Here is a 112174-nt window from a genome sequence, read left to right as displayed (position 1 = left end):
AGAGATATGCAACCAAGTAATCGTCAGAGTAGATCCAATGAGGTCAGTGTGCTTAATGTACACAGTAGTGGATCTAGTCTGAATATGACTCAGTCGGATACCATCTATAGTTTTAAGGCACTTGAGAATCTGTTGTATAAATGGATTCAGATGCATCTAATTCACATTAAAGTAATCCTTAAACACTGAGATTAATAATCTGACATGCTATAATTGTTGGTAGAGGCAAAAGTAAACTCCACTGGAATCTGGGGTGAGCTGAGAGGCAGTTTGGGGGTCGATGCTGGAGCTGGTAGGAAGCAGTTGGTGAGTGAACAGCAGGATGGCTGCCACTTTTGCTGCTCAATACAAAAAGGACCTAAGTACGGAGACCTTGAAGGCAAAACTTGCCCACCAAAAGTCCATTTCCCGAAAGGAGACCAGACACAAGGAGTTTAATAAAGGCAGGCAGTTTGGACTCATTGATGCCAATGCACCGGCATCAAGAAATGGTGAGCCTCCACTGCTGGAGGAGACAGGTGAAGGGTACTTACTAAGGAGCAGCACAAAGTCAAGCCAAAAATCAAGTGTTTCAGCTAAGTCTCATGCCTTCCCTGCCTTCCTTTCAAAATCAACAAATGTACCGGTGCTTAACAAGCCAAAGGAGACGGTAACAAAAGGAGCAAGTGCGGAAATGCGGTTAACAAGGTCAAAGATGAAGAACCAATTGCAAGAATCAGTCAGATCACTAGCTAGACCACCACATTCAGTGATGGTACCTAGCAAGGGCTCCACTCTGCAAACAGCTCAGCATAACCAGAGGCAGATCTACATAGACAACCCCCCCCAAGAGAGGAAAGGGCTGCAGACTACAACTTCCACAACTGCCGCTGGAAGAGTTACAGGAGCCACAGCTGCTGCTCTGACCAAAATATCACAGATATCCCGTCCTGCTGTGAATGTAGGTCTTCCGCTGCAGAAAAGAGAAACAAGTAACAGAAAACAGCAGCGGAGAGGGGTCAAAAATGCAAAGGCAACAGTGTTGTGTGGCATGAAAGAGAACCATTCAGTGGAGCCTCTTAAAGAAGGTGTGATCACCCAAATCCCTTTGGATACAGCCACAGAGCTAGGAAAAGATAACCTCCCAGCCCCTATCATCCTGGCCCTTGCACCACAAAGGAGAGAGCGCTCATTTGCCCCTGAGAATTTTGTGTTCAAGCCTCCGGAGGGTTTGATCACCTACAAAGTCAAGCCAATGTCAGATGTGTTCCTGTCGCCCAATCTTTGCTGGAGCCCTGCAAAGACCACCAGCAAAGTCCCTGGAGAAGGTGCTCTGGAAGTTTTGCCACAGGCAAAAGCTGTGGGCTTAAACAGAAGGTCTCTAGCCCAGGAATGACAAAGGCCGTTCTTCAGGAACATCCACCTGTACTTGAATTTCCAGGTGCTTAACACAGAATGTGTAACTAAAGAAACAATGGATGCTACTCCCTTTGAAAAGCAGATCAATCCACAGAAAGTGGACCTGCCAGCAAGTGATTCATCTGACCCAGCAGGAGAGCCACAACAAAACTGAATCACTCAGGTCTTTCCCAGGTTCTCTTCTCTGTGACTTCTCCTGCGATGGTGCAGTGCTTGAGCTCCAGCCCAGAATGGATGGCAGCCTTTTCATCACTCTGAGGAACCAGGCGGAGAAATTTGTGGCCAACCCAAGCAACGACCTCATTGTTTTCTCTCCCCTTACTTAATCAGAAGGGGCAAAATACGTTTGATTTTTATTTACAAACCGGGGTGGGTGGGGGGAGTGGACAGAAAGAAAAATTACTGTGGTTTTTATATGTTAAGTACTATTGAATGTTTAATAAAGCTTGGTCTGTGTCTTTGGGGGGGGGGGGAGTAAGCTCCACTGTTTTAATGGGGCTTACTCCCAAGTAAGCATGCGTAGGATTGCTGTGTAAGGCTGAAAAATCTAAATATACTTACAAAGTGGTAAGCCTCAGTGAATAGTGAGACTTAATTGAACATACATAAGGTTCATTAATTAATTGAACACACACAGGACTGAACTACAGAAGCAGAAACTGAATATCTACTCAAGGGAATACTCCACTATAACAGCAGCATAAAATTGCAAACAAAACCCATACATTTTTAAGGCATTTCCCTTCTGTCCATAAAACAAGGCTCTGAGGAGATGCCAAATGCTGGTAAGACCAAAGTTTGACCTACTTTTTACCCCATGCAATAGTTACGGGTGTTCACCTCTATCAGTTTAAGAGCAGCATCCACAATCCCCTCAAGAGGAAAAACTCACGTAGAGGTACCACTCCAAGGCCAGTTGCCAAAATTGCAATTTTCGCTTTCAAAGTTGTATGCAAAAGATCCTTAAAGATTAAGGATGCAAAGGTCAGAGGGAAGAAGTGCTATATAAAAAATAGTGTCTTCTACAGAAGTGTAGACCAGCTTGACGCTCTGACTGTATGCTTTGAACAACTTTGTAACAACAAAAGGGCTCTCACAATACAGATGAACTGAACCAGGTCGAAAGCTTCTCTCTTAAAGGTCTGTCTTGTCTTCATACCGACACATACATGCTGCTCTTTGACTGTCAAGGTATGGCTTGCATCCTAAATGTATGACTGCATCAAACACTAGTTGAACTGTTGATTCACAGGCTGCAAGGAGGAAAAAGCAAATCAATTTTTAAATTCTTGTACTGAAGCCCAGTTGTCACTATAAAGAAACAAAACATCCAGTTAACCTGGACCCAACGCAAGGTATGCAGCTTATTCTGCTGATTGACATTAGATGAAATTTCAATCTATTGAACAACCAACTTATACTTGTCACTTTCATCACCATCATTGCTCAGAGCAATCCAGAGTAACACCACCACCATGGGAATCGGGGTGGACGTGGAAATACGATCCATATAGAAGTACCAGCTCCACATGTACTTGAGATAATGTCATGTAAAGGTAAAGGTAAAGGGACCCCTGACCATTAGGTCCAGTCATGGCCAACTCTGGGGTTGCGGCGCCCATCTCGCTTTATTGGCCGAGGGAGCCAGCGTACAGCTTCCAGGTCATGTGGCCAGCATGACAAAGCTGCTTCTGGCGAACCAGAGCAGTGCATGGAAACGCTGTTTACCTTCCTGCCGGAGCCGTACCTATTTATCTACTTGCACTTTGACATGCTTTCGAACTGCTAAGTTGACGGGAGCAGGGACCGAGCAATGGGAGTTCACCCCATCACAGGAATTTGAACCGCAGACCTTCTGATTGGCAAGTCCTAGGCTCTGTGGTTTAATCCACAGTGCCACCCACGTCCCTTTTATAATGACATGTAGTCAGCTATAATGTGAGTGAGCCCTATATGTGTTTGGGCAAGTTTAAGGTTTGGTGGGCATCAGGTTCATAGGAATACACAAGCAATTCAGCTCCTGCAATAGGACAGAAGTTGCTTGTATTTTGCACTGCACTAATCACAAATACAGCCTGCAAGATTTGGCTAACTCTACACTGTGGCCAATCTACACTGTGTCAAAAGTAGAATTAGCCCCAGAAAAAGACATTATGTTGTGACCTTCTTTGCACCAAACTTGCAGAAATCAAAACTGCAATAAACCATCAAGAGAAGCTTTTTATTCATTCATCATATAGTAAATCTAATATTCACTCTCCACACTGCTATAGCAATTCATGGAATTGCTACATGCTAATGGCTTGGCTTAGGTAGGACATCTGCAAGGAGGACATGTCTTTTTCACATTCTACTGTAAGGGGAGGAATGTTCAGTGGTGACACAAGACAGTGCAACATTTGCAAACAGGATACCCTCCAGATGTTTCAGACCACAGTACAAAACCTATTCCAGTCCAGGACTACAGTCCAAAACCTATTGACCCAGCCAAAACCTATCCCAAAACATCATCTTACAGAGCTGCACAAGGAGAGAAGAATTTGCCCAAACTGGGCAGCATAATCATGCATTGCTCAATGCAACATTTCCAGTATCAGGCAAATCCTTCCACTTTTGTGCAATGATGAACACAATCCATATTTCATCATCTGTTAGAAAGTGCTCTTCTTTAGTAGCTGCACCCAGGCACTGGGAAAACTGAACAGAGTTAAGTCACGTTACTTTGTGCCTCCTGGTTTTATTATTTCTAATAAAACACTACCTACAGTTATATGTAAGCTCTGTAAATATCCGTTACAGAAGCGTTATTCCAGACAAGCTTACCTTGTACACTCTCTGGTATTCCCAGTGTCTTCTGTACATCTCTACAGATCTTAGAGAGGCAATATTGAAACTCCTCGTCGCAATCGTGTTTTTTGTTGCCACAGGTATCATAACACCTGTCATGTTGATTGCAGCATTTTGTCATTGAAGGGATGCCAATGTCAAACTGAGAAGCAAGTTATTATAGTTAGCATTCCTTGAGAACAGTTGTGAGACTTGTTATTATTATTATTTTTAATGTACTAGAAGATGAAATTGTGTCTCTTGAGGGAAACTCATGTATTTTGTGGTTTTTATATTATAATTTTATATCATGAATCACCCTGAGATCTGCAGATGAAGGCTGGTATATAAATTTTAACAACAACAACTCAGAACCAGCTAGAAGAGGGATGAGTTTATACTCCAAAAATGTATCAATAAGTTAATAAAACAGATCAAGTCTTAAAGGAGAATTTTAACAAACCAAATAAAGAAAGGCCCACAGGAAATTTAAGATGGAAATTGGAAAAGGATTTTAATCAGAGAAACCAAATTATAAAAGCTTCTCTAAAGCAGTCATGGGAGCAAAGAAATACATTTCACTCTAACAGCGCTAGATGAGTTTACCATGGTAATCTATGCTTTCTTCTGATGCTTCAGCTTTGCACAGATGGCTAACCTATGGCTCTGTAGATATTGTTGGATTTGAGCTCCCATCAGCCTCAGCCAGCATGGCCAATGGTTAGTGATGGTGGCAGATGTAGTCTAAAACACACATCTTAAAGTAACTAGGAAAAGGGGACCCCAGTTACTCAGTCAGGAGAAACTAAACATGGCACTTTGTTGTTCTAGCTAAGCATATATTCCAGGGGTGCAGAAACCTAGAATTTGCACATTCAGAGACAAACTGATAATCACATAGGGGTCAGAGAGGACTTTTTGAGCATATTGGCTGATCTTGTAATGTGGTTTCCTGTAACAAAATTTACTAGCTTTTGCCGTACAGGATGGTTCTATTATCAGATTCTCAATGCATCCTGCACCCCACCTAATACCCTCAGCAAAAAAAGAAGAAAAAAAGGGGGGGAAGAGTTGATCTGTCTACAGGACTAAGAGACAGCCTTTGCACAACAGGAGCATTTAGGCTGGCAGAATAAGGGTCTTGACATGTGAGATGACAATGCAGGAGAAACAATTCCACAGTGCTTCTTCATGCAGTACATGGTTAAACTATGGAATTCGGATTCATGGGAGGCACTGATCCATGATCAACCTAGATGGCTTTAAAAGAGGATTGGACAAAGCCATGGAGGGGAACGCTACTGATGATGGCAGTAATGCTTCAGAATACCAGTTACTGGAAAACACAGCAGTGAAGAGTGCTGTTGCGTTCAAACCTTGCTTGTGCGTTTCCCACAAGCATCTGGTTGGGCCACTGTGAGAATAGGATGCTAAACTAGATGGGTCATTGGCAAGACCCAGCAGGCTCTTCTTATGTGTTGTGGGATTGGTTGTGGGATGGGATTCAGCTGGTGGAGTCGGCTGAATGCGGACATGGTGCTGGCAGCTTAAGACGCCTAGCTGCATTTTCTCTAGACTTCTGCACCTCTTGGCTTACTGAATCTAGCAGAGAGGGTTTGACTAGTTGGGTGCAGAGTGTGGTTAATGCTTCAATGCACAAACAGGTGTTCCTGCAGCCAGCTGTGGACCCCTTGGACTGGAATAACTACTGACCAATCACAAATAACCCGTTTCTGGGGAACATAGTGGAGAGAGTAGTGGTGGAACAGCTGAAAACATTATTGTATAACATAATCCCAATGTGGGTTCGGGGCTGGCCATGTACCCATATTTTTTGCTCTATAACACGCACCCGACCATAACACGCACGTAGTTTTTAGAGGAAGAAAACAAGAAAAAAAATATTCTAAATGAAACAGTGCATGTATGATTTTTGTGGTTCATGCTGTGGCCACAGACATGTGATCTGACAGTGAGTTTGGAGTAGCCCAATGCAAAAATCCTGGGGATCCATGTGGATCCATGCTTTGTAACCACGTATTTGCACCACTGCGGCCCCAGGCAACAGTGGGTGCGTGATTTTTTTGGTGCAAGATGTAGCCATGGACATGCTATGTGATCTAATGGTGAATTTGGGGTGACCCAGTGCAAAAATCCTGAGGATCCATGTGGATCCATGCTTTGTAACCACGTTTTAAGTGTGGAGGGAAGGAAAAGCACTCAAGAGACAAGGAGCATGCGTGGGGTGTGTGGAGAAGGATGCTGCTAATAATGCAGGAGAGGGGTATAAGGGGAGAAGGAGCATGCGTGGGTTGGGTGGAGAAGAATGCTGCTAATAATGAAGAAGAGGGGTATAAGGGGAGAAGGCTTCTCTCCTCTCCTGCTTTGCTCCTTTAAAGCAAGCAGGCTCTGCTTTTCTCCCTCCTCTCCCGCTTTTCTCCTTTAAAGAAGCAGGCTCTCTGTCCCTCTCTCCTCCCCACTCAGTGGCTCTTCTCCCACTTTGCTGTTTCAAAGTGAGCCACAGAGGAGGGAACGAAGGGGAACCATGGATCCTCTGCTCACGACTGCAGCAGATCCCCCCCCCCCCGCCACCCATAGGCATTCCCTCCATAACACGCACAGACATTTCCCCTTACTTTCAAGGAGAGAAAAAGTGAGTGTTATGGTGCAAAAAATACGGTAACTTTTTGTGCTAAAGCACCTGCACAAAGCATTTTTGTTTATCAAAGCCTATCTAGACACAGATGTTGACTAGTTCAATATTTTTCCTGTTAATTTTAATTATCTTTAAATGTTTAAAATCATTATAAACTGCTTTTATCAATATTATCTGTAAATCGTTTTTATCAATATTATCTGTAAATCAAGGGGAATAAAATTTAATAAAATAATAATAATAATAACTGGCCACTGTCTCAGAATGAAGGTTCTCATATTTTAGACCTATAGTTCTGAGGCTGCGAAGACTCCTCTTGGGAGACTGAGAGATTTAGTTTTTTAAATTTTACAAAAACAATTTTGAGAGAATAATCACAACACTTTGTGCTTAGACGAAAACAATAGCCTACTATTTACATAAACTAGTTGCACATTTACTATTTATATATTACAGTCTCTCCATATAAATGTGAGTGTTTTCATAAATAAAATAAATAGGTTAATCCAGTTACATTGCCATTAAAGCATCTTTCCTTCTTTTCATCCCAACACAGATGTAGCTAGTGAGCAGGAGGAAGAACTTGATAAGAAGATACTTACGTGAACTCCAAAAAGAGGAGAACCACAGCCATTGGGTGGAGAAGGCTTATAGCCATAGCGAGGTAAAGGCTTATATCCTGTAAAATATAAAGAATTCTGAATACTCAACATGTTTCATTTCCACCTGATTAGATGTCTCAAGGCAAGAGCCCGCAAATAATATCCAACTGGTACAGATGTATATAAATTATCTGTACCGCAGAATTCAATAAAATAACCCAGTATATGCTGTTATATACACTTGTGTGTTTGGAGACTTTAGCGTAAGGAAAATTATCCTCACAAAAACCCAGTGTTGGTTAGGCTGAGATGTGGTGACTGACTCAAGGTCACCCGGGGAGGATCATGGCTGAGTGAAGAAGTGAACCCTCCTCACCTTCCAGGCCCTAGCCCAACTCTAACCACTACACCATTAACTTGGAACTATTCTGTGCTAAGGGAGCAATCCTATGTTCCCTGGGAGGGCAGCTGAATGGGGTGGGGAGGGACAGGATGATGGAGATCTTTCTCCCTGGGGGTGGAGAGGGAGTTCTGCTGCTGGAGGTGTTCCTAGGGGAACAGAAGAAAGCTCTGCTGCTCTTACTGGTCCACCACACCCAGACATAAGCTGTTTTATGGGGATGTCAGAGGCTGTGAATCATCAGGATCCTAATTCCCCTCATGTGGCCCTCAAGAGGTTGCCCAGAAGGGAATGTGGCCCTTGAGTTGAAAAAAGCTTTCTTGCTCCTCCAGAAGTGGCATCTCCTGCATCACAGAATCTCCCTTCCCTTAGGATTATTTAAAAAGATGCATTTCTCAAAACACATAGCATATCTAACAATTTAGGGAAAAGGTATACAACCATAGTTATTAAGTTACATTTTTCAGCAACAACATTTAAAAAGTAGCTAGTTTTCCACATAGCCATCTTCTCATCTCCCCAGAGATAACTAGGGGTAAACCTCAATCAAATCGGTTTTAAAAACTGGACTCCAACTGGTTAACCTGAACTTTCAGTGCTGATGAAGGCAGAAGGGATTATTTTACACAATGATTTCCAAATACTTCAATCCACAGTTTATCAAAGTGGTGCCTAAACAAAGAAGGATGTATTTATAAAAGCTTAGTCTTTCTGTAATATAATCATTTGGCACCATTACAAGTTAACCTCAGATCTGACAACACTAAGAAGCACTTGGCTGGATCTGATCAAAGGCCCATCTAGTCCAGCATCCAAAACAAAGAGAACTTTGAGGTCATGATAAAACAACCAACAATACTATCACAGGCTTATTAAGCATCCAGGAACCAAGACAACAATGCACTAATCTTTATCGTCAACATTTTAAAAGGTCACTGTTGTTGGCTAGCATCACAAGTGAGATCCTAAGGACGCATGTAAGTATGCAAAGCTTTAAGATTGAACTGCCATAAGGTTGGCAAACGTATTTTAAGCTGCAGCTTTTACTCCTTTACATAGAATATGCCCCATTAAAGCTCAGTAGAAATTTAAACCAAATGGACCCAGTGTGCACCTTCTGATCTAAAGAGAGTTTATTTATAACATTTATAAGCCAGTGAGGCATGATAGTTACAATGTTGGACTAGGACGTGGGAGAGCAGGGTTCGAATCCCCACTCTGCCATGAAGCTCAATGGGTTACCACGGGCCAGTCACCATCTCTTAGCCTAACCTACCTCACACGGTTGTTGTGAGGATGAAATGGGAAGCAGAACAATGTACACCGCCTTGATCATTGGAAGATAAAGGTGGTATATTAATGTAATAAATAAAAAATACCTTGCCTTCTGAACCCAAGGAGGTACATACAGGATTCCCAGGAGATCCCTTATCTGATCACACTTCATGCACCTTCCAAACCGTTTAGACTTGAACCTAACGCTTTCAAGATTTAGTAAAAAAAAGGCAAAGGTACCCCTGACCAATAGGTCCAGTCGCGGACGGCTCTGGGGTTGTGGCGCTTATCTTGCTCTATAGGCCAAGGGAGCCAGCGTTTGTCATGTGGCCAGTATGACAAAGCTGCTTCTGGCGAACCAGAGCAGCACATGGAAGTGCCATTTACCTTCCCGCCGGAGCGGTACCTATTTATCTACTTGCACTTGACATGCTTTCGAACTGCTAGGTGGGCAGGAGCAGGGACAGGTACCAACTGGGAATTACGGCGTTAACCTCCGCCCGCTCTCCCCACTTCTTTAGGGCACTATCGGCATTACCATCGCTGCACTTATACTGACAGAGCCCATCCTCTCCTCCCAGGAGATCCAAAGCAGCATTCAGGTAAGTGTCGATCTTGTGGACGCCGTTCCTGATGGTCTTCAGCGTCATCCTCCAGTCCGGGGTCTGGGCCTCCTGGCACTGGGCGGGCAGGGGCCGCATCCCCAGCAAGCCGCAGGTCACGAGAAGCGGCAGCAGGGCCCGGCTCATCGTCTCTCCCGAGCGCGCAGGAGCCAGAGTGCCAGAACGCCGCCCACGCGCGGCGCAACGGAGCTCCACGGATTCGGAGGGGTCGGGAGGGAGGCGCGCACGCTGCCGGGCGGCTAGTCTCCCGTTCCTCCCGCGGGCAGCTGCATTACGCACGCACAGTCGCCGCCGCAGGCAGCCGCCTCGCCTCCAAGGCACTTACCGCTCGGAGGCCACGGAAGCGCTACCATCCCGGACAAACCCCTCCGATCCCTGTTTGCAGGCGCGCCGTCCGCCTCCAGCAGCCCCGCCTCGGTCGCGCTCGCGTCAGGGCGCAGAGAAGGAAAGGGGGCGCGGCTAGCGCTCTCCCGGTAGGGAAAGAGGTCGTGGCGGTTGGAGGTAGGCGGTGCGCGGTGGGCAGGCGCTTGAAGCTCTTCCAGAGGCCTTAAAGGAAAAGCGCGCATTCTTTCTCTGGGTCCCACGACTTCCACTTCGGGGGTGGGTGGGTGACGGACCTGTATTACGGGGACAAAAGTCACCTTTCCCTCCCCACTGCGGGCGCAACGGCACGCGATAGAGAGCGCACTGCTGAGCGAGTGTCGTTGTTCTGGCTCCACCGCCTTGCCTGAGCTCTTTTCACGCCACGCTGTTTCTATTTTTCTTTTGGGGCTGGCTACCACAATTGGTAGAGTCTTCTGGTTGAGGGGAAAGACACAGAAAAATGGTTTGGGAGGAGCTAAATTCTTATTTTGGCGGTATACATTTAATGCGCGATAAATACAACTCTGGACAGAACAGGCTTTTGCTTTTCTTTTAAATGATTTTTTTGCATTTTAATAAAATTAAATTTCTTATACATGTGTGCGTATTTAAAGTTGTCAGCCCCAAACGATAGCATTTTTTAACTATATAGTGACTGAAACAATTCTAGAGACTGAACTATCCCTATTTAAGTGCAAGAGATAAGTATTTCACTCTTTCCCTTCCAAGAAGCTGTTGGTGACTTAAACAGCCCAATTTCCTCCCCTGGTGTTGTCTATGTTCTTCCTAACATTTTGTGTCCAAAGTACTGTGAACCATAAACTTGCACACACAGTCTGGCCAGTTTCTGATTTCTTTAATTCCCCCCAGCCACACAATCCTCACCACTTTCTAGGCTGAAATTTCAGCAGCCTGCAACTCATTAGATATTGGCACGAGGCTTTACAATTTATTTTTCCCTTTAATTCACAAAATTCTAACTGCATGTGCTACCTTGATTGCAATGAGCTAGTAAGTTCTAATTACCTTCACTGAGTCCCCAACCACTTTGCACTGGTGGCTGCCTCTGAATATGTATTGTGACCAGGGAATTGACACAGAGTCCTACAGAGAACATGTTGGGCTGGTAGGCTTGTCCTTGGGTCTCATCTCTAGGAAAGCAATGCCATTTTCGTATGTCAAAGTTCTCATGAACTATTTCTCTGTTTAAAGCAAATGGTTCTGTTGGGGAAAGGCTTACCACTCCAGTCAAGATTTTATAAGTATGCACATCCCCCCCCCCCCCCGCGCAAAGAGGAAAAGGGTTTTAAAAGTGCAAGCAAATGTGTAAACTCTGGCTTAGTATAAATCTGAAACATAGTCAAATACTTCATATGCACAGGTGTCCACTTTTAGCAGTAATATCCTGCCCAGTTTTCTGGGGCTTTCTGAAATTAATTAGATGAAGAAAGATTGTACTCATCTGAGACACAGCAATAATAATTGAGTCCTGACTGCATATGCTAATAGATCAGTGTGGGTGGCTGACTTAAAGCAAGATTTGCTTCTGTGCACTGGTATGCTTTCAAACTGCTAGGTTGGCAGGAGCTGGGACACAGCAATGGGAGCTCACCCCGTTGTGCAGATTCGAACTACCAACCTTGTGATCGCCAAGCCCATGAGGCTCGGTGGTTTAGACCACAGCGCCACCTGCGTTCCTTTTACCTATGCTTCCGTGTCTATATTTGAGGTGGTATAGAACCTATATTGTATAGACCCGTGTTGTGCTTTGTTTGACAATGGAGAACTGGTAGAATGTGTAGTGTAGATGGAGCCATACAGCATCAAGGCCTAAAAGGCCACTTTGTTCTGTATCTTGATGCAAGGCAAGGCCACCTGCCCACCATTTCCATGTGAGAGTTGCCCAAGCCTAACAGTGCTCAGATGTCAAAACCCAACAGCCCCCCCCCAATATAAACCATAGCTGTCAACCGTCCCTTATTTTGCAGGAAACTCCCTTATCCCAGCACCGTGTCCTGCTGCTGTCCCTTATTGATGATGTCCCTTAAATTTCCTGGGTTTCATGCTCTCCCGGCTCGGGAGGGAAGCAGCGGCTTGGGGTCCTTCGCTGCAAGAGCGCGCGCACGAGCTGCCGCGTCTCCATCTCTCCCTTTTCCCACTGAGGGGCATGTCGTGAGGAGGCGGAGGGCGGGCAGGCAGCCCCTCTCTTGTGAGGGGAAGCTGGAGGCAGCGGCGGCTGAGGAGGCGGCCTGAAGGAGGAGGAAGAGGAGGGGATGGGGAGGGATGCAGAAGGGCGGCACTTCAGCGGCCGCCGCCGCTCTGCAACCGCCTCATGCCGGGCTTGCGGGCAGCATGGGCAAGAGTCTCCCTCCCTCCCTCCCTCTCTCTTGGGCGGGGAAGGGCCGATGGAACTCCTCGCGCCAGGACACGGCAGCCCCGACGTGCTGCTTAACATACCCTCCAACCAATGCGGCATCTTAATGTAGTGATTTCCCCCTCAGCATCCCTTTCATAACTCTTTCATAACTGCAAAACAGCATGTCTCCATCAGTGCCGGATTTATGTATAAGCTAAGCAAAATCCCTTATTTTGGCTGCTGATCCCGTATTTTCGAGGCCGCTGGTCCCTTATTTTCAAATCTGTAAATTGACAGCTATGATATAAACTCAACTGCAGTTCACTGTGGTCCATTCACCTCTAGTGGCCTCAGCTGCTTTAGCTAGCTATATTAAGGGCTTGAATTATGTTCTGCATTTGCATTCTGAAGGTTAGAATAATGATAACCTAGTTGAGGAACATTCCCCAGAGCCTTCTTGCTCATTGGAGGAGTCTGAAGTCTACTCCTCTGAGTCTGGGTGGTGACGACATTGTTGTTGTTTTGATACCACCCTTCCATCTGAGGATCACAGGGGAGTTTACAGTACTTCCCTGGGTTTTATCAGGTTGGGTGCAGGATCCAAGCATAGGTCCTCCCCTTAAATCAGGCTCTGATTTTTCTTCTGAGCTACTGCTGCATAACTAAATCCCTGAAGTTTATTGGCCCAACGCCATGACATTCTCCATGCATTTTTTGAACAATAGGGAAAATAGCACCTAAACAGGACTTCAGAGTTTTAAGGATTCTGCAACTGTTTGAAATGTTTGAAAATAGTCTGTACAGTAAGATACCTAAATATCTCCGTCCATGGCTATTATGCCATCTTGTGTACAGTGGAGCCTGCTTAGCAAATCTCAATACAAAACCCACAATAAAAACAAACATTTGCTTGGTGGTATGCATCACTTTTATTTGAATATACAATGAGTACAAAAGAAATGCAGTAACTGTTTAAAGAAGCACACATACTTTAAAATTTATTAAATGCAAAATTTCACAACTCATAACTGATGATCTTTCGCAGCATAATCCAACCAGAGCTGAGCACTTCTAACTTCCACAGATGAGAGATGGGAAATCAGTGGCCTTCCACATGTTAATGGACTACAAATCCCATCAATCCTGACTGCTGGCCATGCTGGCTGGGGCTAATGGGAACTGGAGCCTGAAACATCTGGAGGACCAAAGGTTCCTTCCCCATCCCTCCCACAGTTTTCAACAAGCCTAAAGCTACAACTGCACACATATTTACTTGGGAGCAAGTTACGTCTTCTGAGTGAACTTGATCGTGCCATACATTTCTCTCATTGAAACCACTAGGACAATGCTTCACTTTGGCTGGATTGAGCCACAAGTTCTGCAGCCTATCTTTAGTTATTGCCAAGGCAGAAAGAGGTAATATTTACACATTCCAAATCACATTCCAAATCACAAGTTATATCGCGAAATGAGATTCAGTCCAGTGTGACGGCCAATCCAATTGAAATAATGTGCCACTTTTGTATAAACCCCGGGGTGTCCTTTTTCACCACAATTTTCACCCCAGCTCACAACACCCCAAACATACCCCACATTATTAGAGTCAAAACAAACCAAGGGTCCTCCTGAGTCACCTTTACAGGAATCCACAGAGCCATCATGTGTTCCTGAAAAGAGAAAAACAAAGTAAGTTGTTACAGATGCCCTCACCCACAACAAAGGCAATTATGGGTGGTTTCGTTCCCAAACTATATTAGTCATACTAGATACAGTCAAAATAGAGTAGAAAGCCCAAAGTGTGTGACTATGGCTTTGTGGTGTTGTTTTATCTTGTCCATAGCTCAGGCATTTGTTTTTTGCCCATTTGGGACAATTAATCAATTCCCCCATATGCAGAGCCTGAGTTCATTGAGCCTGATCCTTGTTAAAGACTGACATAATTATTCAGGGAACTGGTGTTATTCTGGATAATATCTTTAAATGCTGGTGATTTAGGGAGCAATCCAAACTCCTGCTGGTCCAGTGGAGTCCCATGGAGCAATGGGGCCATGGCTGCATCCACAGCCCTGCCATACATAACATCCCCTCCTGTTAACTTCTTAATACTCATGTGGGGAGCTATCTGTGTGTTTGTTTTGTCTCAGGCACTGATATGTGTTGACCTGTCTCTGCTTACTTAATACTGTCTCATGAGTTTGCATCCAGATGGGTGTCAAAAATGATACAGTTCATATTCACCTGCGCATTCCATGCCTTCAAAGTACCGGTTCCCATAGATTTCAGAGCAGTTTTCCATTAGATAAATGTACCCCCACTTCAGGCCAAATTGCCTTGAAAACTCTAAAGAAGAAATAAATAACAGTTGGTGTTTCGTTTTACCATTTATTAATTGTTCACAATTCAGTACTTTCAATCACTGTCCACAAACTTATCCCATTTCAACCGTGGTCAGGTTAATCTGATTTTTTAAGTATCTGATGAGACTCTTATGCAGTGCAGGACAAAACAACTTGCATTTTTTTTTTTAAAAAAAGTGAAAGTTTCACATAAATTTTAAAAACTGAAAAATTTCACATAAATTTCATTCAAGTCACTGAATGAAGGGGTTGTGAAGACTTGGCCAACATGGACTGCTGAACCCGTTAGCAACAGTTATCTCCAAAGAGCCCACGCTGTGCTAGCTGAAACTTGAAGAGACTCCCAAGTCCATCTGCAGATTTCACCCATGAGAATTTCCCAGGCGTTTTCTTTCCCCTTTGATAATTTTGGAATGTAACTTCTTATGCCTTGCTGGAGGATGGGGGGGGGGCGGGGAGAAGATGGGGAGACAAGTTCAGCAGTATACTAGCTGAGACCAACAGGAAATGCTAGTGAAACAGCTTTTAATGAGCTGTTATAAAGAAGAGTTGAAAGGAAGTGCTTTTGTAGCTTAGCAAATTATGAGGCCAGAAGAGATGAGGAAATTGTAACAATAATTAAAAAAAGTAATTAGCCTCTTCCATTTACCTTCATCGAGTCCCCAGCCAGACACTTTGCACTGGTGGCCACCTTTGAACATGTATTTTGACCAAGGGACACAGACTGGCGCAGAGTCCACAGGGTAACATGTTGGGCTGTTTGTGTCCTTGGGTTTCATCTCCATCAAAGCGATGTCATTTTCATATGTTTTGGTGTTGTACTTCTCGTGAACTATTACTTTAACTACTTGAAATGCTTCTATTATACCTTCCTGTAGTACTGTGTTCAGCATTCCCGTCCACACCTGATAAGTATGTGCACGGTTCTCTCTGCAAAGAAGAAATGTGTTTCAAAGAGTACAAGCAGAAACACAAACTTTGGATTATGAAAAATTTCCCAGCTAATTAATCAAGTAGTCAAATGGATTATATACACAAGTGTCCACTTTTAGCAATAGGCTCCTGCACAGTTTTCTGTGCCTTTATGAAATCCATTAGATGAGAAAAGCTGAGATTCATCTGAGATACAGCAAAACTAGCTGAGGCCTATTTATTTATTATTGTATTCATTTTAAGATTTATTTTTTTTAAACCACTTAATTATTTGCATTTCTAAAAAAAAAAAAAAAATATCCACAGAAAATGGGACAGTCAAACAATTAAAAAATCACAATAAAACCAAAATGCCAGCTGGAACAAGAAAGTCTTCAGTCATGAATAGAGAGTGTGTCTCTCTAATTTCAGTTGCGAGGGAGTTCAACAGTCTTGAGGTCACTCTGCTGAATGTATAGCTTCTACTAGTTATGAGCTGCGTGTCTGAGCCATGGGGGACCACCAACAGAGATTCCCCCAAAGATCTCAAAGAATTTCAGAAAAAAATATCAAGGACCAGTTAGGTATTTTTATTTATTTACATGGGGGAGGGGCAACTGTCCTATGTCAATTAAGTCAATATAACTGCTAGATGGTTGTGACATAGATGGAGCCATGGACGTCCAAGACTCTAAAAGTTCATTTTGTTCTGTCTCTTGCTGCAAGGCAATTCCCATTTGAGAGTCGCCAAATCCACTTACCTAACACAGTGTGCAGCTGTCAAAACCCAACAGCCCCCAATATAAACGCCACCGCAGTTCACTGTTGTCCGTTCATCTTTAATGGCCACTTGCCAAGGAAATTCATCCTGCAAATACATGAGGCATGATGTTACACTTTTCTAGACCAGTTCTACTACCAATATTACCTGTGTCTATCTATATTTGTAGACTCCAGATGGAACTGGAAGTAGGAGCAAAAATCAACGTTGGTTGACAAAGTAGATATTTATTTCAGAACCTACTGTTTCTACTCTACCTTCTTCAGGAAAAGTCAGAGAAACAAAGATTCAGCATTTTGATGTGCTGCTTCTTATTTTCCTGTTGGATAAAGAAATAGCTCTTTCGTCTATTCCACTTTTTTGGTTCGTACTTCTAGTTGGATTTTTAAAAATAATATTTGATGTACTAAAATGTCCTATAGCAAAAAAATCCACGATAGGCGCTTAACTGAAGTGTTTCACTTATTTCAACTGTACTGCCGATTCAAATTCCCTAGCTTATGATTGGAGGGAGGGAAGGTTGAGAAGTAGGAAAGGGGAGAAAATATATTGCTGTGCAATATTTTAAAAGACTGAAAATTAACTCTTCGATTTCCTACTTTATACTCAAAAAGCTTATGCTTCACCATAGATTTCTAGATTGTTTTATCCATTGTCACCGTTCCTGCAGGTCTAAAAAATGCATTAAAAACACAGACTTGACATTACTCAACAGACTCAACATTACAGTGCTACCTCGGGTTAAGTACTTAATTCGTTCCGGAGGTCCGTTCTTAACCTGAAACTGTTCTTAACCTGAAGCACCACTTTAGCTAATGGGGCCTCCTGCTGCTGCCGCACCACCAGAGCACGATTTCTGTTCTCATCCTGAAGCAAAGTTCTTAACCCAAGGTACTATTTCTGGGTTAGCAGAGTCTGTAACCTGAAGCGTATGTAACCTGAAGTGTATGTTACCCGAGGTACCACTGTATAGTGCCTGTATTGTTAGCTACGCCTGATTTTCCTTTTACCTTTCCTGCAGTGAATCCACCTACAATTCGTTTCCGACGAGTAGCCGTGTGGTTTGCAATGCCGCACTGTAATTGGGGTAACAATGTTTTGATCTTTCTTCTTTCTTTAACAAAAGAGATAAGCAGTGTCATGCTTGCAACTCGCTCACTTGCATTCGTTGATAGAAACTGCTTTGTGGTTTGATTTTATGACTTCTTTGGGCATTTAGATTACATACGTGCATTGATGATAATTGAACAAAGGAGTCGGGTGCACTGGCAAACCGCACCTCCTTCGGAACATCACATCCCCTGTTCTTCCAGTCCTTCACAAGATGGATTGTGAACTTCTGAACCGGGGAGCTGCCCCTTCTCGTGGAGGCCACCTGTGCAATCTAGAACCCCCACATATTAGGGATAATTGCTTGCAAAAATGCACATTTTAGAGGAGGTGCACCCAAAAATGTGTATAAATTTGTATACCTACTTTTCCTTTGTTTTTAAAAAAATGCAAACTAATGCAGAAACTGGGTGTACTGAAGATTGGAAAAATGAGAAACCAAAACTGGCAGATTCACCTAAGCCTACATAATAATTTTCTTTAAGCATATATCCTCCAACATCTTGGGGACCAGAACCAGGATGCTCTTTTTTTGGTCTCATGAGACCAAAAACCAAGCGGCTTTCATTCTGGCTCTCTGGCACAAGTCTACTGACTCTCGCCAGAGTGCCAGACCAAAGAATGGGACATTCCAGGATCCAATTAGAAGTTGGGATTGGCTGTTGTAATTCTGGGATATCCCGCTTAAATCAGGACTGTTGAGCGAATGTAAGCAACTTTTTAAAAGGTTTCCATTCAGGGAGTTGATGCATGGCACTTTCCTGAGAAAAGAATCAAGACTCAGGGGTTTCAAGGCCAGCTCTTTCGTTTGATTGTTGTTTTCAAAGGTGGAAAGGGGGTTGTTAAGCCACATACTCCTGTGTAGCCTTGAAGGCTTCATTCTCCATTCATATAGTCATGTGCTTTACACAGCTGTTCATGTGAGCAGCTTCCAGTACATTTCTGACAGCGCACTGACAAAAGTGCCCCAGAAGAGGTGATAAACCAGCATGGTGAAAATCACTGGAAGCTCAGCAAGAAGCATGATTTGACACAAACAGCTTCCCCATGAAGTAGCTTCCCATTTTCAAGAGCGATTAGTGAATGCATGTAATAAGTTCCATTGAGCAAAGCAGACTTTACTTATGAGTAAGCATGCATAGGACTAGACTGCTGAATCAGTCCAAGCAATTATCATATTGTCTATTGATGATGATATAGTGTATTTACCTTCATCCATAGACTGTTCGGCATCTTCTTTTCCTTCTGAAATAAAATAACTACTTTAAATTATTGCAACTGAAAACCTAGTTTCAGATCCCTAAACCAATGAACATTTTGAACTGATCCCTGCAGCTGAGCCTTCACAGCTCTTTGATCTATACAGCAATTGCAAGTGAACATGTTTATTTTCATGCTGCAAAGAACTTAGTGATGTCCATGAAATAAAAACACAAAATGTTACCTCTTGCATTTTGTTGAGCTCTTCTATTGCCTATTTAAAACATACACACACATTATATATAAGTAGGGTGTACACAGGAAAATAAACAACATACACCAATGCACACTATGCTAGGAATTTGCTGTATATTGGGGTTTGAGAATCTAGATGTTGGACATCCAATAATGCCTGCATCAGACTTGACTATTGGCTATGCTAATATAACCTTCCAGGTTTAGCCTTGCAGGGGTGAAGTTCTTGAAGAGTTCTTGAAGAGAGCTGGGAAGCCAAATAAGATTATAGGGTAGATCACCCTGTACAACTTAAATTGCATTTTCTTATATGCATGAGTAATTAGCATGGGGTTGCAGAGTCCGTTCTCGCAGAGCTGCAATTTGTAAGTTGCCAATTGCCGTGGTCCTCTCATTGTAGGACTAAAGCTGATTGCAGAGAGCAACTCGGAAGCCTTCTGCACCTTGGTAGACAAGAGCAGCCTCTAACAACCTTGGATTTCCAGATGTTGTTAAACTACAACTCTCATCAGCCCCAGCCAGCATGGCCCAATGGTCAAGGATGATGAGAGCTGTAGTACAGCAACATTTGAGGACCCAAGTTTGAGAACAGACAGAGGAACATTTAAATGGGCTGATCACAAAATTTGCAAGCAATAATATATACATTTTCTCTTCTGACTCAGAGAGACCATTGATTGCATTGTTCTTTTTTCAAATACTATAGTTTCAAATAGTGCATTTATTTATTTGTGGGGAAACTGTTGTATTGCTCTGTATAACTGTGGTTCCATGAATGGGCTGTTTTTTTCTGGGCTATTGCTGCCCAATAAGCTGAATTATAAAGAAGAGGTCACTCCTGAGAGAACCCTGAGAGAAACATAAGAAGAAAGTTATAAAATAATATATATATATATAAATTACCCGTGTTTTCATTTTCTTCAGCTCTTTTTTTATCACCTATTTAAAACATGCACATATACATAAAATAAGATAGGTGAACACAGAAAAAACCAATCCACCAACAAGCAATGAATTAGACTGGCTTCCATTATATTAAGGGTCTATAGTCCTGCAGATGTTGTTAAACTCCACCTCTAAATTGGAAGGATTATAGGGAGTGGCTCAAAACTACATATGAACCTTGCTCAGTAATACGGATGACTAAGGGCCAAAGTAGACATTGGGAATCCCTATTAGCTTTCCTCCTAGGGCTAATAGCAGTTGTGCTGATGGGGTGATTTCTTTCTCTTTCTCTTTGTGCTTCACTTGCTATTAATTTTTCTAGCATCATGTTTAATATGGACCTAGGCTCCATTCACTCCTTTTGCTCTGCAGGGTGAAGTGACTAGACAAGCATGATATGTAGACCAGACACATGCTCACTTTTTGATGAATTTTAAATGAAATTGTTAATAGTTCGATAGGTAGGGCTGCATTGCAGTGATAGTATAACTTCTATTGTGTTTTATATAGATATAGATACATACATACTTTTCTACCATGATACCCAAGGTGGTTTACATTTTTAACAAATGTGATTAAATTATGATTCATTACGATTATCACATTATTATGATTATGTCCTATTGCTGTGGACTGCTTTGTGCACAAATCTATTTGTGGAAAATGCAGAATATTGAACGGGGATGATTGCCTTTGTTGAGAAAATGCATAGATATGCTTGCAAACTGCTTCTGCTTCTACTATGAGAATGAGAAGGGTTTGGTTTTCAATTACCGTAGTACAAATCAACCTGCGATATCCACCTGGGAAAGTGACATGTGTTTTTAGCTTACTGTTAATTTTAATTATATTTTGAACTTTAAAAAATAGCTGTTTTCAGCTGCCTTTTATTGACAATACCGCTATTTATGTTTCGTTTTTGTAAATTGTTTAGGGGTTCTTTTTACAATAGAGAGGTATATATTTTTGTTAAATAAACAGAAAGCATTGCCTTTATGAGCCCCATTTAAATGAATGATGCTCATTTTCTTGAGCTGTTTTCTGTGTTTTTAGCTACAACAACCTATTTGGATGGGGCAGGCTGTACATCTAAGATGAACAAAAACGCAGCTGCAAATTATATATCAGTAAGTGGAGCACAAGGGACGCGGGTGGCGCTGTGCGTAAAAGCCTCAGCGCTTAGGGCTTGCCGATCGAAAGGTCGGCGGTTCGAATCCCCGCGGCGGGGTGCGCTCCCGTTGCTCGGTCCCAGCGCCTGCCAACCTAGCAGTTCAAAAGCACCCTCGGGTGCAAGTAGATAAATAGGGACCGCTTTCTCGCGGGAAGGTAAACGGCGTTTCCGTGTGCAGCTCTGGCTCACCAGAGCAGCAATGTCACGCTGGCCACGTGACCCGGAAGTGTCTTCGGACAGCGCTGGCCCCTGGCCTCTTGAGTGGCAAGACTGGCCCGTATGGGCAGGGGTACCTTTACCTTTACCTAAGTGGAGCACAAACTTCAAATCAAGTAAGCTACTAGGTTACAGAAAGCATCCCTCCCCCCTTTCAAGCTGCAATGTTGTACTGTGAGTTGTGCGGAAGCACTCCGTTTAGGTTTTGATATTGCTCGTCTGTTAATGAGGGACAAGTGGACATGAAGGATGGGCTGTGCAATGGTCTCAGATATCACCACAATTTGAGCTAGCTAGAATGTTCTAAGCTCATAGTGTGAGTGTGGGGGAGATTATTGTCTGAATGCAGCAACAAATAAATAGAAAGGTATACTCTTACACTGTGAGCGAGTCTCATCTTCTCCTGTTAAACAGTCCACTTCGTTGTTACAGACGTATTTTCTTGGAATACACACATCTGAATGACAGTGGAAGCTTTTCCCCCTACATGCTATCGGAAAGAGATCAGTCAGAATATAAAACACAAAATGGTACATTAATAGCACAGTGGTTTAAGGCCTAAGCACAAAGAATTGTAGAGTTGGAAGGGACTTTGAGGGCCATCTAACCCAACCCCCTGCAATGCAGGAATCTTTTTGCACAACCCTGAGATTAAGAGTCTCATGCTCTACCGATTGAACTATTCAGTTATTTTTAAAAATTCAGCAATGTAACTTTGAAACATTCCAGCTTTTCTGCTCCTTTGTGTGTGTATAAAGTTGAATGCTATTCTCTCCTTTTTGGGAGCAATGAAAACACCCCCCACATATGTTCATAGTACTGTTTTTGCTTCTGATCCATTGATTTACTTCTGATCCATTGATTTTGATTGGTGAAGCTTTAGTTTGCTTTGTTATAAGCCACCTTGGGGAATTTTGAGTTAAAGTTGGTATATAAATCTAACTGATACCTAACATGACTGAAGTAATATGACTTGATACTTTTAACCTTTTGCTCTTAAGCAGAGTTTAGAGCAATGATGTTTGCAAGCATTTGTTTGACAAACATATAGCTTTAAAGCATCTTTCAGAACCATTTGTGTGTATATGACTGATAATACACACAAAAATAGAATGATTACATAGTATACAGCATACCTTTGCAACATACTTCATCACTTAAGTCTCCACAGTCATTGACGCCATTGCATGTCTTAGAGGGAGGGATGCATTTTCTATTGAGACAACGGAATTCTTTTGGCAAACATTCTGTCAAGTGGGATGAGAAACAAATAATGTTTTGGTTAGATATTCTACAGCAGAAAAGGAAATACTGTATAGAAATCCATAGGATTATTTTCTGGGATGGGTGCACAGTAGCTGAAGGCATGAAACTATTGTGTTCAGCATAATTATCTGCCTCTGGTTTCATTATTAAGAGCATTTCTATGTTTCCTTTCCATCAGTGACAAATCCGAGACAGCAAACAAAAAGATGAATTCAGCATAGCATTCACAAGGATTTAAAAAACAAAAAAGAGATTTAAAACTGTATGTTGTGGGGAGGGGAACAGGATCATAGCGGTCAACATTTCCCTTTTTTAAAGGTAAATTCCCTTATTCCAAATAGGATTTCCTTTTAAAAAGGGGGAAAGTTGACAGCTATGAACAGGATCTGGCTCGCCCTGGGGGACGGGGTTCACTTCGAAAATTGAGTGGAACCTGTCACCTGACTTTATTCATGATGATTATTATTTAGTCACTTTCCTTGCATCAGTGACCCAAAGCTAAAACAAACACAACCAATAAAAACCTAAAAACACAGCAGCATGTCTTCAGGTAACCCAACTGACTGTGCACACTGACTGCATAGTCTCAAAGAATCCACAGTGTAGTTTGACTAAATATGCAGCAACAGCAGCAGTAATTAAGAGGCAACCTTTCTATCATATTGACTGAGTGACTGCATTTATACAATGCCTTTCTGCCAAGGCTCCCAAGCTGGTTTACATTTTTTTTTTTTAAGTAGAGCATGAGACTATTTCAGTGTTGCAGGTTCAAACCCCACATTGTGCAAAAGGTTCCTGCATTGCAGGGGGCTGGACTAGATGACCCTTGTGGTCCCTTGCAACACTATGGTTCTAAGATTCTATTCTATGAAATGGTGTAAGATATAAAGCAAAAGTGTCCTGTCATGCCAAAAGTCTCTTCTGGGCCTGATGGCATAGGATTCCTGGCCTGGGCTTTGTTGCCTCAGGGTGTTAGAATTCCTGCTCCATGACTGCAGTCATGGGATTTTTGTCTATCACATGATGGTATATGTTTTGACTCCACAAAGTGAGAAGTGACGGAGACAGGATGTTTGTGTTACTGTGTTCCGTGAAGTGGGACTACTGTCCTTTGTTCTTTTTCTCTTTGCTGTCTGATGCTAGAGAGAGAGGGAGCCATGTTGCAGTGCTCCATGTGTGTTTATATGTAAATAAAGTAGATTAGCCAAAATGCTGAGTTACTGAGGTCTGTCACGCACATGATGTGCAAACTCTGCGGATCCCTAAGTGTGCCAGCTATGTAGCCACAAGAGAGGTATCAACATGCTGAAACCCTGTGATATATTCAGTGACCACAGAATGCGGAGTTATCTGTTGCAAGGGGAGTTAATGCCAGTGGAAGGGTGAGGAGAGGAGAAATGGAGTCTCCTGTAAGTGTAGCATGTCTAGCACACTGAACAGGAATATTTCATATTGCGGTGTTTTGTTCTAGATCCCACTTGTCATCTCTACCATCTAATTATCAAGCTAGAAATGGCTTACTACAGACAATTTCCCCCCCAATAAAACTTACTTTACCAACCTCTGTGTGCTGTATGACACACCACTTTTGCCACTTTCTCATTAGTTTTATTCACTCTAGTTAAAGTACATTCCGCTAGGCTGGTCTCTGTTCCTCTGCATCTTGCCTTAAGGCACTCCAATGAATCGGAGTCTTCTTCTGGGTCAACAGTGTCTGTACGATCAGCCCCTCTGAGCAATGCAAGAAAGAAGAAGAGAAGTAATCATTGGCCCTGGACCACACATATTACTCATATAGGACTTACCCAATGGGAAAAAGAAAAAAACATATTGGCAACAGTCTTTAAACCAGCCCACCTTGTGTGCCAGGAGCCAAAACAACTCCAGAAAGGGAAGAGTAGAGATATAAAATGAAGTCATGGAAAAAACATAACTTTGGGGAGAAACTGGAAAAGATTCAATCTCTCCACCCCACCCTTTAGAAATTTGAAAGTCCCTTTGTTACTTTTGGAATATAAAATGCAATCTTTATAACTTCGTTTGCTATAAAATTATCATGTTTTATATATTAAAAGTGTGTGTGTGTGTGTGTGTGTGTTACAAATAGAGCTGCTGAACTGTAAGGAGCCTAGCATCTCTTTGGTTTTGCCAGTTTATGGGGAGCAGCCCCAAACACTGCAAGACAGAAAAGACAACAGCAGGCTAGCTGGGCAAATAATATGGCCTTATATAAGGTTCAGTAGTGTTCAGTAGTGCTCCGTGGACTCAAGAAAGGTCTTCTCAAGTGCTGCTACTTCAAAGAAGAAGAAGAAGAGGAGGAGGAGGAGGAGGAGGAGGAGGAGGAGAAAGAGAAAGAGGAGTTTGGATTTGATATCCTGCTTTATCACTACCCAAAGGCATCTCAAAGCAGCTAACAGTCTCCTTTCCCTTCCTCTCCCACAACAAACACTCTGTGCGGTGAGTGGGGCTGAGAGACTTCAGAGAAGTGTGACAAGGTCACCCAGCAGCTGCATGTGGAGGAGCGGGGAAGCGAATCCAGTTCACCAGATTACGAGTCTACCACTCTTAACCACTACACCACCACTACCTCAAACTGCATACTCTTGAGTACCTCCTGGGGAAAAAGCACTGGCTGTATGAACTATGGCCCTGACCTCATAATCCACAGATGGGAATTAGGACTCTCTCAGATGTTGCTGGACTCAAGCTCCCATCAGCTTCAAACCACCATGCCCAGTGGTCAGGGAACCATGACCCAGGGCTCTGCCTCCCCATCCTCAGGGAAAATTGTTACGAATTCAGAGCTGGGAGAAGTATGTGCCCTCTGAGCCCACCTTGGGCATCCCTATCTCCTTGGGAATTCCAGCACCAGAGGAGCACCTGATGCCATCTTGAAGAAGCCACATTACTCTCTTCAGACTCTAGCTGAGAAAGCAAAACAGAATCATAGCCAAAGTAAACTAAGTAAACAGCCAGAACCCCTTTAAGAGAAAGGACTCCATTAATCAGGGCTGAAAGGAGCTGCTCAAAAGAAGCTGCCATTCTATTTAACAAACAGAGCCACAACGTAACTTGCTGTTTTTAACTATATTAATTCTTTCTACATCATATAAACATAACTCTTTTCATATTATCTAATTGAGTAGAAGCAATTAAGGACCAACGTTTAGAACAGGAAATACAAATGGATCAGTTCTTATATACGTAATGTCCAAATAGAAGCTTTTGTGTTCCACGTATGTACAAATGAATCAGTTTTTTAAAACGTAATGTCCAAATAAAAGCTTTTTGTGTTCCACGTATGTCTTAGCGAATACAAGTGTCAAACGTAACAACTTTAAGGAGCAGTACTTGCAAAAGATGAACTTTTCTTTGTAATGTTCCACATCTGCCTTTGCAAAGTATGGTTGTTGTATGCAGCTGCTGTATGCAGGTATCAGAAAAGGGTACAAAAGATCTTAACATGTGCCTTTGCAAAATATAGTTTTTATGCTGGTGTCAGACGAAAGAACTTAAACGTGACAAGGATTTGCGGAATAATACCTTGTTTCGCCCTGCCAGCCTTCATCAGGCAAGCATACTCATATCTTGTGTATCATAGACATGGAACGAGTGACAAGGCTAGAACTGCATAAGTAAATATCGGTTTGACTGTGTTGTGTAAGCCATCCTATTTAAGGCTTGGTCTGCATTTGCACATTGCTGGATGTTGCTGGAGCAACATCCAGCCTGCACTGGCTGACATCCCAGCTAGGTACTGCTTGGAGCTATCCCCCTTGGCCGTTTGCTTTTTGGCCTTTGCTTTGCTGGACCTTCCTTATCTGGACTTACTGGCATTGCTTGACCTGACTTCGCTTCCTGGATTTCAAACTGGCGCTAGCAGCTAGCAATACACTACATGGTGTCTCTGAGCTCTTTACTCAGCACATGCCAAAATCCTCCCTTGCACCCAGCTGAGACCCTTGCATGGGAAAAAACACAGGCATGATGGGACTTGGAATCCAACAACACCTTGCAGGGCCACTGATTCCCCATCCCAGCTCAAATCCATCATAAAGATGGATGCCACTAATGCAGAGTTTTTCTTAAGATTTATTTAAGTAATATTTTATACATATAAGCAGCTCTCCATTCCACCCCCAGAATCTTACTCTGGAAAACCAAGATGTCTGCAGGCCACATTTGCTTCATTCATACCCCAAGGAGATCCACACACAGGTGTCTTTGGGGACAGATTCACTTCAACTTGGATAATTCCTGCTGATGTTGCATTTTCAGGCTTCAACGAAACTTGAAAGGTCTCTAGAAAGCAAAGCAAAATTTGCTAATGTTGGAAGACAGAAGTGCCTGGCATGCTCAGGTCCATGGGGTCACAAAGAGTCGGTCACGACTAAACGACTAAACAACAACAACAAGGTCTGTAAGGTTTACAAAAGGCAGCAATGTGGACAAAACCCACTTTGTTGTATGCAAGGCGCCATGTGTATACTGTAGTTCTGTCGGCGCTGTTCGTTTGAAGGGTGGAGTTAAAATAAGTGAAAGGATAAATTAACCTTGAATGGGAAGGCGGGTACTGTATTATTTAATCAAATGGCACATTCTTTGTCAATTTGGTTCCTCTCTGGGATGCCAGATTTGAATTTCTACAACAATTCACACAAATGCATACCAGGAAATGGCTGGATGTTTTATATAGAAACAAAAAGCTCAGGGTTTTCCCCCCATTTACAGGGCGTGTTTATTTTAAAGAGCCTGGAATGTCACTAAGCCAGTCTTTGAGCAGTGGACTCTGAGCGGAAAGCAAGCGAGACTCTCTGCTGCTTTTTGTGCATATGACTAGTAAATGCAGTGGAGGGAGAGTGATAAGACGTGATAGAAAATACTCTGTGCTTTTGGAATGACAATGTGCAACATTTTACAGGTAGGCCTAGAGTGTCAAGAGCTGTTACACGAGTCTAGGATTGTTCTGCCTTTGTATTTAGCTGCATATACATAACGCACATTTAAATTATTATATTAAAATTATTCATTGTTTTTATTTCTTACAAAAATAACTCAAAAGACACTTAACAACAGTAAATAACAATGGACTATCCCTGGGGTGGGTAGTAGTGGGTTAATGTGGTGGTGGTGGTTTGGTGTAAATCAGGTGCTCCAACTTTTGCAAGTGGAAGCACTATGTGCTAAGGCAAAGCCACAGTTTGATACCACCAAAACTGTGTAAGAATAATAGAATTACAGGCAGACATCAATGTCGGCACATGTCTACACCCCACCCTTAAAGCTTGGTCTTTATCAGGATCAACAATCAATTCAGAAGAAGAAAATGAAACATATTACCTTGAGAGCTGCATCTTCCTCTGTTCATAAATCTGCTCTTTTTACGTTGACATTCCAAGCTCTTTAGCTGACAGTAATTTAAAGTCCTCTTCTCAGTAGAACAAACCAAGGTTCCGTTTTTGGGGCATTGGTAAGGTAGCTTACAGAAACAGGAGCCATCCACACACCTCTGCCATGGCTGGCAAAACACTTTCTCACAAGAATTCTGAGTGTAGCCATTGTTTACACATTCTTCTATCAGATATGTATTGTCCTAAAAAACAAATGCTATTCAGTAACAGAAGTTGATTTGTTATTTTCACACTTCCTTCAGATGCATGCTAAGTACATTAAAAAATAAAATAAACACAAGCCTTAAAGTATTACCAATAAAAAGTGTTTCTTACAATGCCAACCATTAAAAAATAAATCTTTACCTTTTGTTGAAAAATTCCAAGTGGTAAGCATGAAATAAACACGAGAGCGGATAATGATTTCATGGTGAAGAGTTTCTGTCCGTATTTGGAATATTTTCTTTCCCTAAAATTTCCCCAGTCTCAGATTTTTGCTCTGTGTTTAATTTTTAACTATTAGCAAATATTTAAAAAGATGGTTCTGAAATAACTACGAGAGCATCCATGTGCATGGATGGTTCTCAGCTCTTAGACAAGATCCTGCTTAAACCTCAGTTCAATGTTCACTGCAAAAACGATAAGAGAAGCAAACAGGTAAAAAGACTGGTAGATCCCTGAAGGAACGTGCTCTCCTGTGCATAACTCTCACACAACTTTCTTAATACTTTCACTTATTTATGTAGCTGCTTTATAGTTGCCTGCTTCTCTGGAACAAAAGATAATGGATGATTTGCATATTTAACTGACAGGAGGCTAAGATTTCAAGGTTGTGTTTGGCCAGTTGCTCAATGCCTTGGCAAACGGATGAAAAAAGTATTTGTGCACTAAGCTCTGGGAGTGCCCGTTTCCAGGAATGGCTAATCAACTAGCCCTTAAAAATCAACAAATAGTGGGGCTGTACAGTTCAAAAATCCTTGTATTTAATAACAGGAAGGGAAGAAGGTTTGTGTTTTAGTTTTTCTTCTTAGGAACATACCGTACTCAGTCCATTGGTCCATCTGCCTGTAGCGGCAACCTCTTCACACAAGCCTTCCCACCAGGAGCCACCTCCAACTTTAAGTTCCTGCCCCATCCCTTCATTTGTACTGATACTTGGGGGAACCACACCATAAAACAGTTGTAGGGGGAGTGGAGCAACAAATGTTCTTTGTCAGGGCTTTTTTCCAGCTGGAACTCACCAGAACTGAGTTCCTGCACCTGAGGGTGGGCACCATTGCCATTTTAAGAGAACAAGGTTCATGGTGAGTTCCGGCACATTAAGACATACAAGAAAATGGCTTATCTCCAGGAATTTTGTCATGGGTTTAGGGACCCTGGAGGTCTGCATGTCTACATTCTGTAACTTCTCTTGCTGTACGCCAATAGTTATTTGGAAAGAATAGTTCTGTTTTGGCCATGCCTGCTTAGAAATAAGCACCACTCAGTTCAATAGGGATTAATCTCAAATCAGTGTGCAGAAGACTTTGGGCTTTGTGTGATTAAAATACACGTATTTCTTTCACTTTAAAAACACAGTAGCTGATTTCTCAGTAATTCTTATCACTGATGATTAGGAAAGAAGGAAGTAAACAGAAAATTAGCCCTACAGGTATTTCCCGCACTTTGCCTGATTTAGTAATGTATGCGACGTATAAAAACTTTTCTGTTGTTTCCGTCCAAAAAATTCCCAGTAATCAAATGCAGTGTCAAGGAAGCTTCTTAATAACTAGCATTCAAAACGCTAGTTTGGAAACAAGTTTTGCATGTAAAATTCAAAATAAAGTGAATAAGCATGTTTAGATATTTCCATAAGAATGCCCACAGCTACAATAGACATTTTTATTCTTACTGTTATGATTTTATTATATGATACATAAGGAAACACCAAAAGATTGAGGGGAAATTCTATCAAAAAAAATTTTCCCCTGGAACCTGATTCATCAGATGTTTTGGACTACGACTCCTATCAGCCCCAACCGGCTCTGATCAAGGATACAGACATACATTTTGTCCGCAGCGGTTGACAAAAAACTTCACATTGGAAGTTTCGCGTCCCACCGTTGTAGCAACACAAACGTATTGCGACACCAGCTTCCATCAGGCGCATGCAAACAACACAGAATGTGGAAACAAGCGAATTACGAAAAGAGACACGACGTTCATTTTTCCCGCAATATGATTTATTACAAGGTACGGCTTCTGCTGCCGCCAGTGACGTCCGAACTGTGCAAAATACTGCAAATTTTATAAAATACTGCAATTTTCTCTCTGTGTGTGTGTTTCTGCTGCACACGAACACACACTCCGTGAGATAATCCGTAAGGTAATAATATTCCATGAGATAACCTGCGCCCTGCGGAGCTCCGGGCGCCTGTCAATTCGCCTGCCTCGCTTCGCCGATGGGCTCGCCGTTCCTCGGACAAACAAAGCGTCTCTATGGTTGGCTACGCGTCGTAAAACGGAAGCGCGTGATTTTACGGCGGGCCTGCGATTGGCCGGATCGCTGGCAAGCGTGGAAGGAGAAGGAGGGCCGCCGGAAGTGGTCTGAGAGCGTGAGTCCTTGGCGGAAGAGAGGTGCTGCCACGTGGGGAGGAAGAGCGGAGTGTGCTGCGCTTAGGTGGGAGATCCTGTTAGAGTCGGAAGGGATCCTGAGGGTCATCTAGCCCGACCCCCTGCAATGCTGCTTGCAGGGGCTTGCCTCTCCTTGCAGGCGCCTGGAGCCCGTGTGGGCTGGGAGGAGGAGGAGGGGCGGGGGTCGTGGTTGCTGCTACAGCCTTGCTGTGCTTCTCTGCAAAACCCCGGGTTGGGCGCCTGCTTCTGAACCTCCTGGCCGTTTATGCAGCGGGGCTGTGTTGGGAAATACGTGGCTCTTAGCTTGGGATGTGGAACGCACTTACTTGCGAGTAAACCCCATTGAACTCGGTGAGGCTTACTCCTAAGCCGATGCGTGCTATTAAAATGACCCACTTCCTCATATGCTGGTTTTTGCCGTTGAAGGCTGATGCCGCGCCGTCGGAGCAAAATTTCTGTTCTCATCCTGAAGCATAGTTCTTAACCTGAAGCACTATTTCTGGGTTAGCGGAGTCTGTAACCTGAAGCGTATGTAACCTGAAGCGTATGTAACCTGAGGTACCACTGTACTGAAGAGTAAATAACACTTCAGTATAAGTTTAGTGTAATATTTAAGTTGAAAGCGGTGTAAGGAAGATAGTGGTGGGTGAAGAAATAGCTGTTCCCCTTCTCCCTTTGTTTTAAATAAAAAACAGTACTTGCTATATGTCCTTTCACAACACTGATAGAATGCCTATGATGATTTGAGTATTTAGGTAAGGTTTTGGTTCACTTTCATGGGCCAAATGATAAAGTAGTACCATTTTAAATAACTATGGTTCAAATTTTGTTGGAATAAAGTTGTGTTGTATAACGGAATTGAAATGTAGGGAGTCTTATTCATTTACCAGGTGTCTTAGACCAGGGGGTGGCAAAGTTTACCTTACCAGGGCCAGTTCACTCCAGCGGAGATCCCTCTGTGGGCTGGAGCACCCACGCCCACGATTTTCTGCATCTGCGCAGATGCGATTTCCGGCACCACAGAAGTGAGTCCCCGTGCTGTGCTGCATCGGTTTAGCGCAGTGTGCATGGACTCGAGTGGGCTGCTTGGTTCAGGGGCGGCTCGTGGGACGGTTAAATGACCCCGTGGACCACTTGTGGCCCATGGGCCTTAGGTTGCCGACCCCTGTCTTAGACTCATGGTTGCCCTTGGCAGACTAGTACCTTCCTACTCCCTCATTTAGCTCATGAATGTGGTAGACTTGCTGTCTAAAACTACAAGTACAGTGGTACCTTGGAAGTCGAACGGAATCAGTTCTGGAAGTCTGTTCAACATCCAAAACGTTCGGAAATCAAGGCACGGCTTCTGATTGTCTGCAGGAAGCTACTGCAGCCAATTAGACATTTGGGTTCCAAAGAACGTTCACAAACTGGAGCACTCACTTCTGGGTTTGCAGCATTCAGGAGTCAAAATGTTTGAGTTTCAAGGTGTTCATCAACCAAGGTACAACTATCTGTTTGATTCATATACTATGGTACCTAGGTTTTCGAGCGTCTCAGAAGCCGAACGTTTCGGATGCCAAAAACCTGGAAGTAAATACTTTTGTTTTCGAACACACCTTGGAAGTGGAATGGCTTCTGCTGTGTGTTTTTTCAATTTTCTCCATTGAATTTGCAGCCAGCCCCTTTGTGCCTCAGTTTTTGAACATTTCGGAAGTCAAACTGTCTTCTGGAACGGATTACGTTCGAGAACCAAGGTACCACTGTATTACAACTGCTGTGTGGAACAGCTAAGGAATCAAATATATCTGTGCATCTAGTTTTTGGATAGTTGGTGCAACTGAAATGTGAAAACAGAATGTTTTTTATGGGAGAAAAGAATCTCTTGTTACAGGAATTTTATGATGATTAAGTGATTGTTTGATTTCGATAACCTAAAAAACCCAAACTCAAAACCTAACATCTTATGCCTTCAACGTAACTGATCTTTTGAAAAGTATTTTGGATGATGTAGATTAATGCATGATAACGCTAGTGAATGCATGCAGTGAAATGATTGTCACAAGTCTAGAGTGATTCAAGCGCTACAGAGATATATAGGAGTGCTACTGATTTTCATGAATTCTTTACTGAACAGAAGAGAGTCATGTCGTATCGAGGAAGAGGCGGTGGTGGAAGCTTCAATCGTGGCGGTGGCAGCTTCAATAGAGGTGGTGGCAGTGGTGGCTTCAGCCGAGGTGGCGGTGGCTTCAATAGAGGTGGACGGGGTGGTGGAAGAGGTGGATTTGGCCGTGGAGGTGGTGGACGAGGAGGCTTCAACAGATCATATGACCAAGGACCTCCAGAAAGTGTAGTCAGTAAGTTACAGTCATTTCTTAACGTACATGAAACAAAACGTTTAGATCCTGACTTTGAATTCCTGATCTCAATATGTTTCCTTTTTTTATTTACAGTCCTGGGAGAGTTTATGCACCCCTGTGAAGACGACATTGTTTGCAAATGTGTGACTCAGGAGAGCAAAGTACCTTATTTCAATGCACCCGTCTATTTAGAAAATAAGGAACAGATTGGGAAAGTGGATGAAATCTTTGGGCAGCTCAGAGACTTTGTATCCTTTAGTTGTGTACTTTTGAATGTTTGCAGAAGATAAATTACTAGCATTTCCTCTCTCTTTAATTTTCTAGTGTTCCATAATCTAGATTCCATAATTTCAGTATATCTTTTAAGATTAATCTCAGCCTTGTATTTTAACCATTTACCTGGTTTTCTGTAGTTCATTCAAGTAAATGGGCTGTTGGAGAAGGGGTGAAATGCAACCCCACACATTACCTTCGCACCCAGAATAGAAACTTTTTTGTGTGGCTAGCCTGTGTTTTTACTCACGCAAGGGGCTTGTGCAGAGATGGAATCGTATGTCTGCCATCCCTTCCTATGAGTATAAAGCAGGCATAATTCTCTCAGCTGATTTACAAAGTTAGTTTGTTGGGATCTCCATTTGGTATCTCTCTCTGTGGGGGAATACAAAGCTTAATGTCCACATAGGGATGTGTGTAAGAGCATCTCCACCCCCATCGTTCAGTTTGGACACTGAGATCCAGCTCCAAGGGTCTTCTGGCAGTTCCCTCACTGCAAAAAGCAGAGCTACAGGGAACCAGGCAGAGGGCCTTCTCAGCAGTAGTGCCCTTCCTGTGGAATGCTCTTCCATCATATGTCAAAGAGATAATTTCTAATATAAATGACAAAAAAGCTGTAATAAGACTCAAACATTGCTTGGGCACTTTTCATCCATATGAAAAGAATTGGACATGCATTTAATGTAATCTTTCCTAGACAAGTCAAATAGTATTTTTCAGTCAAATTGTCGGAAAACATGAAAGCTGCTTCCTTCAAAAAGTTGCAAAAGGTAAAGTACCTATTACCCAGTGTTTCAAAATTCTGAACTTGGGTAAGGTGCATGAAAGCTCTCATACCATGGGGTGTTATTTAAGCTTACCTTCTAAATGCATGTGCAGTAAGTATTAATGGTATGTAAGTAGTCATTGAGTGACACTCAAAATGATGTCACGCGCAGAAGCAGCAGCCGTGCAGACGCGTTCTGCTCATGTTGCGAACGGGGCTCTGGAATGGATCCCGTTTGCAACCAGAGGTACCACTGTATTTATTTCTTTGGTTTTAAATAGAAGTAAAACTATATACGTATGTAATATCAGTGTTCAGTTGCTATTTAATTATTGTTTTTTCCCTATGGTGTGACAGGTTCCTATTCTTATATGTAAGCTTCCTTGAGTCCTGTCAGAGAAAAAGGCAGGAAATAAATAAATATCAGTGTGATGCTGTGAAACTTGATATGTCTAGCATCTGTTTCAGTGGGACTTGGTGATGACTTTACATGGATCAAGAAAGCAGTGAAACATAGGGTTACAGCAACACCTAGTTCTAATATTAGCTGTTAAATCTAAAGTAAACTTGTTTACTCTAACTTTTAAGTTATATACACATGTAAGAAAGGTTTTGGACAAAACCTAACCTCGGCCTTTCCCCCGCTCCCCCACAGTTTTATATCGATCCAGCAAAATTGCTCCCTCTTCAGAGATTTTTGCCAAGGCCTCCAGGTGAAAAAGGACCTCCGAGAGGTGGAAGAGGAGGCCGTGGTGGAAGAGGAGGTGGCAGAGGTGGAGGTGGCAGAGGGGGAGGTAGGTATTGTTGTCTGGATGCATGAAATAAGGTGGTAGACATTCTCTCTCTCTCTCTCTCTCTCTCTCTCTCTCTCTCTCTCTCTCTCTTTCTCCCCCCCCCCCCCAAAAAAAGTTGGAAAATCCAGGTCTAGAAGCAAGATGTTCCTGATGGTTTTGGAAGTTGTCATAAAATATACCTATGTTTTATTGTGCTTTTAATTATTTTTTATTGTGCTTTTAATATTCTTTTGGGAGCCGCCCAGAGTGGCTGGGGGAAACCCAGCCAGAAGGGCCGGGTATTAGTATTATTAATTTAATTAATTAATTAATTAATTAATTACCTTCTGCTTTTATTTTCCAGGTGGTTTCAGGGGTGGCAGAGGTGGTGGAGGGTTCAGAGGAGGACGAGGTGGTGGAGGTGGCCGAGGATTTAGAGGTAAGTATAATGGCAACATTACGGAATTAATTACCTATGGTACTGTTTCTGGTAATATATCTATGCAATATTCAGCTACCTTTCTCTTACTGTGACTTAAGTAATTGTTTTAAACCTGTTTCAGAAAATGTAGGGTTCCTTGGAAATTTATCAAGAGCTCCTGATCCTTACTGGATGATAGGTTTTCTGAATAGCTTGTTCACAAGTACCCATTCCCCCCCCCCCCCCGCAATGTGCAACCAAAGGAGAGCATTGGATGTGCTCTGTGGTGCATGTTAAGTTCACGCTCAGGGCACTGGTGATGATCCAAGGATCTGGTAAGGGGTCCAGTGAAATTCTGTACAACATTCAGCATAACCCCATAGTGAATGAACAGAGGAGTCCTCTGCAGTGTAGACAGTGTTTGTTGATGGTAAAAAGCTTTAAAACTACCAGGAGTAGAGTCAAGGCCATCGGTATCATTCATTATTATTATTATTATTTATTTATTGAATTGCTATCCTGCTCTTCCTCCCCAAGGAGCCCAGGGTGGCAAACAATTCCTAAACAAAAGCAAAGCAAAAATGTTTTAAACTGATTACAGCATTCAAAAAACAATTACAATGGTAAATGTCTAAAAGCAGTTACACCTAGAAACATACTTGATCCAATGATCTTGAGGTTGGCAGCAACAATATTCTTCAGCCACCAAATCTCCGTTTCAACAGAATGTTTTCAATTTTGCCCTGAAAGTTTATAATGATGGAGACAGGTGAGGTGCAGAGGTCCAGCTATTCCAGGAAGACATGCTGTTGTTTGGGTAGGAGCTCCAGGCTGAGCATATTCTCTCACCTGAATTTGTCAAGGCACTAACAGTTAAGTAATATTTAGGAAGATGCCTATTTTGATGTTCCCACGTGTAGGATGTTTCTATGTTGGGGCATTGTAACAGCAATACGGAAGGAGTCTTGCAAGTGTTTGTAACAGTGTTGTTACTACTGTTGGTAGTAATCCTGCATAAAGGTCCTTATGGTAGTGATGGGAAACACTTGGGAGCCCCATTTCATGTTACTTTTCTGGGAGAGCATCACATGTGAAGCTGGCCTTGGATAGAATACCCAGCCAAACTTCTACCAGTAAATGGTAGAATGTTATCTATAGTGCTTCAGTGGAATGTTAAAACCACAAATGCAGATGTCTACAATATTGCAGGCACTGCAACAACAACCTACCCATTTGTTATAAAAACTTGTTGCATTTTTCCAGGCTAGATGGGAATGATGATCTGATTTGTGTTTTTCTTTCAAATTAGGCAGAGGACGTTAAGTGAAGATGTTCTGGGAAATTCCAAATTAATGGTTTCATCTTCAGAATTTAATGAGAGTTCTTTTTTATGAACTTGAATGTCGTAAAGTGGACTTTTAATACGTTATTGTCTAAAGGAGCGAATATTTCTACCCTGGATTTCTACTGAGATGAACCAGTTGCAGATCTACAGATACTTCTCTTGAAATCCCCTTGGACCTCTTGTGCTCTTGACATTAAACAGAATGTTGTTTTTAAACACTTTTTATGAGCTATATTTTTTAGTCAAAAACTCATCTTGAAGTTGGGAAACCAGTGACTTCCTAAACAATAACTTAGAAGATGGTCTGCTCAATTTATTTTTTATTATCTGTCTTTGTATTTTGGTTTTTGTCAGTCTTCAAATAGTGTTTCATGGATTCATACAAAATTGTATCAAAACAACTTGAATATGCTTTCGCAGTTATATTTAACTTGGGTGTCTAATGAATGATATGTCTAAATGACAAAAGTTTTCTTGTTTTTTAAAAATAAAATAGGTAATAACTTAGGTTTGAGCTCAAAAGTATAATTGATGGGCATTTGTGCTAAATTCATTTTTCCATTCGCACATCACAGTAAACCATAGTTAATGGTTTATTGTGTACACATCTAAGAGGGCCTTTTAGTTATGATCCCTTGCTTGGTGTTATGTCCAATCCAGGCATCATGGTTTGTTTCACTCCCAGCAAACCATAATATGTAGCCGTGGTTTGTTCTTGACTTACTGATTATGATTTGTTTGGGAGTGAAACAAACCAAGATATCTGGTTTGAATGTACCATAATAATTTGGAACCAGCAGGGAGGAAAGAAACTGGCATTATTTCACTCATACACAGCTATCCATAATATGTGGTTGGCCTCTTGGCTGCTTGTGCCATCAGGTCCCAGTCTGTGTGTCACACATCGAATGCTCTCACCTGGATGTTTTTATGAATGCCATTCCACCAATGAAACTTCAAAGAGTTCAGCTAGGAGTCTTTTCCAGCCATACCTGGAGTTGCTGAGGATTGACTCTTGGGCCTCAACTCAGCCATTGAGCTACAGTCCTGATATAGATAATGGACTCCATGGACAAATAATCAAAGTTGATGCTCTTAAAGCAGATACATTACAGGTATTTCGAGTTGGGATTTCAAATCAGGATGTGAATCTTCAACCTCTTCTTGCAAATATAGTGGTACCTCGGTTTAAGAACAGTCCTGTTTATGAACAATTTGGTTTATGAACTCCGCAAAACCGGAAGTAGTGTCCCGGTTTGCGAACTTTACCTCGGTCTAAGAACAGAATCCGAATGGTGGAAGGGCAGTGGGAGGCCTCATTAGGGAAAGTGCGCCTCTGTTTAAGAATGTTTTTGGTTTAAGAACGGACTTCTGAAATGGATTAAGTTCATAAACCGAGGTACCATTGTAGATGGAGATGTGTTTTGCCCTGTCTTTTGCAATAGTGGGGTTTTTTATAGTTATTGTTTTGCTTAATAGCTTTTAAAAACTTGGTTTTCAAATGCAAACATAGACATGATGAACAATCAACTCCTGCCGGGTTTTTTGAAACATTAAAAGAAAGAAAATGTGAAGTCCAAAGTGTGGGGCCTATGCAGCCGCTAATCTCTTTAGTAATAAGGCCATGAACCGTAAGGATTTTGTTAAAAATGCGCTTGCAGCTCTGTGCTGTTCTTTGTTGAGCTAACAAGCCTTCCCCTTTCATAGTTTGGGAATGTAAACCCCTTTGCTCTTGAGTGGAAATCCATTTGGGAGCTTTTCAGCAGGGAAGAACTTTTATAGTCAGTTTTGCAGGACAAGGATCTGCCTACAAAAGCTGGGGATGTGTGTGCATTTCGAATGGCCATTTACAGGATAACCCTGGAGGGTGTTTTTCCAATTTTCTTTCCCCTGCAATGTTTTTGAATGATTCTGCTAACTTTTCGGAAAGTGAAAATGAACCTCATTCGGCCTTTTCACAGACTGAACACAACATAGTTGCAGCTTATTTGATAACAGCAGGTATGAATGTCGATGGAATTTGTGGCAGGGGGGTTAAAAACCAGGATTTAAGACTTGGAATAGAGGTATTCTGTGTTATTCAAGTGCAAAAAAAAAAGCTGTTAATTGGTTTTTGTCCAGCATTTTCTAAAGACAGGGAAGATTTAGAACAATCAAATGTGAAATGATAAAACTATGATCTTAAACAAGTATCGAACATGCACATTAAGGGTGCAATTCCCTATATGCATATACCGTATGTGGAGTGGATGTGACTCGGATGGCACATGTTAACTTGCAAAATAAATGTAATTTATTTAGATTTGTAAAATGATGTGTTTGTCACTGTTTTGGGACATTTATCATAAAGCCATTTATCATAAAGATAGAAGATTGGACCTGGACGTAGTCTTGCTTAGAGTGGGCTAACTGAAATCATGGCTAATGTTAAGTCCCAATGGCCTCTGTTTGTCTACTGAACATTAATGGCTTTGTCTCCAATCTGTCGCTTTGAGGAATAAAAAGTATGCAGGGATATTGGCTCTCAGCTCTCTATGTTTACTTCTCCATATGAAGTTCTTTGTGTGCTAGTTCTAGGCTGGAGTGGTCTGAGAGCTCAGAGAGTTCACCCATTTTGCATTCCTCTCTACCTTGTTCTTGGTTTTGGGGTCCTCTGCTGCAGCCACAAGTGGCAGCCAGTGAATGATTAAGCAATACAGCCTCAAAACTATCCTCAAGAAGCAAGTGGCTTGTTATTTTAACAGCTCTAACTCCACTTTCCATAGCAGTGGTTATGGAATATATTTTAAAAACAACATTGTGCATTGATTGGTCATAATTGATTTCCAACTAATATAATCTTACGTACATTTTATGGGAGATGTTGGAATTGCTTGTGAGGGAAAAGCTCCAATTATAGGTCCTTGTTTCAGCTATATGTTTTGTTGAAGACTTGTATCTACAGTGGTACCTCGGGTTACATACGCTTCAGGTTACATACACTTCAGGTTACAGACTCCACTAACCCAGAAATAGTGCTTCAGGTTAAGAACTTTGCTTCAGGATAAGAGCAGAAATCGTGCTCTGACGGCGCGGCGGCAGCAGGAGGCCCCATTAGCTAAAGTGGTGCTTCAGGTTAAGAACAGTTTCAGACCTCCGGAACGAATTAAGTACTTAACCCGAGGTACCACTGTATATTGGATACTCAGAAATAACATTTGTTCCCTAGATGTGTTCTAGGTCAGTAAAGAAGGTGGCCAGTGTGAGCAAAAATTCTCTTTAAAGATTGAGTAGCTTATTATGACATATACAACAAGCATTGCCATGAGTTTTGCTTCTAAAGGAGCCTGTTTTTGTCTGAAGCAGTGGCTGTACTGGGAGATCTGGAGAGCTATTTTACGCAGCAAAGCGACGGAGGAGGTCATAGATGCAAAGGCTGCCTCCTGTCATCAATATAAGATTCCACATTCTGTGAGAAGGTGGTGGTTTTACCATAGGTCGGGTGTATTGCATTCCCCCCCCCCCAATTTAATATTTTTTTTAAAAAAAAGGTCTCACAAAATGAAAATTTCAAATTCTTACAGTGCTATAGTTTTAAATGGATGCTTTCCATTGTAGCAGTTGGATCATAAATGCTTCGACCCATTTTGCTTAAAGATGTCACTCTCGGCCAGTCTTATCACGATAAATTGAGTTACAGTTTTCTTAGAGGCAAATCTTTTCCTTCTAAGGGAAGACTCACTGAGCAGTATTGTCAATGTGACAGCGTATAACAAATGTGATACCATCTGAGAGTTAATCTTACTGCCAGAGTGCTCAAATTTTATTCACTATTACTTTTATAGTCACAAACTGAACAAATGACAAAATTCTACAACTTTTCTGTTTAAATGCACTTTTTGCAATTGGAATGCCGACCATGTTCTGTTATCTTCTGGGCTTGTGTCTTATATTACTTTGTGTAGGAGGAGAAAATATATAGATACACTGAGTACCCACTGATGGTCTGACACCTTATAATAAATAGTAGCGTATATGCTGATGAAGAAGTAATGTTTTATTGTTGCTCTATTTGCTTCAGACTGTATTGCCTTAGACAAAAAAGCTTCAAAGAAAGCAAGGAACTGTTTTCTGAAGTGCAGCTCTTTGATGCAAATTAGATGTCACCAACCTTTTTGGACCTGTGGGCACATAGTGATGCTTTGTTGATTCTTACTGCTGAAAATAGGGCTTGGTGATCATAGAATTGTAGAGATGGAAGTGCTCTGGCGGCTCTGGACTAGAGTCATCTAGTCCAACCCCTGCAGGAATCTTTTTGCCCTACGTAGGGCTCAAACCCATGACCCTGTGATCAAGAGTCTCATGCTCTACCGACTGAGCTATCCCACTGATGAACTTGTTAAACTCTTTGCTTGTGTTCCTAAAGGGTATAGATTCAGTGATGGGATGGTTCCTGCTTATTGATTTGTACACAGGACCATGATTTATTTTGACTGCTTTGGATAAGCTGCAGGATCCAAATGCTTTTCAAAGGCAGCCCCATATAGAACATACTACAGTAATCCAGTCTTCAGGAAAGCAGGGCATACGGTATGTTAGGTACAATATTGCTGAATGCATGAATAATTCTGAGTTGGAAAGGGTTGAGGGAAAGAAGAGAAAACTAGTCAGGCAGTTTCATCCATTTTCAAAACAAACATGAGCTTTGTATAAAAGCATGCAGCACAACATTATAAGACTACAGTGGTATCTCAGGTTACATACACTTCAGGTTACAGGTATGAGCTTTCGTGTGCATGCACACTTCTTCAGATACACTGAAACAGAAGTTTCCAGACCCTTCTATATAGTGAGAAGGTGGGGAGGGGTATTACTCAGAAGGGTGGTGGGAATGGGTGATTGGCAGATAGCTGTGATGAGCCTGTTGACGACTCTTAACGACTGCAATAGGTCTTACAGGAAAAAGCAAGTTTGGTGACAACTTATCACCAAACTTAAAACCATGGAGAGTCCTGGTCTGAACAAAGACCTTGGATTCTTATCTCATTATACATGGCAAAGCCATTTTTCACCTTCTCACCCCTTGCTTTTTCCTGTAAGACCTATTGCAGTCGTTAAGAGTCGTCAACAGGCTCATCACAGCTATCTGCCAATCACCCATTCCCACCACCCTTCTGAGTAATACCCCTCCCCACCTTCTCACTATATAGAAGGGTTTGGAAACTTCTGTTTCAGTGTATCTGAAGTGTGCATGCACACGAAAGCTTATACCAAGAACTAACTTAGTTGGTCTTTAAGGTGCTACTGGAAGGAAAAAATGTTTTGTTTTGACTATGGCAGACCAACACGGCTACCTATCTGTAACTTCAGGTTACAGACTCCGCTAACCCAGAAATAGTGCTTCAGGTTAAGAACCTTGCTTCAGGATGAGAACAGAAATCTTGCTCCAGCGGCAGCAGGAGGCCCCATTAGCTAAAGTGTTGCTTCAGGTTAAGAACAGTTTCAGGTTAAGAACGGACCTCCGGAACAAATTAAGTACTTAACCTGAAGTAGCACTGTATTAACATTAGCAAACAGAAGTCTATACAAATGTATTATTTACTGATTCTAACTCCTGAAAATGTGCCCACAGGCCCTATACATTTCTAAGTTTTATAGAAATGTTTTTTAAAAACACCTTGCTGGAGTTGTGGATACCCTTAATAAATTAGTCATAATATAATAGCATTGTGGTCCCCCCCCCCCCCAGAATGCCAATGTTAATTATTTGCTATTGTTTAGTTTCCCTTTTTGGTCTTTTAACAGGAGTCGTAAGTCTTCTGAGTAACATAGTGGTCCTAGGCATCTTTGTTAAGTATAAGGAACTTCGAACAGCAACCAATGCCATTATTATTAACCTGGCTTTCACTGACATCGGAGTGAGTGGGATTGGCTACCCCATGTCCGCAGCTTCAGATCTGCATGGAAGCTGGAAATTCGGCTATGCAGGCTGCCAGGTACTTGGAAGTTAGAAATGAAAGACCAAAGCGCGTTCATGTTTATCCCTGTTCCAGTTGAAGTGCACATAAGGCCTTTGGTTTATTTGATTGACATCCTATGCCCTTTTAAAATGTGGGGTTTGGGGGCGAGAGGGCTGATTGGGTTGTTGTTTTTATTTTGATTATATATTTTGTGGTTTTATATTTTTATTTTCTTCTGTGAACCGCCCTGAGACCTCCAGGTATAAGAGGGCAGTATTGATTGATTGATTGATTGATTTGAATGCATGTAAAAAAGTGAGATACATCTAGGCCATTCCTACAATTGTTCATGCTCCATTCAGAGCACAAACAGTGATGCAGACCTAACAGCCACTCCATATGTTACAGCAGAGGCACAGTTATTATGGAATAAGGTAAAGGGACCCCTGACCATTAGGTCCAGTCGTGGCCGACTCTGGGGTTGCGGCGCTCATCTCGCTTTATTGGCCGAGGGAGCTGGTGTACAGCTTCCGGGTCATGTGGCCAGCATGACTAAGCCGCTTCTGGCAAACCAGAGCAGCACACGGAAACGCTGTTTACCTTCCCGCCGGAGCGGTAACTATCTACCTGCACTTGGATGATGTCCCTATTTTCAGTGGAGAAATGTTGGAGGGTATGCATGCTCCCAAAGAGCGAATAGCTGATAAATAGGCTCTAGAGAATTTAGTAAACAAAAGCTTATGTCAGAAGAAATCTGTTAGCTTTTCAGATAGCACTAAGCTCTTTGCTATCTGCTACCCCTCTGCAAGCTGGAAATGAGGCATTTCAGATTTGTAAATTAAAACACATACTAAATTGGGTTTGCCACTAGATGGCTGCCTAGAGTAGAACGTCTGACTCCTTGCACTGTTTAGCTATTCATAACATTTTTCAGCTGCGAAGACTATTAGGGGCGACAAATGGGCAGAAGACCTGTGGATAAAGGACCCAGCACAGGGGCAAAACGCTTCACATGCCACAGGCCCCACAGTACCTCCAGCTAAAAGGATCAGGGAGTAGATTAAAATAAAGAACTACTGCCAGCTGGAGCAGGAAACAGAGCTTGAGATGATGCCTTAGGCCAGAGGTTTTCAAACTTTTTGAGTCCATGGCTCCCTTTACCAACTGCATCCTTCTATGGCACCCCTGTGGACCTCAGGAGCCCAGTTACATCACCCCTTGCCTGCCGAACTGGCAGCCTCTCATCCTTTTTCAAACACCCTCCCTTGTGGAGTGTTCCCTCAGCCTTCTCTCTTCCCCCATCTCCTTGGGAGTCCTTCAGGCAGCCATCGCAGCCCCCCCCCCCGTCTCTGAAGCTCCTTAGCTCCTGGCAACCAGCATCCCTTGGCCAGCCACAGAGGCACCAATTGTCTGGGGAGCTTGTAACCAAGGCTGCTGCAACAAACAGCTGTGCAAGCCTTTGGGAGGCAGAGACACAAGAGGGCAACAGAGGAGGGAGGGAGGGAAGGGAAGGGAAGGGAAGGGAAGGAGGAAGGAAGGAAGGAAGGAAGGAAGGAAGGAAGGAAGGAAGGAAGGAAGGAAGGAAGAAAAGAGGCCAGTGTTGCCTGTGGCACACTAGTTGTAAACCCACTGAGGCTGTGAAATATACTCGGAGTCGATGCTCTTTATTCAGCTCATAGTAGTGAGGAATGAAAGTTTTCCCCAAATATCTGCTTTATATACATTATTTACACAATGGATCGCACGTGATTGGCTAATTCTGGGATTCTCATGTAGGCCAATCAGGTTGCGGATTCACTTCTACCTGGAGCTGGATTGGGTGGCTCCTGTGGACCAATCATACTGCTGCATTGTTCTAGGACTAATCAGACTGCTGCATTCTGAATCCTATTGTTCTAAGACCAATCAGACTGCTGCTTTTTTGGATCCCATTCAACTCAGTACATAACAGGCTGAGTCAGACCAGTGGTCCATTCTTCTCAGTATTATCTATGCTGGAATTGAAACAGAGAAATGTCAGATTAGTAAAAATATATAGAGGAAATGGCAATTCATTTACCAGAAAAAAGCAAAAAAAAAGTATGTAGATAGCACCATCCACCTATAAAAAGTCACAGAACAAATCTTCAATCTAGTCCACTCTGTTGGAGAGGATTCAGCAAATGGGGGTTTATCTCCATATGTGGTGGAGCTGCAAAAAGGTTCAATCCTTTGGGGAACTAATTATGAATGAAGTATATGTTGTTATAGGTCAAACAGTACCCTTTGGTCCCCAAATAGCATTGTTCAGCTTGTTTTAAAATATCTGATTTTTCAAACAAGCTGAACAAATAGCTGATGATTTAAAATATCTAATGTAGACACTGGAAACTTGGCTGGAAAGTGTATGGAACATTTCCCTCATGGAAAAGTTATCAAAGCAACTTAAAGCTCTAAAAAACATGAGACCCAAATTCAATTTTGAGGAAATTATATGTATTATATGTTTATGGCTGTTTCTGGAACAACTTGTTAAGATATGAACAGATAATGCTCAGCTAGCCAAAATCCAACACGTGAACTTCAGTGTTACCTTTTTTTAAAGCTAAACCTGATATTATTTGGGGTGGATTTATGCAACAATGCATAATAACTGCAAAAATAACAGTAACAAGAATCAGAGTTCAAAACCTTTGAAAACAATGACCATTATTCCTTGAAAATGATTATGTAATTTCTCCAATTTCAGATCTATGCTGCTTTAAATATCTTTTTTGGAATGGCAAGTATTGGTTTGCTTACTGTTGTTGCAATTGACCGTTACCTGACAATCTGCAAGCCACATATAGGTATGTTATATTCTTGCACAAACAAAAATCGCAACTACTGTATAAAACACAATATAGGTTTTGGTTATATTTTATTGCCTAAACTCATGAACTGCTTTTGTATGCAATCTGATTTTTCATGTAGACTTTTTGTTATAGATGCTTGAGTTGATTGTCGCTTACAGGACAGCAGGACCAGTTGAGCAAACAAATGCTACAGAGTTTTGCCATTTAAAGCATCAGCAGTTCTGTTTGCTTTCTTAGTGCTCTTTTGAAACTTTGTTACCCACACAGAGTTAACCAAGTCATATTTTAATAAGGTTTATGAGATCCGGCACTTGAGAAATTGAAAGGGGTGAAGACAAAAGCAGACAATGTTGGTGACCAGTTTGCATGGGGCGTAGAGGGAGATTCAACTGTCATAAAACAAGATATACCGTAGGTAGGTAGCCGTGTTGGTCTGCTGTAGTTGAAACAAAATAAAAAGAATTCTTCCAGTAGCACCTGAGAGACCAATTAAGTTTGTTATTGGTATGAACCTCCGTGTGCATGCACATTATGTTTGTATCTGAAGAAGTGTGCATGCACATGAAAGCTCTTACCAATAACAAACTTAGTTGGTCTCTAAGGTGCTACTGGAAGGATTTTTTTAAATTTTGTTTTGTGGCTGCAGTGCAGCCACAAGGCCCAGAGCATTGATAATCTGGGAGCAGGAAAACTAAATGATGGTTTCGTGGGCAAAAGCACCATTTTAACATTTTACTTACATATCTTGCATTGGAGATCCAGCACTGAGCAACTTGGGATAGATTACTGTCAGGGAACTGCCATCGCAACTAGCGGAGGAGGCGAGGCTCCACAGCGATGCTGGAGAGGGGCCAAGCAAGGAGAGAGGCAGGTCTCCGGCTGGGGAAGATAATCAGCGCTACACCAGGGATAGAGGGGGGCCGATGGGGGAAGCAGAGAGGAGGCTCCAGGACTCTTCGCAGGAGACCAGCAAGGAGAGCACAGGTCCTCCGCTACCCAAACCCACCCTGCGCAGAAGACTTCCGCGCAGGGAAAGTAGGCGGCGACTTGGCGTCAAAAAGCTTCTTTGCTGGAAGAGGTTCAAGAAACGCCCACAGACGGATTCTGCTAGCGACTGAACAGCCACGAAGTGAAGGGCTGTCCAGCCAGGAAAGGTTTAACCAGGCCACCTAGCCAGGAGTGGCGGCAACTTACGCACGAGCAACCCCATATAACCATTACAATTACCTTTCAGGTCTCTACTAACTCTAAAATACTGTGATTAGGCACACAATGAAGCTACCTTGCTGAACCTAATCCCATGCATGCTGCCCTGAATTCCATCATGGGAGAAAGGTGTGATATAAATGAAAATAAAGTACAGGGGTAATCCAGTTAGTGAAAGGTTCACGGTAGGTGTGGGGAACCTGTGACTCTCCAAATGCTGCTGGAGTGCATCTCCCATCATCCCTGAACACTGCCATTCAGGCTGGGGCAGATGGGACTTAGCAGACCAACAGCATCTTGTGGGCAGTGATAGGTTCCCTATCCCTGGTTTTGGGGAATGGTGTGTTGTCATCTCTTGTCTTTTGGGGGCCACCTTTTGATTTTAAGAAGTTTGTTGATGGAGGGGAAGATAAATGCTTCCATTTCATGTATGAAGCCAATATATAATTTGGGTATTAATATGTCTGAGGGCTTTCTTGTGTAGATCTACAATAAGTGTAGATTGATTTTGTGTTTTTATACGTTTATACAGTTCTGTTATCATTAAAACACTGTGATTACTTTAGTGTAAAATGTTATAAGCGACCAGGGAGAATAAACAGAGATATCGCCGTTTTGTTCCCATAGGTAGTAGACTTACTGCTAACAACTACACAGTTCTGATTCTTGCTGCCTGGATCAATGCAGTCTTTTGGGCCTCAATGCCGATTGTGGGCTGGGCAAGCTATGCCCCAGATCTAACTGGCGCTACCTGTACAGTGAACTGGAGGAAAAATGATGCGTATGTTTTGACTTGTCGGGTAGTACATGTGTGTTTGTTCGTAAATTTGTACTGGGCTTGTGACACTGCAGCCTTACCATAAAAAGTGGCAAATATTGAGACGTTGGTGGGGAGGAAAGAGCTTCTAAAGAGAACAGAAAGGTTTCCAAACTCTGTTTTCTCCTCCAAGAATATAAAACATGGGTTTTTAAAAAATATATTGTATTGATTTTACATTAAAATTATTTTTTGATGATCTTATCTTAAATAAAAGTAAGGGTTTTTTATTTTATTAAAAAGCCATATTTAAAGTCTTCATGGTGCACTGTGAATAGATTGGAGTTAGGGACTCAAGAGAGTCTGACTCCCTAACTGTTGACAAGGGTAAACAAACCCTTGTGGGCAGTTGTGAAGGTCACAATCCTTTTTTATATTCACTCAGAAGTAAGTGCTATTTGGTTCAATGGGAAATACTCCCTATTAAGTGGGTATAGGATTTCAGGCTGTGTGTCTAAACTCAGCCAAAATGGAGCCAATATTGATGGGTACAGTATAAAAAAACACTTTTAGAACACCTTGCACAGTGCATAAAATGTTTCATTCTAATTTTACAGTTAAGCCAGGATGGAAGGTGGTGTTTTCTAGTCATCTTCTTTGGGTTTTTTACACTTTCAGATCCTTTGTTTCTTTCACGATGTCTGTGATTGCCGTTAACTTTGTCATCCCGCTATCGGTCATGTTTTACTGTTACTTCAATGTTTCGCGAACTATGAAGCGGTACGCCAGAAGCAGTTGCCTGGAGAGCATCAACATAGATTGGTCTGATCAAGTAGATGTAACAAAGGTATGGTCATTCTGGCAGAGCTGCCCTTTCTGTTTCAGTGGGGAGGAAATCAGTTTATTTTGCACATTGAGGTGCTGAAACAAATCATCAGATCATAAGATGCTGCCTTAGACTGTATCAGACTATAGGTCCATCAAGTTCATTGGATTGATTGGTTGCGGTTCCCCAGGGTTTTAGAAATGGGGCTTCCCAGCCATACGTTGCATGAAAAGCCGTTGCTCTATCACTGAGCTACATATGTTCATGCCAAACACAAATACGATATACTAGGGCACTGTTACCCAAACTTGGGTCTCCTGCTGCTTTGGGACTACAATTCCCCCCATCCCTGACCACTGGTCTTGCTAGTTAGGGATGATAGGAGTTGTAGTCCAAAAACACTGCACTAGGGGTTGCCGCCCCTGCTCATGTCACTTGACAACTCCGCCACCCCTCGCCATCCACCTTGCCAAACCAAATTCCTTCCTTTACACCTCACAAAACCAAATATCTTCACAGCTCCTTCAAGCCTCCCTCCTCCCACGTCCTCACATCTCCTCTGTGTCTCTCCATCCCTACTTTATTCCAACCTTAGATGGGCTTGTAACAAAAAAGGGGGACTGAACAGAATGAAGGTCTGGGGTAACGATCAAAGAGATGCTAGAACAGAACTGAAAATATTTTGGGACATCACACTTTGTTCATTTTCCTTTACAGATGTCCGTTGTCATGATTTTAATGTTCCTGGTGGCGTGGTCACCATATTCTATCGTGTGTTTATGGTCTTCATTTGGGGATCCCAGGAAAATTTCTCCTGCCATGGCAATTATAGCACCATTGTTTGCCAAGTCCTCCACATTCTATAATCCCTGTATTTATGTCATCGCGAACAAAAAGTAAGTGGTTCACTTCTACCACAAATTCTGTGGGGAGAGAATGTGTTATAATTGTAAATGTGAGAGTTCTGGTGTGATGCAGTGGTTAGACTGCTGGACTTGGACGGTGACGCTCATGAGTGGCCTTGAGCCATTCACTTCTTGGAGGTGGAATTCTTGGGATTTGAGGGATTGGCACAGAATTCATGCATCCAACACTGAAAGGATTTCTCCCTCTTTCAGGTTTCGAAGGGCCATCTTTGCGATGGTCAGATGTCAAACACGGCAGGAGATCACAATCAACCATGTCTTCTTGCCAATGAGTGCGTCTCAAAGCACAATTACCTAAGGATGCTGATGGAAAGCATTGCCTCTATGTTTACTTGCTTGCCGAATCCCTGGAAAGAAGCAAGTCTGATCTGCTTTGCGGATAGTTGTGTTACAAGGCCTTTGCTTACTTTCAAGTCATTTGACTCCATAGCTGGATCCTGTGGTAGCTATGATGGTAACAAGCACCATATATTTTATTCCTCAAGATGTACCAGGGTCCTGGCTGGCCCAGGCTGTATGGTTGCTGACCCCTGGTGCCAAGCTATCTGCTGCAGCATTGTATTAGCAAAAGGACCCTTGTGGTTCATTGTACAAGCACAATATTTCATAGGCGTGTGCCCTTAGTATCTATAATAAAACATCAATAAAAATCAAGACTTCAGAGATTAGTGTTTTTGACTGGTTTATATCCTTTCCCACAATTATTAGTCAGTTTTGTACCTGTTAGGTTGAGGGAGGAGGGGATGGTACATTTTCATCAAGAATATAAACCATATTACAGTAGCAAATATATTTTTAAACAGCCAATATTCCTGTTTCTTTTCTTAAAAGCAAACAAATGTCAACAGAAAAACAGTAGCGAGCAATACACCTTCTCTTCCCAGTTCTTGTATGTTTCAAAGTGATTTTTACTGAAACTATTCTGAAAGAAAGTAATTAGATCTAAGAGCTAATATGTGCTTTTAAAAAAAAGCAAATATGTGATTGTTTTTAAAGAAGAGCAAAGGACAAACAGTTAAGTTTTTAATCAAAAGGAAGCCACTTTTCAAGATTATTGCACTCAGATTATTGGTACCATCTGCTACTAATTGTAAGTATATTTCATTAAATGATTATCAGTTCCTTTATGCTTCATGGGTCTCCATCTGTATACACCAAATTGCTGTTAATTTAAAAGAATTGGTCTTTTACAATAGCACCCAGTCAAAAAGCATTTTTGCCCCCATTCTGTGCTTCCCAATTTGGTGTTTTATTTTTGCTGTGTAATATAGATGTGCTTCACAGTTATTCAAAGCACAGAGCATTTTTTTTAAAAAATAAAAGGTAGTGTTTTACTTGCAATGGCTGTCTAAACTGTGAATTACTCTGGTGACATTTCCCCACTTTAATTTCATTTGATATTTAAAGAGTCCCTCTTTAGGATGGTTGCAATTTAAAGGTAATATATTCCTCCTTTGACACAATAAGGAGCGAGCTGTTTCAACTGATCCTTTGCAGAATACATTTGAAGGTTAAGTAACTGCAGCTCTTGGTTAATCCAGGGTAATCTGCTCTTACTAAATGGATGCCTATGTTCACAGCCGTGGCACACAGAGGGAGTGCCTAGGAATAAAAGATTTTAGGTTTTGGGTATATCAATTGTCCTGGAAGGAAGTCATGTATCTGATTGCTGCTGTCTGCATTGTGATGAGCTTTTTGGAAGAAGTCGATAGTTTCTGCCCATCTCAGTGCACTTGCATCTATCATGGCAGAGGGGACGACACTGGAACAAGGTAGGCTTTTCTTTTCTTTTCTGTTCAAAAGAAAATGCTACTCAGTACAACCACAGGAAAGCAGCTGATGAAATTTCAAAAAAAATCCAATGCTACTAGTGATTGGTGTAAATGCTACAGTGGTTCAAGTGCTTAGCAAGTTATTTCTGTAGCAAATTAATATACCAGGGGAGAAATTAGAATTCCCACCCCCCACCCCGCTTTGCTCTCTTATAGTAAGCTACGTGCATAGGCAATGTAGCTGGCCACAAAGTCTGATCTAATTGGATTGCAGTAAAGGGGGCTGAAACTGCAGGGGGGAAATGTCAATGCAAGCCTATACATGTCTACTCAGAAGTAACCCCCACTATACTCTTTGTGGCTTTACTGGTAAGTGGGCGAGTATAGAACTGTTTCCTTCATTGCTTGAGACAAATGTCCCTAGAATCTACATCCTTCTGCAATGCCAGTATTTTGAAAATAGTTTTAAAGAACATCTAGTCAGTGCACATCACTTTTTTACACTTATTCATTCTGTAGGGAAGCCAGATTTGAAACAAAGAAGATACTGATATCCAGGTCCAGAATTCTATGAGAGCAATTGTGCCCACGAATTTTCATCTTTGTTCCATTCCAAGCAGATAATTGGTGGAACAGAGAAGGATGGTGCACTGAGCCAAGAGAAGGTTCAGGGACTTGATTGTAGGCCACAAACTATTTGTGCAACCCAGGCTTCAGGATGGAGTGGCCCCACAGCAATCATTTGCAAATATGGTGGGGCAATCTATTGACAGAAGCCTGTTTCTTCGGTGGGCGGTGGGGTCCTCAGCAACACCACTGGAGTGAAGCCAAGGCCTGGAAACTTCAACACAATTTGTAATGATAGATTCAAAACATGTCTTTTATTCTCAATTTGGAAAAGAAAACAATGTTCATTTAGTTGTATTGTACCTTATTTGAGACAAAGGACATAAAAGCAATAGAAACATCTGCAGTTTGTATTACACTGTTTGCTAAATAGTTGACTTCTTATTGGTTTTATCTTTTTTTTAATCGTGAGTGGCTTTGAGACATTGATTTGCTTAAAGTGACTAACAAATGTTAAGAACTGTTGGAAATAATGGATGGTACAGCATAAGGTGAAACACAAAAGAAAGTAAAAATCCAACTGTCTAGATTTTCTAAAATGAGATTTTTAATATGATAGGCTTAGCCTTTTTGGACCCTGCCTCAGCAGCTTCATGGAATTCACGAGAGGATGGTTAGTTTCAGCACATGCAAATATCATTTAGTTTATTTTTTTGATATATTTTAGTTTTCTAAAGCCAGATATAATGGTTAGCTAGAAAAGGGGTTTGGTTTTAGGATTTATGCAGTTCTTCCCCCCCCCCCCCAAATATGCTGCTATCTTATACCAGTTTACAGTGGGAGTAGATACGCTTTGGAATGCACTGCCTTATCTTCCCAAATGCCATCGAGTGGGGGAAGGGAACAAAATGTCAGCTCAATTAGATGAAGTGGTTTTGAAAATCCTTCCTTCAGAAAATAAATTCAGAAGCATTCCAGATGCTTTTTGAGTCTAGATATGTTATAAATTGTGCTTGAAGGTTCTTTGGCTCTGGTGCTCCACATTTAAGGTTTCGTTTTCACCATTTGTTCTTACATAATCCTATTGTGAACTCATTAGTCTTTCTCTGGTTGCAGATTCATGGAATTAGGGGTCAGTTAGAAAAGGGGTTTGTCTTTAGGAATTGTGCAGTTCTTCTTCTCTTGCACAAATATGCTGCAATCTTATGGCAGCTTAATAAGAATAGTTAAATCATGTATGCTGTCAGTCATCTGGCATTGTCCGTGCCCATGTTCCTTCTTGAATCATGCTTAGCCTCTGGTAGGTGATACCACAAATGGCAGATGAGACTGTTAGGCAGTCCAGAGGTGCTGGGCCTTGTTGAAATCCTGAGTAATATGCTTATGGCCCTAGTAGTAGAGGCTATAACTTGGTTTTCAAAACCAGTTTATTTTGGATGTCTTTCTCTTAAAGGACACATAGCACGTCTGATTACATTTTATCATCATCATTATTATGAAGTGTATCATGCTGTTTTCCTGTGTGGTGTTTTAGGCTGCTTTGAATGATCAAATTTTTATTGAAATGTGATGTTAGGTTTTATTGTTGTTTTAAATGTAAGCTGCCTTGTGAGGGCTCTTGCCCTGAAAGGCGGCCTAGGGATAGATAGAAAATAAAAAATGAGGGGATAAACCAGTTCCTAGACGGTACTATTATATCGTCAGATGGCAGGTGAGGGGAGCACATGGTTAGGCAGAGGAGTAGGGTGAGGGACAGTGTCATCTGCCCTCCTCTCAGCTCTGACTTTTCTTACACCTGAGGAGAGTAGCTGATGCTCAAGTAAATCTGCCTGAAACATCAAGCCAGGTGAGTGTCTGAGACTGTTGTGCCCTCTCAATTTGGAGGAAGTGTGTCATGGGCACTTTGTATATGTACCTCAGAAGCACAACACCTGCTGAAGGCAATCGGTTTGGTGTGAGACCAGTGGGGATGAAGAGTGGCTGCAGTCCAAACCCTTGGCTAGCAGCAATGGGGCTTAACTGAGTGGTGGAATCACTGTCACATGCCAGGGCAGAAGATGGGTGAGGAAGAGGAAAATGCCTGTCTGCAATACAGGTTGGCAAAGTGAAAAGGCCCATCTTGGGCCCATTGCCATCATGTGACTGTGCTACGGCCCTATCGACACTATACATTTCAAGTAGCATCATGCCACTTTAAGCAGCCATGGCTTCCCTCAAAGAATCCTGGGAACTGTAATTCGTTAGGAGTTGTTAGGAGACCCCTATTGCCCTCAAAGAGCTATAATTCCCAGTTCCATGGGATTGTTTGTTAAACTACTATGGGACTTGTAGCTGTGAGGGAAATAGGGTTCCTTGAAAACTTCATTGAAAACAATTCATTATTGCCTCTCTTTCTTTTTGTTTGACCTTAGGTCTGTGCTGTGCAATGATCCTGATATGTTTGAGATACCTGTAAACGTTCCAGTGGATACAGTGAAACTCCGGATAGAAAAGACTGTCATACGAAAGATCCCGACTGAAGCCTTCTATTACCTGGTGGATCTCAAATACCTGTGGCTTACCTACAACTCTATAGCAAACATTGACACGAGCAGCTTCTATAATTTAAAACTATTGCATGAATTGCGCCTGGATGGGAATTTGCTGTCGAGTTTCCCTTGGGAATCTTTGGCTGAGATGCCTAACCTCCGAACACTTGACTTACACAACAACCTAATGACCAGCATTCCTGCTGAGGCCGGCAAATATCTGAGGAATCTCACTTACCTGGACATATCTAGCAACAAATTAACCTCTCTGCCATCAGACATCTTGGATATCTTGCTTCCTTTTTCTGAAACAGGATTGCCCAGAAACACAGAACCCAGGAATGCAGAATCCATAATACAGAGGGTCATATTAGGTAAGCTGGCAAATATCATGAAATTCCTTCTTTGAACTGTGCCAGCTGACATGAATCTTGAAGGAGTCCCTGGGCCATTGAAAAATAGTTCTGGCCATACATTTCTTGCACTGCTGTTTCCCTAAATTTTAGTTTGGCCTTTTAGCATGAAAGGAATGTGAGAACGGCAAAATCTGGAACTTTGTTAGAATAGTTTGATCAATGCTGTCTATTGTGTTGTTTGGAGCACCCACAATTCCTATGGTCCGCTTTGCTGACTAGCAGTAAGCACTGCCACTGCTTGTGTGCCTTGTGAGCTTTTGATGTGTTGACCAGAACCCACTGCAGATATGCATTACTGTGACATGTTTGCTTTAAGCGTCTTAAAGGAACTGACCTGACAAAAGTTCCATTCATGATCCGGTGGGGGCGGGGCATACACCAAGTCATTGGCTTTGGTATTATAACCACACATGTGGGTTCTGCAACAAAATCTAGCAGTGTCATGTGATTCTGCTCAGGATACCCTTTTCCAGGACATTCCATTCAATTCACAACCCCAGTTTTCTGTTTTCTTCAAGAGGCAGTCAGTATGCCATGTCCACTGAGCTCCTCACAGAGCAGCTTTGGAGTGGGCTTCCTACTTTTCCACCCCTCTAAAGATTGTACTTCTGCACATGTGTTCTACAAATATGCATATTAATATGGGGGCAACTCTTGAGGTTTCACAAAGCCTGCTGTTACATCTCTCCTGTGCAGTGATGGGCTGTTCAAGTAGCACATACAAATATGTGCCAGGTCAAATATGCACCATTGTCCACATTCAGAGAATGAGTTTGCTAACTTTATATGTTATATAGCAGTGTTTCCTAATCCTTCAAGAATTGCATACCCCTGCTGAGAGTTTAGTCTTACCTGAATACCCCTTCTAGGACAGATATACCGGTAATTTGGGGGTAGTATTAATAATATGATTTAACTATAAGAAAATAAAATAAAAATATTCTGCTGTGCACTCTTTAAGACCCTTTCATGTATCCCCAGGGATGCATTCACTACGCTTTGAGAAACACGGTTTCTTGGGTTGTCCAAATTCCAAAGTTATCCTTGCGGTGTTACTTTGCTAGACAACTTAGGTAGTACAAAACGCTGTTCAGCAGAGGGTGCTGTTCCTTTTATAGTTGGAACTGAGCACCAGTTTCTGAATGCCCCACTTTGAAGGTTATGCTGTACACATGACTTTTAAATCACTTCTCATTTCTCCTGCGGATTGATTCTTCTCTTGCACTATCTTCTCATAAATCGTTGCTGCTGATCTTGATTCAATATCAGGTGCCCCCTCAAAAATAATCTTGTTTTGCATGCAGAATTGGCAGTGCCAAAAGCCAACAAAACAGAAGTCCTGCATCTCCAATTCTAAAATGAAACTCAGTATTGTAAATTCTGGGAGCCATATAAGGTTCCTTGCACTGTTTCTGCACAAGAGAGCTGGTGCACAACTGCCCTGAATTAGGGATTCATTTATTGAATCGGCTGTGATAGAGATTCATGCCTAGAATGTTGCTTTTGTCTCTCATTTCCCCCATCTTTCTTTCTCCTGTTCGGTAGCGCCTATTCTTTCTGAATTTCTCTGCTGGGCCCTTTAGCAATGTTCAGATCTGCATGGGTTCTTCTTCTTCTTCTTCTTCTTCTTCTTCTTCTTCTTCTTCTTCTTCTTCTTCTTCTTCTTCTTCTTCTTTATAATCACACTTTCCTCCAGGCTCGTCAAATAACTTACAAAAAAATCATTCAGTTGAAAATCTAACTATAACATACATCAAAATCATCCTCCTATTAGTTATGCATAACAGTATATTCTTTTGTCCCTACTCATTTATCCAATTTTTTCCCTCCCTCCCTCCCTCTCCTTTAACCCCTCCCCCCAAAATTGTTCTCTCTTCAAATCTTTAACCATGTGCACAGATTATTCATTCTAATTTGGATGCTTGGGTTGGCTGCACAGGCTTAAATATAATTTCTGGTGCCTTCTACTCTAATGATAGCATCAAAGTTTGAAACTAAGTGAACATAGGAAGCTGCCTTCTATTGAGTCAGACCATTGGTCAATCTCACTCAGTATCGTCTACACTGACTGGCAGCAGCTCTCCAGGATGTCAGGCGAGGTTCTCTCCTGAGATGACATGGATTGAACTGGAGACCACCTGCATGCAAAGAAGAAGCTTTAGCACTTAGCTATTACACTTCCTAAAGGGCTTGTAAGGACAAACTTAAGAGTTTGCAATTCCAGTTGTCACTACTGACAGATTCATCTGAGTGTGAGGGAAAAGGGGAGCAGGCAGCAAAATGAGGCACACGGATTGGTGGGGGACATTAGTGAGACATTAGTGAGATGTACCTGGACTCCTCCTTTTTCATTGGAGTGTAATGTGGTTCAAATTTTGGAGTGGGCTAAAAGGAGAAAGTACAATGGGAAGATATTTCAAAATATTTCAAGCAGTTGGCACATTGCTACCTGTCCTCTTTGCTTCCATGACTTCCACCTTGACAGAAACATTTCAGGTTGTGGAGAAGGGAGAGGGAGGGAGGGAGATGTCCTCATCTTATAGTGCTGGGAGAGACAACTGATCCTAGAGAGTCACTGGCAGTCATTGCATACAGTACTGAACTAGATGGATCAAAGGCCTGGCTTGGTGTAACTTAAGCTTTCTCCCCTATGTTTTCAGACATAACTTCAGCTGCTTAAAGAATGAGAAGCAGGATGAGGCTAAAACAACAGCACCAGGTAGACTGGCACTGTAGGCTTATTGCTAAGACATTGCCTCTATTGTCTAATGGAGGCTGCTCTGTTAGGGCAAATGGGGCACCACCCACCAACCTGAGCCTTGAGTCCTCAAAGCCCACTTTCCTACTGACAACCACTCCAGGGCCTGGCACTGCCTATTGGCTTCCTCCTCCCGAGTCTCAGAGTTGACCCTGTAGAAACTCAGGAGGGAGGAGGATGGGGACAAGGCTAGAATTAGTTTGCTCTGCCTTTCATTGTCTCTACCTACTGTTGGGCTCCCTGCCCTTTGTCCCAGCAGTGCAATGGTCTGACTCAGTATAAGGCAGCTTCCTATGCTCCTATCCCTGCCAAGAACTTGCCCACGTAACTAATGCCTGCAGAAAGCAGGCTTCACCTCTTCTGCCCATCAGCTTCCTGCATGGGCTGTGTAAGCAAGTTGCCTGCAGAAGCTGGCGGTTGGTATTTTCTTCATGCTTGTGGATCTCTGGAAGGCATTCAGTTGGCCACTATAGAAAACCAGACCCTCTGCCACTGAGCTATGGCCTTTCCCTGTCATTTCTTATAAAATACTGTGTTTCTTCCAAGCTAGCTTTTATCTGAAATGAGAAAAAGAACGGCCTAGCTCTGTTTTAAGCCAGCAATATGTACACTGAGTTGCATTGCTAGCAAGACTATGAGCATACTGTTCTTCTGTTTTCAGGCTTGCAGGACAATCCATGGTATTGTGACTGTCGGATTTCCAAGCTAATTGAATTTTCCAAAATTGTGGATACCGCCATTTTGCTTCTGGACCCTTTTGTGGCTTGCAGTGGACCTGAGAGCCTGGCTGGGATTTTGTTCCAAAGAGCAGAGCTGGAACAGTGCTTGAAACCATCCGTCATGACTTCGGCCACAAAGATCACCTCGCCCCTGGGAAGCAACGTCCTACTGCGCTGTGATGCAACTGGCTATCCCACCCCACAACTCACCTGGGTTAGGTCAGACAATGTGCCAGTGAACTATACAGGTATTGAATTTCAAGCAAAAGGGGGTCTAGAGGGTATTTTACCTTGAGTTGACAGTGACCTGTGAGATCACTCAGAACCAAAATAGGGGTGTAGTTATCAAGGGTGGTGGGCTGAAATTCAAATGCCCACTCAGGCCATGAAGCTCACTAGGTAGTCTTGGCCAGCCACTAAAGCTCTCTTTGTGCATTACTCATGTGTAAAGAGGAAGTGTGGTGAAATGGATGGCAGGGATATGAATGATGCTTCTCTTGCTGCCCTCGCCTTTCTTATGTTGAACACCACCCCAGGCGGTGTGAAATTCCAGGGGTTCCAGTCACTTACCCAGGGTCTGTGTTTCCTTTTAGAAATGTATTAGATATTTTGTATTGGATGCTGCTGGTCTGAGAGGCAGAACAAGAAATCAGTTTTCATAGATCATTGTATGTAGGGCTGACTTGGATCCTGGGCCATTCTACCAGTTTCACATACCTGAAACAGATTTACAGCCCACCCTTGCATATATTTGTGTAGAATTAAGTCCTACAGAGTCCAGTGGATTTTGGATTAAAATACGATATACTGCAGTAGAAATGTTTCTTCTAAGATGGTGTCTGATTAATCAGACTTAAAGGTTTTTAACGGGTTGACCTTAATCAACTTATTGATCTTAATCAGTGAAATGTTGTAGCCCTATGAAAAACGTTCCTTCTCATTTGAAACGTATGTTGTAACACCACAAAACGCACATTAAGGTAGTATGAATGCTGCTGCTTCGTGTTCAGGTTATCATACTCACCTGCATTGAATTGTTTTCCAGTTATTCAAGAAAGTCCCGGTGAAGGCGTAAGATGGTCCATCATCAGCTTGACCGGCATTTCCTACAAGGATGCAGGTGACTACAGATGCAAGGCCAAAAATTTGGCTGGAATGTCAGAAGCTGCTGTTACAGTCACTGTTGTTGGCGTTGTCACCACAACTGTTTCTCCACAAAAGTACGGGAAAAAGACTGGAGCAGAGCAGCAAAACACCACCCAGGAAGAGGTCAAACAAGAATCCTTGAATGCAACCACGGCTTCTCCTTCAACATTGCCTACAAGCACTTCTTCTCCTACAACAGTGGCTACCAGTGAAAGGCCTACAACTGTCAGAAGCAGTGACAAAAAACCACCCAAGTCAATGCCAGATGGAAGAAAGAACTCCAAATCAAATACAAACGGAGGCAAGAAACAACCAGGTGATGTTAGCAAGAAGGATGACGGGACATCCCTCAGCGCAGCAGCAGGAGCTGAAAAAAACGGTGCAGTAAAAAACCTAAGAGTAATTCCTGAAAGTGACGAAAGAGTGACCTTAACATGGAAAACTGCCAATGTCACAAGCAACTCTTCTTTGACTGTGTTGTACTCAAAGTATGGGGAGAAAGACATGCTGCCCCTGAGCACTGACCCCTCGAAAAACAAAGTCACCATAGATGGTTTGGAACCCAGCACACAATATATGGCCTGTGTTGTTCCCAAAGGGACCCCACCTACAAAGGACCAATGCATCATTTTCTCCACTGATGGAATTACCGTGGAAGATGATTATCAGATTCCCATTTTGCTGGTAGCTGGTGGGGTAGCCTGTGCCGTTGTCTTACCGTTGATATTTTTCTTACTGTATAAAGTCTTAATGCTTCACAGGAAACCAAAACCTGTCAGGGAAGATGACCTTGAAAAAGAGACTTACGTCAAATTTGAAACCCTTTCCCTCAAACCACGTTCCGTGGTGGCAGGTGGGGAGCTTTGGGCTCGGCGGAACACCGATGAGTCAGAAAGACTACTGCTGTGTTCTAGGTCAAGTATGGATTCTCAGATGACCTTCAAAAGTGAAGGCTCAAGATCAGAGTACCTCTGCTGACTCTGGGTGTTCTGCGGACCATCTGAAGATCCCTACTGGGGAATAGGGGAGTGACTGCAGCCTTGTTTCAGATGCTGGATCAGTGCCAGTTATAAAATGTGAGGATTAAGGACAGCAGCATTGAATAGAAATCAGAATCGTCTTTGGTGGGACATATAGGGGGGGAATGCCTCTTTGAAAAGTGACATTTTTGAACTTTTGTATTATTTTTGAAGCATTCTGCCTATTTATATTCTGTCTTTTTATCAATTTGCTCTTGTTCAAATGAAAGATTTTGTGTAAAACATGTACCACCAGCCTGTCCATTGCTATCTATGTTTCTTGTTTTTATATAAACTAACTTTAGATTAATAGGTATTAAAAAATACATTTTTCATGTGCAGTTAAAATGTTAGATATCTATGCTTGGACATTTGACAGATACAAGGGCCACAATCCAGCACAACTCACTGAAATAAGTGTGGATTTGTTGCTTTAATTCTACTTTTTGAATTGTGGGCGAGATGTCTGGTGATAAAAACGTGGTTTGTGTTGTAGAACACAGTTGAACATTAAATAATGCCTTGTTTTGATATGCTGTTTGATATGCAGGTTGGATCCAGACTAAGTGACCTACTTAGGTCCCATTCATTTCAAGGGAATGTAAGGATAACTAACTTACTGTGGATCCAACCCACTTAGTCAAAATTCATGGATTTTTTTTCCTTGTGAGAAATTATGCATCAGCTGTATATGATGGATACATTTAGGAGAAGTTTTATCTGCATTCTGAATTTAAGGAAAGGATGAATATATAGAATTTTGTAAGACACAAGTGTTATGTTATACAGAAGTGCATAATAGCCTCCCCAGAATAGGGCTCTCCAGATGTTTCGTACTACAACTCTCATTTCTGCCTGCCTGCCTGCCTGCCAACACATTCATGTTGGTTGGAGGTGATGAGAGTTGATGTTCCAAACAGCTGGAGGGACTTGGTTGGTGGCAGCTAGCGTAGAAGATAGCTACAGTAATATATTCCTAATTTACACTGTAATCCATGTTAGACATAAATGCTAAAGATATAAGAGGAAATCAAGGTAAATTTGATCAAACAAATTTTGATCCAGATGTCTAAAGGTACATAGCAGAGCATGTTTGTTTTGCTTGTTTATTTAAGGGGTTTCTCTTTCCCTTCTGGAAGAAATCTTCCACAGAGCAGCTTGCTATTTTTTAAAATACAAATCCATTCCATAAAACCTTTTAAAACACAGCCGGTAATGATAAACCAACATTAAAATCACCAGTAGAAAACAATCATTCAGCGATACCATAGTAGTTAACTACCCTCTTTCATGCCCCACCCCATTCAAAACTGTTTGAGAAAAGAGATGGGGAATTGGCCTCTGGTTGCAGAGCCACTTCTGAGAAGGCCCTGCTAAGTATGCTAACCAGTTTAAAGCCTTTACTGACAGGCACTGAAATAGGCCTTCTGAGGTAGATATTTTGATATAGGCAAGACTAGCTCTCCCTCATTGCTTTTCCTCAGCACCTGCAATTCAGCTGCAGACTGTGGAAGGTCCATTTCAGCTGTCATGACTTATAGCAGTTGGCCAACCATTATTACTCCATGATTTTTGTTTAATCCTGTTAAATAAATAAATAAATAAATAAATAAATAATAAAGGTTTTCAAGGCCAGGGATACCCTTGGCAATGCAAAACATTTTCCCTTCTCTTTCTAATGTTCAGATATCAGTGCCACTCCAGATTTATGTTAAGCAACATTATCTGCATAAGAGAGTAGCAGGCTGAGGGAAACTCTAGGGTTGGCAGAAGTACAAACATCTTTAGAAACTCCTATTGGGGATGACAGAAAAATAGCTCAATGAAGACAGAGCATGTTCAGTTTCCACATCAACTAGTTCCCCCTGAATACATACTTTACAGACTTTGGGACCCAATTTTATCAGTAGCATAGCTTGGTATGTTGTTGAAGGCTTATCCACATGTCTGTAGTTAAAGACCTTTAGAACTGTTAACTTGAAAGCTGTGTTGTACTGCTTACAATTGCTGCAACTAAAACCTTGTTGAAAGGGTCCACTTCCAGGAACTCCAGGATATTCTAGAAGTGTTGGTTGCAGCACTGATCAAGGAAAATCAGTGTTGAAGAAGTTGGTTAACAAATCATCCTGACTTTGGGCACGGTTTCCAAAGAGGTTCTCCTTCCCTGGGATCTAATTTTAGGTGGGAGAAAAAGGTTTTCTAATAAAACTGTAGCTTCATAAGGACAGATCAGTTTGGAGGTGCATTGAGAATATAACTATCTGATCAAGTCAAAATAATAATAGATATTATTTAAAAAACAAAGTTGCATCAAATGAATAAACAGAAAGCAAAATATCTCAAAAATAAGATACACCCCCCATAAATGTTGTCTGTAATATTTTCAGGTAAGTTTTTTTTTTAAAAAAATCCTGTTTTGTCAATTCAAATCAAGCATTGGCTGCAAATGGAAAAGGCATTCAAAGATTTCATAGTTGAGTTTAATGGAATGATATATCATCCTGTTTCTTTTCATATACTGACCTCAAAGCATCTCACTTATTTTCCACAGGTGCAACTGAATCTGGGCTAATTTGGAACAAAACTATCTCACTTCCTGATTAGAAATAAAGCCATTATTTAAATATATGTTTTACTTACAATTGCTTTTTAATTACGGTATGCCCAGCATTGAGTTACCTCATTTATGCCAAGTTTCACCCTTTTTCACTTGAACTTTTTGTAGTAAAGGTACTGTTCACAGTGAGCTAATGTTAGGAGAATGTGGGTCTCAAACTGTCTTGAAATAAACAAGACTTGGCCATTGCTAGTGCACTATATCTTCTACTGGATTTGTTTGCTTTGCAAGGTGAAACACTTCCTCCACAGTGCATTTTATACCTCAACTTTCTCATCACAGTTGTGGAGAATCATTTGTCACATCCACACATGCATTTAATGCACAGTTAATACATATTGCTTCACCCAGAGAATCCTGGGAATTGCTGTTTCCCTCTCACAGCTACAATTCCCAGAACTTTTAACAAACTACAGTTCACAGGATTCTTTGAGGGTGCGTGGGGGGGGGGGGAACCATGACTGTTAAAGCAGTATAAATCCCCTAAATGTTTGGTGCGGAAGTGAGTTAGAAGGAACTACTGGGTAGGGATTGGTGGATATGTCAATTTCAGTTTTGGACTGTCAGTTTTTCCAATTTTACGTTCTCCACACACCAGTTTGCATTTTTTCACACCAGTTTGCATTTTTAAATTTTTTTAAATACCCCCCCACAATAAATACCCCCCCACAAAAAGTCCTCTTGAAAATTCACCTGCATTTTAGTGTGAATTTCCCTTAATATACACATTTTTGTATGCCAATTTGCCTGATATTTTTGGAAGGAATTTCCCCCTCATTTAATGCAGTTTTTTATACTACGTTCAATAATATATGCATTTTAATGCACACTTTACCCTAGTATATGCATTTTCGTACAAACTACTTGGGTAGAGAATTGCCTTGCAAAAGGCAAAGAAGTGCAAATTTCATTTGATGACTGTGCTTTGGTTTGTGTATTACTGTATTTTTCGCTCTATAAGACGCACCAGACCACAAGAGGCACCTAGTTTTTGGAGGAGGAAAACAAGAAAAAAAATATTCTGAATCTCAGAAGCCAGAACAGCAAGAGGGATCGCTTCGCAGCGAAAGCAGCAATGCCTCTTGCTGTTCTGGCTTCTGGGATAGCTGCTTAGCCTGCATTTGCTCCATAAGACGCACACACATTTCCCCTTACTTTTTAGGAGGGAAAAATTGAGTCTTATAGAGCAAAAAATACGGTATTTCAGAAAGTGCAAATGAGGTAATTTCACTTTTAAATGTGAACTGAATAAAATCTCCTCCTCTGCTCCATCCCTGTCTCCAAGGTTCCTTCAGGAAATCTGCTGCTACTCCATCCCTGTTAGGTAGACAACCCAGAGCTCTGCTTAAAAGGCTCTAACAAAGGACAACTCATTACCTTTCCAAGGCAATCTGTTTCACTGTCGAACGGTGGTCTTCCTGGATTAGTTGAAATTTCCACACCTGTAATTTGAGCTGTCTGAGTCAGGTCCTACTCTCAGGAGCAATAAAATCAAATTTATTCTATCATCAAAGTCATAGCCACTAGATATTTGAAGGTGGCTGGTGTTAAGTTGTGGGTGAACATATCAGACGACACAGTGATTCTTCAAACAGCTCTTGTTTATTCACAGGCCAGGACAGAACTGAACTGAAGGGTTCAGTCAGCCTGCTTATATGGAGCTCTAGTACAATGTAACTGTAACAATTTTCTAAAACTATCCAATCACTGAATGTCACTTTCGATCCCTTATTTGCATAACTATCTACAGTATCCCCTGTTGGCCCAGGGTGAGAACTTCAGTACATAACAGCTGTGATATCACCTCTTAACAGTATAATCTCTGGTTGAAACACAGTTCACTCCTCAAGTAACTGTAATAGTTTCTAGTCTGTTTTAATAACACACCTTATCTTAGCTGTGTAATGTTACTGCCCAGAACCTGACTTATTTATTTAGATTATCTATGCCAGGGGTTATCAACCATTTTGAGTCAGTGGACATATTTGGAATTTTGAGAAAGTGCTATGGGTCACAAAATTGCTGCTGTGGGGGATTGCTACTACATGTTAAAAAGAAGACGAAAAGAAAGGACCACAAACCATTTACATTCATGGCTCTGCTGACTTTTGCTTCTGGACACACCCACCTTGGGCTGCAAAAGGTTTCCTATCTCTACAGTAATGGAGGGAATGGATTACATAAATAGAAGATTTAGTCTGCATAGATGTATAAACAACAATGAAACAGTTTCGTGCCATTGCTGTTAGTGGCACAGTTTCTAATCTGTTATTTCATGCTATTTCTTCGTTTCCAAGAGTACACGCTTATCAGTTTCTGTCAGTTAAGGTCAACAAAGCTAGTGTTCCTAGGAATGGCTCCATGTACAGCTGTGGCATCTCCTGGGTGCTGCCAGGATTGCCAGCTGCTGTGTTGTGCAATTCCAGACTGCAGTCCTAAGCCCATGTCCCTGGAAGTAAGCCCTACTGAACTCAATGGGACTTGTATCATGCTGCTAATCATATAATAATATACTTCACATTTCACAAGGAGTTGCCTGAAGGGTCTCAACTAACTAATATACTGAACTACTTCTTTAGAGATGAGTACATCAGGAAGCACAGAATTATTGCTGTTGTTGTTATATTTTATTATTTATATGCTGCCCATTTGACCAGGTTCTCCCAGCCACTCTGAGTGGCTCCCAACAAAATATTAAAAACACAGTAAAACACCAACTATTAAAAACTTCCCTGTACAGGGCTGCCTTCAGATGTCTTCTAAAAGTCAAATAGTTATTTATTTCCTTGACATCTGATGGGAGGGCATTCTACCAGGCAGGCACCACTACCGAGGAGACCCTCTGCCTGGTTCCTTCTCGCAGTGAGGGAACTGCCAGAAGGCCCTTGGAGCTGGACCACAGTGTCCGGGCTGTACAATGGGGGTGCAGATGCTCCTTCAAGAGTTCAAGTCATGTTTAGGTGTCATGCTGAAACCATTCGACAATATTTGGAAACAAAGGCCTGGAAGATAACAAGGAGCTGTGTCTATTCAAGAGCAAATTAAAAAGCTAGGGTTCCAGGTGGAGAAATCGAAGTTGGAAACTGAACTGTTAGAACCTAAGACTAAGGTACTTTCAAGAATGTATAACTTGCTGTTGAAATGGAACACACAAGACGAAATGGTTAAATCGGCTATGATAAAGTGGGCACAGGACATTGGGCATAACATTATGTTTGAGGAATGGGAAAGGTTGTGGACCACTGGGCTAAACTTTACTGCATGTAATGCTTTGAAAGAAAATATAATGAAAATGATATACAGATGGTACATGACCCCAGTTAAGCTTGCCAAAATATACCACTCGTCTGACAATAAATGTTGGAAATGTAAAGAAAATGAAGGAACATTCTTTCACCTCTGGTGGACTTGCCCTAAAGTGAAGGCCTTCTGGGAAATGATATATAATGAACTGAAAAAGGTATTTAAGTATACTTTCACTAAGAAACCAGAGGCCTTCCTTCTGGGTATTGTCGGCCAGAAGGTGTCAAAGAAGGACAGAACTTTCTTTATGTATGCAACAACGGCAGCAAGGATACTCATCGCAAAGAACTGGAAAACTCAAGATCTACCCACGCTGGAAGAATGGCAGATGCAGCTGATGGACTATATGCAGCTGGCGGAAATGACTGGCAGAATTCGAGACCTGGGAGAAGAAAGGATTGAAGAAGACTGGAAGAAATTTAAGATTTATTTACAAAATTATTGTAATTTGATGGAATGCTAAGAAGGATGCTTGATTATAAACAATTGGCCATCACTAAATTAGATGAGTATTATTAGACTATATTGTAATGATTGGTTATAAGATTACAAATAAGATGGTAATTTGCTTGAAAAATTTTATGAACAATGTAAGTGCGAGCGGATGACGCGAGGAAGTCCAAAGATGTTATGAAATTTTGTAAAGACACAAACAATGCTGTTTTTCATTTTTGTATCTCTTTTATTAAAAAAACCTAATAAAAAAAAAATATTCAAGAGCAAATTAATTTTAGAAGTCCCAAGAGACTGAGACTTCAATGTTAGCAAAGAGGCACTGATAAGATAGCAGCTTGTCTGATCAAGCTAAAGGGCCTTAGGTGTCTGACAGCCCTAAGACAGGGGTGGAGAATCTCAAGCCTGGGGACCAAATGTGTTTCTCCCAACCTACTCATTTGGGCTTCAGGACTTTTCCCAGTCTGCAAACCACCCCATAGGCTGCATCATCCTTGAGTATTTTTGCATGACTGGAATGTGTCCTTGAACTGTGATAATGGATCTTGCTTGGCTGGTTGGAAAATGGAGGGTGTGTGTGTGTGTGTGTGTGTGTGTGTGTGTGTGTGTGTGTAAGAGTAAGAGTTCCATCCATCTGCTCTGCCCCCATTTGCATCTGGTCTGGATGTTTGCCCATGAGAGGAATCTTTCAGGCCTAAAAAAGGTCCCCAAGCCTGTTGTGAGAAAGAAGCCCTGGTTCCAAGTGACAGAAGAAGAAGAAGAATTTGGATTTGATATCCCGCTTTATCACTACCCTAAGGAGTTTCAAAGCGGCCAACCATATCCTTTTCCTTCCTCCCCCACAACAAACACTCTGTGAGGTGAGTGGGGCTGAGAGACTTCAGAGAAGTATGACTAGCCCAAGGTCACCCAGCAGCTGCATGTGGAGGAGCGGGGAAGTGAACCCGGTTCACCAGATTATGAGTCCACCACTCTTAACCACTACAGCACGCTGGCTCTCAGCTTGGGCCCATCTTAGGCACAATTTTGCTGCGGTTTGCCTACCAAACTATTGGACGTCCCTCCAGGACCAGAGTCAGCATGCAGCATTCTTCAGCAATACTGGAGACTGCATATCCTCCAACATTTTGGGAGGGCAAAGCAGGACGTCCCCTGCCACACCATCCTGCCCACCTAATCTCTGTGCTCCTTCTCTCACGCCTGAGCTGAGTGGAGATTTGAACCCTAGTCTCCCAGATCCTTGTCCAACACACTAAATCACTACACCATGCTGCTGCTTCCCCTCTCTTTTCCCTTTCCCTTTCCCTTCAAATAGGCAATTAACTGGGAGCGATTGTCTAGCTATGCATTGCCTAACTTCCCTGGACCATGGAGCTGGCTACAGTTCTATTTGCAAACACAAGCTTCACTCAAGTGGCACTAACAATACAAGAAAGAGGAGGTGGGCAAGAAGCTGTAGGAAGAGAAGGACCATCATTCCAGCGTGCGTACAAAAATGGGATCTATGTTTTGGGGACTACAGTGTCTCTGCTTACCTATTACTTTCAAAAGATTACTTTAAAAATTAGTTTCTTTGTATATCCATATAAACCTGCAACAAATTCATTGTCTTGGTATTGAATTTTGCAGTAGCACATTTTTTAAAAAAAGCCATGTTAATTTTGTAACAAGGGGGTTAGGCATTTCATACTTCACTTCCAAAAAAAAAAAAAGGGCAGAAGAAGAAGTGTGTGCATGAGCAAAGAAGAGATCACCCTGGAATTTCTTTGAGGGTGAGAACTGGAGTCAGCCAGCCCCTCTGCTCTCCCAGTGTCAAGTTTAGCCAGACCACGGAATCGAGCTGGGAGGTGATGTGTCTCTGCTGTCGTTGATGCACCTTGGGAATGAGGACACCTGCTTCTTTTTTATCTTGAAGATGCCTGAAATTGAGCAGTCTCGCCTGTCCTACTGACACTGAAAAAGTGGGTCAAGACTATGTTGCTCACAGATCTTTTGCTTGTGGCTTTTAAAATCAGTTTGGTCAGTGTCTCAGCTGAGAAGCTCTGGAGCTGTCCCAGAGGATACCAAATACAGAAGGAAAATTCCTCTTGTGTAGGTGAGTGAATTGGTCCCTCCCCCCTTCCAAACTTCAGGTCAGTTAAGAGGCTTAGCAATGCAGGGCTTTTTCGTTCAACGCTATTTTCTTAAAAAGAAACCATGTTTATGTGCCTTTATTCTTTGAAGTCTCTGCTATGTTTGCTGTGCATTTTTAGAAGAAATAGCTAAGACTACAACCTTGATAAGTTTCCAGTGGAACGGTAACAGGTGCTTTGAGACGTCTGCCAAGAAACTTGTCAGAAAAAATAACAAAACATAAGCATGCAGGAGAAATATTTGGGTGAGGGGGTGTGTGGGTTTGGAGACATTAGTATTGATACATTTCATGGAAGTTAGGTTCATATGTGCCTTGGAGTAACTAATTTGCAGCAATTGTTTCTTGAGCGACTCAAAAAACTTTTATTGATTTTCTTTCTACCACTTTGAGTTCTTGCTTCCCCATAAGAATACTGGGAACAGTAATTTGCCATTGAGTATTATCTGTGAAAGATTCCTATTCCCCTCTCACAGAACTACCATTTCCAAGGATTGTAAGTCTGTAGTGTAAATATAATAGATATTGGCTGCAATCATACGCATGCTTACTTGGGAGTAAATCCCATTAACTCAGCAGGATTTGCCTCTGAGATATCTTTATTGAGAAGTGTTTCAAAACCCATGAAAGCTAAAACCATAGCAATAAGAGCTCTCATCAGATGGATCAAATAGTTGAAAGGTGTGTTACTTCTCCATCGCTGGTTTTTTTTTATTTTTAAAAAGGCCTATTTACTAGCAATCCTTTGATTTCCTTAAACTAAAGGTGAATTCACATGACCATTTTATCCACTACAAGTTTAATTTTTGCAGTTCAAGACCCTGTGAAGACACTGATCTTGGGAATAATTCTACATTTAGTTCAAATCCACAAAAGGCAGGATTTAACAGTCAGGATGGGAGTCCGTTGGGACGCGGGTGGCGCTGTGGGTAAAACCTCAGCGCCTAGGGCTTGCCGATCGCATGGTCGGCGGTTCGAATCCCTGCGGCGGGGTGCGCTCCCGTCGTTCGGTCCCAGCGCCTGCCCACCTAGCAGTTCGAAAGCACCCCTAAAGTGCAAGTAGATAAATAGGTACCGCTTTCTAGCGGGAAGGTAAACGGCGTTTCCGTGTGCTGCGCTGGTGCCGGCTTGCCAGAGCAGCTTCGTCACGCTGGCCACGTGACCCGGATGTGTCTCTGGACAGCGCTGGCCCCCGGCCTCTTGAGTGAGATTAGCGCACAACCCTAGAGTCGGACACGACTGGCCCGTACGGGCACGGGTACCTTTACCTTTATGGGAGTCCGTTATAGATATTGCATGAGGTCCTTTTGTTTATTGCCCACACTGTTTGTTTGTTTGTTTGTTTGTTTGTTCATTAAATTTCCATTTTGCTTAATGTAAAAAGGCATAAGAGATAATAATGGGGAAACTCAATATAAATTCATATAGAAGTGCAACATTAACAATCAAATAAAACTTTTAAAAAGCTGACTAAAAACAGAATGAAACTATGTACTGTAGATAAAACTTAGCATTGCTCAAAAAGAAAAAAAGGACCACCAATCAGAAAATTGTGAATCAGAGTGCAGCATCTGGGTAAACATAGTGTTGTGAATCTGGGGGCAGGGGTTAGGTTGTATGCCTGAGTCCCTTCCAATTCCTGAATACAGCAAGGATTCAATTGCTGGAATAGCCCGGTCAATTTCTTGGTAATAGTCTATGTACAGGTAGGTCATTAAGGCAACAAAGGAAGAGACTTTGGCCAGATATCAAATGGGTGTGCCACCTCCCACAACTGGCTGTTACTTAGAAGTACAAAAGCCAGGACTGAGCTAGATGACAGGCAGAAGCCTGTGAGGCAGAGACATGCTTGGTTTCTGCTGGAATTCAAGGCTGTGTCTATGGGAGAAGCTACACTTCTTGAGGTGTGAGCCTCTTCATTGTAGTAAAGTTGTATATGTGTGTAAATAAACCATATTTATTTACCACCACAGTATTTATTTAACACCACAGTATCTGAGGTCTCTCATACCTCACCTCCAAAAGATTGAGGCTGCATAGGCATTATACATTTAAAGCCCATTTGAAGCACATTTCCACCTCACAAAGAATTCTGGGCACCATAGAGTACCTCTCACAGAGTTAAAATTCCCGGCAACCCCTAAGAAACTACGTACAGTGCCCAGAATCCTTTGGAGAGGGAGGAAATGTGCTTCAAACAATGCTTCAAATAGTGTTTGCCCAGCCTCAGTCTTTTGGAGGTGAGGTAAAATGCATCTGCGTTAACACGAAATATATTTTCTCCTCAGCATATGATTTGAAATTGAAATGAAGAGTAGGAGAGAAGGGGTGGGAAGAAACTTGTAGCAGCACAGCAGATAACACTCAGCAGCAGCATGTAGCAACCTAAATTTGGAATAGCTGAATATCGCTATCATACTAGAAGATTCTGTATAGGCCTTGGCATTAGGGAGGAAATAAACAAGGGCAGACTCTGGCTCACTTCACAATACACCAATGTGGACTCTGCCTCCCTGACAAGCATACTAATGCTTCTTCACCTTCTCTAACTGGGTCTTTTTTTCGGACTCTTGGTAAATGAGGTTGCTTGTGTATAAAGATGCTAAGGACTGGCTACTAGCATTGCAATGACATGATTCATCGTTTTTGCTCCTTCTTAAGACCCTCTGCTGAGATGGCATAAAGAAGCCTTTGAGCTGGGAGCAGAACCTCATTCTTCCATTCTGCGCTGCCTGCCAGAGCATTGTAGGAAACTTTTGTTCTCCCTAAGAGGATTTATTTAACACAGGGAAAGTTCTCATTACGGGGAAATTGTTGCCAGGGTATCCAGAGCAGCTGCAGGAAGATGGCAGCTACTTCACTATTTTGATGGGTGTGGGGTAAAAACAGGCAGCTGACGATGATTAAGACTTGGTTGCACTTGATATTGTGGGATGTATGTTAAGAAACAGCATCTTCTCTACAAAAAGATAGATGTTTCCGCTGCTGGTTAAAACGGGCAAGCCTAGAGCTGCCAAATGGAATAAACAAAAACACCACCCCCTCTGTTGTGGAATTGGCGTGTTTTTCAGTCTGCAGAATTATGTGTAACTGGATAAATTCTTGGGATAGGCTTCACCCAAGGTATTGGATGTCTAGTTTGTACAGTGCAGCACCCTGCATTGACCAGAATTGCCTGATTTGTTAGCAAAGCAAACAAAAACAAGTTGTGGCTGTAGGGAAGAAATCACTTGCAACATCATAGAATTGTAACATTCTAGAGTTGTCCATCACAGATATATGACACCATCATATCATCTCACCACCGCCTTTGATCTACAAGCAGGGCGAGCAGGTGATGATGGGATGGGGGAAACTTTTGCTGTTTCTTTTACATGCAATTCTCTAGCTAGTTAACATGCAAAACATCTAGTTCAACCTGCCTTTCTCAACCTGTGGGTCCCCAGATGCTGTTGAACTACAGCTCCCATCACCCCTAGCTAGCTCAGGGATGATGGGAGTTGTAGTCCAACAACATCTGGGGACCAACAGGTTGAGAACCGCTGATCTAGTTGGAGCCTGCAGAACTTGGATGTCTGTGCTTGAATCTTAGCTGCTGTTTGGATTGAATTCCAGGGGTCTGATTTTTTTATCTGCGATTGTCTGAATACAAAAATCTGTAGGATAAAGATGGAAATGCATTGACAGTCAAGCACATGTTTAAAATGAGTTACATGAGACTTTATTGAATAGAGCCTACCGAGCTCCAGATGTAGAGCAAACTAAAGAGAGTACCTATTTTATTTAACAAAAGCCAGTGCCCAAATCCAGTTCTATTTGTGCTTTATAATATGTGACTAGTGGACCTGAATGAGGATGTGACATCAGATGTATCTATCAAGTTTAATAGTGACAGCACACATTTTCAATTCAAGGTGCATTCAGATCACATGGCTTTCCATTTCTGGATGAGCTGGATGAGGGCCAAATTATCAATACAAATAAATGCAGGGAGAGTGGAGATAGTATGACTCTTTGCCCTCAAAAAGTACCTGAACATTATTTTAGGCTGATCATCAAGTCTCATTCCTTGCTTTCTTTACCAGGTGTCATGAACAGCCAAATCTAAGACAATAACTCATACTACTTTATTTACAGGAATCAAAAACTGGCAATTGGTAGTTAACTTTTTCCAATACTTGAACAATCAGAAACATGTTTGGATTGTGGTTTACCATTGTGTTCTAACCTATAAATGATTACTTTATAGATATTGATGAATGTATATTTTGCTCTAGGAGGCTTAGTTTGGTCAGAGTTGAGTATACGCTTCCAGAGTTAATGCAAAATACGGTACATTACTTCTGGTAAATGAGGCACCAGAGCGGCTAGAGGGCCGTGGAAATTTGTGTCCCGGGCTTTTTAGACTCATCTACCCATGTACTGATGGGATGTGGGTGGTGCTGTGGGCTAAACCACAGAGCCTAGGGCTTGCTGATCAGAAGGTTGGCAGTTTGAATCCCCACGACAGGGTGAGCTCCCGTTGCTCGGTTCCTGCTCCTGCCAACCTAGGAGTTCGAAAGCATGTCAGAGTGCAAGTAGATAAATAGGTACCGCTGCGTTTCTGTGCACTGCTTTGGTTTGCCAGAAGCAGCTTAATCATGTTGGCCACATGACCTGGAAGCTGTACGCTGGCTCCCTCAGCCAATAAAGCGAGATGAACGCCGCAACCCCAGAGTTGTCCGCGACTGGACCTAATGGTCAGGGGTACCTTTACCTTTACCCATGTACTATCTGAAACCAAAGGGGTGCATTGGTTGCCAGATGTGACCCCCCACCTCTTCTACTCCCACTAATAAAACATATGCAAGGAGAGATATTTTTAAGTGGGTAATTATTACATAATGGTCTCTTGAGTCACCCAAAATTCATGGATAAGCCAAGTGCATGGTAGGAATTTTCTTAATGGGATATCACTTTGGTTTTTAGTGTCCTGTTGAAAATAGCTTTTGATGGTGATTACTTGCAACAGTGATATATTGATCCTCTCAAATTGATTGAGATACATAAGCTGCTGACTTGTTTCAACTAAGGCGTAATGGTTTTAGCTGACCAGTGTTTCTGTCTCTAGGATTCACACGGAAAAAAATAGCATAAATGTACTTTTGCCATCATAGCTATTTGCCCCTCCAAAGTCCTGTAGGACTAGCCTACCTCAGTGTGAAATTCCATGTCTCAAACAACTTAGTAACAAAATGTATGTTAATGTTTGGTCAAGGGAGTAACTGGAAAAAGTGCAAGCAGTACAGCTGTTAGATTCCTGAGACAAATCAACTTTGTTGCAGTTCAGCCTTCATTTACCATGTACACAAAGCAAGTCTACATAGTTTCATATTCTCCCAGTGCAAACAGCAGAAAGCGACATCACTTCAAATGCAGGAGCAACTCTGAATGCTCCAAAAACACCTTCCCTCCAAATAAACCACACTTTGTGATGTTTTCTCTTGCGTAGCCAAAAACCAGGACTACCCATTGAATAAAAACTATAAGCCAGTCTAATATTTATTAAAAGTGTTTTAGATAACTCAAAAGCAAAACCTTAGATTTCTGGAGATCATTCTGAGCACAAAAAACCCAAATGACTAGCTGCACGATAGCAATGATGTGCTTGAAGCTCAGATACATGAAGCAAAACTACAGTTAACTTGAATTTTAGGTACAGATAGGTAGCCGTGTTGGTCTGCCATAGTCAAAACAAAAAAATTCCTTCCAGTAGCACCTTAAAGACCAACTAAGTCAGTTCTTGGTATGAGCTTTCGTGTGCATGCTAGTTTATCAACATTAATAGATTTTCATTATGAAGAAGAAGTGTGCATGCACACGAAAGCTCATACCAAGAACTGACTTAGTTGGTCTTTAAGGTGCTACTGGAAGGAATTTTTTTGTTTTGAATTTTAGGGTGAAGGCAAAAGAAACAAGTCCCTGAAAGCTTTTCTCTTTCCTTTCCTCATCTCTCCATGCAAACACCTATTTGGAAGACATCTGAAGGCAGCATTATATAGGGAGGTTTTAAATGTCTGATGTTTTACTGTGGTTTTATAATTTGTTGGAAGCTGCCCAGAGTGGTTGGGGCATCAAACCTATATATCCCCAAAATCTGCGCCAGGGGCTTGAGGTACTCCTTGGATAAAATTTTGGGAACACACAGGGAACAGGTGGAGGTGAAAAAGGGGAAGAAGTCCTGATGTTTGAGTAGAAGTCACTAAAATTCTATAACATCCAAAATTCTCTATTTTTTTGTATTTAACATCTCTCTCTCTCTCTCTCTCTCTCTCTCTCTCTCTCTCTCTCTCTCCTTTTTAGATCCTGGACCATTCCTAGTTTTCAGCCAAGGAAATGAAATCTTTAGAATAGACACTGAGGGAACCAATCACAGAAGACTGGTGGCTGATGCTAGTTTATCAACATTAATAGATTTTCATTATGAAGAAGATTGCCTTTATTGGGTGGACACTGAAGAAGGTCTTATCCGGCGAGTATACCTGAATGGTTCAAATCAACAGGTAATGGAATGTAATCATCAAAATTCTGAAAACCTCTGCATCTCCCTGGAGCATGCTGATACCTCCATCTGTTTCTCTATTATTATTATTTATTAAATTTGTACACTGCCCTCCATAAATGTTAGTGCAATTCACAACATAAAATTACAATATAAAAAACACATTTTAGCTGCTGCCCTCTCAGCACTCGCCAACTAAATTCACTATTAGTAGGAGTGATGGACGGTCTATTATTAATGATCATAACTAGAGTGATCACTCACCCAACTTTACAGAGAGTAGTCCTCTAATTGAAGGACTGGCAGAGGACCACCCTCTATTACAATGAGTCCTGTCTTGGAAGTGTAAACCAAGCCCAGTTTAAAGATAAGGAAGAGAAGAAGAAGGAAGAGAAAGGGCCTTGAAGTTACAGCAGTGGCGTAGCGTGGGGGGTGCAGAGGGGGCCGGCCGCACCGGGCGCAACATCTGGGGGTTAGGGTTAGGGGGCGCAAATCCACGGGTTAGGGGGTGCAAATTACTTGCCTTGCCCCGGGTGCTGACAACCCACGCTACGCCACTGAGTTACAGCAGCCTTGAGCAGGCACACACATTGCTGGGTCACAGTTGGTGAGATGTATTGTAGCTCTATATAAACTAGAGTAATTATTTCTAAATTTGCATCTATACCAATTTTATACAAAGCTGTTTCCTCTTTGTTGCATATCCTTATGTTTGTTTGTTTGCTTGTTTGTTGTGTTTATATTTTTAAATTATGTCCTTACCTTGTCCTTACTTTAAGCTAAATGTGTTTTGTGCATTTACCTGTACATGTAGTGTGAAATAATATATTGAGTAAGATATCTGGTAAGCCGCTCAACCAAACTAGACATGATGTTAAATGAGTCATTAATTTTATTGTTTTCCCAGTCCTCTGAGGATGAGCAGAGGTTTAAACATCTCCCCATAGTAGTCCTAATGACAATTCCCCCTACAGATGCTAAGAGAAAGCTGCTATTTGTCAGGCAGACAAAGCGAAGGCTAAAATGTCCAAGCAAGGAAGGTCTCGTGATAGAAAAAATAGCATAGCTGCTTACAAATTTAACAGGCCTTTTCTTGCTTTTCTGGTAAACACATAAATGTATATCCTGAAGTGGTAATTTCAGGCGGCTTTCATCCTGAATTGTTTGATTAAGGTTCATGAATTCCAATGCTCTGTATGGCATTCTGATTCAACCAGTGATCTGGTGTCTTAGTACAATGACAGTTGGGTGACAATTGTCCCGTCCCCCCCCCCCATTACAGACAATTTACCACATAGAAAAAGATGTTTCTGGATTTGCAGTGGATTGGATAAACCACAACTTTTACTTCGCTCATTACCAGAAGGCCACAATTGAGGCAGTTGACATGGATGGAAACCATTCCCAAATCATCATAAATGATGGACACCATCCCACAAGTATTGTGGTTGATCCAAACAGAAGGTAACTCAGATTGTCTTTATGGTTTCACAGTGCTGAAACAAAAAGCTTTAGATGAAATGTAGACTGAAGGATCCTCTGTGGTTTGGAGGATCGGGAAAGGGTCATGTGCTTTGATATTCATTCTCATCTTCTCCTTCCTCCTCTTATGTATCAGTTTAATGAGTAATTTCCTGGCATGATTGAAGCTAGGTTCCTCTTATGTCTGACTGGTAAATTTTGGTGAGCCCTCCAAGTTATGATTGCAAATGAATTAAGTGAGAGATTTATGATCTGCTGCTCCTGAAGTAATTTTAATAATATTAATGACAATCACTGATTTTATCAACAGGTTTTTATTTTGGTCCTCTGAAGGAACCACTGACAGCATCTACAGAGCAGTGCTGAATGGGAAAGACATGTGGAGACTTCTGAGGAGCACAGGAAAAATCAGAAGTATCTCACTAGATCTTATTGATCTGAAGCTCTTCTGGATCCAATATGATGCCAGTGATGAAGTTTCACATATTGCAAGCTGTGACTACAATGCTAGTTCTGTTCATTTGCACAAATACATAGTACGGTATGTTAATGAATATATGTTATATATATGCTAGTGAATATATAATGCCAAAGTGTAAAATAAATTGCCCCAATCTAGCCAGGAGACATATGTGGTCTACCCCATACATTTAAAGTACATCCAACATGCTTTTAAACCACATGACTTCCTGCAAAGAATTCTGGGAATTGTAGTTTTCCCTTCACAGAGCTACAATTCCCAGAAACCTTAACAAACTACAAATCCCCGGATTCTTTGGGGAATTTATGTGCTTTAAATGTGTCTGGATTTGTTTTAAAAGTATAGTAAGGATCTGCCCTGTTATCTCTGAATTGCTGCCTAACTGGCTAGTTACAGTGATAGCCAAACTTGGCCCTCCAGCTGTTTTGGGACTACAACTCCCATCATCCCTAGCTAGCAGGTCCAGTAGTCAGGGATGATGGGAATTGTAGTCCCAAAACAGCTGGAGGGCCGGGTTTGGCCATCAATGGGCTAGAATGTCCATGACATAATGAACTTTCAGCAAGTTAATGAACAGATGCAACTATTTGCTTTATTTTCCCATAGAAACCAACTTTCTGACATATTCCTCTTTGCTGACCACATGTACTATTCCGACTCAACCACTGGTAGTATTTGGAGAGCCAATAAATATACAGGGAAAGATATAGTTGCAATTAACCTGCAGCTCTCACTTCTCCCACCTGCAGAAATACTGGTAGTGCACCCATTAAAACAGCTCAGCATAAAGATGGGTTCTAAAACATTTGGTAAGTTTCCATGTAATTTGATTATCAAATATTTAAGAATTTTAAGCTTAACTCATGTTGCATAATTGTTCTGCTCAGTTATTAGGATCACATCTCAAATTATCTTGTACCACCCTGCTTTTGCTACTGTCATGATATTCAAGGAATATAGTCATGATATTTCCTGTTCACATTTTCCAACCAAACCTTTCAAATGCCTTAACAATGCTGCAACTTTGTTCAACTATGTTCAATTTCTTTCCTCTCTCTCTGTTCAAATTTCCTTAGCTAAGCATGCTCATTATGTAGGTATAAAATCTGCATTATTAATATCACATTCTCCAGCACCTCATTTTAAAAAGAAGATTGCATGTTTTGTGTAAAACAAACATGCACACTCACAAGCATGCACACATACACTTGTATCCCGCTTCCCTTGATATTGGCATACAATAGCTCTTACAACTTACCTTCGTTTCTATTTCCAATAATGTGGTAAACATGAATATACCTCATTCTCTTCCTTTTTACATTTTTTCCTCCTCTAAGAATAAGTCATAATAATACCCATTGTTCTTCACAGACATATTGTATAATAATCAACCACCAGAAATCCATTTGGAACAAATGTTTGTATGTTAACGTGTCCCAAATTTTGTAGTTTTTCAAACCACCCTACATTATAAATTCTTTATTTTAAAAATAGATGTCACTGAGGATACTTCTGGATTAATTTATTGAGGGAGTATAAAATGGCTGTGAATAAAGGATACTTCTTCCCCACAAACCCACCAACATATAAGATTGAAATTAAAACAATTGTTTACTTTAAGCAATAGGAATAAAACTGGAAGAACACCAAAGGACCTTGGCTTGATGAATGTGTTCCTGACCATGCTTCTCTTCCCTTCAGCCTAATTCCCAAATCTGACAGATGACAATCTATGCTTGTGTACTGCTTTCACTGCCAGTGTTTCCTGAAAGTCTGAATGCCGTAGTGTACATGCTTAGCCATTGTACATGCATAGTCTGCCCATCTATGGACCATTCATATGTAGGACCTTTACAAACAGGAGGAGAGAGAAGGGAATGTTTGGGCAATTGCAAAGCTTATGACACTTCAAGAAATATGTAAAACCTGTCCACCTGTATCCTTGGGGACCATTGCTCTGTTGGATACGGTAGACAGTGAGTTCGTTGCAGTTTATCCTTGTAAACGGAACACTGCTAATCAGTTGTGTGCACTCAGCCAAATAAAGATGATTGTGGGCTGGTACTGAGGTGCCGTCCTGTTGTGGAGGCTGATGCAAGCAGTCAATCTAAGCTTAGCAAGCATCATTGCATAATATCACCTCAGTCAGCCTGTGCTCTTATTGACTGGAGGCCTGCCAGTGTATTTGCATGTGTGTAAGCTGGGGAACAATGGGACACGGGTGGCGCTGTGGGTAAAACCTCAGTGCCTAGGACTTGCTGATCGCATGGTCGGCAGTTCAAATCCCCATGGTGGGGTGCGCTCCCGTTGTTCAGTCCCAGCGCCTGCCAACCTAGCAGTTCGAAAGCACCCCTGGGTGCAAGTAGATAAATAGGGACCGCTAACCAGCGCGAAGGTAAACGGCATTCCGTGTGCTGCGCTGGCTCACCAGATGCAGCTTGTCATGCTGGCCACGTGACCCAGAAGTGTCTGCGGACAGCGCTGGCTCCTGGCCTATAGAGTGAGGTGAGCGCACAACCCTAGAGTCTGTCAAGACTGGCCTGTACGGGCAGGGGTACCTTTACCTTTACCTAAGTTGGGGAACAGGCAATCAACACTGTAAGTGACATGGGTCACAATGGCTGACAAGAATGGCAGAGGATTCTGGGAAAGTAAATTGTCCATCCAAATGAAGGTACATAGTAAGGTTTTTGTTGACTCATGTGTATGCTTCTAGTAGTCTTTTCTCATGACCTTTTTGGCTACCATAGTATAAAGCTGTTGAGATGAGATGCAATTTCCCTTCTCTCCCACCTTAATAATTAGTTCGCTTTTAAAATGAGCTCTTCGTTGACTCCGGAATCTTCCTTTTACGGCAGGATAGACTAGAGCATAGGAATTTGAAATGGAAGTAATATAGGCCTCCCCCACTCCCTCACCAATGACTTCTTATAAAACATTGAGGGGGTGGAAAGAAGCTTAAGTAGCCCAATCCAGATGAAGCCTTTGGACTTTGCATGTGCGTTGTTTAGCTTATCCAGCCCAAGGACCTGGATTGAGGGAAGGCTAATTAGCCTAAAGTACAAATGAGATTTATAAGGGGATCTTACAACAAGGGAAACCTGAAAATGAAATCATGTGAGCATTAATTCAGTGCTCTGCAGAGGCTAAGTCAATGTGCGCTGGAGTTAAAAGTGCACAATCTAACATTGTTTCCTTTTTCTTTTTTAAAGGAAATAGCTGTTGCTGTGCTTTTCACATACAATACAGAAACTGTTTTAGCTGTCGAATGCTTGCTAAGGTCAAATTTGGGTTATTAGTTGCAAGCTCTTTTCCTTCCACTAGATTAGTGTTCTGCTTCCAACAGGTCAAACCAGGATGCCTCCTACTGTTTTACCTGCCCTTCCCTCGGCGTTCTGACTTATCTTTACCAGGACTCTTTCATGGCACTGTACAGAACTGTGTTGGCTTCAGAACTAATGCAATGCGTTTGTGCAATGTCATAGCTCTATTCATAAACAGTGCACCTTTATGAAGTAACAATTGTATACAGTGACAAAGCGGCATTTGTAGATGAACCCACTTACAGCCATGTTCTGTACAATGTTACTATCAAAAGAACCCAAGGTTTCCTTTACTTGAGTGTGAGTGTGTGTCTGTCTGTCTGTCTATCTATCTATCTATCTATCTATCTATCTATCTATCTATCATCTATCTATCTATCTATCTATCTATCTATCTATATCTATCATCTATCATCTATCTATCATCTATCTATCTATCTATCTATCTATCTATCTATCTATCTATCATCATCTATCTTATCTATCTATCTCTATCTATCATCTATCTATCTATCATCATCTATCTATCTATCATCTATCTATCTATCTATCTATCATCTATATCTATCTATCTATCATCTATCTATCTATCTATCTATCTATCTATCTATCTATCTATCTATCTATCTATCATCTCTATATCTATATCTATCATCTCTATCTATCTATCTATCTATCTATCTATCTATCTATCTATCATCTATCTATCATCTATCTATCTATCTATCTATCTATCTATCTATCTATCTATCTATCATCTATCTATCTATCTATCATCTATCTATCTATCTATCTATCTATCTATCTATCTATCTATCTATCTCTATCTATCTATCTATCTATCTATCTATCTATCATCTATCATCTATCTATCTATCTATCTATCTATCTATCTATCTATCTATCATCTATCACCTCTATCTATCTATCTATCTATCTATCATCTATCTATCTATCTATCTATCTATCTATCTATCTATCATCTATCTACTATCATCTATCATCTATCTATCATCTATCTATCATCTATCTATCTATCTATCTATCTATCTATCTATCTATCTACTATCATCTATCATCTATCTATCATCTATCTATCTATCTATCTATCTATCTATCTATCTATCTATCTATCTATCATCTATCTATCTATCATCTAATTTATCATCTATCTATCTATCTATCTATCTATCTATCATCTATCTATCTATCTATCTATCTATCTATCTATCTATCTATCTATCTATCATCTATCTATCTATCTATCTATCTATCTATCTATCTATCTATCTTCCTATCTATGCCTTAGATAGGTCATTTATCTGTATATGTCTGCACACACACACACACACACACGTACACACAAAATTCATTCATGCATAAACACACCTAATTTTCTCTGCTCATTTTTTTTTTTTTACACACAGGCCTTTTTTGTAGATATATTTGCATCCAGCTCAGTTTCTAATTTTCCTAATTTCTAATTGAGACACAGATGGAGCATTGAAATTCAGATTTGTTCTTCAAGTGAATCTATTCTCCAGGAGGGCAGTATGGTAGCAAAGGTCCTTGTGGAACTGGCTCATGCTGCAAATCATCAGAAGGGCAGGTTCGGTGAGATGGGCAGTGTAGTAGAGTAGACAGAGGTTTGGGGATGGGGGCTTGGGCAAGGAGTAAGGGGAAGGCGGGTTCTGGGGGAAGGGTTGGGGGGAAGGGATTGTTGAGGGAAGCCACCAGGGACATCAGCCCCTAATATATAAATAAAAACTGGGTGCATTTTGAGTCAGTCTTTATCTTGCTATAATCCTCTTTTCCAGAAAGAAGGCCATGTCTTTCAACTCGAAAAAGCTGCAAGACAAGTACCTGCAAGCGAGACCCCAAGAGCAGTCGTTGTAAATGTATGAGTGGGTTTACCTTAAGCAAAACAAAGCAATATTGTGAAGGTAATGAAGGATAACTGCTTGTGATTGAATGATGTGGGTAGGCAGGCATGTTTGTTACTCTCTAGTCCTCAAACTATAAACAGATGCACTAAATTAGAAAAATAGATGGTGTTTCTCCACCATATATATTTTTGGAACAGAGGGACAAAAATGTCAGACCACAAGGCAGCTCTTTTGAAATATTTCAGTCTGGTTCACAATGCTGGACTAATTTGAGGTGGGGGGCAAGGAGGCCCTTTGTGAAGTGCACAAGCCCCAGCTCATGACTCACCCCCCTTTTTTGCCAAATCATGACTCCCTACACTTGTTAGATACAGTAACTAATGAGGTTGTCCCTTCTAATTCAAGTGCTGGTTTGTTCAGAGTGAAGCAGGGGATTCATAAGACATAATACACTCTAAACTGATCAGCACTTAACACATAGAAATAAAAAGAGTGCCAATTTTTTGTAGAATGAGTTGTTCCAAGCATAGGCATGTGTGAACCAAGACAGATGATGGTGTTGGGTCCCTTAGCCTGAGGTGCATGGTTTCGTGGCCACCAAGCTAAGTACAGAGCTAGGTACAGATAAGTGATAAAATGTTTGGTTGTGATCATGCTATGGGATTTTTATTGCACATTCATTGTGATTTGTGTGCATGATGCTATTGGATGGTCATACACAATCACACTTTCAATAGTATTTGCATGGTTACATGGGATCCTGCTTTTAATACTGCTTTGGGGGGGGGGAGTTTTGGGGCAGTCATACTGTTTTCTTTCCAAATAGGGCATATCCTGTAACTTCCTGCTGAAATCCCATAACTTTTCACACCACAAATATTCTGGTGGTTTTTTTGTCCCAGTTTTGTCGTGCTATGGCTCTTCTGGGCAGCACATTAAAAACTGCCTTATATTGAGTTGGGTCCCTTGGTTCATGTAGCTCAGTTTTCTCTCCCATTAGCTGAGGAAAGTTTCCAGTGTAGTATTATACTATTACTATGTATTGAACTTGCACCCTGCATCTTATCTGAAGATCTCAAGGCAGTTTACAGCATAAAAACACAAAATACATAATAAAAACAAGAACAAAAGAAACCAATAACCCTCACCTCTCAAAAGTAGCATATCTGCCTTCTCTTACTCAAGACATCCAAATATGAATATTGGGCACCTGCAGATGACCTGCTTGCTGATTATTATTTTTTTGCAGTGAGATTAGAAGGCATGGACTATTGAACGAGCATTCACTCTGCTTTGTTTGTGCAGAGGTTAGGTAATGTTACATCAAAGGAAGTGTTATGATACACTTTCTAGTGCGTTTCCTCATTACTTTCCTTTTCACAGAAGTCTGATCTTTGTGGGGGGTGGGTTTGTTGTGCAGGGACTCCAAATCAGCTTTAATTGTGCTACCTGCATTTGAATGTGACTGAATCCCACCCCCAAATAGTGACAGCTCGTAATATCATTAATGATGTTCTCTTACTTTTTTTATTAGCTCCCCTTGAATTTTTCTAATTGTTCTTTCCTCCCCATCAGATGTCAATGAATGTGCATTTTGGAACCATAGATGTACTTTAGGTTGTGTCAATGTCCCAGGCTCCTATTATTGTACATGTCCAAGAAATTTTGTTCTACTGTCTGACAAGAAAACTTGCCACGGTAGGTAGCTGTCAGACACAAATACACAAATGTTTGCTCCTGCCTTCTGAAAGTCCTCTTCTGATAGCAGTGGAAGTTTACCAGCACAGCCATGCTAATCCAACACTTTTGCTACATAGGGAAATAGGAAGTTGTCTTATGTTGAGCCAGATCTTTGGTCCATTTGGCTTAGTCTTGTCTGCAATGATTGGCAGTAGCTCTCTAGGATTCTAGGCCGTGCTTTTCCCAACCCTACCCTGGAGAAGCTGTGGAGTGAACCTGGGTACTCTGTGTGCAAAACCCAGAGGGATTTAACAATCAATCCCTCTTCCCAGGGAACTCTGGGAACTGTAGCTCTGTTAGGGGAATAGGAGTCTCTTAACACTGCTCTGCACCCTTAACAAACTAAACTTCCCAGGATTCTTTGGGGGAAGGCACAAGTGGTATTATACTGCTTCAAAGGTATTGTTATGAGTTTGTGGGTCCCAGAGTTCTAATCCCTATAATCCTAGCAAGTGTTAAAATATAGATCAGGCTAGCTTCCTCATAGGTGGTTGCCTGGGGAATGGGCCATTAAGGGAGCAAAAGCGAGGGGCGAGGGGCTCCTCCTCCAGCTTGCAGATATTAAGGAGGACAAAAGCCAGAATTTAGAATTGAAAAGTATGTATTATTACGATCAGCCTATTATTTCAAAATTCTAAAATCTTATTCAGCAAAATGAGAAACGCATTCACTGTGAGATTAAAAAACAACAGCCACAAATGGTCTGAACAGATGGGGACAAATGAGATTTTCCTCCAGATCAAACATCGTTGTTGGATCATGGACTCCTCCACTTTTTCCTCTGTTCAGCTTTCATGTTGCTGACATCACTGTACTTGGGTAGGGCTGGTTTTCTTCCTTCCTTCACACAAATGTTGCTTATATGCAGCAATCGCTCTGTGTCCCAGGTGCAGCATACAGTATAGCTCAAAAGGCAGACGATACGATACACACGAGCAATGCTGGAAGAAGACAAATAAATTGCTTCCATTTATCTGGACATGGGACTTTAGGCACAGTTCCCCACATCCTCCTGGTCCATTAGACACTCTAACTCCAATAGCCAGTCTTTTCCCTCCTTACTTACAGCAGTGCCAGTCCTTGCTCCAAAAACCCCAGAGGCTAAACTATGATCTTGGAGGCAAGATGCATTATTTTGGTTATAGAGACCTGCATAGCTTAATTCTAAAGGCAGAGGTACTGTGTATTAAATCATACACTCAGAGACCGTCTTGCCATATGTTAAAAGAGCTGAGGCTTGATGAGCCAGGGTGGCTGAAATTTATCCCTTCCTTGAAATTCCTGCAAACCATTATTTCCATTGTTCAATCTGTTCCTCCTTTAACTCTTATTTCCTTTGTTTTAAACTTACTGTAGAACTAATTCCCTGTCCAAGCAGTTACATTCATTGCAGCCATGGTTGTGGGCAGACAGTGAAGGGGCCTGCTTGCTTTTGCCCTGAGGGATCGGTTCTCCAAGCAGATGGAAGAACATGCACAGGTAAGCATGTGAAGAGTGAGCCAGCTGCCTGGGAGGCGAGTGTGTTTGTGTGTACTCACCCACCACACTTGCACTGTCCAGATTGGTATCCTAGGAATAAGAAACCCATTCTTATTAGCAGCTAAAGCATGTAACAGGTAAGCTTCAAGTTGGACTTCAACCCAAATGTTCTGACCGAGATAACTGCTGCCCAGCCTGCTACAAGATTTTCATCATCTACAGTAGCAAGCCTGTGAAATGGAAAAACAGAAGGCAGGGAAAGGGTTAAAGCCCCCCCCCCCCAAGTCATCATGAGACATGGATTTAAAAGTAAAAGATGCAATAAAACATGAAGCATCCTCTTGACAAGTTTCAGGATCATTGGGTTTCATTGCTTCATTATCCAAAGCCATTTCATATTGCGGTGTGTGAACGACTTTCATTTGGTGTGTCATTAAATGAGGTTCGGGTGCTTAATATCTGCTAGAATTCATTGCTTTTTTTGGCAGAGATTCTTCTGTCTGTCATGAACAGGGTTTAACAAAAAAATACTGTTTTCCCTGGTGTATGTGTGATATTCATCCATTTTACTGCAAATGATTTATGGAGCTTAGGGATGAAACCTTTTCCTTAAGTCTTTGTCCAGCCATAACATTAATTGTTTAGGGCTGAACTAAATGTTATACACAACTGTATGTTTTAAAATCTTTCTTCTGGTGGTGGAGAGGGTTAAGACTTGGGAAGGGGTGATTTTAAGTGTAGAAGCAGCAGTGTTTTAAACCCTTTATGTACCCACTACTTTTCAGTGACAACACTGCCCCACCATGATGTCTGCTTCTTCTCTACTCAAAATCTCTTCTCCCAAACCTGATTTTCCTTAAAAGAAGCAGATTTCAAACCATACGTTTGCATGTAACATGCAGATTGGCTCATAGAGGTTCTTGCTTAGTGGACACATAGGAACTGCAGCAAAACGTTGCAGTGTTTCAACCTTCTTAAAGTAAGCACTCCTGTTTAGGGTTCTAGTCTTCCAATCCCACCCCCTCCCCACCACTCACCATGTTTCTTTTCCGACTGTCACTCCACATTCAGAGGGCAGCGCTTGCAGCACTTCATAGACCATGGGCAGACATGAGAATGTGGCCTTTCAAGTGTTGTAAACGATCACTATCTTCTGAGTTTAAGACTCTGTATATACGTTAACTTTAAAGAACACCTCTTCCCTCAAAGAATCCTAGTTTGCTAAGGCCTTCTGGGAATTGTAAGTTTGTGAGGGGTAAACTACAGTGTCCAGAATACTTTGAGGGGAAATAATGTGCTTCAAATGAGCTTTAAACATATAGTGTGTACACAGGGGATGCATGAGTAAACCTTCTTATACTGAGAATATTCCATATATTACTAAATTAGAGTGGTGAGCAACTACGGCAAATCTTTCTGAAGTTATCTAGACTTCGTGACAAGTGTCCAGACTTGCTAACTGTTGGAGACAGCCAGCCATGAGGAATGGACTTCCTTTTTTGGAGTTTGGAAGAACCTCCTTGCCTTGAAGCTCCAGTGAGAGACAATATGGTAGAGACCTTAGTCCTTACCTTCCTTGGAAGCAAACACTCACCATTTTCAAAGAGAACAGTCTTGTTTTAGAAAGTTTAATAATGTTTAGAAAGTTTAGTAACAGTTAATAAGGCTTCATTAGGGTGGGTGATGATGTTTAATGTAAGCCTTGTTGTAATAGAGTTTTAGCGTTCAATTTTTTCCCATGGTCTCTTAAAGGTTGTTCATCTCCTGATAATGGTGGTTGCAGCCACATTTGTGTCTCTCTCAGTCCATTAACTTGGGCATGTGATTGCTTTCCTGGCTATATTCTCCAGGAGGACAAAAGACGCTGTACTGCTGCAGGTTAGTAGCACAATAGTTGGTTTCATTACAAGCAAACATGATTTCAGTAGTGAAAAAACTCTGGAAGTGTACTGATCACGTTCTTGTCTGACATCACTCTTTCTCCTTAAGTTGCGCTAAGAGAAAGCCATTTCAACCTCTGAAGTTGGTTGTGCACAATGTTGATTGGCTGACAGCTGTGATGTCATAATTCCTTTGGTTTCCTCCCTCTGAAGCAATTTTCCACTAATAATAATAATAATAATAATAATAATAATAATAATAATAATAATAATTTTATTATTTGTACCACACCTATCTGACTGGGTTTCCCCAGCTACTCAGGGTGGCTTCCAACATATATAAATACATAATAAAACATTACACATTAAAAAGCTTCTCTATACAGGACTGCCTTCAGATGTCTTCTGTCGATTATATCTGTCTATGTGGTTTCAATGCACAAGTGGCTCTTTACAAAAATAAAAATGTACAGCTCAGATAAAAGCATGGTGGAGAGATAAGACTGACAGCTCAGGTTTTCTTTGAGTTTGACCTTACAGAGAGAGTTTCTCTAATTTTCCCTAATTGCCTCTAAAGTTTCTCTTTCTTCCCTGAATTGTGGCTTTTTTCTCTTTTCCATATGGGAAAAGAAGCATATGCCATACCATTCAAGTGTCAAAATTCTGTTTTTCTGTAGACTTCATAAAAAAAAAACTTTTTAGGGGAAAAAATGGTCTGCAACACACTTTGTCCTTAGCGTGCAAAAGGCAAAAGTAACTCTGTAATCCTCAAGGTTTCTTCTCTAAAGTTTATTATGGGACTAGAAGAGCTAACATGCTATGAAATTTGTCACAAACAGGGCCGAAGCCATTTCTGTTGTTTGCACAGAGCCGAGAGATCCGCCGTATTGGTTTTGATGGAACAGATTACTCAAATTTACTCGAGTGGCAGATGGGAATAGTCTTAGCTCTTGACTATGACCCTGTTGAAAATAAGGTAAGGCATTTGCAAACTAGAGGATTTTGAAGTGTTGCAAGGACACTTGGCTTTTGCTTCTTTGCATTTTAACCTCTTGGTTACTGGTTCTCCTTGATGTGCATTAGTTTAGATTAGATTCATTTAATATATTTAAAAATATCTCTAAGCTTGGTGCAGAAAACTGAAGCAAAATCAAACAACTTCAACAGAACCTTGTTGCACGCCACCCTGTTCTCTGAGTGGTACAAGATTCATGGTGTTCCAGGCACTTATGCAAGGTCTGTGTTTCCTTTTGGGAATGAGGCACAATGCAAACAATGGCAATATTACAAAAATACACAGTTACATATAAAAATGTTGCATTAATACAAAGCAACTAGTATGTATAAATCAGTATCAATTCATTTTGCTTCAGACACACCCTGTCCGCCTCTGGCTTCTCACCCAGGGTCCAACAAACTCACAGCTCACCCACAAAAATCTCACAATGAGAAAAGTTCCTGGAAACAGCGGACGACCTGCTATCTCTTCAGATAATATATTTGGACAGAGTTGCCTTGTGCTTATTTCTTATGATCCTTAAGAATCCATCAACGGTTAAATGGAATTCCTCATTTGCTTTTGCTTTTTATTTATTTTTTAATTAAGTTTTAAAAAAATTTTATACATATAAAACAAAACCATTTCAAACATTAAAATACGGAGTTCTTTTGAACCCCTAGACCTTCCCTCCCTCCATGGGTTCCATCTTTAAGATTAAATTTACTGCATCTTTTACCCTTATCTATCTCTTATATAACTATAATTGCCATTAAAAAAATTCACATTACAAGTGTCTTTACATCCCTGCCAAAGATTTTAACCATTTACAGTGGTCTTTTAAATAAATTACATATTTACTCTAGATTTTAGAAAATACTTGATCTTCCTGATTTCGGATCTTCCCCATTTCTGCATACTCCATCAGTTTCACCTGTCTTTTTGTTGTTGTTGGTACTTCTCCTTCTTTCCATCTCTGGGCTAGTAGCATTCTTGCTGTCATCATTGCATTCATAAAAAGTTTTTTATCTTCTCTTGGGAACCCTTCACTTATTATACCTAGTAAGAAGGCTTCTGGTTTTTTGACAAATGTACTGTATTTTTAAATATTTTCTTTAACTCATTATATATCATTTACCAGAAAATCTTTACCAGTGTACATGGCCACCACATATGATAGAAAGTGCCCTCTTTCTCTTTATATTTCCTTTATGTATTATCATACCACAAATAAGCGTGCCACCCAAATCTATTATCATGACCCTCCAAGTCTAGTAAATCTGTATTTTTAACAAGATCCATTCCCGCAACCAGCAGAGACAGGTTGCTTCATAATATAACTTCAAATCTGGCGTAGAGAAGCCTCCTCTCTCTTTAGAATCAGTTAGTAATTTATATGTTATTCTTGGAATAAAAAAACCCAGGAATTCCTCATTTGCAGTCTGTAGTTTGACTTTCTCAATGCACTAAAATGACTTATCTTTCATACTTGGCATTTCCAAATTTATTTCAAAAGCTATCAGCAAGCATACCACTGTTTTCAGTGTTCAGGGATGAAGGCCAATGTGTAAAGCACGAGAGAGGCAGGAGCAACCTCGAAGGAACCCCAGTTTCCAGAACTTAAAACACAAAATGCTGCCTTTTAGAAAACTAAAGTGGCGACGGGGGGGGGGGGGGGAGACCCTCTGAAACACCCAAGAAAGACTGAGAATGAGCAGTAGCCATGGAATGACTGACAGTTGCCAGGTGGGAAAACCGAGTGGAATAGGGCGTGGAATGGAGTATTTTGGAGCAGGGGGTAACTAACTGACTGGAGCAGTGAACAGGAGCAGTCCATACTGTAACCATTTTTTGCAGGTCCTTATCAGACTTCAGAATTATTTTACAGATTACTGATTGTTTCTCCTATTGCAAGTTGCTTGGCTGAAAGAGAAGCACAGGTTATTGAAGAGATGGTATATAGGGCAGTCAGGATTTACTTGCTAAGCATGCTCAGGCTGCAGAAGTCATTCTGGTTGAAGGATAAGTGCCTGCTTATTTGATCTGTAATCATGGGCTACAATTTTGTAATTACTCATTTATTCCCCCCCCCCAAGAAATTTCATTGCTGATGGTAAAGCCACTAGCTAAGGAAATCCTGCTCTCTAATAAGATGTGCAATAATCAGCTATAAACCTTCTGTTTTTCTCATTACAGATTTATTTTGCTCACACAGCCTTGAAGTGGATAGAGAGAGCTAATCTGGATGGCTCAGATTGTGAAAATGTTATCCGCGAAGCAACGGAGAAACCTGAAGGACTCGCCATTGACTGGATTAATCGCAAATTGTATTGGACTGACTGGGGGTAGGTTTCTCTCTCACACATATTACAGCATACTTAATGCTGGCGTAAGACATTGTGGGAAATGAATGACTGGCAAAAGACTGGCGTAATTGAAATGTTGTTCTCAAAGATGCCAGTGTGCTCTTGTGTGCTTAAGTCGTAACAGAAAGGTTTAGCAAATGGAAAATGCCATTGTTGCCCAATGTCGAAGGGTCAGCCAGACCTTTTTGCTGAACATTATTCTGCATAGAAGTGGTCATGGAAGGCAGTGTCTGCATGAAGATCCATACCTTTTGGGGCAATAAAATCAATGGTGGCTCAGTGTCCCCTGCGTGTAAACTCTCTTAAGCCTATTTTCTCTGAAACTTCTACAAAAATTTCTCAGCTCTGGGGCACCATAAAGGAAGGGAACAATTTTTTAGTTAAAAGAGGAAATCACAATGGAATGGGTGTGGGAGAAGCTACACCCTTTTTGAGCCAAGGCCAAAGAATTATGATGTCATGGCATGCCATGATGTCATGTTATTTGCATTTTGTGATAATTCTGTGGTGCTTAAAAAGAGGTGTGCAACATGTTTTAAAGAGATGTGTGCTATATATCAGCAAATTGTGATGCAGGCTAATAATATTATATCCATGTTATGGATGGGGGTAGATAAGGCTTGCTTAAGTGGAGAGCCAGTGTGGTGTAGTGGTTAGGAGCAATAGACTCATAATCGGGGGAACCGTGTTCGCGTCTCCGCTCCTCCACATGCAGCTGCTGGGTGACCTTGGGCCAGTCACACTTCTTTGAAGTCTCTCAGCCCCACTCACCTCACAGAGTGTTTGTTGTGGGGGAGGAAGGGAAAGGAGAATGTTAGCCGCTTTGAGACTCCTTTGGGTAGCGATAAAGCGGGATATCAAATCCAAACTCTTCTTAAGACAAACAATGGCTTTTGTGGTTTTTAAACAGGGCAATTCATGCTCTTAAAAAAGGTAAAGGACCCCTGACAGTTAAGTCCAGCTGCAGATGACTCTGGAGTTGCGGTGCTCATCTCGCTTTACAAGCCAAGGGAGCCGGTGTTTGTCTGCAGACAGTGTGCTAAACCAGTTCTTAATCGTGATATAAGCTGCTATAATTACTGTTGCAATTATATGCAGTAACATTAATAGAATGGCTGGTTGCATAGCAAAATAGAATAGAAACTCCCTTACCTAGGCAGCTTACGACTCATGTAAGAGGGACAAAGCAAAACTGAGTAGGAGAAATCAGGAAGGGAGATAGGAGTGATGGAGCAGAACAAAACTGGATGGAAATATACTGTATATGGTACTGTGAACTGACTGTAGCCACAAACGAAAAGAGCAACAATTTATTTGGTTGGTAATAAATTACTGTAGTAACTAATCTATCTGCATGTGTACGCAGGAAGTCTCAAATTGAAAGTAGCAATCTGAATGGAATGCAGAGGAAAATAATTATCTGGGAAGACGTGTCTCAGCCTCGGGGAATTGCTGTCCATCCATTCACTGAGTAAGAAGTGAAACTTTCTTTGAAACTGACAGCAGGAGGAGTATAGACTAAAGAATAAAGCCAGAAGTGCAGTTAGATTATTTTAGATTTGGGCTTCATTGTCTTCTTTAGACTGCAATCCTAGCCCCATTTACCTAGGAGCAGAAGACATGGTTAAGACTGCAGCCTTACAGGCTCGTTAGATGGGAATGTTTATAACTTTATTTAAAGAAAATGTGGTTAGCCAACCCTGCTGTGTTGGGTGGGGCTGGGGGGTTGATATTTATGATCATTCTGCTGAATGGGGTTCTGGACTTTTGCCCCCAAATCCTGCCCAGAATGCACCACTGAACAAAGTATGTGAAACTATTATTTAGATCCATGTTTTGGCATGAATGCCTTTCTGGAGTGTGTGTACAAAGCTAAGCCACTCAAAACAGGGATCATTTCTTTGTTTCTAAGTATTTATAACCTGCTCTTGTCTGAGTGTTTTGATCCCACAGAGGCATAGGGGCAATGGGGGCTTTGAGCCCCACAATAAAATATTTGAGGGGGCTGAGCACAAACTTTGCCCACAAAGTTTCATTCAAATGGCATTTTTGCACTGCGTCATGTGATTGATTATGAGGGGCGGGGCTTATCTGGGCCCCCACAATATTTTATTCAAATTTGCACCCCTGCAGAGGGGGATGAAATAAAAATAGGCATTAAAATAATTCAAAGGGGTTTTTTTTATCCCTAGAGCATCTGTCCAGAATGACACCTGAGGTTGTGGTGGTCTAATACAGGGAATCACATTCACATGGGAGATAAGGGAGTCAATTTTTCCAGTAAGGCAACATCAAACTGAAGCATATTGACATACACAGCTTGTAGGATAATTGTGGGTTTATGGCAATCGCTTGTCAACTGTTAGTGTACACAGGAGTCAGAATTGGTCTATCTGGGTCAGCACTGCCTACATTGACTTGCAGGATTTCAGGCCATAAACATTCCCAGTTCTACCTAGAGATACTGGGGATTCAACCAGGGAATCTTCTGCATGCAAAGCAGATGCTAAACCATGGTGTGCAGTGGCATGGCAATGTTGAATTAACCACGTGGGGGTGGGTTTGTCTACCTCAGTTAAACTCAAAGGCTTTCCACACAGTTGTCATGTGCTGAACTCATCACGAGAAAAGCATAATTGACAGTTTTGATCTGCGGAACTGGCACAGTTATAGATGCTACATAATATTCATTCCACACTTGTAAGAAATAAATATTTTCGTGTTGCAGCACCTCTCCTTTGGAACTCCCTAGTCTCAGGCAGCCACTTTCACTGTACTCTTTTTGGGACCTGCTTAAAACATTTTTCTTCAATCAAGCCTATCTGGACATGCAGAAGGCAACAATTCTATGATTCTGGTTTTGCCTTATTGTAGACTATAATCATTATTTCATTAAAAAAAATAATTCATATTTTAGCCCTGTCATTTATTGACAATGCTAATGTTTGCAAATATAGCCTCCAAGCAGTTTACAAAAAAATAAAACAGTCAAATTATATAAATTCTGTAAAAATAAAATAAAATAAAATAAAAATAATTCTCTTGGTGACCACTGTGGCTTGAAATGTGCTTGTTGAAGTTGTCATGTGACTTTTGTTTTGTCTTGTCACAGCTCAAGGATCAAGTAGAGAATTTAACATACAAAATAATAACCTACCTGTATAATTGCTTACATTTATATCATCCACAACAATAAATGCTGTAATGTATATAATGTTTTAAGTATTTTCTCTCTCTCTTTACTGCAAGGTGAAAGTAATTTTTTTAAAAAAATAAATAAATCTCTTTTTCTTCAATAAAGGCAACTATTTTGGACAGACGTAGGGATTAATTCACGGATTGAAAGGTCTTCCTTACAAGGCTTTGATCGTCTCATTATAGTAGATTCCGATTTGCTTTGGCCCAGTGGAATAACGATTGACTACTTTGCTGACAAGCTATACTGGTGTGATGCCAAAAAGGCTGCTATTGAGACTTCAAATCTGGATGGTTCTGAACGGCAAATACTCACACAGAATGATGTAGGTGAGGCTTTGGGATTGACAGTTTTCTGACCATAGATGCAAGAGTTTCAGTGCATTGGTATGCTGCACATATCGAAATATCAGTAAAAGGCCGCCTTTTGAGTTAACCAGTGCCTTGTGAATTCTACAGATTGATGCCAGTTGAAAAAGGAGTAAATTCTTAACCCAGTTTCAGGAAACATATTTATTCTATGCTTTTACTGAAGTTATCAGTCTATATTGTAAACTGCTTTGAGCAAACTGGGGTGGGGTGGGTGAAAACATACATATATTCAAAGATAGCTATAGAAATAAGCTGCAGTTTTCAAAGGGAAAAGAGATATGTGTAATAATATGAGAGGGGAACAGGCTTTTCTTTTTTAAAATGGAAAGGTCTATAAGAGACAACTAAAAATATACAGTAACTAGTTCTCTGCTGAAAGTTCATGGCATTTTGTACTTTTTTGCTACAAGCATTGCCATTTCAGACAGAAACCTCTTTATTGCAGTTTGTTTATCAGCCTACAGCCATTGTTTCCCTGATTTGTTTCCTTGTTTCAGTGCTACTTGAAAAGAACTTCCTCACTGCATTATCCCAGCCTCTTGAGGAAACAAAACCGTTTCACTGTTCTCACTTGAGTTGGGAATAAGGCAATATGTCCCTATTCCTCTGTCAGCTGAATTGAGGATCACTGGCTTGCCATGCTGTGTCAGTACTTGTATGACAAGACTTTCTGAGCTGGCACAGCTTTCCATTTCTGTGCAGGTAGTCAGTTACTCATGACTAATTGGGCAGCATGTGGATATGCATAGGAACACACACCCAGATGTATAATAACAATAATAATAATAATAATAATAATAATAATAATAATAATAATAAATTTTATTTATATCCCGCCCTCCCCAGCCGAAGCCGGGCTCAGGGCGGCTAACAACAATCAAATAATCAAACAGTCAAATAATCACACATTCTAAAAATATTTCATTATAAAAATTAATTAAAATCAAATTGATGGCAACTGATTAAGCAAAATTCTGTGCAGGTTGCCAGAGGAGGGAGCCAGGCTGCGCCCTGACCAAAGGCCAGGTGGAATAGCTCTGTCTTGCAGGCCCTGCGGAAAGATGTCAGGTCCCGCAGGGCCCTAGTCTCTTGTGACAGAGCGTTCCACTAGATTGGAGCCGCAGCCGAGAAGGCCCTGGCTCTAGTTGAGGCCAGCCTAACCTCTCTGAGGCCTGGGACCTTGAGGATGTTATTATTTGCAGACCGTAGGTTTCTCTGTGGGGCATACCAGGAGAGGCGGTCCCGTAGGTACGAGGGTCCTAGGCCATATAGGGCTTTAAAGGTTAAAACCAGCACCTTAAACCTGATCCTGTCCTCCACCGGGAGCCAGTGCAGCTGGTATAGTACCGGATGAATGTGATCTTGCAGCGAAGACCCCATAAGGAGTCTCGCCGCGGCATTCTGCACCCGCTGGAGTTTCTGGGTCAGTCTCAAGGGCAGCCCCACGTAGAGCGAGTTACAATAATCCAGTCTGGAGGTGACCGTCGCATGGATCACAGTGGCTAGGTCAGGGCGAGAGAGATAAGGGGCCAACTGCTTAGCTTGGCGGAGATGAAAAAATGCCGCCTTTGTTATAGCTGTAATCTGCGCCTCCATAGAGAGGGAGGTATCGAAGATTACACCCAAACTCTTAACGGACGGTGCTGGCACTAATAGCACCCCTGCAAGAGATGGGAGTTGCCCCCTCAATCCCATATCGTCCTGCCCCAGCCAGAGGACCTCTGTCTTTGAAGGATTTAACTTCAACCGGCTCCCACGTAACCATCCAGCCACAGCTTCCAAACATCTGGTCAGTGTGTCTGGGGCCGAGTCAGGATGGCCATCCATCAACAGATAGAGTTGGGTGTCATCAGCATACTGATGGCAACCCAGCCCAAAACTCCGGCCAAGCTGGGCGAGGGGGCGCATAATGATGTTAAAAAGCATAGGGGAGAGAATTGCACCCTGAGGCACTCCACACACCAAGGAGTGGCGCGATGACAATTCCCCCCCCCAAGCGCCACCCTCTGTCCCCGACCAGAGAGAAACGAGCGCAGCCATTGAATATTCCATTGAGTATATTCCACTGAAAGTGGATAACGAATGTATACTATCCACATTCAGATTTGCATCTGTGGATCTGCCATCTGTTATACATAGCTTGGCCATGCCATGCAGCAGGTTGAACTGGTGTACTTCAGGAAGAACCAGGAAGGAAGTATAAATGAAGGCAGCAAAGAAGGAGTTGGGCTTCAGTTTATGCTGCAAAGGTCTTGGGTTGTCACCATTATTCTCAATTGGATCTGCCCAGGCCACATCCCCATTCCCCTTTTGCCCCAACTAGTCAACAATCTGTGACTGTATTGGGGCAAAGACTAGGGCAGGACTAGTTAAAATGGGTGGAAGCTACAGGAGCGTGGGTTTTGGTGGAACATCAGGAGGAATGCCACGACACTGGAACCCATTTCCTAGAAGGATGGTGAGCTCTTCCTTGCTAGAGAGCTTCAGGTAGTGACTGAGCAGCCATCTGTTGGAGATGCTTTAGCTCTGGGTTTCCTGCTTTGAGCAGGGGCTTGGGCTGGATGACCTACAACCCCCCCCATAACATTCTCCTCCTATAATTTTAAGCATTGGTGTGGTTGCCTTGGCAATGGGGATGTATTCCTTACTACCTTTAGCACCTACTTCATTGCAGTTTTACACTCTTTTGGAAAGAGATGTGAAAAATCTTGGAAAACTGGGCATGTTCTTTCAGGGGAGAAAATGTACAGCCCCATTTTGGCTCAGCAGTACCATTAATATGCAGATTTATTGGAGCAAGGATTCTTGCTGCAGTGTTACTGCCATCTACTGTTGCTCTCGGTGTCGTGATCTGTGAATAATGAGACTCATCAACTGCAAGAACAGCATGGCTTTGCATTCCTTGTTTTGCTGCCCTTGTTATGAGGGGCTGAAAATATATCATAAAATTATAGCTCCTGATTTGGACAAGGAAGGGTTTTTTTTGTCCCTCATAAATTGGCATGGAATTAGGTCATATGAAAACAACAACAACTGAGTTAAAGAATTAAGTCTGTGGTGAAACTCAAACAATATGATTGATATAGAATCATAGGGCTGGAAATGGGATACAAAATCATTCACCCTATCCACTACCAAAAGCTCAGTTCTCTGTCCAGTTTACCTCTAGCTGCTACTGCAATTAACTTTGGCCATCTCAGCCACGGTATGCCACAAAGCAGAAATGCAAAAGCAAGGTAACAGCAGCCTTAAAAATGCCACAGAGAAGAAAGACCTTCTATCCGCTGTGCATAATGCAACAAGCAGCAGTTTTGAACTCCAGGAAAGTTACTTTAAACAATGGAACAAGCTGTCAGCATGTTTGTGACATCTCCTTCCTTGGAGGCTTTTAAGCACTGAATAAGTTCTTGGTGGTGGATCAGGGCTTGGCAATGTGTCATGCCATGCCCTCCCATGGCAGCCATTTTTTTTTACAAGCCACCCCCCACCCATGTCTGCCACTTTGTGATTGGCATCCAGAGCACGTTCTCAAAATTCCAAGCACACTCAGTGGTCTCAAAAGGTTGGCAACCCCTGCTGAATGTGCTTCCTCAGGAAAAGAGGTTGAAATGGGTGACCTGTGGGTTTTGTCCTATCTATGACAGCCCTTGATCCAATGATACAATGTTAAGTATAATGTGAGGACTAGATTCTTGTGTGCATATTCATTGATGTTTTCTTCAGTATGTTGGTGCAATGGGATTATAAAGAGCATACATATCTATATATTTTCAGGCCATCCATTTGACATAACAGTGTTTGAGGATCACATTTGGATCTCTGACTGGGCAAGGCCTTCGTTGCTGAGAATGGACAAGAAGACTGGCCTAAATAGGGTCCGACTTGGAGGGAGCATGTTGAGACCCTCGTCATTGATCGTCATTCACCCCTTAGCAAAACCAGGTATATTTCAAGGGTTAGACAGCTGTTGCCCCATTAGCTCCAGCTAACAGGGCCTATTAGGTAGGTTGACTGAATGAGGAGCAGAGTGATGGGCTAGGTATTATTTGGCGAATGCTGTAGATAGGGAAGAAAGAAACGAACCCCTGGTGGCAAATGAGATAGAGACCAACAACTCATGTGTGAAGTATCTTATCAGTTGAGTTTCTATTACTCTGAATTTTGTGAGTGGCACAGGAATCCCGTGTGAAATCAATATGTGTTATTTCACAACATGCAGATCCCTGCAGCTATTACTAGCCCGTTTGGTCCCAGAAACAAGCTGCATTTGTTTTCTTTTATAAATTGGAAAGCTGCATATACGACTGTGATATTTGCTAATCACCAGTCAGCTATGCAAGAAATCCAATGCATTGACTTGGCATGCATGAAAGGACTTTTGAAGATGGCCCCTCCCCCCTGCAGCCTCTGAAAATTAACTTTATACAGTTGGGGGACTCTGCAGAATATGGCAGAGAAGAATGTAGGGAAAGGGGAAAGAATGAATCAGCAAAAACTGCCTTTTCCCATCTTCTCTTCTATAAGCATCATCACCAACAACAAATTTATCCACCCTTCAACATGAAGTTCTAGGAAGGTTATAGCAATTAAAAATTGAAGAATTAAAAACAGTACTACCACAGGATTAGGCTGGGTCCTGAAAACACAAATCTCAGATGTCAAGAGCAATTTAGGGGCTGCCACAGAGAATGCCCTCTCCTAGGTCACCCTCCCAAACTTCTGAGGGAGGTGGAATTACCAAAAGGGCCCTCTCTGCTGATCTTAACAGGGGGGCTGCTAGGGGTGCATTGGAAGATGGCCAACAATACCATCTCTCCGGCTCACACGAGGTAATTAAGAGGTTAATATGGGAGTAATTAGCCTCCCAGGTTTTCCCAGGGGGAATGGGAAAACACTGCCTTGTCTGCGGTTGCCTATAAATCACCTCCGAGTTCAAAAGAAGGAGGGGGTGTGGGCACTAGACGGATAGGACTCGTGTGAGTTTTTCGCTCTCCCGGACGCTACTTCTGATTCCGACCTAGTTGATCTTAACACCTGAGAAATAGGAAAAGAGGCAGCCCTTCAGATATTTAGGACCTTGGTCATTTAGGACTTTAAACAGTAATGTGAGCACATTCAATCAGGCCTGGAAATAAACTAGAAGTCAATGCAGCTGTTTTAGAACTGGGGTTATGTGGCAACCTCGACAGTGATCTGACTGCCGCATTTTAGACCAGCTGAAATCACTGAGTCGTCTTCAAGGGCAGTGCCATGTAGTATGCATTGCCATATTCTCATCTGGAAGTTACTGATGGAGGCATGTGCTGGATCAAAAGCCCTTCTGAGTGCTCAAGCCCCAGCTGGACCTAAACTTCAAAATGCTTTGAGTCTTATTGTTATTGTTTCAGGTTGCAGAGTCACATCCAAGGCAGGAGTGCTGGCTAACAAGACATTATTAGCCCTGAAAACACCCCACCAGCATCCTCTGAGGCACAGTGCATACGGAGATAGCAGTGGAGATGCACAACAGATGAAACCGATGCTGACTGCTGAAATCGTGGTGTCTAGTAAAGATTGCAATTCCCTATTTCATAACTCCAGGAGTGGTTGATTCATCCAGAGTTGGGCAATTTGGTTTCAGACAGATATGCCCTGAATAGGCTTACCAACAACTATTGATGTTAAAAGGCAGGGAGTCCCAGGACATGGGTGCTGCTATCAAACACAAAAATAATTTGTTGCAAGTATATTTGAGGACATGTTTCTGCACAGCAGGAAAAGGGAGGAAATCCAGGTTCAGTGGTGGAGAATGTCCTAGTAGGGCATATCATTTTAGGGGGGTGAACTTTTTGCAAATTTCTTCAGTGAAAAGTGTATTGAAAGGTTGGCTCTAATTAATTTGTCCTGAGTAATGACCTATTCTGAGCACATGTACTATGAACAATGAGAATGAGCATGCTTTGTTTTGTGCCACAGACCAGGACAATTGCATATGGTTGGGATGTGATATCAACGCCCAGTGCATTTTGAATGAAGATGGCACTACTTGTCAATGCCAGGCAGGGTTCGTCATGGAAGGCCAACTGTGCTATGGTAATTTTAGTGTCACATGTTTATTTTTTTATTTTTTTATTCATGTGGATATTTGTATACAAGTTTTAAGGACTATTTGGCCCTCCCAAGGAGATGTACATCTTTACCTCCTCCCACATATAGAGTTGTATCCCACTAAGAGAAGACCCATTTAAATCAATGGGCTTAGGGTAGTCAAGTCCATTGATTTCAATGGGTCCATGCTGAGTATGACTTAGTTGGGTGCGACCCACAATATACAATAAAACAAATATCAGTTGTCAGGGATCATGAGAGTCATAGTCCAAAAATGAATGGGGACCCAAGGTTGAGAAAGCTTGACCTAGACTTAAAAACAGTTACATTTTTTAATGCAGTCAACCCTGTTTTCAATCTAGTTCTTACCAAAAAAACAAAAAACACCAAAAACCCTTTCCATTCCTTCTCGCAGCTTTTAACCTTGTTTCTGTTGTAGATGTTGATGAGTGTGCTTTTGACATGAACACATGCGATCGGAGCATGTCAATGTGTATCAATACCGAAGGCAGCTACTTTTGTGAGTGCCTTGTGGGATATACGGAAGACCGGCTTCACTGCTCTGGTGAGTGGATGGGAGGCTGTTCCTGCTTGTCCTCTAAAATCTTGCACTTGGGATGATTTGCTGATATTCTGCAAAGGGATTTTTGTGGCAGGCTTCTGAATGACAGCCCAAATTGAACATGAGCTATTTTTCTTAAGGTTGTAGTGATGCAACTTTACCTGTTGATTTTGCATTCTAAGTATTCCCCTTTTGTGGTACAGTCTAGCCCAGGGATAGCCAACCTTTTTATACCTACCGCCCACTAATGCATCTTTCTTGATGGTAAAATTTCCTTACTGCCCACCAGTGCTCAATGGAAGGAGGATTCAGCTTGTGCTGTAGAACCCTCTACCGCCCACCTAGAAACCTGAATCACCTACTAGTGGGTGGGAGGGACCAGGCTGACAACCCCTGCTCTAGCCTGTACCACCAGGCTGCTCTGCCACAAGCCTTGATTTTCAACCTCTAAGCTTGTGTGTTAGGGCTCCCCCACTAATTAGAAGATAGATTTTCCTTGCAACACACATCCAAATATTATGATGTAAAAAATAAATTTAAAAATGCATCAGTGTGTTTGTAATTCCTATATAAACTAGCCTTTAGGGCCTTCTGTGCCAAAGCTAAACTTCTGAGCTCTGATGATGCTCTCCTTTTGAGCACTTCCTGTTCTTCATGATGTGCAGCCTCAACACTTCATCTATATGTAAAGCCTTCAGTTGCCACCTTGTCAACTGGATGTTTTCTTCTCCTTTTGTTAGGCAGATCTAATGGAAGGGGGGGTGGGGGTGGGGAATGACTCAACAGAGATTTATTGGAAATCATTAACATGCATATAAACGAAAGCAAAGTATTGAGCCAGTCATAATACTCAGCAAATAATTTTATGTTGGTTTAATAGTCATGAGATTCAGAGTGCTGACATTTACAGTCTGAATACATTTAAATCCATGTTCACACTTAAGGCCAGACTCACTGATCCCCACAACTAGGTCTGACATTATTCTATCACTATGCTGTATACCGCTTTTATTCTCCCAGTTTCTCAGTATTTTGTTCTCATTTCATTTGTAGCATGTGTGCTGCCTTTCTGCGTGACTACTCACAGAAGAAATGACAAGCCACACCACAATATATCACATTGTCATCTTAGAAGACTTTGAAATATAATTAAAATAAACAATTAAAACAATTCAAGAATCCATTTTGCATATAGTAGTATGAGATAATGAGAAAAATGTTTTTATTTCTCACATTTCTATCTTTCTTTTATCTTGAAAGCTCTCTAGGTCTATTTACTGGTCCTTAGAACTTCTCTTCCATGACATCGCAACTGCCCTGCATTATAGTGTAAATCACCAGCTTCTCCAAACCAGTTCTCTCTTTTTTTCTTAAAAAAACAAAACAAAAACAATTGTGGAATACTGTGTTTCAGAACCTGCCATGTCTCCTACCAGTGCAACACGTGATGAGTCCACCGTATCTGAGCAAGAAAGTTCTGCTGGCTGCCCTCCATCTTACTGTCTCCATGAGGGAGTTTGTGTTTATTTTTTTGATCTCCAAGCTTTTGCATGCAAGTAAGTGGAGAACTCTAGTGCTGCAAGGGCAGCCCAAGACATTTTGTTGCCCCCACCCTGCAAGTATCATAGGCCAGTTGAGTTACTCTGAAAATCCCACAAGCACCTCTCTTTCTCCATGGCAGTAAAAATACAACCATAATAACACATTAAATAACTAACAATTTGCTGCCCTTTCATGACATCCCAAATTGGCCTCTCACTCTGCCTAATGGCAGGGCCGGCCCTGCTGTGGGTTTTCTACTTGTTGCAGTGGGAATTCTTTCGTCCATGACATATAATATTTTGGTTGGGGCTCAGTGGAATAACATCTAGGTTAAACAGTGTTGCTGAACATGTTAATAATATACTAGTGTTTAGCAGAGGCATAGGTGACCATAATTTGAGCTCATAACAATCAGCCATTGGGCACATTCACCAAACCGCATGGAGAATAAGCACATAATTCTTCTGTGAAGAGGAAATTGTGATCAGCCAAGCAGCAGGAAGAAGGGAGGTCTGCCTTTCACTCTTTTTTCATGTACAGAATTCAGCAGAGATATTGACCAAGAGAGGCACACAATTCCCTCTTCATGAAATGATTGTATGTACATTCTCCATGAGAACCCCCTCCAAGTTAATCATCTTAACAATGTCAAGATGTGTGATATCACCAACAACGGTTAAGAACTTAATTCACTTCCAGTAATTTCTGAATTTCCTTTCCTTCTGACCTCCCTGTTTACAATTCACCCCTGCTCCTATGCTTGCAACTCAGGATGACACTTCATGCTGATTAAATGGAAAGATTCTGCTATAATAAATATGTTAGTCGATTTTTTGAAAATAAATTCACACTAGGTGGCAGTGTTTCACCATTCTTCACCAACACATGCACACTCTTGGTCCCACAGAAAACATAGCAGGAAATGCGCACATGCGTGTGCACACACACACCCTCTTCTGCCATATGTTTCAAGTAGACAAAACTACATCTTTTTTGGCTTACTTTGGGAAGCATGCTTGAGATACAAAGTTATTAATATGGCTCATGTTATGCCATTCTTACAGAGCAGATGGCATGATCAGTGTTTAGATATATGTTCCTAGCCTAGTGACATAAACTATCTTGTAAAGCTAACTTAATTCTTCAGTTACAGATAGGTAGCCGTGTTGGTCTGCCATAGTCAAAACAAAAAAAATTCCTTCCAGTAGCATCTTAAAGACCAACTAAGTTAGTTCTTGGTATGAGCTTTCGTGTGCATGCACACTTCTTCAGATACACTGAAACAGTGGCAAAAAATGTGTAAGCATGAGGAGCGCCTATCCACAATCAGCATCCATTTGCAAACACCCTTAGTGTTTATGATTTGTTCATGGTTTGTGTTGGGCTTCTCTGCACAGTATAGTTTGGAGTAAAATTGGCTCCAGAGGGTGTCTTTGCTCAGCAGGAAATAGCTCGTTTTAATTTCCTTTACTGGTGGTTTCAAGAAAACCTCATTTTAAAAGTGCTCAACTGGTTGCAGTCAACACCCTCCTGGGTCCATTAGCAAAGCCCACATTGATTTTGACTGCTTTAGATTACCCTAATCCAAGGTTTCTGAAATGGCTGAATTTGGTGGAATTAAACCATGATGGTGATCTTTGTAGTATTCTCCTTTATTGGCTGCTGTGTCTCCTCGTTTGACAGCTGTCCAAAAGGCTACCTGGGAGAGCGCTGCCAGTTCAGTGACTTGGAGTGGTGGGAGCAGCAGCAAGTGATGCAAAGAAACAACCAGAACATGGTCACTGCAGCTTGCTTGGCCATGTTGCTCCTGGCCCTCCTCCTTGGAGTTGCCACTGTCTACTGCTACAGGTAAAACTATCTGCAAAGCCTGCCACAGTGCCCCTCCAGACAACCTCTTTCTTGAGCATTCACCCTGATTTGCTTGCACAAAGCTTACACAGAAGTTAGGTTATATCCAGTCTTTACCAAGCATTGGTTCTGATTTGTTTGTGGCCACTTCCACCAGCTCCATCTAGCATAGCCAGAGGCCCAGGATGCAGGGAGTTGTAGACCAATAACACCTCAAGGCAGGGATACCACTATTAAGTGAGCAATAGGCTGCAATAATGCAATAAGGCTGGTGAAGTATCACAGCACAACTAATAATGTAGAATGCTGTCTGGAGGGTCCATTAAGAGTCCACCACTAATGCACTGTTATTGCCTCAATGATATACACCCACAAAAATGCATCAGTTCAGAGTGGCCCTGAGTCACCCAGTGCATTATTCTAATGCAAAGTTTTAGACTACGTATGTGTTGCTTTCATACATAGTGCTGCTTTCGTGCCTCATAGATTCTGTGGCCTGGTTTTAGAGTTGTGTAGCGAAAACTGATCACTGATTGTTTTGCTTTCACCACTTCCCAACAACCTGAGTGATATACTTGGAATCATTACATGACACTGAGGCTCCTAAATTTGTTGGTGAACTAGCACTAAAAATGTCATTTTAACAACACTGGAAATATTGTTGAGAATATATATATATATAGTATATATAAATTTGGGTACCTTGATTCATGCACTCTTATTTCTTCTTTCTCCTTCTGCAACCTGTTCTCACTTAGAAACAAAAATAAAAAGTCATTGTTTTGCCCTGATTTACTTTCCTCCTTTACCAAATGGTTTTGATCAATATAACTGTTTATCTTGAAAGCAAGTTTTCAATTACATGCTCGGCTGGGTTTGTACTACAGCTATTAGTAGCCTAACTAGATCAAAATGAAACCACTGATCTAAATCCCCCTTTAACTGGAGTCCAGAAACCAATATTTGGATTGGGATTGCTATTTCATTTTTGCTCATACTCTGCTGTATTTTAAGACCTATCGATTAAGTTCCATGAGCAGGTCAGTAAAAGTCCTTCCCTTCATCCATAAAACATAAACTCATCTTGCTCCTTAATGTGAGTCTTGCAGGAATAAAAAACGAGCTGCTGGGATAAGACTTTTTAAAGACCAAGACCTACAAACATACACACACACTCCCCGTCAACTTCCCTGTATTTACCTATTCAGAACATTTACAGGAGGGTACTGCAACCAAAGGTTGCCATGTGGAATACTCTTGTTCAGACATGCCATCTTTAAGGATACTTCTGCTTCCAGGTTCCCCAAAAATAATTAGCCAGCATTCTGTGGGCAGTGAGCATGTTCAGTCCTCATTGGGGTGCCCTAGCTTGTTTTCTTCTAAAAAAAATGTATTTCTTAAAAAAATTGTTTATACTAAGCCTGCTAAAGCTCCATCTTGTGTGGTCATGGTGCTGTTCAAGGATGCACATTCAAAAAATTAACTCAGTAGGCTTTGGAAGGATGAGCCTCTATGTCAGTGTAATCCATAGCTAGCTAAATGGTGCTACACTCAGGTGGTTCTTTATGGGGGAAAGTGTGCTGAATTCAAGAGTCCAGCCTCCCAAATTTTATATCCCACAATTTGGCCAGCATTTGGGGATATGGACACCATTCCCCAGAGATTCATATGGAAGGGTATGGCATTTGAAGGTGGAAGAAAATTAGTGGCAGGCTTCTGGCAGGGGGACGAACACTGCAGAGAGCAACCACTTTTGCATCTAACTGTAGGTTGAACTGTGTCCCAGCTTGTGGTGCCCTACAGATGCCGCTGCACTACAGCTCCCATCATCTCTGAACTGGGGCTGATGGGAGTTGTAGTCCGCCAACATCTGGAGGGCCATCCCATTGGCTACCCCTGCAGTACTGAGTGCCGACTCATCAGCTGAAGAGCAATGCTAGACTATGTTGGTTCCTGGTAGTGATGAAACGAAGCTCAGCTGCCAAAACAAATGGAGTGTTTGAGCTGTGTTGTGTGGCCAGTACCCCTTTCCCCTGAGGGCGTTTTATTTCCTTGGCTCCTTTCTCTTTTTCAGTAGACACAGGAGGCTTTTCAAGAAGGAGCCATACATAGAATCAACACAAGATATGAGCAGCAGCAGTGCTGACAGCAGGAACACGAAGCTCCCCAGCAACGAGCCGCTGGTAATTCTATATTAACACGTGGAGTGGTGAGAGAAGGAGAAAGGATCAAAGGGCATTAGGGATCCACTTGAGATTATCCATCAAATAATTCACATCTTAAATATATTAAATAACTGCTGGGGTCATCAAGTGCTTAGCTATGAACCCCAGTCCCTCTTACCTCATTGTTATGTTATCCTTCTAAGTTCACAGCTGCCTGGGTGCGTTGCAGGCAGGAGACAGTGTTATTGTTAGCTCGGCACACAACAGTTGGAAGGGATGTGTTCTAAATTAAGGAATACCAATGTGATGACATGCCTGATTCTCACAGCAGAACGGGTTTCGTTTCTTAGAGACCGAGCCTGCAATCCTGAAACCAGTTAGGCATGCTTGCTTGCCACCCAAGTCCAGGAGTCCGAAGCATGCTCAAGTTGGTACCAAATTACAGCTCACGGATCCTGCGTGCTACCTAGGGATGTTTGGTTTGGAAGGGATGAAATGCCTTTGCATCAGAAGCAGCTTTGAATTTATTTTGGCAGCTGAGGAGTGAAACAAAGGGAATGATAAATGAGCTGATGAGATCACATCATGTTCCTTGTTAACTTTTACATGGAGGCCAGTTTTATACCACCCTGACAGAATAAAGGTGCCTTAATGCTGCATTTTGCACCAAAGGTTTTATTTTACGACCTGCATTATTTGAGGCAATAGGCGAAAAACCTAATTTGTCATCTCATCTAGAACTTCTAGAACCAGAATGATGTATTAGAATTGCAACTACCTTGTTCACGTCAAGCTGTTTGTTATCGCTGAATAAGGCTGCCCTTTGCAGTGGTTCCTGCCGCAGTTAATCTTGGCTAGTAATATAATTGTCATTGAGTATGAGGGTTAATTAAACATCTAAACAGTGGACTGAGTCAATAAAATAAAATCTAACTTAATCTGCTGTGATGTATTTTTCACTGTTGATTTTCTCTCTGCTGCATTGCTTTACTTGATAGTGAAATTATTAGCAGCAGTTGGTAGGATCCAAATTCTGTTAGTCTAGCCTCATCATTGGGTCAGTAGGAAGATCTTCAGGTATACAGTAAAATGTATAAGATATATATATAAGCAGAAGAGTATTCATATTTAAGTTTTTGTGGCTGTGCCCTAAAGTAAGTCCATGAAATATTAATAATAATAATAATAATAATAATAATAATAATAATAATAATAATAATAATAATAATTTTTAAAAAATGGAAACATGGAGAACCTGTGACTCTCCATATGCTAGATGGCTCAATAACTGGCAGTCCATATGTTGCCACACTCCAACTTCCAACATCTCTAGCCAGCTTGGCTAGGGAGGATAGGGATTGTAGTCCAACATCTGGAGAGCTCTTATCTCTGCCATATTGAAATGAATGAGTCCCCTTCATTTCAATAAAGCTTGCATATAAGAATGTTACGTGCCTATACAAACTCACATGTACACATTGCCTGTTTTGTAGTTCATTGTAATTGCATGTGATGACAACAGTGAAGGCACACCCACTGATGGAACAGACTGCGATATGAAAGATCTTGATTATTTCTGCCTTTCAGAACCCTGTGAGTAGATTTTCTTTATCTTTGGGGAATGTCTTTACCTCAAAAGTATACCAAAAGGAAAGATAAGCAAAGCCATTCATGTCAGATTCTTCAGTTGTCTGCGTAGTTTGAGTACCATCACAATCCTTACTTGGAACCACATGAGAAGCGACTTCTGAGAAATGGCTGCCTTAAAAGTAGGGATGGCTGAATCTGTCAATTTCAGCTCCTTTCAATTTCTCATCTTCAGTTCTTCACTTTTCCATGTGACTGCATTAAAAACCAAAGAACTTGAGGCTAACTGCCACAGCTCACTCTAGTTGCCAACCCCACCTATCCCTTTCCCCTTCCACCCATCTGTCCAACCCCCTCTCTTTACATCTCACCCCACCCCCTTGCCTATCATCTCCAGCTCACCCAAAGCCCCACTCTTCTGGCACCATCCCTTACACGTTAAGTAGAATTGCACACTGAAATGGAGAAAGCCTGTGTGTTGCTAAGGGTTTAACACTGGAGAATTCCGTTGGAGTATACTAAGCTAGAAGAGGGCCCTCTGAGCTTCTAGCTGAGTTGATAATTAACATTTGATGTTCTCTGCTAGCAGTCATGCGAGTGTTTAACCTTGAAACATATGATTAAGGTATTCAGTTGCAAATCTCCATTTTGAAAGGTTTTTTTGTTCCCAGGCACACAGAGAGAAGGATGTGATAAGATGCCTCTCCAGCAACTGCATACCCTTAGGCTGGATGCAGACTAATGCAAGCTATGGGAGAGACAGAATTTTGACCTTTGCTCTGATCCTAATTATGTTATTTATATAATCTAAGAAAAAGAACCTATGCTTGAACATGTATATCCTTTATACGGCTTTCTGGGTGCATGATTGATGGTTTTGAAAAAGTTCTGGTTAGTAAAGCTTTGAATAATATTTATGGGTCTGGACAATTTTTATTCCAAAAGGATTCAGTTTTTATGCATCCAGTTGTTTCAAGTTGTACAATATTAATATCTGCAATACTGCATCACACCGGCTCTCAGAACTGCCATTCCTGTATATTTCTGGAGCCATTTGCACACTTGTTGGATACATAAGAAAAACTGGATCAGACGGAAGGTCCATCTAGTCCTCTATTCTGTCACCCACAGTGGCCAATCGGATGTCTATGGGAAGCCCATAAGCAGGATATGAGCACACTAGCCTTTTCCTGAAGCTTTTTACACCAAGAATAACTGGTCTTTTTTTCTTCTTGTCTAGCTTGAGCAATGGAAGTGTGGTCTACCAATGTTGGCAAAGGAATCAACAGATCAGGCTTCTCTCATAGAATCAGTCTCCAGCTACCTGAAAACCTTTGCCTTGTAAATCAGAAAATGACTTTCAGCTTCTTCAGTGGAATTCCAGCCCTAAACACCGTCAAAAGTGATCCTCTCTCCACATCCTCATACATAAGGATGGGCGAATCTGTCAAGTTTTCCAGTTTGGCTCTCCACATCAGTTTGCAAAAAGAAAAGAAAAAAGTTGTCATCAGTATTTTTGTATGAATTTCTTCCACCACCCACATCTTTGTATGCAGTCTTGACTAATATATCCCTTTTTTCAAATTACTGCTAATATGACATCTTTGTGCATTATATTTGCTAATATATACATTTCTAGGCACACTTTACCCCAGTCATGTATACATTTCTGTAGACACCACTTGGCTGGAGAACTACATCAGAAAATGCTCAGAAATGTGACTTTTGAAGGCTGGCTGTGTATCAGTTCCTGTATGCTTTCAGAAAGTATGAATTAGGTGGGTTCACCTTTAAATGTGAATTCCTTTTCTTCCCCATCCCTACACACACAGCCAGTTAATGAAAGCAGATTCAATAACCTTTCAGCTATGCCTTGTTATGTAACTGGAATGTGTGATCTTTCAAAAGAACTATTTTATGAAAATTAATTTGCATGCATGTATAACAAAGGTGACAATATTATCCCCGCAACCCTGTACCCAAAAGTACTTTTCTATATATGAAGTTGGCCAGCATTTTTAATGCAGGGAAAAATAGTTTTCTGGAAAGGAAAATAATGCAACTTTGGAAGGATTTCCAAAGAGGTTGGAAGGTTGCATTTGAAGATGGGAGATTCACATATTACATGCCCCAACTCCAAATCAACAATCCTGGATGAAGTATTAGGGCTGGATTGCAGGTTCTTCATCTCTGCCTTATTGAAATGAATATGAGTTTTTGAGCTGAAGATATTAGAAAAGCTTTTTATACTTGTCCCGACTATCATTTATCAACCCTATACATAGCTGATCACATGGCATTGATTAGGAGGCGAAGGGCTGGCATCTCCCTACCTTGTACTCATCAAGCACATTCAGGCTGAAATGGAAGGAACCATTTATCTTCCAGCAACTGCTTGAACCACTTTTCTGAGGCCAACGCTGGGAATTCTGGTTCTATATATCATGCACACTGTAGAGAGAGAAGGGGCCATAGGGATCTGTTGAATGGCAAAAGGCTGCTCCAGTGCCCTCAACAAAAGGTTATTCTAAAACTGGAGCAAAATCAATCTTGGAATTGATTTTGAATAGAGCTACTTCATCTATATTGCCTCTGTGAAATCTACAAAACAGATTTCATAAAAATGGAAAGGATTTATATTTATGATTTACATACATATATTTCCAGATTATAGTTCAGGACATAATTAAAACTAAGAGATTTAGGAAAGTTGGGCTGCAATCCTATTCTCACTTATCTATTCTCACTTACCTGGGAATAAATGCTTTTGAAGTCAGTGAGACTTACAGAGCATTCCAAGCTATAGGAAACCAGCATAATTTTTGCCTAGAGCAGATTATGCTGGCGTAATTTACCCCTCTTCCAAACGCCAGCCACTAGGTAATGCTACCCAACTCAAAAGCTTGCTCGCAATTTTTGTGATCTTTTGGTTCGTATTGATAAAGATACTTTACTACTGTGGATTTTAAATGTCACAGTTCAATAGCTGAAAGCACTCATATATATGCTAAAATGTTTGTACAACTTATCTGCTTTAAATATTGTTGAAATAAATGGAACTGTTGATGAATTGATTCCCAAGCTTAGTTGTTCTGAAACAGGCATTGGAAATCTGAAGCCTGGTAAGGTAAAGGTAAAGGGACCCCTGACCATTAGGTCCAGTTGTGACCGACTCTGGGGTTGCGGCACTCATCTCGCTTTATTGGCAGAGGGAGCCGGCGTACAGCTTCCGGGTCATGTGGCCAGCATGACTAAGCCGCTTCTGGCGAACCAGAGCAGCGCACGGAAATGCCGTTTACCTTCCTGCTGGAGTGGTACCTATTTATCTACTTGCACTTTGATGTGCTTTCAAACTGCTAGGTTGGCAGGAGCAGGGACTGAGCAACGGGAGCTCACTCTGTCGCAGGGATTCGAACCGCCAACCTTCTGATCGGCAAGTCCTAGGCTCTGTGGTTTAACCCACAGTGCGACCCGCATCCCTGCACCACCCGCATCCCTTAAAGCCTGGTAGGGGCCCTAATTTGCCCCATATGACCATTTTCTGCCAGCTGTGCCCACTTGCCCTACATCATTCCTCTGCTATCAGGTGACTGATTGATTGACTGATTATATAAATGCATCATTTTTCATCTTTCTCTCTCTGTGTGTCACACCCATCTATATCTTGGAATACTGTTCCAAGTAAACAATGCTGAAGTATCCAGTTGAAACCTACCAGTTAAAGAACTGTTCTAGTGACCTTGAGAATGGGGCATTTATCTCCTCACACCACCACCCAAGATGTTGTGCCACACTTTGGCTTTGTAGCTGTATTATTACACACCACCCACTTCACTAAAAGAAAGGCCCTGGGTTTGGATAACTAAACAGTTGCTTTTAATGAAAGATTTCCAATAACGGGTATAGCAGTGCAGTAGCTTTCCAACAGACAGAACAGAAAAGGTTGTGGTGATCCATTGGAAGATCAATCCTTGGAATGTAAAGCAACAAGGAGCCAAGATTTAAAATGTGAAATGTTACTCTTTCCACATGTATTTGTAGAAAATGGATACGTTTCAAGTTCTTTCAATTATAAGCCACGTCTTCTCTCCC

The 112174-nt window shown here is 41.6% G+C and overlaps 6 protein-coding genes across 17 annotated transcripts; 4 read left to right on the top strand and 2 right to left on the bottom strand.

Moving 5' to 3' along the window:
- Nucleotides 1–1806: 1806 nt before the first annotated feature.
- Nucleotides 1807–10250, bottom strand: PLA2G12A (phospholipase A2 group XIIA). The gene is made up of 4 exons (XM_083756974.1): nucleotides 9696–10250; nucleotides 7483–7559; nucleotides 4222–4387; nucleotides 1807–2651 (listed from the first exon to the last, which is right to left on the bottom strand). The coding sequence occupies exons 1-4, from the start codon at nucleotides 9904–9906 to the stop codon at nucleotides 2533–2535; spliced, it is 573 nt and encodes a 190-aa protein (XP_083613100.1). The 5' UTR covers nucleotides 9907–10250; the 3' UTR covers nucleotides 1807–2532.
- A 3154-nt stretch (nucleotides 10251–13404) lies between these two features.
- CFI (complement factor I) lies at nucleotides 13405–30577 on the bottom strand. Its single transcript, XM_083756594.1, has 15 exons — nucleotides 29994–30577; nucleotides 28469–29771; nucleotides 28053–28305; nucleotides 26864–27014; nucleotides 24274–24443; nucleotides 22583–22693; nucleotides 21826–21936; nucleotides 20018–20053; nucleotides 19104–19133; nucleotides 18869–18904; nucleotides 17560–17663; nucleotides 16530–16636; nucleotides 15506–15786; nucleotides 14738–14839; nucleotides 13405–14166 (listed from the first exon to the last, which is right to left on the bottom strand). Exons 2-15 carry the CDS (start codon nucleotides 28529–28531, stop codon nucleotides 13949–13951), a joined length of 1773 nt encoding a protein of 590 aa, XP_083612720.1. The 5' UTR covers nucleotides 28532–29771; nucleotides 29994–30577; the 3' UTR covers nucleotides 13405–13948.
- An 82-nt stretch (nucleotides 30578–30659) lies between these two features.
- Nucleotides 30660–37139, top strand: GAR1 (GAR1 ribonucleoprotein). 4 transcript variants are annotated; one of them, XM_083756961.1, is made up of 7 exons: nucleotides 30660–30761; nucleotides 32832–33051; nucleotides 33148–33302; nucleotides 34038–34097; nucleotides 34749–34872; nucleotides 35231–35305; nucleotides 36597–37139. In XM_083756961.1, the coding sequence occupies exons 2-7, from the start codon at nucleotides 32841–32843 to the stop codon at nucleotides 36608–36610; spliced, it is 639 nt and encodes a 212-aa protein (XP_083613087.1). In that variant the 5' UTR covers nucleotides 30660–30761; nucleotides 32832–32840; the 3' UTR covers nucleotides 36611–37139. The 4 variants fall into 4 exon arrangements, with proteins under 4 accessions (XP_083613087.1, XP_083613085.1, XP_083613088.1 ...); XM_083756959.1 differs by having other exon boundaries at nucleotides 34749–34887; XM_083756962.1 differs by having other exon boundaries at nucleotides 30744–31066.
- A 128-nt stretch (nucleotides 37140–37267) lies between these two features.
- On the top strand, nucleotides 37268–49521 carry RRH (retinal pigment epithelium-derived rhodopsin homolog). Its single transcript, XM_083756808.1, has 7 exons — nucleotides 37268–38633; nucleotides 42417–42607; nucleotides 45300–45399; nucleotides 47239–47392; nucleotides 48047–48215; nucleotides 48912–49090; nucleotides 49313–49521. The coding sequence occupies exons 1-7, from the start codon at nucleotides 38528–38530 to the stop codon at nucleotides 49416–49418; spliced, it is 1005 nt and encodes a 334-aa protein (XP_083612934.1). The 5' UTR covers nucleotides 37268–38527; the 3' UTR covers nucleotides 49419–49521.
- A 238-nt stretch (nucleotides 49522–49759) lies between these two features.
- On the top strand, nucleotides 49760–60576 carry LRIT3 (leucine rich repeat, Ig-like and transmembrane domains 3). Of its 8 annotated transcripts, none has more exons than XM_083756519.1 (4): nucleotides 49760–50210; nucleotides 53871–54361; nucleotides 57823–58128; nucleotides 58926–60576. In XM_083756519.1, the coding sequence occupies exons 2-4, from the start codon at nucleotides 53896–53898 to the stop codon at nucleotides 60002–60004; spliced, it is 1851 nt and encodes a 616-aa protein (XP_083612645.1). In that variant the 5' UTR covers nucleotides 49760–50210; nucleotides 53871–53895; the 3' UTR covers nucleotides 60005–60576. The 8 variants fall into 8 exon arrangements, with proteins under 8 accessions (XP_083612645.1, XP_083612640.1, XP_083612642.1 ...); XM_083756514.1 differs by lacking the exon at nucleotides 49760–50210 and adding an exon at nucleotides 50218–50892; XM_083756516.1 differs by lacking the exon at nucleotides 49760–50210 and adding an exon at nucleotides 51085–51645.
- A 7318-nt stretch (nucleotides 60577–67894) lies between these two features.
- Nucleotides 67895–111156, top strand: EGF (epidermal growth factor). Of its 2 annotated transcripts, none has more exons than XM_083756393.1 (22): nucleotides 67895–68513; nucleotides 74892–75091; nucleotides 76373–76554; nucleotides 76883–77113; nucleotides 77660–77862; nucleotides 82194–82319; nucleotides 83838–83960; nucleotides 85359–85481; nucleotides 87234–87359; nucleotides 88201–88337; nucleotides 90555–90703; nucleotides 92091–92195; nucleotides 94026–94249; nucleotides 98066–98233; nucleotides 99679–99837; nucleotides 100247–100363; nucleotides 100818–100943; nucleotides 102355–102496; nucleotides 104166–104330; nucleotides 106408–106513; nucleotides 107989–108088; nucleotides 109323–111156. In XM_083756393.1, exons 1-22 carry the CDS (start codon nucleotides 68393–68395, stop codon nucleotides 109325–109327), a joined length of 3138 nt encoding a protein of 1045 aa, XP_083612519.1. In that variant the 5' UTR covers nucleotides 67895–68392; the 3' UTR covers nucleotides 109328–111156. The 2 variants fall into 2 exon arrangements, with proteins under 2 accessions (XP_083612519.1, XP_083612518.1); XM_083756392.1 differs by having other exon boundaries at nucleotides 67896–68513; nucleotides 106405–106513.
- Nucleotides 111157–112174: the final 1018 nt, after the last annotated feature.

This window comes from Podarcis gaigeae, assembly GCF_964106915.1.
Source record: "Podarcis gaigeae genome assembly, chromosome: 9".
NCBI lineage: Eukaryota > Metazoa > Chordata > Lepidosauria > Squamata > Lacertidae > Podarcis > Podarcis gaigeae.
Note: the sequence above shows the minus strand (reverse complement) of the source record. Positions and strands in the feature narration are given on the sequence as shown.

Excerpts from the sequence above, each read along its gene's own strand:
- PLA2G12A (XM_083756974.1), bottom strand. The coding sequence starts at position 9,906 with ATGAGCCGGGCCCTGCTGCCGCTTCTCGTGACCTGCGGCTTGCTGGGG. Across the intron at positions 7,560-9,695 it reads TCAGTATAAGTGCAGCGATG|GATATAAGCCTTTACCTCGC; the intron begins GTAATGCCGATA and ends TATATTTTACAG. Across the intron at positions 2,652-4,221 it reads AATACCAGAGAGTGTACAAG|CCTGTGAATCAACAGTTCAA; the intron begins GTAAGCTTGTCT and ends TCCTCCTTGCAG.
- CFI (XM_083756594.1), bottom strand. The coding sequence starts at position 28,531 with ATGAAATCATTATCCGCTCTCGTGTTTATTTCATGCTTACCACTTGGA. Across the intron at positions 24,444-26,863 it reads AGACATCTTGGTTTTCCAGA|AGGGGCTGATCGTACAGACA; the intron begins GTAAGATTCTGG and ends TGCATTGCTCAG. Across the intron at positions 14,167-14,737 it reads TGAAGGCATGGAATGCGCAG|GAACACATGATGGCTCTGTG; the intron begins GTGAATATGAAC and ends TTCTCTTTTCAG.
- GAR1 (XM_083756959.1), top strand. The coding sequence starts at position 32,841 with ATGTCGTATCGAGGAAGAGGCGGTGGTGGAAGCTTCAATCGTGGCGGT. Across the intron at positions 33,303-34,037 it reads TTGGGCAGCTCAGAGACTTT|TATTTTTCAGTCAAATTGTC; the intron begins GTATCCTTTAGT and ends CAAGTCAAATAG. Across the intron at positions 34,098-34,748 it reads CCTTCAAAAAGTTGCAAAAG|TTTTATATCGATCCAGCAAA; the intron begins GTAAAGTACCTA and ends GCTCCCCCACAG.
- RRH (XM_083756808.1), top strand. The coding sequence starts at position 38,528 with ATGTTTTTGAATGATTCTGCTAACTTTTCGGAAAGTGAAAATGAACCT. Across the intron at positions 45,400-47,238 it reads AATCTGCAAGCCACATATAG|GTAGTAGACTTACTGCTAAC; the intron begins GTATGTTATATT and ends TTGTTCCCATAG. Across the intron at positions 48,216-48,911 it reads ATCAAGTAGATGTAACAAAG|ATGTCCGTTGTCATGATTTT; the intron begins GTATGGTCATTC and ends TTTCCTTTACAG.
- LRIT3 (XM_083756514.1), top strand. The coding sequence starts at position 50,681 with ATGGATGCCTATGTTCACAGCCGTGGCACACAGAGGGAGTGCCTAGGA. Across the intron at positions 54,362-57,822 it reads AATACAGAGGGTCATATTAG|GCTTGCAGGACAATCCATGG; the intron begins GTAAGCTGGCAA and ends TTCTGTTTTCAG. Across the intron at positions 58,129-58,925 it reads TGTGCCAGTGAACTATACAG|TTATTCAAGAAAGTCCCGGT; the intron begins GTATTGAATTTC and ends ATTGTTTTCCAG.
- EGF (XM_083756392.1), top strand. The coding sequence starts at position 68,393 with ATGTTGCTCACAGATCTTTTGCTTGTGGCTTTTAAAATCAGTTTGGTC. Across the intron at positions 88,338-90,554 it reads ATGACCCTGTTGAAAATAAG|ATTTATTTTGCTCACACAGC; the intron begins GTAAGGCATTTG and ends TTCTCATTACAG. Across the intron at positions 102,497-104,165 it reads CTCCAAGCTTTTGCATGCAA|CTGTCCAAAAGGCTACCTGG; the intron begins GTAAGTGGAGAA and ends CTCGTTTGACAG.